The sequence below is a fragment of the Rhipicephalus microplus genome, chromosome 2, assembly GCF_043290135.1.
Source record: "Rhipicephalus microplus isolate Deutch F79 chromosome 2, USDA_Rmic, whole genome shotgun sequence".
Taxonomy (NCBI): domain Eukaryota; kingdom Metazoa; phylum Arthropoda; class Arachnida; order Ixodida; family Ixodidae; genus Rhipicephalus; species Rhipicephalus microplus.
In genome coordinates, this window is record NC_134701.1 from 268,376,919 (window position 1) to 268,499,366 (window position 122,448).

Genomic DNA, 122,448 nt, shown 5'->3' on the forward strand with positions numbered 1-122,448 from the left:
ACGCTCGGCCGCCTCCTTCCTGCCCCGCCCGAAAGACCGGCCAACAATGGACAGGACCCCCGGTGTCGTCTACCGAGCGCCAAGTGCCCCTCTTCATATATCGGCGAGACGAAAAACCTACCGGAACAACTGAAGCAACACGCCAACGATGTCCGGAAGCTCTATAAAGAGCGCAGTGCAGTCGCCGAACATGCTTAGACGTTGGATCACCGGATAAATTTCGAAGCGACGGCCATCCTTGAAAGTCAGCCGAACTGGAGGAGAAGGTTATTTCTCGAGTCATGGCACATACAGAGACAGCCCATAACATCATCCGCTTTCTCGGAACCCTTCCCCAGTGTATACACATGGACTGTGCTCCACAGCAAAACGATAGAGAGAGGGTCATTATCCGCCCCGCGAATGCCTTGAAAACGCCTCTGGTTCGTAGTCCCGCAGTCACTTAGAAGTGTGGCAGCTTGGGCTAGTTGGTATGACATGACGATAGTTATAGCGCGAGAACAGAACGGCGACACAGAGACAAGGCGGGCACGCTCGTGTCCTTCATGTCCTTCATGTTTTCGCGCTATAACTATCGTCCCGCAGTCACCCCTGAGGAAGGAACCAAGTCGGTTTCGAAACGTCGGGTTTCTTAAAAGCTTTTGTTTGATGTCTAAATCATCTCGCAGAAGTTATGGTAGATGCGCTCTACGGGTCGTCGGTTTCGGTTTTGCCTGCTAAATGGGTCGGCTTTCGTCGCCACGTTGTGATTACCAGTGGCCGCCTTTCAGAAATTTCGAAGGGGCAAAGAAAGAGAAAATAGACCATTACCCGTTGTAGCACAAAGCCACGAGGAAATCCTCGTGGCTCATGTCACAACGGGTAATTGTCTATTTTCTCATTCTTAACCTTTCCGCCGCCTTGCTGGTTTCCGCAGAATTGATTTGCATGGATATGGACTATTCGCAGCAAGAGCTTGAGTTCGCCCATTTGGCTCGATCGCTCATTTTGATGTTTGAAGTTTTCACTGGTTAGAAGGTTAGTGGTGTTTATTCCTATAATTACTGCCATAACTGATGTTTCTACACATCCGAAGATGTGTTCCGCCACAGCATAGAGTTTCATACAATAATATATAGAGAGAAATCTGGCGATGCGATCGTGTACCTCCACGGGAATCATGGGAAGTACAGGCTTCGGATTGGATAGGGTTAGCTAGCGAACTGTCTACGGACTTTTTCCTACAGTTTAAGTTTCGTTCTTCGCGCAGCGCGGGTAGTAAGGTGCGGTGAAAAAGGCTGGAGCGGTGCCTTTGTTGTTCGAAGAGGCTGACGACCACTAGATCTCCTGATTTGCTGCGGTGTCCGAGCTTTACGAGTCGTATTTGACAGTTTAAACGAAGTGTCGTTCACTCACTGCTGCAAGTGGATGTGGCGTATCATGCCAGTGCAGAACATTGCCTCGACTTCATGTTTTTTCACGAGCACGTCTTGCCTAAACTCGTTTTAAATCGACTGCAAAACGATGACGATGCTAAGTAGACGCACTGTCACGCTCCGCTGACTCGACTTCACAACAAAACCAGAGAAGCGTTGGGGATACATCACTGGGACAAACACACCTAGCGTCACAGAAGACGAAACGATGAGTGTTTCTCACTTAATACTGTTTGTTATTTTCATAAATAGATAATACATACTTTCGAGGAAAGAAAACAAGCATGTGTGTTTTCAAATGTTGTAAGAAATAATTTATTGAATGTTGATGCCAAATCTAGAACGCAATGGCAGAGTGATGCACACCCTGATGATTGAATTTGCCCAGGTTTCACTTTTGCCGCTTGGTCACAAAAGCTATTTGCTTTGAAGTTTGCGTAAAAACAATTGAAGCAAGTTTCAATTGATTCTAAGTTCATATCACTTTGTTTTACACTCAGAATAGAAGCGACTCGAATCTCAAGAACGTAATCCTTCCTAATCGAATCTGAAGCCTGTACTTCCCATAATTCTCACGGGGGTAGAAGCACCGCTGAAGGAACCAGCCCAGACACTAGGGCCAGATTCCCCTCTAGGTATTACAGTATGGAACTCCATGTGCCACAGTAAAGTGAACGCCGCAGATAGCGCACAGATACTTGCGTTCTGTAATTTTGCAGTCAGAGTGGACACATTTCTTGAAACGCCCTGTATAGTGCTCCTTTGGGGACTTTGCAAATGTGATGGAGCAGTCTTTCTCAAAAGCGTTCCGAAAAGCATCCCAGTACAGATTTTATGGATGGACGAAAATAACTTTATTGACCACGAACTTAATCTCGTGTGCGCCTTTTGCAATAATTGACCCTCTCTCGATCGTGTCAGCGATTAGCCTCTTCCGATGTGGCAATCTGTTCTTTTATCGGGGCCACCTGCCATTTAACATTGCACACACGTCATTACGGCCTGCTTATGAGGGCCATTACCGCTGTTGCCTGTAGCAGTTGAATTGGTATACTGCTAAGCACGGGAGTGAAGTTGCGATTCTTGGCCCGGTAGGTGGAAAAAGTTGGGAGGTAGCATAGCACTATGCAATAGAAAGAAAGAAGGAAGAAAAGAAAGAAAGAAAGAAAGAAAGAAAGAAAGGAAGAAAGAAAGAAAGAAAGAAAGAAGAGATAAAGAAAAAGGAAAAAGGGAGAAAGAAATAAAGATAATAAAGAAACATTAGGTCAGCCACACACACGCAAACCTTCACTTGCCCCCATTCCTCCTATAGGGGAAGTGCTATTTCTCTATCTCTCACAAACAAGCACACACACACACACACACACACACACACACACACACACACACACACACACACACACACACACACACACACGCATGCACACGCATGCACACACACACACACACACACACACACACACACACACACACACACACACACACACACACACACACACACACACGCATGCACACGCATGCACACGCAGGGACGCATGCATCTTTCTCTTATCCGGTTATTTTTCCTATTACGGTAAGATAGCTAACAAAAGACGGTTTTCTTTCACCTTTATAACATCCATAGCTTCTTCCATTCTTCGTTGCTGCTATACGTGGTCGCAACCTGTCGCAGAACGGCTAAACAGCAAAAGTGAATTGCGCCCCTATCCAGGCCAACGAGTTCCCCGAAGTGAGGAAATTACGCGCTACACGCTTGAGCTAGCCCGTGTGTACTTTTCCCTCCTTTTTTTCCCCACTTCGCTAATTGCTCGGGAAGACTGAGGCTTCCTTCGCTTCACGGGCTTTCACTCTGGCACGCTGGCCTAATTACAAATAAGCAAAACGACACGCGTGTCCCAGCGCAAAATGTCACGTCTGCGGACATTATGCTGATCCCGGTAAACGGCGACATCGCATTAATGCGTGCAAATCCCGACACGTACCTGTGCACGCGCCGATAAAGAGCGAGGTAACGCGACGCGAACGCCACAGAGCCGATAAACGTCCATCGCACTTAGAAAGGGCGCTTGTCGACTCGAAGCTTTCGGCCGCGATTCTATATATAGGTGACTCTTTGTTTATGGTCATCCAATTTCGTCCTCCAAAAGCTCTTCATGTTTCCTTGTCTCTCCATTCTTCCTGGGCCGACTGGTGATAGTCAAACTGTCTAAGTGAAGTTGACCAACAGGAATGGTGGTAGACGCTCCGAACGAGTTTCTACTATAAACAAAAAGGCAGCGAAACACTTTTAAAAACGTTCTGATCAGAATATTCAACATATTTTTGTTATGGCCTTTTCGTTGTGCTCATGCTCGCTAGACACCCTACTAATGAGTCTGACCTTCATCAGTAGGGTGCGTAGCGAACGTGAATAAAACTATATGTTATCTGAGAAACGGGTTTGATTGTAACTAATTAAATAACATCATCTCCAAGCAACACTCGACTTCTAAGGAACGTCATAATGAAGAGAGAGAGAGAGAAATAAATAAAAGAAAGAGACAGGGAGGTTAACCTAGACGAACTGGTTTGCTACCCTGTACGGGGGTGGGGAAAAGGGTCGGAAAGAGGATAGAAATAGAGAGATAAAAACTAAATTAGAAAAAAAAACACATGCGCACACATTCAGGGAGTTCCGATCACAGTCGTTTGGACAGGCCGGTTGAACGCAAGAAGCGCAGGAGCGCCTTCACAACCTTCTTCTGCGACATAAAGTCCTGTCGGCAGCGCAGGATTCTTTCTTCCGAAAGAGGCTGGTTGTCCAGTTCATCTAGTGCATTGCAGAGTGACTGTCTCTGCGAGCGGTATTGTGGGAATTCACACAGAATGTGCCAAGTTGTTTCATCACTGCCACAATGGTCGCATGCAGCAGTGTCAGCCATTCCTATGCGGAACGCGTACGCATTGGTAAATGCGACGCCCAACCGTAATCTGCACAGCATAGTAGCGTCTCGTCGGCGTAATTCCGGAGGAATTCGAAGACTAAGAGTTGGGTCCAAAGTACCTAACCGTGCATGGATGAAATGTGACTCGTTCTATTGTGACGAGGTGCGCTTGCGAGCAAGCATGCGGAGTTTCCGTGCAGCGTCAGTTCTGGAAAGCGGGATTGATATTTCATCGCTTTCAGTATGGGCAGAACGGGCAGCTCGATCGGCCCGTTCATTGCCAATTATTCCACAATGACTTGGGCGCCATTGAAAGGCTATTTTATGTCCTTCCTCAATGAGTTGGTGAGTCTTTTCTGCAATCTCAAATACCAGCTGTTCGTACGGGCCATGGCGTAAAGGTGATAGAAGGGATTGCAGTGCCGCCTTTGAGTCACTGAAAATTGCCCATTTTTGTGGCTGTTGGTCGTTGATGCATTGCAATGCGGCACGAAGAGCTGTGAGCTTTGCTCCCGTTGATGTTGTAAGGTGGGAAGTCTTGAATTTTCTTGTCGTGTCTTTTATCGGTATAACAAATGATGCCGTTGAACTCTTCTGTAAAACAGAGCCGTCGGTGTATACGTGTATACAGCCTTGATACGTCTCGTATAACAAGAGCAGAGCAAGCTGTCTAAGAGCAGGTGACGACATATCTGCTTTTTTCTGGATGCCAGGTATGGTTAGCCTAATGTTAGCCTGAGTCAGGCACCAGGGAGGAGTCGAAGGCCTGGCGGCGGGTGTGAAGCATGTTGGCAAAGAATCGCGATATGTGGTGACCATTTGGCAAAATGAGGAAAGTGGTCTGTCTGCTGGTAAAGAGGCTAGGTAATGGCAGGGTGTCCAAGCAATATGCCTTATATGTGTCCTGAGTGCCTCAACGTCGATATAAGTCGTGATGAGGTGATCACCAGCGATAGTTATAGTAGCCATTGTCGACGCACTACGAGGCAAGCCGAGGCAAATCCGGAGTGCCTGGGACTGAACACTCTGTAGCGTTCGAAGGCTTGTTTTGCTGGCATTGGTCAAGGCCGGTAAACTGTACTGCAGAAAACCGAGAAAAAGTACTCTGTACAGCTGTAGCATTGCACTGGGAGACATTCCCCAAGTCTTCCCTGCAAAGAACTTCAGTATATTACAGTTGTCCATTAACCGTTTCTTCATGTACGAAACGTGATCGCTCCATGATAGATTCCTGTCAATTATGACGCCCAAAAACTTGTGCGATCGAACGTATGGTACAGTTTGGCCATTGATGCTTATAGTGTACTTATCCATAGGCTTTTGTGTAAAAGCTACGAGGGCGCATGTCTCGGAAGAAATTTCCAAGCCTCGATTTCGTAGGTAGCGTAATGTTTCAGTGGCAGCTTTTTGAATTCTCCCTCGTAACTGCAGGCGTGTTACAGCCGATGCCCAAACGCAGATATCATCTGCGTATATTGATAGCCTGACCGTGCTTGGCAGATGCTCAGTGAGAGCAATTAACGTAAGATTTAACAGCACAGGGCTGAGTACGCCACCCTGGGGGACGCCACGGTGGCTGTAATGTGGAGAGGTTGCACGATCTTCAGTGATGACAAAGAAGGATCGCATTGACAAATAACTACGTATCCAGCGATACATCCGACCAACTACTCCTATATCTTCGAGAGCGGTGAGAACAGCTTCATGCGTAATGTTGTCATACGCCCCTATAACGTCTAGGAACAAAGATGCGCAGAGACGCTTACGGCCTTTCTCGTGTTGGACGTAAGTGACCAGGTCGACTACGTTGCCAATCGATGCTCGACCACGCCGAAAACCTGCCATGGAATCTGGGTGGATGTTGTTACACTCCAAGAACCACTCCAGGTGTCCCAAGATCATCCTTTGCATAACTTTGCCTACACAACTAGCCAATGCGATCGGACGATAAGATGAGAGCTCCAACGGTGACTGTCCTGGTTTCAGAAGTGGAACTAGGCGACTTGTCTTCCAGCTTGTTCGGGAGCGTTCAATCTTGCCAGGATTTGTTTTACAACTCCAAAAGGAGGATTCTCGCGCGTTCACCCAGATGACACAAGGCCCTATAAGAAATTCTATCGGACCCTGGTGCCGACGTGCGTCCACACAAAGCTAGTGCTGCTCTGAGCTCCCCGATTGAAAAAGGCATATCCATGCGGGAATCCAGTGTTTGTGGACAGTTAGTCGAGGCCAATAGGCTATTGGGCACTGCGAGTGGCCCAGATACTCTGGCACAGAAGTCTTCTACCACGTCAATGCTGCGTCTCTGTTCAGAAAGTGTGAGAGCCCTGAATGGTGACCACTGAGTGGGTTTTGTGCGGAGACCTCGTACCGTCTTCCACAATTGAATTGGGATAAAGGTTTTCGTGAGTCAAGTGACTCACAAAAAACAGTCCAACGTTGTGTCTCGAGTTTAATTATCCGGAGCTGAATCTTTTTTTGTATACGTCGAGCAATCCGTAAGTCTTCTATTGCCTCCGTGCGTCGGTATCTTCGTTCAGCACGCCGTCGGATTGCTTGAAGTCGTTCTAGCTCGATGTCAAATTCTGTTACTTCGGGAGAGCTGGTGAGGGTACACGTAGTATCGTGTATTGTGCTTTTAATTATCTCCTCTATGTCGAGGGATATGCTTGCTTCACATTGCTCTTCCATGCGAGACTCGAATTTCAACCAGTCCACTCTCTGAACACTATCGCGTACCTTAGCATGGGACAATCCTTCGATTTTGACGTAAGTGGGAATGTGGTCACTTCCATGCGTTTCTATGTCTGGAAACCACTCAGCATGCCTGACGAGGCCTCGTGAGACAAAGGCCAGGTCAAGGCAGCTGCTATACTTTGAACCACGTAGGAACGTTGGACTGCCACATTTAGCAAGAAAAGCTGGTTGTCGGAGGCGAAGGACACCAACTTTCTCCCTTTAACATTGGTCTTCGAACTTCCCCAGATTGTATGATGGGCGTTGAAGTGGCCAATTATAATGCATGGGTGAGAAGTTGCTGACAGGATACTTTGTAGTCTTGTATGGTCGAAATGGCTTGACGGAGAGAGGTAGGCACCCACAACCATGATGGTGTCTCCTTTTCACTGTTATACTTATATATTGATTGTCGTCATGGGGTGACACCGGATGATGGATGTAGGTGAGGTCACGGCGAATGAACATCAGAACTTTGCTATTGTCCACAGTTGTAGACGACATGAATGACTCATAACCAGAAAGTATGATTTCTTTCTGTAAATTTGGCTCGCAGATGACAATGATGGGGAACTTATTGGTGTACACTAACCGACGGAAATCGGCGATGCGTGACCTCAGTCCCCGGGCATTCCATTGAATAACCGCTGCTTTTCGAACCTCTTCTCTGAAAGACAGTGGCTGGTGAGCCATTATTTACTCAAGCGCTGCGAGTACTGGACTCAAAGCGTCCAGTAATTGCAATGCACTTCTTGCTGACGGTGTGCGCATGTTGCTTAACAACAAGCGAATGGCGTTAATTAAGGGACGCAAAAGAGCTATCACTTGCTGATCTGTGTTCCGCAAGTCCTCCATTGCAGCAGCTTGCTCTGAAGAAGACGGCTTCTGCTGCAGCTCTTCTGCGCGTTGTGAAGAGATTTGAAGAGATAATGAAGAGATTTGCTTCAATTATGGCAACCTGGTGTGTTTCAGGGTACACGTGAACTTAATGGCGTATTCGAGTGATTACTTTCGAGCAATCTAGAGTGCTTGAATTGGAATAATTGGAGCCGCCATGGCATGCCGCGACATAATCAAATTAAGTGGGCAGTTCCGTAACTACGCTGTTAATACAAAATTAGTCCTGCTGTACAGCGAGTCAGTGCCTGTGTGCAAAATGGCGCCACTGTGAATGCAGGCAAAACCTGCAACTGATGCTAGACTTCAGATTGAGCGCTTAATTATGTTCGGTCAATCGGCTAACGAGCAGTTCAATACATGTGTCCAAATTATTTTTTATCGCTGTTGTTGTTGTTGCTTTTTTATATAATGTGATGACGATGTTGGTGCACAGTAAGGCACAGGCTACTCTTAGCGCTTACATTGATCGAGCATACGATACAACACAGCAAATAAACAACAAAGAGTAGGGAATGAAAAAAAACAGACATACATATTGCCACACGTGTTATATTTTTTCATGCACTGGGCTAAAACAAATAAAAACTGTGAGATGTGCTCGGCGCAGATCAAGCCTCAGTGTTGGAAAAGCTTCTCGTTTGTAGTAGGTCATTTCGTTAAGATTGCGCACAGGATGAAAAACTTGAGATTATTCCAGAGCTTGCACGACCACCAGTGATAAGGCTGGAATATTCGACGCACCAAGTACTAAAGACGGTGCACGCGTCACATGCGTCACAACGATGATCAGTTTGATGGCCGGTCGACGCTCTGTTCACCGCTATCAGTATTAATAGGTGTCGCTGTAATCTGACTTTCCATTTACCGGCCACAAGTTTGGCCGAATTATGTTTCATCTTGGACAAGATGTCTCTGCCTTCGTCAGTGTCACAACCCTGTGACAATACATATGTAAAAACATCCACACAAACACACGTACGTCAAACAATACCTCGGATCCCGGCTGCGGCGGCTGCATTTCCGATGGAGGCGGAAATGTTGCAGGCCCGTGTGCTCAGATTTGGGTGCACGGTAAAAAACCCCAGGTGGTCGAAATTTCCGGAGCCCTTCACTACGGCGTCTCCCATAATCATACGGTGGTTTTGGGACGTTAAACCCCACACATTAATTATCAACCAATCAATCAATCAAACAATACCATCATATATAAAAAATGGCCGAAACGCGACTAATTGTGCACCTAATAATTAGGACTCCATTTTTTTTCAATAACTTCAGAAAAGGGCTATAAAAACTCGCCGGCAAAGCTTTTGAGCGTTTACACTAATCCAATAAACTACGATTTTAAAAGGGCATTTTCAGAGTCAAAAGGACACTTTTCAAAGTTGACAACCATCCATCCACAGGCGCGCATCTCCATCAGCGGTGGCAACTTCGTAATGTACGTTTGCGTTCATCACGAGCAGCTCTAAGGTTGTAATGCGAACAAGCGTGAGTGCTCTGTACTCGATTATTTGTGCTTGTGTGTTCAAACCTTCCAAACATCTCAAGTGTACCACAACCGGACTAGAGGAGCAGCGCGGGCGGGCCACTCTTTCTAACCCGGTCGTGAATGTAGTACTTAGTGGGGTTCACATATTTTCGACTTCCAATATCATTTCCTTTAGGCTTTCTGAGCACTGAAAACAATATTGATAGCAATAATGCTCTATTTTGTGGCAAAATGATGAGGGAAGCTAGGGAAAAAAAAAAACCGAAATGCAGCTTGACTAGCTCCTGCAACCCCCTTCCCATCCCCCAAAGGAAAAGTATCCTTTGACACGTTTACAGCAGTGCAAATCATCAAATTAATAACTGAATAGAACCAGGAAGTGAGAAGATATCAAAGAATGGAAAAAAGGATTATCAGCAACAATACAAAGCTTATTCATTGAAAATAAGAGTACGCACAATCGACAAAAAGGGTGGCCTTGTTTTTATGTCTGGTGGTGGTGCCAATTTCTCACAGTGTGGGTGCCTCTAATATATGTACAAGCATCGAGGTGCTCTTCCGAGATTTAGATACCAAAGAATTATGGCACGCTTGGGCTGATAAAAAGCGCCAGACTCTCTCAGACCAACCAATGCTCGATTTGTGGCAGTTCGGAGATGCGTGGTCGCATGAAAAATTGATAACCTCGGGTAATGAGCGCAATCAGCAAATCAAACGGGATTATCAGGGGTCATTTATAATATAAGGCAATGTGCGCATATCTGCACCTATTAGGCCGCGCATGCTCTTGGAAGCACCACGTGAATTCCGCAAGCGTGCCGCGAGGTGCCGCTCCTGCAGGGCAAAGCCGGCTGCTCGCGCTCTACACAGACGTGTACGTGGCTGTAAGTCATCATGGCGAGGAATCCGCGCATTTGTTCATCACGGCAGTCAACACATCATAGACGTCAGGATATACATATAAAAAGCAGGAAGCATATAACAAGTGACTATAGTCTAATACAAAAATAAATGCCTCAATGATTGACAGCAATGACAGCAACACAGCGATGTTCGCCGTCACATTGGACCCGTGCGATGTATTCGTTCTCTTTGCATACGAATTGGTTTTGCGGAACATCTGGAAATCGCAGCTCAGGTGTCTATACACAAAGGAAGAAAAAAAAGAAAAAGAGCATCCAGGCAAAACCTCGTTAGCCACCCCATTACAGGTGGTGGCAGCGTGTTGGTTTGTTCAACCTGCGATAGCCCACAAGGCCTCGGCTTCACGTTACGTTCTCTTCTTGGCTGACATGTAGATGATGTAACGCGCGCCTACATGAAATAATTAAGAGCAAGTAAAACTCTTTGGAAGTTTGTGCGCTTGCTATAGCCTCCGTGGGGCTCGCGTGTTTATTTCTGGCTTACTTCGTATGCCATCGAGTGTCGCCCCTGGTCAGCCTTGTAAGCAAGGGCATGGGCTTTGCGATGCAGGTGCCCTTCTCAAGCAAAATGGAAACGACGAAAGCGATTACCCTTCACAAGTTTAGAAGAAATGTATATTCAACTATTCGTTTTCACGCGAGCATTTTGCACACCATATATTAGACGGCTGACCGTGGACAAGGCTGATTATTTGATGTCATACTTGGGCGGCCACATTTGGGTAAAAACAATAAAAAAACACGCATTAACTAATTATGTTGGCAGTTTATTTTATGGCTATCGATGAAAAAGTCGTGGCGGCTAGAGAAATGGGAAGGCTGTACTTATAGCTCCGTTTTTATGTGAAATCACACGTACATGGCGACTGCGTTGACGACGGCACTTTTCTGTTGATTCCTTAAGACAGAGATAATGTAACAGATATCTATGTATTCTACCTCTCTCATCAGTCAATGCTGCAACTACACGCGCGGCACCGTGACAAATAAAATGATAAAAAACGAAACCGCCGAATGTAACGTTTCGCACATAGTAAGCAGCGCAATAGATTGATCTCGCATTAGCCGTCTCAGACGTGCAGAGAAGGCAACAGCTAAATCATTTAGCGCGCAGTATAAAAAAGAATTATACTTGACCCCGTCACAAGTTCATTGATTTGTGGGGTTTAACGTCCCAAAACCACCATTTGATTATGAGAGACGCCGTAGTGGAGGGCTCCGGAAATTTTGACCTCCTGGGGTTCTTTAACGTGCACCCAAATCTGAGTACACGGGCCTACAACATTTCCGCCTCCATCGGAAATGCAGCTGCCGCAGCCGGGAATCGAACCCGCGACCTGCGGGTCAGCAGCCGAGTACCTTAGCCCCGTCACAAGTTAACGCTTCGATATGAGAATTCACCTCCACTATGACAATGACGAGACCCTCCACGAAAGTTTCGACATTGAAATAAGGACTATTTACACGTCCACTGATCACCAAACTAACTTCTGTTTTCGTGTGATCTTGCGTTCTCATTTCGGGTGCTGTCTCGACCTTGGGCGCTCTTCGTGGAGCAGCCCAAGGTAACATGACAGTTTGATACATCTATAAGTTGTTTACTTCATGTGAAAATATGCTTTCAATAAAGTAAGCAAGGGTGGTCTATAAATTACAGTTATTTGCTTGCATACTAAAGTGTAGGATTAACAGCACCATATATAACTTGTGCTAGTATTTACCTATTGGAAGATGGTCACCATGGGACGCAATTAACAACGCTTTCTGGATAATAAAACATCGTATTGTTGGATTAGACACCACTGTAAGTTTGTTTCAAGGACAACTGGAAATAAAGAACATATCGGGCAAACAATTACTAGAATCACCATCGGTGTTTGTTGATCTCGCTGCTGTCTATTTGTTCGGGTGCAAGTTCAACAAGGAAACATGGTGAGGTACAGCGTACAACTGCAAGTTACATTGTCGGCCTCTCAGAGACCACACAAAGAACTGAGAAAAATAGTGTTGCCAGCATATCGACTTTAGAGCAGCTCCGTTTCAGTTGCGGCCGACTTGCACGAAGTTCATCCCTTTTATCTTAAAGCGTTGCTGTCAAGTCCTTTTATATTGCTACGTGCCAGTGCATGGAGCTGAAGACGACAAAGCAGATAGACTGGCGCGAGCTAATCTGTGTGGCTGGCGCTGCTCGCCTAACCGGCTGTAAATACATCGGTGACTACCCCTCTCAGTCAGTCTCCTTCCCGTAACAATATTATCGGCTGCTGTTTTGGGCGGTCTGTGGAAGTAGTGCTATAGTGCATGTAGTACGTACACAGTGCTCAAGATTGGCACGTATTTTGTTCTCGAGATGTTGTCTGCACCACCAAGCCACATGGATTCGTACTAGCCATACATTACCGGGCGAAGACGAAACATATGTTTTAGGTAACCATGTCCGCCTAACTATCAAAAGAGAGTGAACGCAATCATCCTTCTCGTAAGCACCAAGAATTACAACCTCTGCTATGCAGGGTCATTGAAGGTAATTATTACTCAGTAGGGAAGTGTCCTTTTCAAAAACCCTGACGGTAGTCCAAGGGTTAGCGAACATAGGCCGCAATCTAGCCTCAACGAAATGATTTATTTGGTACTATCCAGAACACTATCTATCTATCTATCTATCTATCTATCTATCTATCTATCTATCTATCTATCTATCTATCTATCTATCTATCTATCTATCTATCTATCTATCTATCTATCTATCTATCTATCTATCTATCTATCTATCTATCTAACCGCCTTCGACTTTTAGCTCTCCTGGCCGTTTCGATAATGGTATCGATACCAAACTTGGTATGGCATAACATAACTGCATGAAGAACACATATGACTAGTCAAAACATGAAAATCATGATATGTATGTCATGAATGTCATGATTTTTATTTCATGGTCCTGCAGCTCTTGCGGTGGTTTTGTTCACATGCCATGTTGCAAAACTGGTATGGTACGACATGATTGCTTGGCAAACACAAGCGACAGACCCTAACATGAAAATCATGACATGCGTGTCATGTAACAACATGACTACATGCCACGCTCATGATGCGCTCGCGGCCGTTTCGCTAGCGTCACATATACCAAATTTGGTATTACGGTACGTGAACGTATGACGAAGTTTTGTGACTGGTGCAAACATGATAAACATGAGATGCGTGTCGTGTAAATAAATAAAAATAAAAAATTGGCCCTGTATTCAAAAAAATTGGCCCTATATTTGCATGTTTCACAGCAAATGTCGTCGAAAAACGAGTCTTGCATGTATAGAGAGTTGACAAAGCGTTTGTTTGATGTTCTTCGCGAGAAAATCGCTGAATTGTATTCTGGAAGCGCTGCGTTAGAGAGCCTCGATCCGTACAGCGAAGGCGAACGAGCGCATCGAGGCACGTTAGACACGAGTGCCATCTGCAGACCTATCTTCGAAAACGGCGGAAGGAGTGCGCACCCGTGGAGAAAGATGCGCGCCTGTTTCAGAAGCGATAAGGTGTAGAACGCAAAGGGACGGGCAGGTGCCACCACCGTGTCGTCTTAGCAAAGCGTTGGAAGCACTTGCCATTTTGAGCATCGCGTTGCATTGTTAGCGCAGCGTGATAAACGCTAATGTCCTTAGAATTACTTATGTGTGCCTTCTCCATTATAAATATACACACAAAATATTGACGTATTGTTATGGTGCCTCATATATGCGCAATAAGTGCTTTTTATATGACAATCGCACAAGTATGAACGCTGAAACTTGAGCAATATCGGTGGGCGCTGCGGGTAGGGTTGGCTGTTAAAGGTGTCGCTTGGTGACTGGTTCCGTTTGGCGTATCGTTACAGCGGACAAACATAAAAACGTACAGACAGACAGACCAAAGTTTTTGCGTCGAATTACCCAAGAAAGTGTATCGTCTTTTAAAAAATTGCAACACGGTCACCATCCCTCCGCACGCTTCTCATAACATCGATTCCCAGGTACGTGGGATCTGCCAAATTTGTTATGTTGCGGTTTCCAGGGCTACGATCCTCGCGATCAGCATTGCTTTATATCAGGTCACTGCTTCTTGTGTTGGCTGATATTCGTGTTGCTGTTGGCACCGTTACGCAACTGCGAACAAGTGGTGGTATAAACATGTGCGGCTGGTATGTCTGTGCGTGCATTTGTACATATCTTTAGCGCAACTTTCTGATGTTTCACTCAATAAAAAATTGTAACAGAGTGAGTTTGCATGTGCATGCCTCGCATAACATCGATACCCAAGGTACGTTTGATTGGCCAAAATTATTTGTTTTTTTGCCTATTTCGTATTTTTATTTATTTATTTACTTATTTATAGATTACCTACATCTCCAAATAGGCATTACGAAGTAGTACAGAGAAACGCGTAGCAGAGGTATATCCACTTCCGTCAGCTTTTTATTTTTCTCTTTCTTTCTTTCTTTCCTTCTTTCTTTCTTTTTTCTAATTTTCACCACTTGTCTTTAAACTTGATATGTTCGATGTTCGCACTTTTAAAACTCTGGTTAGCTCATATTTATTGATGATAAGTTATTTGTCTTTGAGTTATCTGTGCTCTGGGTTATATTTGTGTAAAAAGTTATCTGTGCACTAGATAAATCTGAAAGTTACGACAGGCTTCATTGCGCAAAAATTTCAGTGACGTCAACCTCTCCCTTCCTCCTATCCCCATTTTATCAGCATACACAAGCGCACACATACCGAAACACCCAATTTTTGCGTACTTTATGACTTATTATTCATCTTCCGCTCCTTTGCCATTGTTTGAAGTTACGTGAAAAAACTAGTTCGGTTAGAAATTAAGCTATCTTTAAAAATACATTTAGTGTGACATCAAAAAGCAACATTGGTTGAACTCTTCTCTATTTTTCAAAAAAGTGCCGTGTTGCATAGTCATATAGTGCCGAGTTACATACTTCCAAAAATTTACGATAAATTCTAAGAACACTTATAAATATATATCATTCTTTGTGACACATTTTTGATGTGGCTATATATGGGTTTCGGTTTACTAAAATAGCAACCATACGAAGAAAGATTGCGGGCCTAGTGAAGGCGGCGTGACTAATGCCACTTCTATGTGGACTCTGTCAAAATGCTGTATTTAGAGCTATTGCAGCGACATGTTACAAGCGCTGAAGTGTAGGCCTCAGCTTTTCTAAACGCAACGTGAGATAAAATAAGAGATGAAAAGTAAGAGACATCGTTCAGTGCGCATACATCTTTATTATTCCATATACGACACGGTCGACAGCTCTGAAATTATGCGCAGCGAAAATTCGGCAGTGCGAAGACGATGCCATTAATATCTCTCTTCAAGCGACAGCTGCTGCAGTCCAGCTTGGAGCGCCAATGCGTGCTATAAATGTACTGTTCTCGGCGAAAGTCTGGAGTAGGAAAGGCACAAAAAATAATGAACGAACGTTAAAATAAAATCTAACCAACGCCGAAGCTTATTAAGCGGGGCGTACTGTTTTAAGAAGGCCGTGAGTACGGAAATATCAGCGAAATTGACGGTTAATAAGTGACCAGAATTACAAATGAGACGTCGCTAAGGAGTGCTCTTCCATTATTACATTTCACGAGTCAACCTGAGGTGGCCGACGTGAGCGAACGGCGACTATAAAAGCCCACGTTTGCCAGTAGAGGTATTCCGTTACTCCGATGTCCGAAAATGAGCAAAAGGCTTTCGTGGCATACTTACGTTGCATCGTGAGCAATGGATGTGGAGTAATACGCGGCAAGATATATGATATGCATAAGTTACAGGGAGAGCTAACAGGGTAGCCTTTGGTGAGCATTCCCCGAGTATAAATCACGCCAGCTTCTTAAAAGAAGGGTTAGGCTACTCGGGTGTCAAAATCTGCCTTGCGTAGTTTGTCATTATGATATGGTTTGTCCCAGCATGTAGTTAGTATTATGCATAATCTACGAAAGAAAAGTGCAGAAGGCATGATTTACAAGGACTTTTTTTGCACCTATAGAGTTGGAGAGAAAGAGCTATTTAGTGAAGCTCCTGGCAATAAGCCTGGCATACTGCACCTGACGGATAAAATAAAGAATAAATTAGTGTGCAGTATACTTATCCAATGAAATGTGACAATGATATTTCTTTAGTGTAATGACTGTTTGCAACAATCACTCGTGACAGTTGTGTCATGTCGTTGAAAAGTTGGCCGCTAAATGTGATGTGTGCTGTGAGGTGAGTGTTTTGGTCAAAATTATGTCGAAATGACGTGAACTGTGAACGCTGTGAACTAAAGTACGAACATTACATCGTGCAACATTTCTGCGTTTTGAATAAGTAAGTACTTCATACCGAGAACGACAATTGAACACACGCGCAAAACACACTCAAACACCCAACTAAGTGAAGGAAAGCACCATAATTGCGTGAGATACGCTGGTGATATGTCATAGACAAAGAAAGCGTCTTGGTTTAAGGAATGAGTGTCTCTATAGTGAACGTTGTCTCATCAACCAGCAATGGGGTGTCCTCCAGTCCCACGAAGCGGCCGTATATAAGTAGGTATTCCTTGTGGCTTCATGCGTGGGACACGCCTGATACATGCTAAGTACGTCTTGCAAGATCTAAAGACAGCTTTTTAGTTCAGTCCAGACACGAAGTAAGACCCTTATTACTAGCATAAATATCCTGTAGTTTCAAATGGAGTTGGCGACATATACAGCACTAAAAATTGCCTGTTTTGCGTATAACAATGTATGTAAACAAAAGAGATTAACAGCTTGTGTTCGGTAGTGCATACAGCTTGCGTCAATAGATCAATTTATAATGTTAGATTTTCATCGGTTTGTCACTATATATGTTTGCCCCGTCGCTTAGGCGAGCAGAACGAGTGCAGTTACATATGCCACAAAACGAAACTATAGTTCAAAAGAATCTGCAGCAACCAAAAACCTTAAGTTAAAAAATTCACCAATGATTGTGATGCTTCCTAATGCAAATTCTGAGCCCCGCTTCGCGTAGGGGTAACGCTCACTGTGTTTGAAGTTCGCGCTATCCGCGGTTGTAGAAATGTAACATTCGTTACCATAAAAACTGTACCAGCGCTCGAGTGCTACGCACATCGCCGTGTTCGGTGCAGGCGTCGCACGTCTACAGCCCCGTTAAGACAAGCGAAGCCAGCCGCAGCGCACGTGCCAGTCCTGCATGCGCACCAACTCCGACCGAGAAGCCAGCGCACGTGATGGGAGAAGAAAGTGAGCTCAGAGGCCAGCGACTCGCGATACCGTCAGACTCCACGTTCGCTCTCTTTTGTCCTCGTTAGCATCATTGGTCACGCTAACGCCAGCCAACAATAGCGACGCCACTCGAGGCCGAAACGGGCGCACCAGAGCTTCCTCAATACCCATGAAATATCATATGCCTGAAGGGAAACTCTACGTCACAATAAAAAAGGAGAGCTGTGCTCTAAAATGAAGCGTTTGTACAGCATAAAATCTCCGCAGGTTCAACGTGGTCTTATCTAACTTCTGTTATGACGGTTTCGGTCAATTAAGTGACTTCCGTATACATGTTTCCTGTTTGTGCTTCCTGCACGTGCTTCTTTTTGGTCTGATACAAGCTCTGTGACAAGCTCAGTCGCATTATAGTTGACATCAAGGAAATGGTACTCCGCTACACAAACTGGGTGGATGTGGCCCGAGAATATAACCAGTGTCGCGAGAATCGGATTGGACAAAATGCTAAGAGGATTCACTGTATGCACTGTGCAACAAGGCACGCTCAATCTGGCGTGGTTTCTTATAGCCGTTCCACGCGCTTCCCGCACACACGCAAAGCACGTGCCGGGACCCCTACCGCACGCAAGTGCGGGACAAACAAGCCAATTGGCGACGCTCTTTCACCCTCCGCAGCGTCGCCAATCGACCTATTTGTCCTCCGCTTGCGTGCAGTAGGGATACCGGCACGTGCATTGCGGCTGTGCGGAAAGCGCGTGCAACGACCCTTAACAGCGATGATGTTTTTGGTCAAGCCGTTCACGTCCGGTGTCTGTCGTACATTACCAGCAGATCATAGTGGGATTCACTCACAGAAATCTGGTAAATCCTACAACGAATATGAGCCACTCCGCGCGTCTATGCACTGCTCTCACAACTCGCCACTACACCCACTACTGCTCCCGCTACATGTTCCCACTTCATTCACCCACCTCATTTTAAGTTCAGTCAACTGACATCATTCAAAATCCCTACACGCCATCACTGACCTTCACTGTTTCATCAGTGTCTGCCAAGCAAAGCTCGCGGACACTGAAGGAGTGTTTATAATTGGAATTATTAATTTTATTCACCATGTGGTATTTCTTTTATAACGGGCTGATCTCGTCGTTGTTTAGTCCTTATGATTATACAAATACACGAATCACTTCCTTATGCTGCTATGTAGTGGGTAACTGTCCTACGTATTTTGGGCGACTTTTAGTGGTGCCACCCCTACTTTTACCTGCCCTTGTGTACAGGGATCTTGCAAACTTCTATTCGCATTTCCTTTCGCTGCGTACTGTGTCGATTGAGTAACAATTTTTCGACTTTGGTATTACCAGTCATGGCGTATCCCACGTCTCCCCGTTCCCACGTGTGAATAAATAAAGTAGTATCACCACCGTTGTATTCGCGTTCTCCCACACATTCGGCAAGCCCCGTCAGCCGCAGAGGCTTTCACGAGGTTTGTGACAGCGCTGTCCTGTCTCTGCCGCACACTGATGCACACAGGTCCTTTTGTTTTTGTACTCGGCCTTTGTTGACACTCGCAATGCGAACTTCACGAGACCACTGTTCCGAGTACACAAAGCGCGCAGTGGCTCGCCAGCTGATCCCCAAAGGAGCTGAATGCGAGATGCCTCATCGATCTTTCTGGGTTTGCCCGCCGAAACGCGGCTATACTGGTGCGTATAGTTCGTCTCGATGCACCTGAGTGCATGCAAACATAAGAGCGTACATTGCGATGCATAAGACGGCAAAGCCGAATGAAACTAAAAAAGGGGCCTCGTACTGTGGGTTTATAGCTCTCAACGCGTTTTCAGTATTATAGGAGCCCGAGAGATCCTAAAAGGTTTCAACTGGTTCGTATTCTTTTGTGCGTGATAAAATGGAAATACAGGCTTTTTCAGATCCTGCGATCCCGTTAACAGTTTAGTTGTTGAGTTCGATGCAGCGCGTATATTGTTTAACGCTGAAGTGTTTTATGTTGGCTTCCTCTAAAAATTTACCGACGTCGTGAGATTAATATACACCCCCGCCGCGGTGGTCTGTGGCTTAGGTACTCGGGTGCTGACCCGCAGATCGCGGGATCGAACTCCGGCTGCGACGGCTGCATTTTCGATGGAGGTGGAAATGTTGTAGGCCCGTGTGCTCAGATTTGGGTGCACGTTAAACAACCCCAGGTGGTCGGAATTTCGGGAGCCCTCCTCTACATCGTCTCTCATAGTCATATGGTGGTTTGGGGACGTTCAACGCTTCATATTAGATAAATATATCAACAGTACACTCATGTATACTCCGTCTGAAATAATTTAGGTGTTGTTTCCATCTCGGAAATGAAATCACTAAACTTCGGAGCGTGCTCTAGCCATATTAATGTCATTTCTGTCAAAGAAATGACGTCAATAAAGGAGCGCGATAGTTTTTTAGCATTCTCACGTGACGATTCTTTGCACTTCTGCTTCACGTTTCCACTTCATCTGTTGGTTCAGTGCCGGCTTCTCCATCACTTTCCGTTGTAGCTCATCTCAAACTGATAGAGCTAGAAATGGTCGCTGACATAGTGGACATCATACCAGCGTGTTTGCACGCCTTCAAGAAAATGATGATGGAACTTCCTGTCACTGTTACATGCGTAACAGTCACACGATCTGCGCAGAACCGTAGCTTACTTTTTAACGTAGGGTACTTCCACGTACCTCAGATGCATTAGAAATACTTTTAACCCACTAAATGAGTCTAGTAGTATTGCGCTCAAATGCTGACCCGAAAGTCGCGAGATGGAATCTCGACTGACGTGGCCGCATTTCGACAGACGCGAAATGACGGATGCCATATGTACGAAGATATACGTACACGTGGAAAAACCCCAAGTTGGTGGTATTTTTAAACTTTTCCACATCTGCGTCCCTCATAACCATAAGATGGTTCTGGGACGTATATCCCGGTCGATTATTATTCAATTATTAAAACATTTTGTAGGATCGAGCGAATAACTTTAGGCTCTTACGGTGCCCATTGTTGCCGTCGTCGTCGTAGCTCCCCGCCGGACCGAAACTTGCGCGGTTTCGCTCCGAAACTCCTCTCCTAGCAAGCGCATGACGTCATGCGCAGAACCGCTCGCAGAGCGCACGCAGCGCGCATGCCGACTACGCACAGGTGTTGCACCGGCGCCGCGCAGCTCGTGCTTAAAGCGCCCGTACAAGCGTATACAAGCCGTGCACAGCGCGCTGTGTTGCTCCCGATCCCGAGACTGGATTTACGATTTGCCTGGTCGCCTTGGAATTACTCGGTCACTACCGTGTCTACCTATCGACAAACCTCATCGTCGCTCACAGTATACCCTTGCAAGACCACAAAACCGTTTTCTTAAAGTAAAACGAAAATCACAACGGCATGTTTATAAACAAACAGTTTCAAACACATAAACAGTCTCGTAATTCTTTCATAAACGTTTCATAAATATTTTATAATCTTCCAAGGAGCTTCGCTCCATCATCAGCATTTCCTTCATTGATCGGCTGCCAATTATTCAAAAAGGCTGCAGACTTTCTTCTGCGTATTATATTTAAAAGCGTTATTAGGTGAGGCCTACCATGCCTCATTTTTATAATTTTCTTAACTCTACGAAGCGCAAAAGTGCAAAATTTGCATATCAGTCGCAGTGTCTTACGCCGGCGTCTGTATGTAGGCCTTTCCCCGAATCTATCACATCTTTTGCTGCATTGTTTCGTGGTTCTGGCGTGACACGCTTCGACTGGTTTGTTTCACTATATAATAAAAAAGGGGCTTCACTACGCGGCCATTACGAACGAGAAGGCGTTCTTCATTGTTTCCGTGGTCTTCCAACGGTCATTTCAGCCCGAGAAACTCCGGCATGTGCTCCCATAGGCCCAACTGTTTGCGCGGCAAGGTGTTAGGAAAGCGATGAAAGTGAATGGTGCGCCGATTTCTGTGAACTTGAAGGCATATAGCCTTCAGTGTTGAATTAAAGACAAGAAACGCAGGCGCACGCCCCGGAAACTTATTACCCCGAGCACGCTGCAATTCTCCAGAGAACCTTGGAGCAGAGGAACCTGCACATCGGCAGAACAAAAGCGTTCCGCTTTCCATAGCTCCTTTCCCTGAGGAACTGGGAATTTTAACCTAATTTGTCCGGAAAGGTGATTGAAGATGGACGGGTATGGGAGCCTGGTGGGCGATATTGCTCTGGTCAGGTACTATATACGTGCACTGCGGCTAGTTTAACGGCGAGCCTCCGGCAATGCCACGTCTATCGTAGCTGGTTGAGTCATGGTAAACACTCAAGTAGGGGCTCGCAAGCGGAAAACGTCGGTAAGAAAGTGCCTTAAAGTGAACCCCTTGGAAGAATATACGAGTTTCATGTAATCGAAACTCACGTATAGGACGCGCTGCCTGTTGAAATATGTTAGACTTGCGGAAGAACATTACCGCTATTTGTCCAGAGCGCCCGTGAAGAGTCCCTGCAGAAATGATTGTTATCTATGTTTGTACCTTGCTTTTTGTTGATTCTCTTGTCTCGAAGAATCACTGCAGCTATCAGTTACATAAGTTTGTATTACATTTGTTTTTGATTGTTTGTTTGTCTGTTTCCACTGATGTTTATGTTTATGTTTTTTACCACCCCTGCTATGATCTTGTAAAAGATCGCAGTATCAATAAATAAATAAATAAATAAATAAATAAACGGAGCTTCTCGGCCCGTTCATGTTCATGTACTGTAGTTCATGTACTGTCACGGTCCCTACATGTATACTATCCTTCCTTTCTACAAGGATGACTGGCGATGACCATGGGCTGCTTGAGGGTCCTATTATGCCGTCTTGAAGCATTTCCTTCACTTACGTTTGAATCGCGCGTGGTTCGATTGGTGAAATGTGATAAGGCTGTTGTCGTATAGGGTGCGCGTCGTCGTAGGTTATGATACGGTGTTTGGTAAATGATGCCTGACGGATTTTCGGCGAACGTGCAAAGCGGGCGAGGAACTGATGAAGGAGGTCGTGCAACCTTCGTTTGTTTTCGTCAGGAAGCGTTTGATTTACGTCGACGCCACGGAGAGGTGCTTGGGCATTGTCGATTGCCTCGGTAGCAAAACACTCAGTCGCATTGGTTACTGCAGCGTAGGCGATGACAGTACCAGAGAAAAGGTGTCGGCGCTCGTAGCTGAAGCTTGTAACAAGAACCTCGCAGCGGCCATTCTGTAGGTCTACTAGGCTTGGTGCCACGCAGACATCTCGGGAAAGGAATAGGGATCGATCGTTCCCCGCGATCATTTTACCGTGTGCTATTCCGTTACACGCCACTTATCATATATAACACTTGCGCGTGGCGGTACCGTCACAGCATCGTCACTTACACGCAGGCATACTCGATCGTGGCAAGTATCATCCACTGGTGTGGTGCTTTTTGTTGATAGTGTGACGAGGCGTTGACGAATGTCGATGAGCGCACCGTGCTACCTTGGGAAGTCCATGCCAATGATCAGGTGTCAAGAATACTGACGGAGAACGCTCAAGATGACAACAAAGGTAGAACCGAGAATCTGTATTCGTGCCGAGCAAACGCCGAGTGGCGTGACCACATGCGCCCGCCAGCAGTACGAATTGGCTTGAGGTTCCAAGGCATCGGCACTTTCTTCAGGAGGGTGGCCTGTTTTTCACCTATATAAAAATCCACACTCGTGTTCATTAAAGCACTTACTTTGCGACCGTCGAGCAGCACTGGAATGTCTAACTAAATCTTTGCGGAACCAGCTTGCGCCATCGTCGTCGTGGTATCGTCGGTTTGCGCAAGCGTCGTCGGGAGGCCTTGAACTTGTCCAGTTTGAGCGGCCTCACCCCCGAAGGTTGATGTGGTTAGTTTTCTCGGTGTGGGATGGGTGACCAACATTGCGCCACACTCGAATAGGTATGACGATTAGGAGAAAATTACCGCGGTGATGGGGAGCGGGATTCGTGAAAGTATGACAGAAGTCCGCGCTGTTGGGCAACATAATATTCAATTTCAGGGGACTGCTCACCTAACCTGGACGGCGGTGAGTTTGCCGAAAATCCGCGTAGTCTAAGTTGTCGGTAAGAGCACTGTCGGTACACATTCTCAGCTTTACCACGATGGAAGCAGAGAGAACGTCGATCTGGCAAACACCAGACGTCGGATTTCAACGATGGCCAAGCTGTGCAGCAGTGCCTCCCATTGTTCTTCTGATTAGCGTTGATTGGTCCAACGGGTAGAGATGATGGCTAGGGCCAGCAGAGCCATAGAGTAGGGGCCCGGCCATTTGGAATGATCCACGTTATGCGCAAATAAAGTTTTTTTCTCTCTCTATCTATCTAAAGTTTCTGCAAGGCCAGACGAGGCGCACTGTAATATGGGACCACTTGGACCGTCTGCAGCATCGCTGGGGCCACGGTGGGATGCGGAAGTGCAGGTGTAACCAGTTGCCGCAAAGCTTGAGCATGCGGCATGCGGGCAAAGTCACTGGGTGGTTGATGATCCCACATAAAAGGCGGTTTTTTAAGGCATGCTGGACTTCATCTCGGACAACGCTGGACAACGAAGAGATCGTGGGCTGCGAGGACACGGGCAGCTTCTGAAGTTCTTCGCGGATTACTGAGCGTATGAGCTCTCGGAAGAAATCCATTTGGTCACCAAAAGCTCCCAAGTAGTCCGTAGTTGAGAAAGCGTTGACGTGCTCTTCATATGACGGAACCGGCTTCTGTGAGAAATTCTGACGCAGTCTTAGGTGTACTGTGCACAAGCCCACCGAAAAGCTGCTCTTTCACGCCGCGCATGTGGTACCGCACCTTCTTTTCTTCTGGCATGTCAAGGTCAGCTCGGTGGAAAAGACGCATCATGTTTTCGACATACATCGCAACCCCTTCATTCGGCATTTGTATACGGGACTGAAGATCGCGCTCAGCTCTCTCCCGACGGTCAGGGCTGGCGTATGTCCCAATAAGCCGGCGTTCGAAGTTTTCCCATGATGTTAGAATACCTCCCCGGTTCTCATAACATACACGTGCGGAGTCCAAAAGAATGAAATAGACGTTCCACAGTTTGTCTGTGTCGTCACACTGGTTGTGCACGGCAACAAACTCGTAGTGAACGAGCTCATCTTTGACATCCTCAAGTGCAGTTTGACATCCTCAAGTGCAGTTCTATGAAAGGGATTTGACATTCGCGGGGTCAGTAAGGTGCAATGAAGCGGTGTTGTGCCGTTCGTACCGATTGGGTTGGTGTCGGTAGGGCTGGTCGGAGCCGCCATGTTGCCTGGGAACATTCCAAACTCCGGGACTTGCCCCCTGATCCTGCGGAAGGCGCGGGGTATAAAAGTGACCACCGGTACGACACTTGAGTTCTTGCTATGTGAAGGGGTACGGTGCATAGATTACCCAGCACCTTCACCATTCTATCACTCACTAAGGGGGCCGTAGAGACAAGACGAGAACAGCGGGGCAGTTGGTTAGTTGGTTGGTTGTTCCTCAGAGTCCTGGCGCAACCCACCACGGGAGATCGGCCATGAAACGGACGTTGCCTCGTTTGAGAGGTGGAGTTGTTTTACCACCCTGATTATTTAGATAACGATGTTTAAACACAGAACCAATTAGAAAACGATAGATTAGAAATAAAATCGAGGTAATAACAAGAACGAACAGGCTAATATTATTTGAAATAAAGTAAATTTATGCATCAGCCTAACATTCTAATCGTTTTGTTGCCTTTAGAAAATCGCATACGGCCTCGCAAACATTCCTGTGGCTAAATCCTTTTTCAGTTGCTCCAAAGGAGAGGACCTCCGTAAGGGATAAATTTAGAGCCAACCTACGGAGAGGTTCTTCTAACAGTCTCCTCCGTTGGTTTGTGTATAACCTGCATGTTAAGAGGAAATGGTGAAGGAATTCACTCTCGTTGCAGTGCAGGCATAGGGGAGACTGTGCCAGACCAGACCTGTGTAGATAAGTTCAGGAGGGGGGGGGGGGGGACTCGGCATCTTAGTCTCGTAATTGATATCTCCGCCGTTCTAGAGGAGCACCATCGATTTTTCCAAGGGTACTTAAGATGGGAAAAATCCGATGTTGCAAAGCGAGAATTTTCCAACTGATCTAACATGACAAATTTTTCAAAGTGTGCCACGGCAATAAATGCTAGCGTTGGTAATATAGAAATTATGGGATAATTATGTGAGGCTACTGCGAGTGCATCTGCATATTCATTGAGGGCTAAACCTTTATGCCCTGGTATTCACACTAAGCGAATGAGTCGTAAATGTCTTGGGGCAAGGTCGTAAAATACTTTTAAAGCATTGGACATATTAGGCGCAGTTAATTAACTACCCACAGACAAGCAGTCTGAAAGAATAATAGCATCTGTTATTGCTTGAGGTGATTTTCGTAACGCTAAGAGAATTGCCTGTAATTCCGCTTGATAAATAGGTGTAAAATCGGGTAAACGAATCGAAAAAGACTAATCCAACACTGAAGATGCAATTCCGACTCCTGCCTTCTCTTCGCGAACTGAAGCATTCGTTGCTATTACAATCTTTATGTCTAATCTTGCCAGGTGGTCTTTCAAAATGGCATCTAGATATGTACTGGGAAGAGTTTTGCAATTATTAGGAAAATATTGTCAAATTCTATTTTCATTGTTTGAATAGGCGTTCTTAGTACCCGTACTTCACGAAGGTTAACTTGTAATGTTTCCAAGAGCTTCTGTACGACGATTACTTGTGGACATTTTAATCTAGACCACTGTTGGTTAAAAAATGACGTCGGCTCATTAATGAAAACATATTGTGACCTCCTATGTGGGGATGCGTATATTTTTAGGAAGGTACGGACTGCTAGTATTTGGATAGCGCGAAGAGAAGGCAGGCGGGCTTCCTTACGTAAAATAATAATTGCGACAAATTTTGGGAGCCCATGAGTGGGGCAGTTATACACGAAGGGCTAACACACTTCGTTATTGTCCTCTTCACCCTTCTTGGCTGGCCACGGATTGCCGGCTCACAACACCAGGTAGCAATATATATAATTTATTTCTAATAAGTGATAGAATAATGTAGAAGCACCAAAGTTTGGAACACTTCTATTCAGCACTCCCATACTAGGAGACAAACAAATCATGCGCCTTTTGTTTTAAGCGTCGCCTCCTCACGCTGCCGGAGCTAATCCCGCAAGCCCCGTTCCTAGCAACGGGAAGCCCTGCCTTTCCCGCATTACATATGACGGCTCTTTGACAGCCCTTAGCATTGTTTCTATTGAATTTGCCAAATTTTTGTGTGTAATTGTCCTGGTTTAATGAGAATAAAAGAAGAACTAGTGCTGATTATGAAGATGTACTCGTGGAAATGCATTCCCTGTGATTTTTTTGTAATTAAAAAATGAAACAGAAAGAACGATAGGGCAATACCTTTCTGATCAGAAGACTCGGTACAATGTTGCTTTATTATTATTATTATTATTATTATTATTATTATTATTATTATTATTATTATTATTATTATTATTATTATTATTATTATTATTATTATTATTATTATTATTATTATTATTGCAACTTTCAATTTTACGCAGCCGGAAATCTCGCATTTTGCTGAACCCGTCAGAGCGTTCGACGAAATTGCAAACACTAAGCGCAAAGGTGTGACTGCCTAGAATTGCTCAATTATTTGAAAACTTCCATGTATTTGATTTCTCCCTCCACATAATGCATTTTTATTTTTGCTGCAATCTTCGTAAAGATTATGTGTAATGCCAAGGGAACATTTTTCAGGAGAAAGCCGACACATTTATTATAGAAAGTGCGCTTTGAGCGATCGCTTTGTCGACAGCGCGAACTGCTGCCTTCTCGTTAAATGTCTCATTTTTGGTAAGTCTGCGTTTCTTTTCACGCTTGAAGGCCGAAGTTCCCCTCAATATGTAATGCTGTTATTGCGTGTAATTTAGAAAAAATTTTTTATGAAACGACCAAGGTACAGAAGGACATTCCAAGCCCAATAAATACCAAGCAAGCCGACGAATGTAGAACATACGACCGTTTATAATATACTGGAGCCAAGTAGGCTTTAGAGCCAATATGTTCATATATGTAAATCCTTCAAGATTTTTGGTTCTGCCACTTATCAGATACTCTTATATTATAAACTTGAAGGTACTCCCTCTGGAATCGTAGTACAGATTTGCGTTATAGCCTATATTTCTTTCCAAACTCTCTTCACACTTCATTGTTTCAAAAGAAGTTTTTCTTGGCTAAGACATTGAACAACTTCCTCAAGCTTCACGTGAACCTCCGTCAACAAGCTGCTGAGGTTAACTCTGGTCTCTCTCCGAGTGATACATATTCATTTTACTCTACATAACGAAATTGTGCCGTCATGGTGTGCTATAGTTGCAAATTGCCCGGTAGAATCACCGCAGATTTTCATACTCAGGTATTTCCTGGCATACAAATTGCATCCACCTAGGAATAGACTCATTTCTATTTGCAATTCCTGAACGGTGCGCTGTCTGCCATTGTGTCTTTTGAATTCTACGACGGTGAAGTTGTCGCAGCTTTCTAGGTCCCTGCTTCTGCGGTTTGCCTGATTGCTACCCTCGAAAAAGTGCTCCTGTGTCGCCGCGTTGGTTCCAGAAGTTCACTCTACTCATCAACATATTTCAATCGTCTCTCTATCTCTTTGTTTCTCTTCCTTTCTATTTAATTGTTTTTTAGGAGAGAACTGCCGGTGGAGCCCATCATCGTTTTCCAGGGACGCTGGCTTCACAACTGCCGGAAATGCATTGTCGATTTTCATGGTTCCACTCAAAACTCGTTAAAATCGCAAATCCGGTTCGTGACGCTGCTCGCACTGAATCTTTAAAGGAAATATTGCTGGCAAAATTTAATTCTAAATGTTCATTTGTTCTGGGACACTTTAAAAGGAAGAAAGGACATTCTGAAACTTATTGGTGTCTGATGTCAGTCAGTCGAGGGTGTAACGAATGAAATGACGAATGAAAGTGACTTTTCCAGCATCTAAACACTTGACATTAAAAAAAAATCACAGCATATCCACGGAGTGAATGATTATGAGTGGAGCGAAGCGTCCGTAAGCCCGTCCGTGCTTCCGTCCGTCTGTTCGTTCTTGCTTCCGTCCATCTGCGCGACCATCCGTGCGTCCATCCATGCGTCCGTCCATCTGTCCATGCGTCCGTCCGTGAGTCCGTCCATCCGTCTGTCTGTCTGTCTGTCTGTCTGTCTGTCTGTCTGTCTGTCTGTCCGTCCGTCCGTCCGTCTGTCTGTTCGTGCGTCCATCCGTCCGTACGTCCGCGCGTCTATCTATCCTCCCGTCCGTCTGCTAGTCTGTCTGTCCGTCCGTCCGTGCGTTCATCCAGTGAACACTCCAAGTACCGCCATCTCCCATCTCGCATCCACTGCGGCACCTACACGCTATAGAGCGGGTATGTGCCACCGGTGGCTGCGTACTACATACATACATACATACATACATACATACATACATACATACATACATACATACATACATACATACATACATACATACATACATACATACATACATACATACATACATACATACATACATACATACATACATACATACATACATACATACATACATACATACATACATACATACATACATACATACATACAAGGGATGGACAGACCCACGCCTTAAGGAGCTTCGCCCCTAAAACATGCTCACTCACGAGTATCGGTTTAAGCGCAATAAATGGCTAAGCTGAGCATATGCAACGATCAGAGAGATTAAACGAGAACAACGAGCAGAGAACTTTTGAAAATTTTGAGCGGTTATAATTTTTAGCTCATTTGGACTTGAAGGAGGACGAGGGTCTTAAAATAGCACAAAATTGTAAAATGCCGGCTTTCAAAAATTGCGATCTGAGCTATTTATAACAAAAAGTATGTTTTAAAAAAATTTTCGATTAAGACACAATACCATTTCTCTTTTTTAAAAATTTTCGATTAAGACACAATACCATTTCTCTTTTTTTTGTAATATAAAATTACAAACGTTTTTAAAACTGGAAACGTAACTTTATTTGCATTGTTATTTTTGTGAAGTGAATCTGCCTTGCGGAAGCTTTGAGCAAGTTTCTGTGAACATACCTAAACAAACTTGGTACCACTCTTTTTTGCAGCATATGAACTACAGGCTAAAACTTTTCTTTTTCTCTCCACCCGGATGTAATTGTAATTATTTGTTAAATAGCAGCTAAGTACTGGAAGCTTATTTTTATCTTTCAAGTATAAAAATTATTACTGATTAAAGAAATAGCCGTTTCGACATATAGCTTGTTTTGTCCTGTGAGATGAACCTTTTAAAGGAAATAAATAGTTTTGAAAACTACCTTTTTTATTGCAAGTTACCGCAACAACCCGTAAGAAATTAGCTGAATATATTGTGAAATTTTGTCCTTACCTTTTTTTCTAGGTGAGATATTTAAAATACGTTAGCAAATTTAAAATCTCCATTCAACGGTGCACATGCATAGTAATTTTCATGACTGCAGAAAAATAAATAAAAATCTTTTTTAAGACCCTCGTTTCCTTTTCAACTGTAACACGATGAACAAGCCTTGTTACAGAATGTGGTTATTTGAAAAAGTTCGAAAGCGAACAAAAGAAAAAGAAAAAAAACAAGTTTTAAAATTTTTTTCGCATTAGAACAACCATCAGCCTTTATGTAATCTATTAAACACCTCCAACTTCCGAAACATCTGCTACTGTTTCACATTTATAGTCAGACGCACAATAGAAAACGCCCAGGGCCAGGCACTCAGAGTTTGTCTTGGATTACCACGCTGTACATCAACAGCGGAAACCATCGCAATCGCCAAAGATCATCCGGCCACCGTGCACATTACTTTGGAGGTGCTTAGAGCTCATATTAGACACCTTGCTCGCGCCCCTGCCCACCACCTAGCTTCGCTTCCAGAAGATCGACCGAGTGCCTCCTTCTGTAAGAGAGTATTGACTTTCCGTGAGTGCCTTCCAACAGTCTACACACCTCCGGAACGGATACTAACACCTCCTTGGTGCTTGGACCGACCAAAACTGCGCTTGACAGTGCCGGGGATTCGCAAGAAGGCGGAGCTCTCGGCGCCAGCTTTAAAGCAGATGATTCTACTCACGATACACGAAGAATACAAAGATCATGTCAAACTTTACACGGATGGCTCGACAACTGTTGGAGGATCTGCAGGAGCTGTGATCTTCCCAGCAAGAGCCGAAACCATCCAGTTCAGAACGTCACACAAGACGACATCGACAGCCGTGGAGCTCGCGGCACTCCGCAGCGCACTCCGCAGGATTGACCAAGAGACACCACAAAAATGGAGCATTTTTACTGATTCGAAACCAGCTCTCCAATGTCTACACAATACTCTACGTCGTGGACCTCAAGATCAATTGGCGCTCGAAATACGACAACTGTACCATCACCTAATAGACGAAGGACATGACATATCTTTTCAGTGGTTACCAGGCCATTGCGGCATCATCGGTAACGAGCATGCCGACAATGCAGCTAAGAATGCTCACGAAAATGGAGTGATGGAACCTATTCCACTATCAAGAAGCGACGCAGCAGCAAAGATTAATACGCTTGCGCAGGATGTCGCAAGGTCTATGCGGAATACGCCCGGTTTTCTCCACACCCGTCTTCACCGCCTGGACCCATGCCTACGACTTACTATTCCATCTGGCCTACCCCGATCCGAGACGACCCTTCTCTGCCGTATGTGGCTTGGGGTGTCTTTCACGAACGCTTTTGCCTGCCGCATCGGAATGAGAGACAGCGCTACATGCGATCATTGCGACAATGACGAAACAATTGAACATATTTTATGTCAGTGCCCCCAGTACAGCTCTCAGCGACAGTCCCTCTCAGCAGTGTTTGCTCGCCTCGACGACCAGCCATTTTCTGAGCAGTCAATCTTGGAATGTCGGAAAGATCGAGCTTCACGCCAGAAAGCAACGAAGGCGCTGATGAAGTTTCTGCGAGCGACCCGCCTCGTTGAACGATTGTGACACTACTGTGTGCGAGTGTGTGTATGTGTGTTTGTGCTTCTCTTCCTCCCTTTCCCCTTACCCTTTCCCCAGTGCAGGGTAGCAAACCGGATATGTTTTCTGGTTAACCTCCCTGCCTTTCCGCAATAAATTTTCTCTCTCTCTCTCTTATAGTCAGACATTATTGCCTTCGGACATTATTCCGCATGCGATCACTCAAGGCGCGTGTGAATTTCGAAGCCGATAAGCACATAGTTACTTTTACGATCGTACGGAAGAAGACTGCTAGAAAAGCGTAAAACGTTACGTAATGAAAAGTCACTCAAACGGAGCAGTTGGCAACCAGCCTGTAGAAACATCACTAGCATCCACAACAACAAAAAATAGCCTTTTCTTAATATCACGAAGGAACAAAATGCGGATTTTAGTCAACACCTGCTGAATATCCGAACATGGTAGCTAAATGTTCCTAGAATTTTCAGCTTTCGGGAAGTATCAATAGTCTCATAAAGACACATTCTTAACCTATGACCCTCCACGGTGGTGTTCTAGTTATGGTGTTCAAATGCGGACCCGAAGATTGTTATAGCGGTGATGGAATACCGGCAGTGGCCACCTATTTCGATATAGGCGAACTGCTATCTAGAATGACTGCCAGTTGGGCGTGTTTCTAAAGGTTCATGATGAAACAAGCGCTAAATATACATACACTCAGAGAGGACACAGACAAGCGCTTACTAGCAACTTGAAATTTTATTTCGAAGCGAACACTAATAAATATATCACATGCATGTACGTCATTCCCGACTTCCCCTGTCATTATCAACAACGTGATATAACAAAATATGCAATCCCATAATCGATGGCACACAACCGGAAACAAACACGTGTCAAGAACTAAGAAAAGAAAACGTAAAACAGAAAAAAAAACATTGATGGTGCTATCTAGACGCACGTGTACTAATATTACGTCCATTTTCAAGGACCCCAGGTCACAGAAATTTTCGGAACGCGCCACAACAGCGTCCCTTATAATGACGTGGTGGTTTATTGAGGTAAAACTTCTACAATATGCACATTCTTGTAGTGTGTTCTTTGTCAATGCTATGCTGCACCTTCTGGTCTTTTTAATAGCTTCGCCTCAATGCTGTAACGGTAGCGGCAAAGCACGCTCTTCAAGCAGAGCCTGACCACAGTCTATCGCGCGGCTAGGTGATCGGTGGCGGAACCAGCAGTCCAAAACATCCCATACCTTCGATTTCCCATATGTAGAACCCGTGAGATAAAGAAGACAGTAATTTCTCTCTCTCTCTCTCTCTCTCTCTCTCTCTATATATATATATATATATATATATTGTAAGCACATTCCAAGCATTTGATCGTTCTCACTTGCACATACCCATCATCATCGTTCTCACTTGCTCATACCCATCATCATCGTCCTCTCTCTTGGTGTGGTTCTGAGCCGAGCCAGACATCGCAGAATAAACGCTTCTGCTCGCCCTGCCTGCTCGCCGTACCTAGTCTGCCTGCGTCTTTCAGAGTGGTGGAGGTGCCGGGGTAAGATCCCGACGTCCTCCTACGTTCATTTCCCACCTGGAGCTCCGATCTGGTCGCCGATTGCACCCAGCCACCCACACAGGTATGCAGACATCGGACCTAACGCCTAGCCCTAACGCTACAGCCCCTACGCCGGCGGCTGCCCGCTCTTCATCTACTGTCACCAGCCCTCAGCGCGAACCGCCCGTGTTCGCGGGTCTTCGCGGTGACGACGTCGAGGAATGGCTTGACCTTTACAACCGTGTGGGTTCAGCCAATCGATGGACCGAAGCAGAGAAACTGAGCTACCTTCCTTTCTATTTGACCAGCGTAGCCAAAACCTGGTATTTTAATCACGAAACTGACTTCGTTGATTGGTCGACCTTTGCCAACAAACTGCGACAAATATTCGGATGCTCATCGGGTCGTTCCGAAGCCGCGAAACAGAAGCTGGCTGTGCGTCTACAACTGGCACATGAGTCGTACACTTCGTATATCGAGGATGTTTTGGCCCTCTGTCGCCGTGCGAATAAAGACATGACGGAAGATGAGCGCGTTCGCCACATCCTTAAAGGAATCGGCCCAATCGCATTCAACGCCTTGGCTGTTGGCAATCCCGCTACGGTTAACGACGTCATTTCGACATGCCAACGCCTTGACCAGTTGCAGTCCCTTCGGCTTCAACAAGACAGTGATCCACGCCTGATGCCTCCCTCTGAATTAAAAACCCTTATCCGCACAATTATCCGGGAAGAACTTCGAGACCTTGAACAGCAGCGGTCCACTGTCGCCTCCGCTCCGTCTCCACCATTCGACCTGCGGAATCTTGTTAAGCAGGAGTTAGCGGCAATGGCGACACCGACATCCCCGGTCGCTCCGCCAGCACGCCCGATGCCCACATACGCCGATGTGACGCCCAGGTCGACACCGGCAGCACCGGTTGTTCAAACGGTAATGCCCACATATGCGGAGATCGCTGCGATTCCGCCTGCTCCCGGGGCATCTAGCTCTACGGATACTGCTAGTAGCCATTTGGCTGCTATGCGAGGTGGAATGACTGCTGCACCCTTGTATCCTCAGTGGCGTCAATCCCGTCCTGTTTGCTTTTACTGCGGTATACGAGGCCACATTTCTCGTTACTGCCGTCGCCGCCAGCAAGAGGAACGACGAGGCTATGCTGAGTTCGAACGAGACCGGTTCCGAAGACCAGATCTTTATGCTCCAGACACCTACCCGTCCGCGCAGTACCGGTCTCCGTCTCCTCCAGTGTCCCCTCGTCAACATCAGGAATACCGCTCCTCCAGACGACGCTCTCCATCGCCCTATCGCCGCTCCGCATCGCCACTTCGTCCAATCATCTCCCGTCCTGTTGACCAATCTTCGGAAAACTAAGGATTGCAGTTTTTGGAGGGAAAACTGCGTCCCGTCGACCAACAAAAATACCTCCTGTTCGCCCAGCTAATATGTTGTCAGTGACTATTGAAGGTATTCCTGTGCAAGCTCTCGTTGACACCGGTGCAACCACTTCTGTTTTGCGTAGTGACTTGTGCTCGCGCCTCCGTAAAGTCAGAACGCCCTATGTGGGACCTGTGTTGCGTGGGGCAAATAACGTGCTGATTCAACCTGACGGACAGTGTACGGCTCGTGTTTCTATTGATGGTATACGTCACCACATCGAGATGATTGTGTTGCCCACGTGCATTCATGAACTTATCCTTGGTTGGGACTTTCTGCATTCCGCTTCCGCTGTTATATCCTTTAAAGAGAACGTCATTCACATAACGGATACAACGGATGCGCCCATTCCAGTTTCATCACCCTCGATCTCCAACTTGGTCATTGTTGAAGACTGCGTCCTGCACCCTGGTCACGAACACGTGATAGCTGTCGCATCTACCCAAGTAACCGACGGTGATGCACTTGTGGCTCCTTCGTTTCGCTGCACCTCCCGTGGAATTCTCGTCGCCTCTTGCCTCCTCCGGTTTTCCTCTGGCTGCGCTTTTCTGCCCGTTTCTAACACAACTGCAGAATCTGTGCTGCTGCCCAAGGGAATGACAGTGGCAAAGATTGACTTCTCTCCATTGACCTCCATCGCGACACTCTGCCCGTCTTCGTCACCAGTACCAGCTCCAGGTTCACGTTCTTTCCCTTTTCGACCTGTCATTGGTTCAGACCTCACACCAAAACAGTCTGAAGCACTATTGGCCCTTTTGGCTAAGCACAAAGCCTGCTTTGATAGCTGTACCACAACACTGAGTCAGACTTCCGCGGCTGTACATCGCATTGAAACCGACGGTTCTCGTGTGATACGCCGTCGCCCATATCGGGTTTCGCAATCAGAGAGAGAAATAATTGAAAAAGAAGTGAACGAGATGCTATCGCGAAATATAATACGACCTTCTTCGAGTTCCTGGGCATCTCCAGTCGTTTTAGTTAAAAAGAAGGATGGCTCTGTTCGTTTTTGCATTGACTACCGCGCGTTAAATAAGATCACACGCAAGGACGTATATCCTATGCCTAGAATTGATGACGCTTTAGACACACTGCAAGGGGCGAACTATTTTTCGAGCCTTGACTTACGATCAGGTTACTGGCAAATCCCCATGAACGAGGCTGACAAAGAAAAAACTGCATTTGCCACACCGGACGGCCTTTATGAATTTAATGTAATGCCATTCGGCTTGTGCAACGCTCCAGCCACGTTTGAGCGAATGATTGATACTGTTCTTCGTGGCCTAAAATGGAAGACCTGCCTCTGTTACTTAGATGATATCGTTGTTTTTTCAAGTACCTTTGCCCAACATCTTCAACGATTAGACGAGGTGCTACAATGTCTCTCCAAGGCTGGCCTTCAGATAAATACAAAGAAGTGTACATTTGCCAGCAAAAGCATCAAAGTCCTCGGTCACGTCGTTTCCAAAGACGGAATCCAACCAGATCCCGAGAAGATCGCAGCTGTGCTACAGTTCCCTCGACCGTCCAACCAAAAGACGTTGCGCAGCTTTCTTGGTCTCGCGTCCTATTTTCGTCGCTTTATACGCAACTTTGCTACCTTAGCGGCTCCGCTAAATAAGTTATTGGCCACTGGTGCTCCTTTCTCATGGTCCAACGACTGCGAATCTGCATTTGAAATTTTGAAAGAACGCCTGACTTCCGGACCAGTGCTGCGCCACTTCGATGAGAGAGCGCCTACCATACTCCATACTGACGCAAGCGCACAAGGCATTGGAGCAGTCCTTCTGCAGCGTGATTCCACCTCTAAAGAGCAGGTTGTGGCCTACGCTAGCCGGACTCTGTCAACAGCTGAGCGGAATTACACCATCACGGAGCAGGAGTGCTTGGCTATCGTATGGTCGATACAGAAATTCCGCCCGTATCTCTACGGTCGGCACTTCACCATCATCACCGACCACCACGCACTCTGTTGGCTTTCATCAATGAAGAATATGTCAGGACGTCTTGCGCGCTGGATACTGCGCTTACAAGAGTACGACTTTACAGTTACGTACAAGTCTGGCAAATGTCATCATGATGCCGACGCGCTGTCCCGGTGCCCACTTTCGCTCTCTCGTGACAATACGTCCACCGCATCGCGTTCGAATGACTCTGACACCCAGCTTGCCTCACAACACGTATCGCTCGCATCGCTGGATCCAATGCAGCTATCTTCGAACTCCGATTTACGTTCACTTCAGCTGGCAGATTCCTACTGTCGGTCTTTCATTGATCGCCTTCGCGGTGTCACTAAACCACCCAACAGCCGCTTGCGACGCCAGCTTCGACAATTTCGCCTTCAGGACGGTGTGCTTAAGCGCTACATTTACCATCCCACCGGTAACAAGTGGGTGCCAGTTCTTCCCCGCTGCCTTCGTCTTCGAGTTTTGGAAGCATTCCACGATGATATTGCTGCCGGTCATCTAGGCTTCCACAAGACCTACGATCGCATCAAGACGCGCTGCTTCTGGCCTGGCTTGTCCACAACGGTGGCCAAATACGTGGGCTCGTGCGCGTTGTGTCAGCACCGCAAGCGATCCACATCCCCGCCTGCTGGTTTCCTTCAGCCTCTTCCCTGTCCCACCACACCATTCGAATTTGTCGGAATAGACTTGTATGGTCCTTTGCCGTTGACACCTTCCGGTCACCGTTGGATCGTCACTGCAGTCGACCATCAAACAAGATACGCCGAGACTTCACCTCTTCATTCTGCTACCGCCACAGAAATCGCCAATTTTTTCTTGAACTCCATCGTCTTGCGCCACGGAGCCCCTCGCGTCCTTTTGAGTGACCGTGGCAAAGCCTTCCTTTCCAAGGTCCTGGATGAAGTCCTGCAGGCGTGCAATACAGTGCATAAAACCACTTCTACATACCATCCGCAAACGAATGGCCTTACCGAGCGCTTCCACCGAACACTCTCTGACATGATATCGATGTACTTGCATCCTGACCACAAAAATTGGGATAACATTTTACCGTTTGTCACCTTCGCATACAATACTGCGGTACAACGATCAACTGGCTACAGCCCGTTTTTTCTCGTGTACGGCCGATCTGCCTCCTCGGTCTTCGACACGGCATTTTTCTTTGCACCGGCTCCAAGCAGTACCTCGCTCCCAGAAGAGTTCGCAGCCCGAGTCACACAATGCCGTGAAATTGCTCGCAAAAACACGGAAGCAACCCAAAAGGAGAGAAAACATCGCTGTGATAAAAAACGACGCGACGTGGCCTTTAATGCTGGCGATAAGGTTTTACTATGGACCCCGGTTCGAGCGTCGGGCCTTTGCGAGAAATTTCTTCACCGGTATGTTGGCCCATACACCGTTGTACGACAGACATCTCCAGTTAACTACCTCGTCACCCCGCTTCAGTCTGTCACTGACCGCCGTCTGCGCAGCACGGAAATAGTTCACGTCTCACGCATGAAGCCTTTTGTTACTCGTTCGGCCGATCTCTGACTGGCGGCCAGGTTGGCCGCTTCGCAGAGGGGGGGGGAAATTGTAAGCACATTCCAAGCATTTGATCGTTCTCACTTGCACATACCCATCATCATCGTTCTCACTTGCTCATACCCATCATCATCGTCCTCTCTCTTGGTGTGGTTCTGAGCCGAGCCAGACATCGCAGAATAAACGCTTCTGCTCGCCCTGCCTGCTCGCCGTACCTAGTCTGCCTGCGTCTTTCAATATATATATATATATATATATATATATATATATATATATATATATATATATATATATATATATATATATATTCTGAATGGATTGGATGACTGGAAGCAGACGTTTCTACGCAAAAACTGAAAGAAAATCATAGATTCATCGTTATACCACGTTTCTTTTCTGTCTCCCATTCCTTTTATTTGTAATAAAAGAAATTCGGTTACTTCTTCCACAAGAAAGCTCCGCATTGGGTGGGCGGAACATAAATGCGAACATATATAGCTTATTTTGAATGTGCAGAGCCTGAAAACATGCCTACATTCATGGCGGAGCAATGACTAGTTGGTAGCAAAGGAACATGGCTAGTTTTTCTCGCTAGATCTTAACAATTTGACTACACAAGCGGTTAACATTTTCTTCACCGAAAACAGGGATCACTTCGGTGCAATTAACTCATTGTTTCAAATTGTGAAGTGTTACACTCGAAAACCCCTACATGTCGCGGGATATAGGCATTGCCGGTCAAACTGACACGCATTTGTATTTTTGATCAGTCACGGAAATTTCGTTTCATGTTTTACGTTGGTCTAAAGTTTACAATGCTAACTGCCGTCGCGTGGCCGGCGACTTCTTGTGACGTCATAAGTATATACATGCCACTGAGACTTACTTGGACATGGACATGGGTCGGGCATGTAGCGCGTAGACGGGATAACCGCTGGTCATTAAGGATAACTGACTGGATTCCCAGAAAAGGGAAGCGGGTTATAGGGGGAGACAGGAGGTTAGGTGGGCAGATGAGATTAAGAAGTTTGCGGGTATAAATTGGCAGCCGCAAGCACAGGACCGGGTTAACTGGCTGAACATGGGAGAGGCCTTTGTCCTGCAGTGGACGTAGTCAGGCTGATGATGATGATGATGATGATGATGATGATACTTAAGTTATTTGAGCTCATCTTCGCGTTTCTTTGCCACCTCCGTAATATCACGAAGACGCCTTGTGCGTGCGAAGCATGTTTTTTTTTTTTTTTGCACTTTGAAGATAATTTATTTTCGCTCCATTTGATCGATTTCTGCTATATGTTCTCAAATGGGGGTCCATGAACCCCCCCGCCCCAAAAAAAAAAGAAAGGCACCTATTTCATCACGATGCATTTATGTTAAATTATGATTCAACCTCCTCCTCTCTCACTGCAAGAAGTCCTCATCACTTCACGATCCACGAGGGGTCCCGGAACATCCGTGGCTGAGAACCTATGACCTAGACGTTTGTTCGTTTTGCCATCTATATTTTATCCCTAAGCGCTGCACGCTAGTTCCACAGCTCGATAAAATGTAGCTTTCTTTGAAAAAAAAAAAAACACCAAAAAATCCCGTGCATGGAGGTGATCGGTTTCATGCGAACCAATCAGCGAGTAGCCGCCTATGCTGCATTTCTTTGCCCAGCGTTTCGAGGTGAATTCGAGCCGATCGTCGCAGTGACCTAGTGGTTTCGGTGCTCGGCTGCTGGCCCGAAGGTCGCGGGATCGAATCCCGGTCACGGCGACCGCGTTTTGATGGAGGCAGAGTGCTACAGGCACGTGTTTTGGCACACGTTAAACAACCCCAGATGGTCGAAATTTCCATATCCCTCCATTACGGTGTCCCTCATATTTGTGCCATGCTGGGACGTAAAACCCCAGTTATTGTTATGTTAGAGGTGAATTCATGGCTGAGGGATTCAAAAGAATAGTAGCGAGCAGCGGCGTCGGGAAAAAAAAAATATTGGTGCAACAACTCCGCGAGGAAATAGCGCGTTGACCAACTGTCTGCTACAGAAAATCCTCCCCGATGTCATGAAATACTAGCGCCGAGTTCTGCTTCCCGGATGCCTTAGGTTCGCGAGAAAGACCTAATCAGCGGGAGCCGGGAACTACGTTGCAACATCGACGCTAGGTAAGCGCCAGTCAGCGGCTGGCCCTGCTGTTTCCGTTATACCGTGCTGCTGACTCGGGAATTCGGTGTGCGAGCAGCAGAATGAATGACTAGCGTACGAATAATGCAAGGCTAGCAAATAGTTGCGTGCAGTGCACGGGGCGAGCCGTATGACTCGTTATGCCAGCGCTCTACATAGTTGCTACACGACGACAGCGATTCTCGTAATCTCGGCCTCTTCGCGTCGGCCGTCAGCGTTGTCGAAGCTAAGCACCTCCGATGCCGCATTCACGCGTCTGAGCAAGCAAGCTTATTTGGCAATCCCCTTTCAAGGTGGCTCAGTCGCTGTGGCGTTTTGGTGTTGAACGAGAAATCGCGGGCACGTGGTGCCAATTTAGCTACTTTTTGATGCCGGTCTTTTATACCAGGCTACTGTTTGGATACTTTCTTCTCTTCTCAGATTGAGTAAAATAATCTATATCTCGTGATGTCAGAGCAGCTGGTGTTTGAGTATATAGTGCCAAAGAATGATGGTCAAAGCGGGCTTTTAGCTCCCAAAATTGAATTGACGACTTGCATTACACGGAGAATGAACTTTAATTAAGTGAATGGCTCATTTTCCAAAGGAGAGCTATGGGTTCACGGTGAAGATGAAAAAAATATGTGAAACTCTTAAACTTTGCCTTTAAGCTGCACGCGATAGTGATATGCGTATTTCAACCACTTAGTGCACACTTTTAGGGGCGAAGCTCCTTAAGCCATGGGTCTTGCGTCCCCGATGTATGTAGTAATAGTAGTAGTCGTCATCGTAGTAGTAGTAAGCAGCCACCTCTCGTTTAGTCCATGAAATTTCCGCTGGATGGCGGTACTTGTAGATGATGAATATATGATCGAAAGATTCTAGATGGTGGTACGTCGAGTGTTCAATAAATGGACGGACGGACCCTCGGTCGGATGGACGGACGGGCGCACGGAGGGTCGCACGGACACACGCGTGGACGGACGGAAGCAAAAACAAATGGATGGACGGAAGCATGGACGGACTGACAAGCGCTTCACCCCACTCGTCATCGTTCACTCCGTAAATATGCTGTGATTTTTTACTGTGCGACGTTGCCCGAGAGGTTCAAATTGTGGATTACTACAATGTAATCTATCAAGAAAACTCAATCTGCTAGCAGTCAAGCACGGGAGCGTCTGCTGGTGGAACATGGCGTTTTGTTTTTACAGCGAAGCTATGCTGGCTGGCGAAGCTGGATTCCTCTACCCCGCCACGGTACCATGTATATCCGTGGAGTAAAAGCAAAGTGCCAGGTTCCTAAACAACCAACCGAGGCCCGCGCTCGCATGCTGCTCTGCTATAGCAGATGCGCGCGCTCGTTCTGGCTGCCAGAACACTTGGACTGTTTTCAGACTTTCCCCCTCTTTGTGTGCATACTGAATAGCCACTTTCATAAAACATTCTTCACGGACACTTTATTCTAATCTATTTGTTACCGCTTTTTCCCTAGTACCTTCCTGTCGTCCTTAAACCAAACAAGTTATTCGGCCCAAACTTCCGTTTCTCACAAGCTCTTATGAGCGAACAGCCCAGCACGTTCAAAGTTTGTCGACGTCTGCATGCGAGAAAGGCGAGAAACCAAAACACGAAAAAGTTACAACACCTGAATTCCTGAAAGCTTGCTACGCTGTTTGTGTACCTCCGAGAAGGTTTTTTTTTTTTGTTTATTCGACTAATCCCTTCAGGTTTGCATTGATCGCCGAAGAACGTACGCCTGCAAGCGGTTTCGTCGAGCGTGCACCAGTGCCTCTACTTGTCGAAACTGAAAGATAAGTACATTACTCAAAATAACGCAACTCGTGTTCCCGTGCAGTCGACCATAATCGTTCAACCTGAAGTCTGCAGATCCTTTGAGACTTCTCAGGAGCCAATGTCAACCTAGCACTTGGACCTGTTTATCTAACGGTTGAGCTAGAACATAATTAAGTTTGTACTTCGGCGAAGGTATAGCCCGATCAAGACAGATTTAAATTCTAAAAGACAGAGAAAGTATGCTTTTAGCGTGCGTAGCTCTCTACTTTTACTGTCGGCCCCACAGTGTTATACTGTATTGGGCACGTGCTGTTCACCTACAGCCGATGCGGCTCGCACGTGCGCAGTGTACTAAGGCAGTGATATAATTACGACGCATGCATTAAAACCTCATTAATTCATATTCTGCACCCTGCTGCTGCCTCAGTCATTCGCAAGCGTGCTACATGGTGTCAGAAGTGGTGCCCAGGCCGTCCGCGAAGAAGCAGCGATGGAGCCAAGACCCCCGGAACCTCTGCAGCTGACTGGTAACCTGGCTTCCAACTAGAAGCGCTTTAAGCAAAAAATTTGAACGGTTCTTCCAGGTGACAATGTCGAAAGAACATCCCAGCACCGAATCGTCGAAAGTCACCCTGCTGCTGAGCGTTGCTGAAGACGACGCCCTTGACGAGTTCAAAAACTTCCAATTCGGGACGAAGAAAGCCACGAATACTACGGCACCGTCGTGCGAAAGTTTGAAGCCTACTGCTCAGAAGTATCTAATGAAATTCATGAACAATACCTGTTTCGCTTGAGGAACCAAGCTAAGGGAGAGTAGTTTGAAAAATTTCTACGGGACCTTGAGAAGCAGGTGGAGCAGTGCAACTTAGGAGATTCAAAAGGTTTAATGGTGAGATACCGGATAATGTTCGGCACTAAATGTTAAACTACGTGAAAAAATGTTCCGAAAAAAAAAACACTGCAGAAAGCAGGAAAAAAATGTGCAAGGTTGCAAAAGTTTTGCCTCAAAGGAAAGTTCTCTGGCGCGGAGGCAACGATACGATAGACGCTGTCTTAAAGTGGACAGAAACGAGATTTAGGACAGAACAGCAGCGTAAAAGTCTCTATTATCGGTGCAAGAAGTGTGACCGCCAGCACAAACCACGCCTATGTTTTGCTTATGGCAAACGGTGCAGCTTCTGCAATAGGCTTCATCATTTCACAGTCTGCTGCTCGATACATATCGGCAAGGACGAAGTCTGGGAAGTAATTAACCGAGCAAGGTCTTGAGTTTGCTGATAATACCTTCAAAATTCTCTGAGTTGGCCATAAAAGCAGGAGAGGGAAGGATTGGAAAGTGACCGCACATGTTGCCAATCAAGTAGTATACTGTTTAAGGTTGACACTGGCTCCCAGGTTATCCTCCTACCTTTGGCTGTCTACCGATAGATAGCGACGGAATCTCATTTAAAGCCCTCAAATTCAGTACTTTAGGCATACAATGAAGTAGTGATCAAGCATTTCGGGAAAACGACAGGAACCGTCACTGTAAGAGGCACAACTAAAGAGATCACATTCTTCGTTGTTAAGCGTGGTCAGACCCTGCTTGGCTTTGATGCTAGAGAAAGCTTTGGTCTTTTTCGACGCACTGTCGACAAAGTTGATGCTTCACATGAGCATGAAGTACTAAAAAACTTTCAACATGTTTTTTCAGGGTCTCCTATGCCTAAAGCAGCCTTACAGGATGGTGCTGAAACCAGGAAACATGCCCGTCGTCCAGCCACTACGCCAAGTGCCGCTCGCGTTACGTGAGCAGCTTCGTGAGGAGCTGGAAGGAATGAAGCGTGCTGAATTATCACGAAGGAAATCACCCCAACAGACTGAGTGAGTTCTTTAGTTTGGTGCAAAAGAAAGACCGAAGTTTAAGAGTATGCGTCGATTCAAGGCACATCAATGAACATATCAAGAGGCAGCAGCATCAACTTCCTAAATGGGAAGATATAGAATTAAGAAAAAAAAATCGCCGGTGCCACCTATTTTAGCAGGTTGGTCGTGAACTCCGGTTTCCACCAAATTCCACTTGACCAACGAACACACCCAAGATATGTACTTTTGCACCCCCGTTTGGGAGGTACCGTTATCTCCGGCTGCCTTTCAGCATTTCGTTTGCGCCGGAGGTTTTCGGGCAGACTTTTTGACGCCAGATTTTTGACGGCTTGCGAGGCGTTCACGTTTACATCGGCGACATCCTGGTTTGGGGCAAAACCAAAAGTGAGCACAATGAGAGTTTGACGGCAGTCTTGAAGGCGGCTGAAGAAGCTGGCATGACGCTCAATGCATAAGAATGTAAATTTGGGCTGACATAAATGCAGTTCTTATGTGATGTGATCCGTCGGATCAGCATATCACTTAGCCCGAAGTTTTTCAAAGTTTGATAGATGTGCTACCGCCAAAATTGAACGCTGTTGTTCAGCGCACGCTCGGAGTACTAAGCTACTTTGACAAGTGTATACGTGCTTCACCTGTCTGAAAGAAACACGTTACTGCGGGATCTTATCAAGTCTAAGAACAGTGAGTGGACTGAAAACTAGGCAAACAAATGGAAAGTAGCCATTCGCATCTTCAGTTCCAGTGCTCGCTATTTTTTTTTTTTGACACCCAGAAGGCAGTTGGGGTCCCCTACGATGCTTCGAAAAGTGGTGGTGCTGCGCTTCTCCAATGTCAGACAACAGATGGCGACTAGTTGCCTCCGCTTGCCGCGTAGTGACGGAAGCCGAGTGACACTATGCACACATTGAAAAAAAAGCACTATAGGTATTGTTTTTTGGTTGTGAAACATTCCATCAATTTGTGTACGGCCCGAAATTCGTCATCGAAACTAATCACAAGCCACTAACTTCAATAGCACCCAGAGAAATTTCAGATATGCCACCGCGCTTATGCAGCTTATGAAATACGATTATTCTATGCCGTTCGTTCCAGGAAAGGAGCTTGTCCTTGCCGATATGCTGTGGCGAGCGCCCTTCACGACTGGAAGTGACAACGCCGGGGCAACGGATGACGTCGACGTTCATGCGGTACAACTCGTGGGCGCACTGGTCACTCAGAAAACGTGTCGGAAATTAGCTTACGCATCTGCAAATGACCACCTAAAGGCGGTCATGGGCAAGGTAGCGGCTGGCGAAGAAGTGCAAGGTGAGTTAAAGCCATTTTCTACGGATTTGATAGTCGTGAAAGAAGTTCTGTTGAAGGGCAGCATAGTTGTAGTACCGCGAAGCATGCGGCGTGACATCCCCCCCCCCCCCATAGGATTTACGCCATACATCTCGGGCTGCGCAAGTGTAAAGAAAGAGCCAGAAGCCTGATTTTTTTGTCCAGGACTTAGCAATGATATAACTCGGATTATTCAGAACTGCCCTTCTTGCAATCTTTTGCGCGAGACTCCGGCGTGCGCATGGTATCGGGTGGGTGCAGACCTTTTTCAGTACGCAGGACGATCTCATGACGTTTTGTTTGATGCCATTTCCAATTTTCCAGAGATAGAGCAACTGCGTGACACGATGGCAGGGACCACAGTGGAGGTTCGCAGTGCCACCTTCACCCACCAAGGAGTTCCGATTGAAGTGTGCACGGAAAACGGGCCACAATTCGCAAGCCAGGAGTTTGCGCTCTTCGCGAAGCAGTACAACCTTGTAAACGTCAAATCAAGCTCTCGACATCCCCACTCCAATGGACCGGCCGAGAAAGGAGTCCAAGTAGTCAAGCGTATTCTGAAAAAAATGCACCGATTTGAAAGGGAACTTTTGGTTAGGTCTGTTGGCCTATCGCTCATTCGCCCTTGAAAGACAGACGGTCACCGGCTGAGTTACTGAGTTAAGAAGACTACTCAGAAGCAACATTCCTGATTTTAACAAAGTTGCCAAAACGGAGAGGAGAAAGCGCCCGCAACAAAATAAAGGTTGACTGATCTCGCCTTTAACGCGCGGTCCCGTATTTCGAATACGGGGCAATGTATGGTCGCGAAAGGGCAGGGTCAATAACACAACTGGCCCGAGGTCTTTAATTGTGCAAACAGGGCCCCACCACGTACTCAGACGCAACCGACGTCCCCTACTTCGAACAAGCGAGGACTACAGTCCTGAGTCAAGTGCCGACGATGGATATAGCACGCCTTGTACGCCCCCTCGACCAGATGCGACTGCCTGCAGAGGAGCTACGACTCGTCAGATGGCAGTGATGAGGCAGCCTCCAGTGTTTCTTCAAATCTAGCACAACAGCCCTTCATGCTACCTCTCCAGGACCAATCTGCAGGCATTCAGGCTGAAATCTCGCATGCTTGCGCGTCGTACACAGCTCCTAGAGAATCGACACGCTCCGTCAAACCACCTCAGCCCCTTGCGTGCGATGCAAACTTTCAGCAGATAGTGTAAAGTCTTTTGTGTCAATCTTTTCTACTCGCAGAAAGATTTATCGGGCGCGTGCTATTTACCTACCGCCGAAGCGGTTCGTACATGCGCAGTGTACTGATGCAATGATACAAATACGACACATGCATTAAAGCCTAGTTCATTCCTGTGCTGTGCCCTGCTGTTGACTCGGTCATTTGCAAGCGCGGTACACATTAGACCTCGCAATTAAATGCATTTTTGGTTACAGCAGGAAATCGATGAATACGAAATGGACGCAGATGTCTGTGTTCCTTCCGTCTTCCTCGATTTCGCGCTTTAACCAAAAGTGCATCTGTACCAGCCCATCTTTCAATACTATCACAAAATTTAAGGCGTGTGCACAGGGCCACAGGGTGGGGGGGGGGGGGGGTGGCGTGTCTTGCTTTTCGCTATCGTCTGTGGCAGTCTTTTCTGTTCTGTTATTGTTTGATATGCGCAGGTTTTTGGAAATAACCACGGGCTATAGCACTCTTTGTGTGGCCTTCAAGAAACTTTGCTTCCCAACCGTTGCCCCTTCGAATCCATGGGACCAAAGCTAAGCCGTTGCATGTGAACAGCCAGTCATCGCTTCACTCTTATTTTTGCACCGATTGCGAAACTTATTTTTCTTCCGAACTCGAGCAACAGGTGAAGGACAAAGTGGGCGAGGAGGGAAGTGCTGTGGTGAGACATTCGGAGCATGCCGCCAGGTGAGTAAAAGGGCCCTTCGCACCATGAACAAGACCCATGCCTTGCAGTAAATTTTCGCTTGTTAGGAATCTTATTTAATTTGTGCCATCATCCGTGTTGGTTTTACATGTCTGCGAAGGTGGTGTTGCTGCTACGGTGCTCGGTTGCTTGGCCGAAGGTCGCGGGCACGATTCCGGCAGTGGCGGTCGCATTTCGATGGAAGGGAATGCTAGAGGACCGTGTACCGGGCGATGTCAGCATATGGTCAAAATTTCCGGAGCCCTCCACTACGGCGTTTCTCCCAATCATATCGTGGTTCTGGGACGTACCACCCCTATGCAAAGGTGCCTACTTGACTGCAATCGGCACTCGGTAACAATGTGTAATGACGACAGTTAAGGCATATCAAGGCCTCGGAAAGAAGCCCCACGGTGGTCTAGTGGCTAAGGCATTTGGCTGCGTCCGTCCGTCTGTCCGTCCGTCCGCCCATCCGCACCTGCTGAGTGAGTCATCAAACTAGGCGGTCACGAACAATGACAAGCTAGGTTGTACAAATTAACCCACGGCTTAAGTAGCTTTGCCCCTAAAAAAAGTTTTTTTAAGGATGTTTGAACTTTGCCTTCAAGAGCAGAACGCAATAGCGCAATTGGGCTCCATGCGCATCGCCTTCGCAATCGCTTCTCGTTGGACACCTCTGGACACCACCACGCACACAATTCTTCTTTCTGTGAATCGGCAAACTACCCACTACACCTAACAAGCGCGCTTCGTGCAACTGCACACTGCGTTAATACCGCAAAAGCAGAGTTTGGCTTCTCCGCGTAACTATGGTTGCTAACCAGACAAGATGGCGGTCCTATGCGATACTCTGATTCCGTATGGAGCATCAAATAAATATACAGTCACTCTAGCAGCGTTGATCACTCTGTGCCCTCTCTTGAGCTAAATGTTTCCCTGATAGGTTGGCTTCCCCAAAATACGTGTCGAAAACCACTCGAAAATGTTGAAGGCTTTATCACCCAGGATAAGGCGCAACTTTTGTCTGAAGTCAAACGTTGCAGCTACGGCAACGCTGTGTCCTCTTATAAGCTAGGTGTACCCCCGATAGGCTGGCTTTACCGCAATACACTTCAAAAACCACTCAAAAAAGTAGAAGGCTTTATCACCGATGATAAGGCTCAACTTTTGTGTGACGTCAACCATTGCAGCGTTGGTCACTCCGTGATCTCTTCTGAGCTAAGTATACCCCTGAGAGGCTGGCTTCACCCCAACACATGTCGAAAACCACTTGAAAAAAGTTGATGGTTTTATCACCTATGATAAGCCTCAACTTTTGTCTGACGTCACACATTGCAGCGATGGTCACTCTGTGCCCTGTTCTGAGCTAAGTATATTTCTGATAGGTTGGCTTTACCGCAATACACGTTGAAAACCACTTGAAAAAGTTAAGGGCTTCATCACCCATGATAAGGCCCAACTTTTGTCTGACGTTACACATTGCAGCTACGGTTAACTCTGTGTGCTCTTATAAGCTAAGTATACCCCGATGGGTTGGCTTCACCGCAATACACTTCAAAAACCACTCAATAAAGTAGAAGGCTTTATCACCGATGATAAGGCTGAACTTTTGTCTGACGTCAACCATTGCAGCGTTGGTCACTCCGTGACCTCTTTTGAGCTAACTATGCCATTTATAGGCTGGCTTCACCCCAACACACGTCAAAGACCACTTGAAAAATGTTGATGGTTTTATCCCCCATGATAAGCCTCAACTTTTGTCTGACGTCACACATTGCTTCGACGATGCACTCTGTGCCCTCTTCTGAGCTAAGTATAACCCTCCTACGTTGGCTTTACCGCAATACACGTCGAAACCGACTCGGAAAAGTGGAAGGCTTTATCACTCGTGATAAGGTTCAACTTTTGTCTGACGTCACAAATTGCAGCGATGGTCACTCTGTGCCCTCTTCTGAGCTAAGCATACCCCTGATAGGTAGGCTTTACCGCAATACACGTTGAAAACCGCTTGAAAAAGTTAAGGGCTTTATCACCCATGATAAGGCCCAACTTTTGTCCAACGTCACACATTGCAGTGTCTTGAGTCACTGTATATGCTACCTTTAGGTAGCAGTGTAACGCATTTGTTTTTCATCGCCACTAGCAACCTTGCACTACGTAGAAGCCGGTGCACGGGCCACACCACCGAAAATGGTTGCCATCCACCTGTAATCAAGGACCGCGCCGTTCGCTGTGTAGCATGATTTCTGAAAATCGACATGATTGCTGAAAATCACAGTAGAGTAAACAATGCTGTAAGCTTAATGCGATGCTTTTTGAACCTCGATCGGGGACCTATATTTTGTGTTTGTGTGTTGTTGCTTATCTTCCATAGCTGGCGCCACTTCGCCATGCGGCAGCGGAGGTGCATGCTATTCGGCCCTTCGCTACGCCTTCGCGCTTTGTGTTACCGGGCAGACTAAATGTGTCTTTGAACTCCCATGGCACAGCCCCGAAAGCAGGTGTTTCATTTTTCTTCGCCGGCATTTGACATTCCAGGCAAGTCGACTGGCAATTGGCGACACACTTTGTCTATCAGCGACATGCTTAAGCAAGCCGCCTGCAAAAACAGAGCGCGACTTCGCCACGTAGCTATGATTGCTAACCAGGCAAGATGGCGGTCCTCTGCGCTACTCCGCTCCTGTAGGGAACATATGCAGTTACTCTAGCAGCGTCGGTCACTCTGTGCCCTCTTCCAAGCTAAATGTTCCCTTGATAAGTTGGCTTCACCGCAATACACGTCGAAGACTACTCGGAAAAGTTGAAGGCTTCATCACCCATGATAAGGCCCAACTTTTGTCTGACGTCACACATGGCAGCGAAGGTCATTCTGTGCCGTCTTCTGAGCTAAATGTACCCCTGATAGGTTGGCTTCACCGCAATACACGCTGAAAAACACTTGAAAAAGTTGAGGCTCTTATTACTTATGATAACGTTTAGCTTTTGTCTGACGTCACACCTTGCAGCAACATACCTGAGTGGCTTCCGTGCTAAAGTTTCCCCTGAAATGTTCGCTTCACCGTAAAACATGCCAAAAAGCAGTCGAAAACGTTGAGGCCCTTATCACCCATGATAAAGTTCCACTTTTGTCTAACGCCACACCTTGCAGTGACCGATTTAAATAAGTGGCTTGATCCCTGCTAAAGTTTCCCCTGATGCTTGGCTTCACCATGACAGGCGTCGAAAACCAGCCGAAAAAGTTTAGGCTCTTATCATCCACGATAAGGCTCAACTTTTGTCTGACGTCACACATGGCAGCGACGATCACTCTGTGCCCTCTTCGGAGCTAAGTATACCCCTGATAGGTTGGCTTCACCGCGATACACGTTGAAAACCACTCGAAAAAGTTGAGGGCTTTATCGGTGATAAGGCTCAACTTTTGTCTGACGGCACACATTGCAGCGTCTAGAGCAACTGTAAATGCTACCTTTACGTAGCAGTGCATTTGTTTTCCATCGCCGCTAGAATCCATGCACTGCAGTGAAGCTGGTGTACAGGCCGCACCACCAAAAATGTGTGCCGTCCACCTGGAATTGATCAGGGACTGTCCTGTGCTGTGTAGCTCGTTAGCTACTTAATGGCAATTTTGTGTGCTTTAGATTCATGTCTTTAAGCTTCAACAGCTTCGACTTGCGTGGATTCGGCACAATTTTTGAAAATCACACTGAAATAAACAATATTGTAGGCTTAGTGGGGCGCTCCTTGAATGTTGGAGGTAAAGATAAAAAACAGATAAATAATCTTACCTGTAACCTCCTCATTTGTTATCTAAGAAAGCTGCCCTCCCGCCAAAATTAAGAGAAAGTTTTTTCCGAACAAACATTTACCAACACTCATTTTTTCCGCTCACCATCTCCCACTGGAATCGGCTTCCACAGGAGATCGCAGACTGCCGCACTGAAGCATCTTTCAGGGACATCCTGCTACAATGATAGCTAAATTTTTATTATATGTTTTGTGTTCATTCTGTCAAATTTGAATAGTTTTTTTTTATTAAGCATGTGATACGCTGTGTATTTCCCCTTGCAATAGTGCTCTCGGGAGCTGCAGGTATTTTTAAATAAACAAATACACTTTATTAATACACTTTATTTTGTGTTTGTGAGTTGATGCTTATCTTCCATAGCTGGCGCCACTTGACCATGCGCAAGCAGCTGTACATGCTATTCGGCACTACGCTACGTCTTTGCGCTACCTATCAGACTAAAAAAAATACTTTGGAACTCCCGCAGCTAACCAGGCAAGATGGCCGACTTGTGCGCTGCTCTGCTCCTGTAGTAGCAACCGCACCCGCAGTATGGTGACCATACCCGTAGGGAGCATATACAGTACTCTACGACACTTTAGCTAAGGTCGCCACCTGGCGATGTGTAAGGCGTCAACGAAATTGCGCTTGTCTTGTTGGAAATGCGCCAAATGGGAAAGACGCGTAGAAATGACTCGTTGAGGGAGCTAATTGGGGTTCCAGTCATAATGTGTCCACTTCACAAAAAGCACTAGCTGCGAGAGGACAGTGTCAGAGCGTGTTGTCAATGTGACCATGGTGCAGTCATTGCAATATTAGAATGGGATGACACTTTCAAAATAGAAAAATACGAGATGCAACGTCTACAGGTCTGCCTTTCTGGGAAAAAAATGCATCCACAATGAACTTTATTAAAAGATCATATTTTCAAAGGTAAAACAAGTCAGGATTTCCAAAAGCCATACGCCTGCCTTTTTGGTGAGGAATACAGTAAGAATAAATTGGTTCACTTTTAAAAATAGAGAAATACGTTTCCAAGCGGTAGAGGCTTACCCTTTAGGTCAAACAGCACACTCTTATCAAAATCAGATGAAGCTCTAAAAATAAAAGAGACTTTCACAGGCCAGAGACGCACTCTTGTGGTCAGTACTTCACCTAAATCAATTTGGTTGAAATGCGATGACACTAAGAAATTGAGTAATGTACACTTTCCCAAGGTTTACTTTTTTTTTTTTTGTCAAAAATGCACTAAGTGTGTTAGAAAGGTAACGCATTGCATAAAGCTAGAGGCAGAAAAGAAGTGACAGCAATTACAGTGGTGGTTTACCTTGATTGTATTTTTCAGTGCAACAGTACAAAACATGCATCATGTAGAGTTATTTGGTACCTACTTTTGATTACAACCTTTACAGTTGGTTAAAAAAAATGATATAAATACGGGCGTGTGCCAGCATTGCCAACCAACTTTTGGAAAAAACCCATGTTCACAGTCAAAATTAACCTACTTTACTAAATCAATTTTTTGTACTAAGCTACATTTTACCCTACACCTAAAAATAACATAATGTACCAATAAGAAGGTATAGAATATACTTCCCTGTACCAAATGCAGTCAAATAGTGGTGCTGAGGTCAGCACTTCGAAAATTGGTCTGAAAAAAAAATTGGAAGCGAGCAAAGGTAAATGTAAAAAAGAAGATTGGAAGAGAGCCTTCTATTATAGGTATGCGTGGGAAGAGGGTTAACTCACGAATGAAAAAAAAATAACTAGGACACTCATTAGCAAGTAAGCGACGTGGTGAAAAAGAGCTTCAAGTGAAACATCAGAGAAAAGGAAAAGATGTATTGAATAGCAGTGATGGAAACAAAGCTAACTCTCCGTAACCATCGAAAGGGTAAAGAACAATAAGCAAGGGTACACTTCACAATAATTCAAGGTGGTGTGCTTAGCTGTTTGAAACAAACTCTAGAACTTCAGAGGCAACGTTGTAGATGTGAACATGTCGATGATGGAAATAAGTGACAGGAGACTGGTGGTGTAAAAGTAGGCAGATAGCAAAAAAAAAAAGCAAATCAATTAACGTTGATTTGCACCAAGGTTCAGAATGTCGGACTGCGAAGTTTTAACATTATTTTATAGGGTGGAAAGGACAAGATTATGCCACAAGGTAATAATAATATTAATAATAATAACGATAATAAAATCTTGAGTTTCGTGAGGTGCAAGTCAGTGCCCCATCATAAAGGAGACGCCCTTTAATCAGTCCATCCACTGTCATTGAAAAAACTTGTATAATCCCTTGCGCACTGATCTATCACTCACTAGTAAAATCTACCTCCTTTTTCATCTTCTCCGTAGATTGTATTGATTGCCTCACCCTGAAAAAATTAATGTATTATCGTTTGCATGTGCCCTATGCTGGTGACATGTGAATTAAGAAAGTTGCAGTTTTCTTCAAAGAAATATTTTATTTTTGAATGCATAAGGAATGTCACCCTCAAGGAAGTCGTGTCGATTGTCGCTATCTTTTGCCGATCGATAACAAAAAAAGATTGAAAATTGCCTTACACCCAATAAAGAGAATATGTTACCACCCTACAACCTCACGCTGCCCGAAAAATATTAAATATATCCTAAAAGTTGAGTACTTATCCTACCGCTGGCAACCCTGGCATGTTCACAAGGACAGTAGGGCAGGCAATTTAAGGAAGGCCTATGACTGTGTTGTATCTATCGATGATTAAAACTATAGGAACAATTGAAAAGCAGCCTCACTAGAGGGGAAAGAAAAAGAGTTCATGTGGTCTACCACAAAGATGAGGTATGACTGAAGAGGGGAGTGAAAAAAGAAAAACAATTTTTCCGGCAAGGCACGGGCAGAACCCGAATTCATGTGGCCCAAATCGTCAGAACAGCTAGGCTATATTCAGTTTTTCAAGAATATTTTTCACTAACCAGTCACTTCTTCTAAATACCACTAAACACCTCTCAGTAAAAATTTTTTTATTAAAAGCAGCACTGCAGTTCATAAGGCACGATGTGTATACATACAAAAGTGACAAAATAACATCAACTTCCTGCAAATGTCACTGTTCCACAGAGCACAGTCCACACGAACATGCACAGAAAGCAAACATGCACTGTGAGGTGACAGATTGACTGGCTGCTACATAAAAATGGCGATATGCTTAGTATTTGAATCACAGCCACATAACCAACAAATATGGAGAGACTGAAGTTCTTACAAGATAAGAACGAAATTGTGATATCATGGAAGTGTCCCACATATAAAAAAAAATTGCACTTATTAAATACTAGTGCCACCAACCATTCCATGCGTTAGTGGCACGCCACACTGTTGGGAAAATAGGTGTTCTTGATCACGACTATTGCAAGTGTCGCCATAAATGTATTGTCTAAAAAAAAATAAAGGTAAGGAAATCCATAAGAAACTTGGCACGTCACTGTATCTAACATTGGGTGGGGGGGGGGGGCTATAGTATTACTACTTCTAGCTTGAATAGATCTCTTTGGCAATAAGAAATTTAAGTAGTCAACGCCTTAAGGCTACAAGCAGGACAGCTTCCTTCTGTTGTGAAATACAATGGAACCCCTATTATACGACTTTCAGAGGACCACGCAAAACCGTCGTATAATTCGGGCATCGTATAATTGGAAACTAAAATTATGGGCAGTTACACTCAGCCTTGCCCTAAAAACAGGCACAGACCACTTGAATAAGCCCGCAGCATGACCTTGTGCCTCTGCAAGGAAGGTAGATTAAATTATTCTTGCCAGTAGCAGCTAATGGCAGCGTTACTTAGTTGAAGGAAGTTCGAGCAAATCTTTATTCTCCACCTTAAAAAAAAAATATTGACCCCAACATGCATCTTTCTACCGATAAACAGGGTCGCAAAATTGCCTATGCGTGAAAACGAAAAAAAAAAAACGCATTGCCAACAACCTCTCGTTGGAAGAGTCAGAGATAGCGTCATTGCTATCACATAATGGCGACGGACCACGAGCTTGTGTAGAATACCTTCGTGCACGACTGAGCTATAAGTGTTGTAACTTGCTCCCTTGTAAAGTGCAACTAGTGGTGTCCCGCCGTTATTATGAACATTGACGTCAAGCCAAAGTAATTTTGAACGGTCAAAACAGCTGTATCGTGCCTTTTTGTGTGCGCAAGCCTGTGACTGCGAGTGCGACAAAGGCAGGAGATCAGCTGTATGTCGTCCACAGAAACCTTCCATGGACCAAAAACGTGAAATTATCAGCTTTCTGGCTGGCTGAAGTTATTCTGTATGGATAGAGCTTGACTTAGTAACGACGCCGGATATGTACGCACGCGATTGAGGCATATGCAGAAGCACATGAACTGCCAGAAAAATAAATTTTGCATTCGAAGACATCCTGTCTCACACTCTACTTTTACAAATGTCAACCTAGCAGAGCGCAAGTTCATATTTTGCACTTGTAAATATTTGTGCGGCGTTTAATTTGAGTAAATAAGTTTGTTTTTGTTTTTTCAGACGAAATATGCAATTCCTCGTAACATGCGGGGTCGGCATAAACTGCATCTATAACCAAGGTTTTTAATACGTTATTTTTATGAAGATTTGGCCAGGACCAAACTGATTCGTCGCAAAATGTGGGTTGTCCTGAAACCGGGGGACGTATAATCGAAGTTCCATTGTATACGAGACTGGTAAGTGCCCCAAACCTTAGCAGTTCACACAAAAAAAGGTTATAAATTTGCTTAATGATTCATTAGGATAACTGTGAAAAGCATGAGAAAACACTGAGAAATTTGATCTACAGCAGCCTGCCAGCAAGCGACACATAAAGATTGTTTGAGGAGGAACATTTCTGATAAAAAGACACATAAGCCATCGATGAAAATGCTTTGCAATGTCTTCACAGACATCACGATATTTATGGAACTCATTCCGTACATATTTATGTAAAAAAACTAAGATATTTTGGACTAAATGAGCACAATCTTACAAAAACTATATGTCCGTATTTCATAATAGCATTAACGCCATCAGTAGAGTCTATCAAAAAGCCTGTTCTTCCAAAAGCACAGAGTGCACAGATGCCCAAGAACAATGCATTATGCACTGAAATCCGCGAACCTGAAGTTGCTCGACAACTATTGATTTTAATTTCATGAGCGAATACAGCATTGGGATGTTGTAGAAAAATAAAAAATTACTTGCACTGCAAATGTTTGGGAAGGAAGAAAACAAAACATTACAGAACTTGGAACTCCATTACAAGAGTACACAACAAATGAGCACATGAATATCAAAGAACTGTCTCGTGAGATGACTCGATTCTGAACACTTCGACCACATATGAGAAATTGTCATGTAATCCAGTGAATCTCAAGTCGAATAATACTTGGTATTTTTTATATGTTTAAAAAACATGAGCAAGCATACCACACATAAGCAACACAATTTCTAAATAAGAGGAAATACTCAATAAAAAATGTTTGAGGCCGTATTAACACCACAGTGAGACCAGTAAATGGAAAAGCCTTGTTATAGCCTTTTCAAGGCAGTGTAAAATAGATGAAATGAATGATTTTAGAGCAATAAAGAAAAAAAGGGGTGGCATGAAAATATCATTAGTTAGCAAATGTTCATTAGGTGGCTTTAGATTATGTTGCACGGACGAAGACAATCTATATCATGGCTTTACAACAATGTTCAATATACTAAATAGTGCCCACTTCGTGGATCCAAAAATAAGCAGTTTGCAATTTCTACAGATTAAGGAAGAAATGTGTTTGGGTGTGCCTTTAGAAAGTATAACTGAAGACACATGACCACTGCACACATGAAACACGTGATCACAGGTCTGTACATAATGGTAACATTCAAGATGATGCTATCTCTCACTACAGCAAATATAAATGGTAACTTTGGAAAGCACACGGTATAAAGCAGATGATAAATAAATTGTATGCATGAAAGTATGTATATATAAAAAAAGAAGGGGAAATGCACCACACACAAGTAAACATGAATCGGACATTACATAACCCATAACGTGCAATAAGTCTAAAAAATAAAGCGAGAGCAATGTCGTCCACCATCAAGTACTCATGCTGCAAGATGCAAGTGCCACAAATGAAGCCATATGACCACAAGCGAAAAAATATATATATATACTTTTGGCATCTCATCAAAGTTAAAAAATGATTTTGCCAATACTACTAAATTACCTTGCTGTTAACAACACCGCTCTCAATGCGAGGAGACACTTGGAAAGTTAGAAAAGGCATGAAAACGAAGTCTGGGTGGCAACATTGCTTTGAACATCTCACACAAGCATGGCGTGCCAGTGAGAAAGCAAAATTGCTTACAACGAATGTAAGGGACAATATCTTTGCATCGATCGAATGCCCCTTCCGGCCTTGCATAGCAAGCCCACAAAACTTTTTCCATGTACAGCAAATGGGGCAGAAGCTTTTAGATGTTCCAACCTTAGACAAACAATTTGAATGAAATCTGAATGCAGTTTCTTCTCCCCGTACAAAGATACGCACTCATTAATGAGTCATACTGGCTAAACCAGGACTCAAACACGCGGCTTGTGGCTTCACAACGAATAATATGTTTGCAACTCTGATAAATTGTACTCTCGTTATTTATTTGCGTATTGCGATTAATAATGCTTTGTTTGGGTAAGAACGGATACGGTTCAAGCATATTTTTTCATGAGGCACCCCGTGTGGTCACAATGTGTAGAAACATGACCACGGAACAAAATTTATATATTTCACAGCCGACGCTCAGATCTGAATTACTCTGGAGATCAGTATCGCTACGATTCTCGGATCTTGATGCCAAAAGGCCTTCAGAAATTATCCAAAGGCATTCTTTCAAATGGCAGTTAAAACGATCTTTCGTTCTACCCCCTCTTCCCCTTGCTTCAACCTCCTCACTGTTTCAGACTTTGTGCGACTAAATTTCGTGACTGCGGCCTGCTAGCTGAATTAAGCTTCAGACCCCTGGGCTAAACTGTACTAGACCAACATAACGTTGATTTGATTGATTGATTTGTGGGGTTTAACATCCCAAAACCACCATTTGATTATGAGAGACGCCGTAGTGGAGGGCTCTGAAAATTTTGACCACCTGGGATTTTTTAACGTGCACCCAAATCTGAGTACACGGGCCTACAACGTTTCCGCCTCCATCCGAAATGCGGCCGCCACAGCCGGGATTTGATCCCGCGACCTGCGGGTCAGCAGCCGAGTACCTTAACCACTAGACCACCGTGGCGGGGCGAAACCAACATAACGTGGCTGGTGTGGAAAGTGTCATGGAAATTGGCCCAAGCAAAGGTCTTAACACATGGGATGCCTCAGTGAGCAGAATGTAATTAAATTAAAAAATAGCCATGGAGATGAAAGTCAGCTACAGCCATGAAGGATGCTATGCCCTCCTGTGTCAGTAACTCGCTTAATAATGAAACAACATACACGAAATTGGCCGTGACGGACAAGCTAACCCCATCTGCCGTTCCTACCAATGAGAACATGTTCTTTCATAGTCTAGCGATTAAAAATTAAAAAAAAAAACTGACTGAAAAAGAAAGGGAAAACTAAAATGTGGAGGAACTTGAGGGATGGTGATGTACTTGAGCAAATATCTGGAGGTTGAAAAGAGAGTACATCTACAATTCTGAGAAAATAATTGTTGCAAACGTTATGCCCTGGGCAAAGGTGAGAATCTCGATTCCATTGCCAGTGAAAAATTTTGGTGGTGTTAAAAAAACCACTCAGTCAAATTTCATTTGTGTTTAGCCACAATTCATCAGCTGCACTTTGTACTGACAGGTAAAGAGGCCACTGGTGCTACATTATGGCAGTTTTGCTTGATTGGACGTCGCCCAAGTACACAGCATGACACCGAAGTATATTGCAGCTCTCCTAAATGGCAATGAGCAAAAAGAAAGGGTTAATAAGCAGCCAGCAATACAACGAAGAAGTGTACAACTTGCGTAACATGCTTACTAAGTTTCAGATTCAAGAACTACATGTGGCAGCAGTTCTAGCTGGTAGGTGCTTAGAGCACATTATTGCGTCTTCCGACTGTCAGTGACGACACACTTTAATTTACCCTGTACCACATACAACAACAAAACTGAGGAATGCTAATTGCTTAACTTATCAATGGCAACATGTGCCCAGTGCATGTTGTAAGTCGTAAGATAGTGCATCGTCATGTGACTTGACTTACAAATCAGGGGATCATACTGAAATACCTCTGCAGGTACTGCCGACCGCTTACTCACCCGCCATTCAGACATCATGCAGCCTTCAAGGAATTTTTGTGAAAATAGGTAACATTGCTGCACGTGTGACTACAGGCAACTTTTGGCTATTCAGTCATCCTTCCACTCGCCTTAAAGCGAGACAAATTTTAGCCTCTCTCGTAAGCTCCGCCTCCTTCAGTATCAAAAAATTTCAGAAGTTGTAAAGCAATAAAAATTAAAGATCCCCCAACAAAATACAGTACAACTGCCAGTAAAAAACTTCCTATCTTATTTGTTTTATGCATTTGAATGCGAGGCTCTGGGAAATTGATAGGCACGGCAAGAAATTTTAATAGCAAAAGCATCAAACAAGAGATCAACTTTTAGGCTATTCTTCGTGGCGCAACCGGTATACCAAGAGTCATGCGTCACCTCACTTCATATGGCACACTTAGTCTAGACAACTGTGTGCTGGCAAATAGAAAAGTGATTGAGCAACTGGACAGAAAATCTCGCAGTAGGTACATCGCAGCAAAATGGCTGCATTAGTGTAGAGGCAGAGCAGGACGTAAGCGAACAGCGGCAAAGTGCTCGATGCCCAAGGGCACCCCCGACTAGTTACTCATGGCATGATTTGGTGCTGCTGAGCCACGTCTCAACTAACCTACAACTAAATCCGCTGTCCTTGTCCTTAGTTTAATTCATTTTATCCAGCCAAACCGTATAAGATACTCAACAGTGCTGTCTTGATTGATTAAAAATATGGCAATGTCAGCCAAGCAATTCAAAGCTATGGCCTCAGAACAGTGAAGATGGCAAGACGCTCTTTGATCTTCAGTCAAGAAAGCCATCTGCCACATCTTCTTTAAAATCAAGTCACTGTTCAACACAGACTCTTATCACACGTAATCACCATGCAGAAGAGCCACATGCTCAAGGCACGCTTTCCACACTTCCAAGGAATTAAAATGGGTGAATTCACAAGCAGACTGCTGGTGCTGGCCTCGCTGATCTGCTGGCTACTGCTTGACCAGAAGTACAGCGGGAGAATTTCACCTCAGGAACATTCAAGATTGCTTTTGTTGCCGAGTTAAAAGGTGAAACTGGACACAGGCACTTGATGCAGACAAACGCATAGAGTAGTAGCGCTTGTGTGCACACAGCACTTTCACCTACTTTAACAATTCAACTATAGAAAAATAAAGCAGCAACAAAAACAAAAACCATGCAAAAATACACTAGTCATCTCTCAGTTGCTTGAGCAGCAACCAATTTGTTGAGTATGTATAAGATACCCGAGTCATCGACAGTGACGAAAGTTTTGAAGTCTGGTGAGGTAAACAGGGCCACAGCCTTGGAGCTCTGCAGCTGGAATCTCTGCAGCTGACGACGACAGGAGGTCTGAGACAGTGACTCTAATGATGCCACGCTTCCATCGTCCATGGAACTCAGCGCAGACGCAAACTCCAGGGAGTCCAGGGACCACCAGCAGATTGACTCCGAAAGCGACGCAAGCTGTCGGCCATCAGGAGAAAAGGCCAGGTCATAGACCCAAAGCTTGTGCTCGCCGACTTTCTGGAGCAAGTCCTCTTCCAAGAGGTACACCTTCGAAAGAGCATTTGACCATGTTAATTTGCTACCGTGGGGGTGACCAAACAATTTCCTAGGCATATACAGTTAAAGGGGTACTAACATAAAATTTTCAGTTCTTCGTCAAATGAAGGGACAAGCCCTCATGAGCTTAGAAAATGTATTGGTAAGCATGAGTGCCCCATGCAAAAGTAATCACAGTATGTTCTTAAAAACTAGTTACAATTCTTTCTGTACCCCGACGTCGCACCACGGTATAAGCTTCTGGTCATGTTTTCAGCGAAATAGTGAGATGCTTTCACGGCCACTTCATTCCTGGCTCTGTTGTCGATGCACAAGCTGTCATTTTGAATATTTCTGGTGGCACACAAGCTGAAATTTTTTATGTTTTTGGTGCCTGATATCATCACAACTATCCATAAGCAGTGCATGGAGTCACCCGAGTTGACACTGCAGTGAGAATGGACATTAATGTCAAAATGAAATACTTTAGCATTTACTGAGCACAGAGTTATCTGTATTCAAGAGATTTGTATGATTTACTAAACTCGCCTTCAAAAATTCATGTCATTACCCCTTTAATTAGACATCAAAATAACAAACTTATACTATTGAAATTCTCAACATAATAAAATATTTATAAGTCCATTAAACAAGCATTTTAAACCTAAATATCACAATGCCCATATGGTTACCGGTAGTTTCAATGTAATTAAGTTTCATCGCTATGCCAAAAAAACAAACCAAGACATGCTTATTGAGAATCTCGCTGTGTCTATGGCCAAATGATTAAATTGCATGTAGTTCATTTTTCAAGGCACATTTTTCAAGCATTTTTCAAGGCACAACAAGTGCATTCTGAAGGCCAATTTTTCTGTTTTGATGTTGTGATGCTGTATATGCACAGATATGGCATTAGTAGGTATACAATCTCTTCACACCATTGGCATGTCAACGCCACAGCGATGCTACAACAGAAAACACATCGGCATGAAAGCTACACTTTAGCAAGGTTCCAGTGCAGATTAGTTCAAAGCTGTGACTCCTTTCTCTTTCTCTCGCAAGCAATATGTAAAGCAGAGACAATAAAAACTAGCACTTACATAAACAGATCCCTCGTCGGTGCCAGCTGCTACAGTGACACTTTCGGGATCTGGGCTGAACCGGCAGCAGCGAACACAAGCGTCAAGAATCTTCTCATGCAGCAGCTCGCCCGTTTCAGCGTTCCACAACTGTTAGATAGAAACAAAACCTTCCGTGAAAATTCAAAAGAGAGAGAGAGAGAAGAAATGTAGGAAAAATAGGGAGGTTAACTAGACTATGCGTCCAGTTTGCTACCCTACACATGGAGAGGGGGAGAGGGGAGTAAAAAGAAAAAAAAAGAGAGAAGGATAGACACATGTCACATCACACTCACAATGCCGAGTTTCACAGGCGGTCTCTCAATGAAGTTGCTGTCAAGTATCTCAGGAGGGCTCGCGTGGCTTTATGTGCTGATGTGCTGCGCGACCAGGCTCCTAAAATCTTTGCTTCATTAAATGGCCGGTCATCGAGTCTATTCAAGGCACACTGGAGAGTCCGGTGATCTTCATCAAATTCGGCACAGTGGCACAAGAGATGTTGAATAGTCTCTATACAGTTGCAGCTTTCACACATGGATGAATCTGCCATGCCAATGCGATGACTGAATGACATAGTAAACGCTACCCCAGTCCACAGCCGGCACAGTATTGTAGCGTCACGTCGAGAAATCTTGGATGGCAGTTGTTTCTGACGTAATGACTTAAGATTTTTAGGGCGATGATTGGAGTTAAGTGGAGAATTCCAGTGCGCAAGCGTGGCATTACGCACGATGAGATGAAGTTCTCTAGCTGCGTCTACTCTTGACAAGGGTATTAACAGTGTGGGCGCTCCATCGTGGGCACATCGGGCAGCGTCGTCAGCGAGGTGGTTACAATTTTCAGTCGGAAAGAAGAAGTAAATGTAACTCATTCTAAAGAGGGTAAAACCCTGATCAGACAGGCAAGTTAAGTGCACTTGCAAGGAGTACACTTTGGAACCTCGAGAGAGACCAGCAAAGAAAAAATGATGATGACTGAAAGTGCGTTTTCCAAGATGGAGATGGGGGAAGAAAGTTATCACTGTTTTGGGTTTAGTTAAAAACAAAAACGAAGTTAGGCTTTTTTTTTTTTTTTACTTACTGAAAAATGCAGCTGTCTCTTCATAAAAACCTTCAGAGTCAATATTGGTGCGAAACGAGAAAATCGAGCACACTTGTAGCAAAGAAAGAATGGTGGTAACTGCGAGTGCACTTTTAAAAAATGAAGATGGAAAAAAGAAAGAAATACAGCAGTACTACCTCGTTAACTCGAACTCTCATATCTCGCAAAATTGTCTAAGTGGAAATTTTCCGCAACACTGAACATTTTCCTATACATACCATCTATATTTTCCCCTTTATCACGAATAATTTTTCGGTCGGATTGCAGATAACTTGAAATCTTGAGTGGGAGTGGACTATTTCACAAGGTTTGCATGATGCTGCCACGCCAGAAAATCTTTCTTTTTTTTTTTAAGCCATGCTTGCCACTACGTCGATGCTTCCTGCTAACGCGAAGAGCACGTAGTCTCAGCCCAGCGACATATAAACTTTGTCAAGCGACCCTCTGGCACGTCATGTGACACATGCACTGAGCAGGGAGGCCCTCTGCCCACGCTTGGTGTAGTTTGTCTGATTCACTTTGTGCAGTGCTTGTGAATTTCCCCGAGGTGCGATTTCCGTTCATCTGTGCAAATAGAGCGGTATGGATTTTTCGCTGACTGTAAGGAGCGACAACTTAGCGCGAGTGCGGCAAGCATGGCGTCAAAATCAGTGCAAGTCGCTAATGCTAAAAAAAAAAAAAGATGTTGCCCTAATAAAGGAAGTAGAGAAAGGAGGCCGAACAAATTCGGCATCCCTTTGTCTATGCTTTGGATGGTACTGAAAAACAAGCAGAAGGTGCTGGACAAATTTCAGCAGAGCTTCTCCAGCCAGCGGAAGCGAGTTCAATGGTCGACGTTCTCAGACGTTGAAGCGGCATTGATGGTATGGCTGCGAAATGCCAGAGCGGCCAACCTTCCCCGTCACCACAGCAAAAGCAGACGCTCTGACCTTGCAAATGGGGCACACGGACTTCAGTTGCAGCAGTGGCTGGTTTGCACACTTCAAAAACAGAAACAGTGTGGTTCCCAGTCAGAGCACGGCGAGAGCTGCACTGTCGACGCAGCTACTGCAGACAATTTGCGCGGCAGTCAGCTCGTCGAGTTGCGGGAGAGTTACGCCGACAGCGACATTTTCAACCTTTATGAAACAGCACTTTTTTATAAAATGTTGCCGAGCCACACCTTCACACCGAGGGGTGGAGCGTGCCTGGGAGTGAAACAACAGAAAGACAGGGTCACTGTCCTTTTTGGGGCAATTGCCACAGATGAAGAGAAGCTGCCATTAATCATAATTGGCAAAGCTCTAAATCTTGGGTGCTTTAGAAATGCCCGACTGCCGAATTAAGTTACCTATCGCACAAATAGAGCAGCGTGGATGACTGCCACTCTTTTCGACGAGTATGTTCAGCTATAGATAACAAGATGGCCAAGAAAAACAAAAAAGTACTATTCATTATCGAGAACTGCCTAGGCAACGGCAGAATAGAGAATTTGAAGGCAGTGACAGTAGAGTTTCTGCCTGCAAATGTGACGTCTGTGCGGCAGTCAATGGACCAAGGTGTCATCGAAGTGGCCCGAAAAATCTACCAAAGGAGCCTTCTCAACAGAATTTAGTTGTCTTATGAAAACGGTAAAACCTACAAAACTGACCTGCTGGGAGCAGTACAACTTCTCAGCAGTGCTTGGCAGAAAGTTCATGCAGTGGCTATCGCCAACTGCTTTGCACACTCTGGGTTTTCACGTGCCACCAGTTTGCCAGAAGCAGAGATGGATAGCTTCACAGACTGTGAAAAACTTTGTTAAGAAGTCATCAAGCTTATAGGTAATAGTGCCGCCGAAAATGACATGACTTTTCTGGAGCAAACGCTGTGTGAGCAGGATGTGGTGGTTACTGGAGAAATGGCGGACACCAAAAGTGTTCAAACGGCCACTAACGTAGGAGGCGGCGGAGACGACGGCGATGGCGAACAACCTCGAGAAGTGCCGACATCTTCCGAGACGAGAAATTCGCTGTGCTTGCTTCGAAATAAGGTCGAGTGCAGCACTGGGAAAGATGAACTGATGCAATGCGCCAAGCAGCTGGGGGACGCCTTCCTACGGCAGCGTACAACCGCAAAGCAAAGTAGCATTAGGCAGTTTTTCTCTGCTAAATGAAATGGCAGTGTGGCAAATACCAGATGGCTAAAGTCTCTTGTATGTATTTTTTTTCTCTTTTAAACGTGCACGAGGACAAACACAACTGCCACTGAAGAGCCGGTTAGTAGTAGTGATTTTTATGAAAAGCACCCATTTTTACCAGCGATTAGTGCTACTTTGCTTATCTTAAAAATCCCTACCATTCGCGTATTGGGCTTCTGCATTCAGCAGAATGGCGGCAATTCGGAAACAATGCAACTACTACACCAGCATGTCAATCAGACTACTAGGCTTATCTCCCGCATCGCCAATAAACAGCACGGCATGAAAGAGGCCAATCTCATACGACTGGTGACAGTCTTCTCCATAAGCAGAATCCTTTACCTTCCTCCATTTATGAAACTTGCGCTCACCGACAAGAAAAATCTTAACATAATTATCAGGTGCCGCTACAAGTGCGCACTGTGTCTCCCCATGTCTACGCCCAATACGAAACTCAATGACCTTGGACTTCACAATACCATAGACGAATTCATTGAAGCCCAACGTATATCGCACTACGAACGATTAGGCCAAGCTCCTACAGGACGACATCTCATGTGCGCACTCGGTATACCTTGCGTCTCCCAGTTTGGCCAGAAACTCCCAATTCCTTCGGACATTCGCGACACTTTCGTGAATACCCCCATACCACGCAATATGCACCCTGAATATAACGTGGAAAGACGAGTAGACCGCGCCAAGCAACTAGGCAAGCGTTACGCGAAAGCCACGTACGTGGCGTATGTAGACTCAGCAGAATATCCTACGCATCGGGCCGCGGCCCTCGCTGTTGCCAACGGGCGGCAGTACATAATTACCGCAACTGGCACCATTCGTGGAAACAAACCCGAAGAAGGCGAAGAAGCCGCCATCGCTCTCGCCTACGCTTCAACCCAAGCATCCTCCATCATCAGCAACTCCAAGACTGCCATCCGCAACTTTACGAAAGGTTTGATCTCCCAACCAGTGCTCTGAATTCTCACAAGTACACCTCTGTTACGTCGGCGCCGCGTTGAGATCATCTGGACTCCGGGCCACTCGGGGCTCGCGGGGAACGAACACGCTCATGACGCCGCCCGAGCTCTTGTCCACCGGGCACGTCATTTAACAAAGCACCACCCCTCGTGACCTGACGCGGCTGAGCGAGAGATGATGATCTCCTCGTTTCGCGACAATGCGAGGGACAGGTTGGTTACCTAAATCCTAATGTATTACGACAAGGCCAGACTTAAATACCCACCAGCAGACAAGTGCCTTAGTAAGCAGCAGTCCACTACCTGGCGTCTATTACAGACACGCACTTTCCCCTGCCCGTCACTGTACAGCCGTATTTACCCCGCTATTCACACACCACAATGCAAAACGTGCGGTGCACCTAACGCTGAGCTCGACCATATTATATGGGCCTGCTCCGAAGCTACTCACTCAGTTAAACACAGCACGAACCCTACATTCACAATCACCACGGCCGAGTAGTGGGAGGCATTGCTGCTCAGCACGTGCCCGGAGGACCAGCTCTGGGCTGTCCGGCTGGCCGAAGACGCCGCCAGGATTCAAGGCCTGGCCGCTGCCTGAGGAAGGGGGTTACAGAGGGGCCCGTCTCCCGGCCACCCGCCACCTTTGACCCCAGCAGGGGCACTTGAATAAAGTTTCTTCTCTCTCTCTCTCTCTCTTGAAAATCCGTTTATCTTGACGCTTTCCCTGGTTTTTACAACCTCAAGAGAATTTAAAAAAAAAGAGGCTTTGTTACAGCTAATAATAATTGTTGGGAGTAATGTTCCAATACCATGATACAATTATCAGAGACGTCGTAAAGGAGAGGGTCTTGAAAATTAAATTGGCTGGGGATCTTTAAGGTGCACTTAATTTGTTGCAACTGACAGCAACAATTACTGACAGATAAGAACTACTATACATGGTGAATTTATGTTTTACTTTCATAATAGACAAGCATTATCGTATTTCTTGTGTCCGCCACATTAACACACATAGATAAGAACAGCAATACTTAGTATTGAAGAAAAATGAGTGAAAATGTGTGAGAGCCTTGAACATCAGCCATGAAGCTACTTACTTGAATAGTTTTGTTAGCAGACCCAGAGAGGAGCCACTGCCCATCAGATGACACATCACAGCACAAGACTGAGTCTCCACTGTGAGCCTTGATCTGAATGCATGGCTGGCTGTAGTGTTTCAAGCTCCAGACCTTGAGGGGAAAAGATATATAGCAATGTTGGCTGGTTTGTGACAGCACCTCCTAATATATCATAGATATGATTGTGAAGAGTGCTTATGGGGACGCTAAAGGCAACTACAGTGCAGTCCACTTATAACGATATCGAGAAAACCTAAAAATATGATCGTTATAACCGGTGATCGTTATATCTGGACTGCCGCCAAAAAATCGTCGCCGGACGTACCTTTTGTAGCTCCAGGTTTCATTTCGCTATTTTCACCAATTAATAAATATTGTAGATAGTAGGATGTCAAAAACAAACTTTATTTCTTACTCCGAAGAACGCATCACGGGTTCGCTGAAGAAGAGAGACTGACCGACGGCGGGGTGGGAGCAGTGCGAAGAAGAAAGCACAGCCAGAGGTACACAGCCGGAATGCCAACGAGGCCCCGCCCCGATGCCGCCGCGCCGCTTTGCTTTTCGCTTTTTTTATTTTCTCTCTCTTTCCCGCTTTCAATCGGCAAGCACGAGTAGCTTGCCGTTGTAGAAGGCGGGGAGCCGCGGAGCGCGGCACTTTGCTTTTCGCATTTTTTTTTTTTTTTAAATTCTCTCAGCCTCTCCGCGGTCGACGCGCGGCGAGGCGCAAAACGTGACACAGCTCGCGCCATCTGTAGCGCGTCGCGCCAACTCGCGATGCTCTCCTCGGCTTTTTGAACGGCCGGGACGCGCTGCCGGCGCTGTGCTGCAGTGGCGGCAGATACGTACTCGCCTACGCTAACTTTTCGTCTTGTCTCGGCATAGTTCGTTTCAGAGGAACTTATCAATCTAAATGTTACGATTATTCTGAATGAAACATGCCGTCCACGGCAAACTTTTCATCATTGTATCCGATATGCGGTGGATAACATATCGTTATATATGGTTTTTTTCCCCATAGCCCCAATGCATAAAATGAGACTGTTAAGTCGACCCATCGTTATATGTGGTATCGTTATAAGTGGACTGCACTGTATTAAGTCGACATTGATTGTTGAAATGGCGGTCTGGAGACCTTGTAGTGTTACTTTTGTGCCAAAGAAGTGCTTATTTTGAAATAAAATCACGTTTTAGTGGTCCGCATCTGGTAAGCACACTTCAAATTGCCTGCCCAAACAACCGCCATTGATTTAGTTTCCTACCATTGGCTCCAAGATGGCAAACGTGTTTTGTTTCAACTGGGCCCGGCTAGATGGAATATTTTGCCCAGTTTATGCGGGCAAAAATGAAACTTTTAAACCACTCACACCATTCCCCAAAGGAACGACCGGCAGTTATTCTTTTTCTATAAATGAAACATAAATGGACAAGCAACATTTTATTACTTTTCTTAATGCACGAAAGGTTCTTTTTTTATTGCAGCTAGTTTGATTACTAGTGATTAATTGTAGTCAAATGCTTTCACGCCATCGGGATCATTTCCAAAATATGGACTACAGATTGGACAGGTTTCTGACCTTGCTAGAAAAACATTGCAGGGCTCCTTTAATGAAAATCTGACAGCGACCAGGAAAATATGCTCCATTTAACTAGGATGGGTTCCATTTACTGAGTGATGGACAGGGCAATGGAATTCAAGTGCAAAATTAATCATACTAGAAGCTGTTCTAAGCAGCAATACCATTCAAGCGTTTCCATTTACTGAGAGTCTACTGTACTTCATCCAATGGTACGTGACGAAGTGTATCTAGGAATCTCTCACCATGAGCTCGCCCTGGTCTGATGATGACAAAAGCTTGAGGTTGCCTCCAAACAGGTGGCATGGCGCCGTGATTTGACCACGATGGCCAACGAGCGTGCTGTGAGAACCATCCATGTGCCAGAGCTGAAAAGTGTGGAAAAAAAGAGGCAGGGGAGCCAGCCATTAGTCCTCATTTCCGACATAAGGTTTTGTGACCACCGGGTCCACCTATATAATATCCCCTACAGGCACTACTGCCACATTGAATATGCAGCACCAAGAGAACAACGAAGAACACGCGCAGCGAGAGAAGAAGACGAGGTTTTCTTCCGATCAGTTTGCCAGTGTTCTGGTACAATTAAAATGAGTTTCCTGTATTCGACTGCTGCTGTTTCTGCATTGTGACACTGGTGGAGGCGCTGGGTACATGTTCGGGACGCCTGACAAGAGCCCCGCTGTTGTCAGGCGTCCCGATGTTTGTTGAGGACATGGGGCGGCTATTTCGTTGAGCAGATCCTAATATGCCCGACGCCAAAAAAATTAGCTACCTCATGCGGGGCGTTAAGGAGCAGCTCTTCGCTGGTCTCGTACGAAACCCGCCTACAAGTGTGGATGAATTCTCCAAGGAGGCGACATCTATCGAACGCGCACTGCATCTACGTTATCGCCAGTATGACCGCCCAACCCACAGTGCACCGATCAGCGTGGCAGCCACGACCACAGCAACAGCACCCGACGAAGGTTTTTTGCGCCAACTAATACGAGAAATCGTACAAGAAGAGGTCAAGACGCTCGTCGCCAAACCGAATGACTGCGCAATCGCCTCAGCAGCGGAAGTTGTACGCCAGGAGATCAGGCAAGCGCTCTCGCTTCCTGAGCCGAACACGAGCACTCCCTAGGCAAGCTATGCAGATGTAGTCCGCCGACAGCCAGCGAACGTGCCGACACCACATCAGTACCACTAGCAACATCCGCCAACAGCGCCTTGGTACTACAGAGAAACTTTGACGCCGAGGCTGACACCACTTCGCAAAACTGACATCTGGCGTACCCCTGATCATAGGCCCCTGTGCTTTCACTGTGGGGAGGCAGGCCACATCTTTCGGTATTGCCCGTATCGCGCCGCAGGGTACCAAGGGTTTCCTTCCACTGTTCCTCGGCGCCATCTTAACGGAACACCTGACGTTGACACGAGTGTCATGACCCCGCAGGATGTTCCTCCTGGGTTTCGGTCCCGCTCACCCTCTCCTGGGCGTTATTCTCCATCCTCTAGACGGAGCACCACTGACATGCCAAGAGGGAGATCTCCTAGTCCACACCGGGGAAACTAAAAGCAGCGACCTCAGGGGGGAAGGTTGCGAATCGTCGAAGTGCTGAAAATCCCCCCATACTGCCGAGCGAAGAGAGACACATTTTCAATGAATCGACGAAAGATGGGGTTGTTACTGCCGAAGTTGCAATTATGATTGACGGACATGACGTCATGGCATTGGTCGACACTGGCGCGGACTTCTCAAAAAATGAGTGAGAGTCTGGCAGACACGTTCAGGAAGGTTAGAATGGAATGGACAGGACCGCAGATTAGACGAGCTGGAGGGCAGCTACTCACACCTACCGGAAAGTGCACCGCAAGAATGAAGATAGGGGATGCATCCTTCCTTGCAACTTTTCTTATTCTTTCTGAGTGTTGCATACAGGCAATCTTGGGGATGGATTTCTTGCGTGAATATGGTGCCATCATCAGTATTCCGGATGGTGTACTGACCTTTTCAGCGGATCAAAGCGCAGCGCTACACCGAAAACCCCTGCGAGTCATTGACGATGTGACCGTACCTCCGTTATTGTGCCGCCTTGTTTCAGTCACGTGCAGCGAGCAGAATACTGGAGAAGTAATCGCTGAACAAGTATTGACGCTTCTACTCTCTCACGGTGTTGCAATTGCCAGAAGTATCGTCAATGTTGTGCGCGGTGAAGCAGAGGTTCTGTTGACGAATTTTACCAACGAGCAACGACACATTACACAAGGCACTACAGTTGCCTACTTTGACGAGATCACCGAAATCCGTGAGTGCTGTGTAGTACAACAGGGCGAGCCACAAGTCACGTCAGCCCCACCACCTATTAACGTAAGCACGGATTTGTCACCAGCACAGAGACAGCGTCTAGTAGATCTTCTTCACCAGTTCAAAGACTGTTTTTCATCGACCTCGAGGGTCAGTTAAACGCCACTGACAAAACATCGGATAATAACGGAAGAGACGGCAAGGCCAATATGACAGAACCCATACCACGTAGCACCAAAAGAGCGCGAAGCAATCCAGGAACAAGTGAAGAAAATGCTCGATGATGACGTCATCCAGCCGTCAAGAAGTCCTTGGGCATCGCCGGTAGTGCTGGTTAAAAAGAAAGACAGAAGCTTGCAATTTCGTGTCGACTACCGCAAGCTGAACCGTGTGACAAAGAAAGATGTATACCCATTACTGCGCAGCGATGATTCACTCGACAGGCTGAGGTATGCACGGTACTTTTCATCAATGGACCTCAAAAGTGAGTATTGGCAAATTGAGGTCAACAAGCGAAATAGAGAAAAAACGTTGTTTGTAACGCCTGACGGGCTTTATGAATTTAAAGTCTTGCCATTCGGATTGTGCTCAGCCCCCACAACATTTCAGAGACTGATGGATACCGTTCTGTCAGGCCTTAAGTGGCAGACATGTCTGGTCTATCTGGACGACGTCATTGTTTTTTCAAAAACATTTGAGGAACACCTGAGCAGGCTGCTATCGGTATTCAGGGCAGTAAGGTCTGCCGGCCTGACACTGAAACTCGAGAAGTGTCATTTCGCTTTCAAGGAGCTCCAATTTTTAGGCCATGTGGTGAGCCATGAAGGTGTTCGACCTGATCCCGATAAGATTGCGGCCGTCAGAAAATTTCCGGTGCCAAAAGACAAGAAAGCAGTCAGGCGTTTCCTTGGCCTATGCGCATACTACCAAAAGTTTATTGCCAATTTCTCCCACATAGCCTCGCCGTTAACAGTACTCACAAGAGAAGACGTTTCGTTCACATGGGGCGACGATCAACAGGTGGCATTTGACGATCTCCGACAACGCCTGCAGACTCCGCCTGTGCTTGCTCACTTTGATGAGGATGCTCCTACCATGGTACACACAGATGCCAGCAACGTGGGTTTATGCGCTGTACTCGTCCAGTGGCAAGACTCAGCCGAGCGTGTGATCGCATATGCTAGTAAGACGCTTTCCCGCCTCGAGTCCAAGTACTCTACAACGGAAAAAGAGTGTCTTGCTGTCGTATGGGCGGTTATGAAGTTTTGTCTGTACCTCTATGGTCGTTCCTTCCACGTAGTCAGCGACCATCATTCCCTCTACTGGCTGACCAACTTGAAAGACCCGTCTGGTCGGCTCGCACGGTGGAGCTTACGCCTTCAAGAGTTTGATATGACAGTCATAAGTCCGGATGGCAGCACGCCGACGCCAATTGCTTATCAAGGTCACCGATAAAGTGCGACGATGACACAGAAGATGACAGCATGGTGTTTGTAGGAGTCGTTGACACCACTACGATTTCGTGCAAGCAGAAAGAAGACAGCGATTTGCTTCCCCTTATTGAATTTTTGACTGGCCGGACAACAACCGTCCCTAGAATATATGCAAGGAGCCTGCCGTCATTCTGCTTACGTAGTGGTGTTCTCTATAAAAAGAACTTTTCTCCCAGAGGAAGCACCCACCTACTTGTCGTTCCAACGTCAATCCGTGAAGAGATACTTTGTGCTTGCCACGATGAGCCAAAGTATGGTCATCTCGGATACACACGCACATTGGCCAGAATCCAACAGAAATACTACTGGCCAAGACTTTCAGCTATTGTGAAGCATTACGTGCACACGTGCCTCGATTGCCAACGACGAAAATCGCCACTGTTAAAACCAGCTGGACTTTTACAACCAATTCAAGTGCCCACGGTACTTTTTGCCCAAATTGGAATGGATCTTCTTGGACCATATCCGACTTCCCATGCTGGCAACAAGTGGGTAATAGTCGCCACTGATTATCTTACGCGCTACGCGGAAAGAAAGGCTTTGTCAAGTGGCACCGCCGTTGAAACCGCACGATTCTTCGTAGAAAATATCGTCCTTAGGCACGGTGCTCCGACAATCGTAATAACGGATCGAGGTGCCACTTTCACGGCCGCACTCCGGAAGACAGTGCTTGAGCTCCGTGGAACAGCCCACGGGAAAACCACTTCCTATCATCCACAAACCAACGGCTTAACAGAACGCCTCAACAAGACTATTGCCGACGTGTTGAGTATGTACGTTGACGTGGATCACAAGAACTGGGACGACATTCTACCGTACATCACGTTCGCCTATAATACAGCGCAGCAAGAAACTACACGAAGAACGCCGTTCAGTCGCCGTGAAGTGACGACAATGCTTGACGCCATGTTACTGCACGACTGCAATGACATCAATTTGGATGCTGTATCTTTTACCCAACGAGCAGAAGAAGCGAGGCAGCTTGCGCGCGTCCGAATCACCTAGCAGCAAAATTACGACGCCCAACGTTATAATCTGCGACACCGACATGTCGTCTATCGGGCCGGCGACAAAGTCTGGGTATGGAGTCCTATCCGCCGCCGGGGACTGTCTGAAAAATTGCTGAAGAAGTATTTTGGCCCCTACACAGTTTTACAACGCCTGAGCGACGTTAACTACGTGGTCGTTCCTGACAGCCCCTCGACAACTCGCCAGCAAAAACCAGAAATCGTGCACGTTGTGCGAATGAAGCCCTACTTTTCAGACTGATTTACACCATGCATCTACTACACCGTCTTTTGTAGAAGAGCATCGGGACGCTGCTCTCAGGACGGGGGCAAATGCCACATTGAATATGCAGCACCAAGAGAACAACGAAGAACACGCGCAGCGAGAGAAGAAGACGAGGTTTTCTTCCGATCAGTTTGCCAGTGTTCTGGTACAATTAAAGGGAGTTTCCTGTATTCCGCTGCTGCTGTTTCTGCATTGTGACACTACGTCCACATATGTGCACACAACGCGTTTGTAAGGATTCCTTCAACGAGTGGACAAGAAAGGGCGAAACACAATGTGCGCAGGATCAAGCCACTTTATTTTTTCTTAAACTCAATGTTCTGCGTACGACTGCATCTAACCACTAAGACGAAGGCAATACAACGTCCGACCGCTTGGTCATCATGCCGCATTCTAACACCATTCAATGTATTTTTCTTTGCTTGAAATGAATACAAACAACAACACATTGTGGATAAATTTTGAACCTAAGAATTGATTCTTTGTGCGTAAAAATGAAACCTGACTGACTGCAGAATAATTAAATATTCAATTACACTAATTAGAACAGATAACAAACTCATACAAGACAACATATTACTTAACTCTTTTTGTTGGAATGTAACAGAGTGTGCCTCATAATTATGCTGAGAGAATTAGACAGTTTTGCAAACAGTTTATCAGAATTCATGCCCGACGGGAATGTCTTCTGAAGAATGTCCCAAAGCTAACATGTGGTACGAACAGGCAAAGGCTAAAGGTAGGCTCCACTCCTCAATGAGAAAACAATGCCTACCTTCACTGTTGAATCCAGGGAGCCTGAAATAGCTAGACCTTCTGGCCAAGCTATTATTGATGTGACGCTGCCATCATGGTTGCCTAAAGCCTTACACTCCTTTGTGTCCAAATGAAACAGCTGCAATGCAAAAGTACTAAGTGAATAGAAAAACTAACACACAAATTACAAGTTTAAACGAAATAGATTGACACCTTGCCTCAAGATGAAAATGCACCAGTAGAATAGTTGAACCCCACCTAATACCTTATTTGCTCATACGTCGTCATATATCGTTCATACATACATCGCTCATACATCGTTCATACGTCGTCAGATCAAAACCGCACTTACGAGCTCTCACTACAGAAACCCTTGTGTGACAAGGGCATGGTGTGCCAAAGCTGGTCCACCGGGATTTTTTAGTTACTATTGGTAACTGTAGTCATTAACCTGACATCACAGATGATTGTCATTTTACTCATACCAACATACACCTCTAATGAAGAATGCCACATAATTCAACACATTTAGCCACTTTTTTCTACAGTGCATGAAGGCAATGACTTTAAATTTCTCTTCCTTTGCGTGAGCCTGTTTTATTTTAAGCTGGCAAACTTCTTCCTTTCAGTAATCCATCTGGCCCTTTGCTATTCATAGATACGTTTATCATATTTTGGTATCCATTTAATCACCAAGTGACCATTGGTTATCTATCCTTCACTTTACATGACCAGCCCAGCACCACATTTTCCTCTTCATATCAATTCGAATGTCTGCTTCAGCTGTTTGTTCTCTGATCTTTTATACTATCTTCCCACCTCTTAATTTTTAACTTACCACTTTCTAATCTACCACGCACAGCACAATTCTTAACTTCCCAAGTTTCTTAGTTATGCTACAGGTTTCCACCTCATATGTTAGTACTGGCAGTATACAATGGCTGCTACATAAAATAGAGCCACAATTCAAAGCAAAAACACAGAAAATTATCACTCACACTAACGTGGCCATTCCTGGTGCCAAAGATGACAGCCGTTCTGTCATGCGAGAAGCAGCAGCACGTCACTTCTTCACAGACTTCGCTCTCGAGGTCAGTCAGTGCATGCCTGAATTCCTGCTTGGCCTCAAGCCCTGATGAAATCTGTTCAAAAAAGTTTGAGCTTTTCTTCATCCCGGTACAGAGCACAGTAATGAAAGGACAATGAAGTGCAAAGGCAAGGGGAACAAGGTACAATGGCAGGAGTCAATAGACAGCTGTAGTTTAGCGGGATTAGTGAGATAGCAAGCTTAGCGGAATAACGGGATGGAAATGCACATGCGTGGTAGACTAACAGACCTGTAGCATGTACCGTACACAAGCTATTTTTCAGACTTAGCATTGCCGTGTTTGCATGGTCTATGTAGTGTACGCAAAATATGGCATCGGTTTAAGAACTGCACTTAGTGTTGGTGGCGACGGATCCACTTTTTGCGTAGCTAGAGACTGTGCAAAATGGCTTAACTTGCCTTCAGGTAGCTTTGACGACAAAGTATTACTCATAACTTATTGAAAATTTTGTTGAAGCCCACTAAAAACAGACAGACAGAAGAGGCTGACAAAGACAGGTTTTTTTAGTGCGCTTCAACAAAATTTTCAATTATGAACGTAATCCAACTGGCACAACTTGTTATCTTGCTGCAATATTACTCATAACTTAGCCTAGTTTTTGAAATCGATTCCCATTTTGAACATTGCTAGGCCTCATTAGATGTGGTCAAACAAACCTGGAACATAAGGATTTGCTCTTTTGATGCATAGTTCATAGTAATTTACTTTTGTTATGACTAAAAAATTACTATTAATATTGCTGCATGCATGAAGATACAAACAATATTTCTCAGTTCTTTTTTTTTTTCACTAATTTTAATGCATTCATCCTTCGCTAGATGATGCCACTGTACCAGCATAGGCATGTAAACGCTATCTCCCTATACTATAACACACTGTCCACAATGAACATTTGCGACGAGGTAATGCTGTTCTCTTAACTCAACCCTTGCTATCATGTTACCGCTAAACTATGTCTAATGAAGCAAACCGTGCTCACCTTTTGACACGTTGAAAGAATTTGAAAGTTCTGTTTTTAAGAAATGCGATATGACTCATGTATAAATACCAAAACTACAAATGAATACTGTAAATCAGCCAAATATGCTGTCAGAAACAGATGAAGAAATCTAAAGTTTCTTTTAAAAGTCAATAATAGAAATCAGTACAGGCTCCTTGAGGAAGGCTCTGTAGCTAAAGAAAATTTTATCCATTTAAGGAAATAAATCCTGAACCCATTACTTTCCTGAGCCAATTAATCCACATACCAAGTAAACAATAAACCATTCTACTTGTTTAGTCTCATTTATTCTCATAAGCAGAATGTATAGCAGAAGAGAAACAGACTCAATAAGATAACAAAAACAAAAAAAAGAAATCAGCAAGGAATGTACTTATGTGCTTCAGTGACATCTTTTATCATATAAAAAAAAAAAAAAACACTTGCCCGTTATCTATCCCATGTCTGACTTTCATTAGCACAAAAATGAAGATGTCTGTAAGTACTTGAATTCTGCATCAATGTTCACCTCTGAGTAAATGCAACTCCTGTTAAACCAAACATAATTACTGGGCCCCTGCCAGTTTCATTTAATCTACTCCATTCACCAACTCACCCGGCAACAAGTTCTTATTAAGTACACTCAAACGTCATTATAACAAAGTTGCATCTTACTGCAAAATCGGCTCCTTATATGCAAGAATTCATTATAAAGGTATATTTATAACACTATATATAGTATTATAAAAATATTCTTAATTTACTTTGTTATAACCAATTTCATTATATCCAGGTTCGTTATATCAAGGTTTGAGTGTCCAGTGTCAATTTTATGAAGGGGAACACGGGAACATCTGGTCTGCGTGCTCCGGCGGCTGCTGGCAGCGCGTTCAAGTGGGAGCGAGAGCAAAACAACCATTCGTTGCTAATATGGAACCAGCGGCAAGATTGCGACCCCCTCACCCTTCAAGGCAATTACCGGCTCTCGCGTAATCGCCTTAAAGGGTGAGGGGTTGCAGTCTTGCCGTTCTATATCAGCAACGAATGGTTGTTTTGCTTGCCGCGAGATGTCGTGTAAAGAAACTGCGGTGGCTCTCGCTCCCGCTTGAACGTGCTGCCAGCAGCCGCCGGAGCGCGCAGGCCATGCGTCGCAGTGTTCCCTTTCATAAATATTGACACTGTACATTTCTTTCATGCATGAAAGAAAGAATTCACACACACCAGACAAGTGCGATGCAACTGCAATTGCTTTGAAAGAAGTAAACTGAGTATCACATACATTATTCATAACTTTCTTCCCCTATGCAGGAGTTAATTTTGTAATACTGTATACCCCAACACAATTTTTTTTTCTGGGATGCTCATCCTGTAACAGTTGTTAGCTAAAACGTTACAAATGACGAATGTCATTGAAGCAGAAGGAGTAGAGGTGCTGTGCAGTGAAGAGTAGAGGGCATAGCACTGATAGCAGGGCCACTCTATCTGCTATTGAAATGCAGCACGCATCCGTCGAGCAGGTGAGAGGGTGATGAGGGAGGAGGAAACTGCTACTTGATCAAAACATTCAAAGCTCCGGCATTATCTGCGGAAGGCGGCAAAATATGCCTGTAACCTGTGAATCGCACGGGCGCCTTTATCCTCGTTAGCAATTATCTATGTGTGTGTGTAACGACATGCCCAGAAAACGTGTAGCAGCACACACTTTGCCGACGTCATCGTCCCTACTCTTATAAATAGCGTAAGTATGGCCAATATCACTTGAATCAGACAATGTATAGTTGCTATCACAGCTGCCTCGCTTGTTTGGTAAAGCAAAACGTAAAAAAACAAGGAGAATGTGACATTTACAAGTCGCATGACTGTTTTTGTACTTTTTTTTCCCCATTATTTTTTAGATGAGGGCACTTTAAACTGCTCCTGGCTGCTCTTGTTGCCACAAAAGCGCTCTAACTCTGCCACTGGTCGCACTGCTGCTACTCCGGTTCGGCCACTGAAATACGCTGGCCCCAAAGATGTGCTTCAGTGTGCTTTTGAGCGCTCCTGTTTTCTCAATGAAGTTCATCATAAGTGGACATTATCCAAGCTCAGGTTAACTTCATAAGCAGTATTGCAATCAGGACCTTATGATATGCAATTATAAAGCTGATTAATGCAAATCAAATTCATATAAAAGTGACACAGTCTCTGCGAACACTACTATTGATGCTTCCCTTCGCAGCAGGTCAAGACTCAAACATATGCATCAGCCAAGGTTTGCCTGGTTATAGCTTCGTTGTTTAATTTAATGCTGTAAAAAAAAATAACCTACACAGGCATGTCATAAAAGCTAAATATTCTGAAATATATGAATGAAAACCACTTCAGTGTTGCTTTAACAGATGTATAGTTTGCATGGCAGGTGCATAGAATTGTAGGCTTGTGCTAATACTTATACACTTCGAATATTAGAATGAATAACAATATTAGAATGAATAACAATATATTAAAATTCACTTGGATTTAATATTAGCTTATAGGAAATTTAGAAGTATTCGATGCGAACAAATAGATGTACATTAGTCCACATGTAACCTCCTGTAAAGATAATTTCACAGCAGTGGGGAGGTGCTATCCCATGAATACACTTTTACAACAAAAAATATACACTGCCACGAAGCCCAACTTCAAGGTCTATGAACACACTACCCTCACATCGATTCTTTTTTTTTGCTTAAAAACTTGTTATAGAGGCTTATATGCTCTAAGTGCCATAAATTTTAAAATGTAGTATACTTTACAGGTTATCACTAGCATTTTACCTAAAGACAAAGCCTGCTACTAATCAAAGTTGCTTCAATGTTGAATCAAGAAAAGATTTGCTCATACCCCTTCTAATTTGTAGAAATAGATTTTGTATGTTTGTTTGGTCATGATAAATATGTTCATTTTTCTTTATAATATGTGACATATATGTATATATATACTATTTGAATTTGATTTGAAGTTATTCAAACCAAATCACCCCTATTCCTTTTGAACCTATTTACTATTCGGACAAGCCTATAGAATCACATTGGGTGTCAAACTATGCGAGTTACGTAGTGAGTGAGGGGTTGACAACTGCCAACCCATAACCAAATCTGAATTAAAATTCATCATCACTGTTGCCACCACAAGCCATAGCAATTACAAAGCGTGCTACCACATAGGTTCAAGTATTGCCTCATAGACTAACAGTGGGCTCCCTGCAAGTGTATATTCTTTCATAATGGAATAATTGGAAGCGCAAACCAACGGGACACAAGAGAAGAGACAAACACAAATATTTGTATCTTCTCTTGTGTGCCGTTAGTTTGCACCTCCAATTATTCCATTATGAATTTGTACCAACTAGCCCGCCTGTCAACCCTACTGTATATTCTTTTCCTCACAGCATGGCTAAGGTGTCCACAGAGAAGTGAAGCAAGGCAAACGAACGACACGATGGTGCAAACAAAGCTTTATAATGCTATCATGCTGCACTCTTAAAAGCGAAGCTTAAGCATCCTTCAAATTTTTATGGTTCATCTTTTAATACAGTCCCAGAGATTGTTGGATTAACTCTCCTACTATTACGGCTGAATTTACAAAAGTTGATTGTTTTATTTCATCCGTAAGATAAAAAAGAATGATGAAGCAATGCTGACTGGTGTATTGTCGGCTGCATCATGTCACCGCTAAATGCCGGGCCATGCCTGCTGATTGGGCTAGTGCGAATAGTAATTTTTGTCGAATAACTTTGAATCGAATTTACATAGTATGAATCACATATAATAAAGAAATGGGCCTATTTGTCATGACGTAATTAACCTGCACATTTGTTTTAAAATTGAAACGAGGCCTATGAAAATGCCATTTTTTTTAGGTTAACAAAAAGTGTAAACAAGTTAGAAAAGTAGCAGGATTTGACTTTCGTTAGCATGAAAGTGATAGCTGTAATACAAGTTACTTTTTAAAATTTACCACACTTAAAGCATCTAAGTCGGCATAACAAGCTTTTAAACATCAAAAAAAAAAGATGAATCGTTGTGAGAGTACTATGAGTACTATGAACCACATTTACAAGGTGTTAGACGAGGAGTGATGTGCATTTATTTATTCATCTCGAATACTTCAAAATTTGCAATACCTTAAATACAAAGTGAAGTCGAATACTGTAATACTTGTTCAAATATTTAAAGCATTTATATATTCACACAAACTTACTACTGCTATAACTTGTAAATTGACTTGCACGTCACCTTAGTGGTGCAAGTTCGACTGCACTATCATCTTTTTGGCACGACAGCACTCAGTTCAAGCCCCAGGATCATTCCTAGCTGTATACCGACGCCCCTACAACAGCCCATGCAATGGTATTTCATATCTTCAGACATAAGGCAAATGTACATAAAATATACATTAAACAATTGATTAATATTGCTGCTATTGTAAAACACCCATGATTCCGCTAGTCTTGTAATATTAACTGCGGTATAGCTTAAACAAAGCATGCATAGAAAAAACTGGGAACTCTGGCCTACCTGTATCACCCCACTTTCGTCAAAAGTGGCCACCAGGGGACCCAGGTTCTCAAAAGCTACGGCGAGTACCGGCATGAGTGCCACTCGAGAGCATCTGCGGTAGTTGCTCACGTTCCAAACCACAACCGTGCCATCTGATGAAGAGGACACCAGCTGGCTGCCATCGTGGGAGAAGCGAACAGACTTGACATCTTCAGCATCACCTGGGCATGGCATGGGAGACAATAAGTGCTGGAGTTTTACATCCCAAAACCACGATACATTTACGAAAGACATAGTGGAGGAGGGCTCTGAAAATTTTGACCACATAGAGTTCTTCGAACGGCGCCTCAACAGGTCTGACAATTTTGAGCTGATGAGCGCAATGCATACACTGGGCACCCGCAGCCACGTCTGCCGAAATTCGCAATGCTACGGGCCCTGAAAATGGGTCAAATTTCAAGCTGAACGCCACTTGCCCTTTATTCGTGCCCTTGCACCCAGAGATTTAGCCGATGACATAGACAATAGAATCGCCCTACATAGACAATAGTGCTGTGACGTTGGTCCTCTACGTAAACGAATGTAGTCTGGCGTCGCCAACACTAGCACGTGACACAGCGAAAATGATTTGACACATGCACTTTGTGCAATTTGTGGCTTGAATAGATTAATAAAACTTCACAGAAAAAAGATACGCACAAAGGGAATGTGTGCATGCATTCAATTTCTCTCCTATCAATTGCAACGATATTCGGGGTTAATGTGCCTCTGTTTCATTTGCGTTCATGTGCCCACGGTGTCCTGTGGTTATCGCATCAAGCAAATGCCGGCCCTGCAAATGAAAGTTATGTTCTGGCGCATTCAAGCGCACATTATGATTATTTATTCCAGCGCATTCAAGTAAACGTTAATGCAACACTGGCTCATGATACCACCTCTCTCATTCCTCTGAAACCCAGCGAACCACTGATATCCTGTCAACATAAAAATAAGATCCATAGGTCTACGTCTATCGATAACATCTAATCGACATCCTCATAATGTGCCATCCTTAAAGTCTAGAGAGCCTACATAATATTAATGTCATATGCACTTCTCTCTTTGACAAAAACAAAAAAAAAAGGTGCTCGAACATAAATGGACAAGTAAGGTTCGAGCATGAGTAATGCATATACTTACATGTGCGAGAAAATACAGCAAACAAATGACCATAAAATTAACATGCATGGCGTTATTGGTGCCATACATGCATGAAGGAAGAAATCATGCAGCTTGAAAGTACTTCTAAATGTGAAGCCCTTAAAGGGCCTGGGATTTCGTCACTCGGTGAAACACAAGCAAAACCACAAGCGAAACCATATAAAAATAAAAAAAAATGAAGCAAGTGAGAAATAGAAAGAGATGGAAAAGGAAGAAATAGGAAGAAAAATAGAAAGGGCATGGGAAATAGATTTAAAAAGTACAGTAGACTCCCAGTAAACGAAACCTGAAGGGACCGGGAAAATGTGTTCCATTTAACAGGAGTTCCGTTTACGGAGAGGTGAAGATGGGTGCGGAATACAAGCCTGAAACCAAGTATTGCAGAGTCAGTAGTTCAAATTAAGCAGTAGTTCCATTTAACAGATTTCTGTTTAGTGAGTCTATTGTAGAGGAGAAATGAAGATGGAGAAAACTGAAAAAGAAAAAAAAAGAAAAAAGGGAGGAAAGGAAGTTTTAGAGAAACAAAGCAGACTTATTCCCAGCCCGGCACTTCCTTCAGGCTTGCTGCAAGTATAGTTCTGTACCTGCACTCCCGCTGCGGTCTGGCTCTTAGCTGGTGTGCTATACTTACAGAAAGCATCAACAGCGTGAGGCTGGCCTCAAAATTCTCGTCCCTGGTGGTCTAGTGGCTTGTGGCTAAAGAACCCCAGGTGGTCAAAATTTTCGGAGCCCCTTACAACGGCTTCTCTCGTGTGGAGGGTTTGGATAGTTAAACCCCACATATCAATCTGGCCAGCCTCACGCCTTTGATGGTTTCTATAAAGTACAGGTGAGCGGCAATGAGCAAGACTGCAATGGGCTTGCACCTCTGACACACCAACTACGGTACATACGGTAAGTGTGCGAAATGCATGAAAAAACCTTTTATTCACTAAATGACAATGTCTATGTATATCTATTGAATGTCCATTCAGCGTCTATGTGCAATGTACCTGCAGCCTCACTCGGCCGAGTTTTTTACAGCTGCGGGCACACCTAATCTTCATAATTTGAATTAATATGGATATTCAAGAGACATTTACAATGCCCACGAGAAACATACCATGGATGTCTACACAATATTGGTGGTTCACTGAGAATGTCGTAGTTTTTGGGCTCGGTAATCGGTTAGAAGCTTGATGATTGGCAAGGCAGTAGACCACATACTAGCAATGGTCAATGAAACAATGCCATTCGCTTGCTCAGGGGGTTGGGCATCCGAGTGAGAGGAACACGTCATGCACACGCGCCCCATAGTGTGCGCGACTTGTTCCTCTCGCTCGGATGCCAGAGAGCATAAGGAAGGGATTTGGCTTGCAAAGGCTACGCGGGGCGAGCAGCAGGTGTTTCAAGCTTGCACCCTCGCACCATGGTTTCGTGCTGCTTCAAAATACTGGTTCTCTCAGCCCGTAATGAAACAATCGAAAAAATTCTAGCGGTATAATGCCCTTCAATGGACACACAACAACTGGCACTGTCTAACTAAAATATGTTATGGGGCCTGATGAGGGGCCCTTTCAAATTGCACGTAAATGGTGTGCACTTTACCTCTATCATGATGCAGCTGCGACAGCAGGGATTCGATTGTGCGACCTTTGGTGTGCACTTTGCCTCTATCATGATGCAGCTGCGACAACAGGGATTCGATTGTGCGACCTTTGGGTCAGCAGTCAAAACACTAGACCATTGTGACAGGTACGAAAGTTGATTAGCTGCACAGTTAAAGCTACGCAATTGAAAGCAGGAGATGCAGAAAGCACTAAAAGCAGGTACACTGTAAATCAGCTTTACAGATACAGTAGACTCAATAATTCAAACTCAGGATCTCAGGAGTTCATTCGAATTATAAGAAGTTTTCATAAATATGACTAGGGGCAACATAAGCTGTTATGTTGCCCCTTGTGGTGCATCTCTAGTGGCAAAAATATTCCATTAAATAATTCACAGGACTTATAAACAGCTTTAAAAAGCGTACAGGCTATAATAGTTTTTTCATAATCGTGTTTATAAGCACACACTGAATGAGAGGGGCATTGGCGCTGTTTCCGCTTTCATCACTCATTGGTCACCGAAGTTTGGATGGAGTTGTGGGGTCCTTTACCGACTCGAAGGCCTTCTAAATGTCCCATGCAGCAGCTTGTGCTTCACAACCGTATCTATCCCTTTATACGGCCTTCCAAATGTCCATATGACCCAGGTGTAAGTTTCTTTTTCTCCTTGGATATGAGGTCATTCAAATAGGTATGAAAAGCTTTTGACGCTTTCAAGTGTCACCTGTGAAGAGCTGTCTGCGAATGCACTGAGGTAATTATGTATGTATTTATCCTGAAGTCATTCATGTTGTTTTCTTTTTATATAAATAGAATACATTCTTCAATTAGGAATATAGCAAGATTTCATTTTCGGTTATGTTTATTTTGAACAGAAATCCTTTCGACGTGTTTGCAGAAAGCAGCATGCTGAACATGGTAGCGCCTTCCGCAAAGCGATCATATGCAGCAGTACAACGAAAGATGCAGTTAAAGTGAGGACATATTTATTATGCAGGAGGTTAAATTTATCTGAAATTCAATGTATCTTGCCATCTCTTAGCGACTAGTCACCAAAACAAGCACGATCGTGCTGTCGAGACATCAGTTACCACAATGTGTACACAGGGTCTCAAAAGGTTAAAACTGAAAAAGCGCACCTTTGAAGCTTCCCAACGCTGCTCCAGTGTCTGCATTCCACAGCAAGATGGCCCGCAGCGACGTTCCTGCTGCAATCAGTGTTTTGTCAGGAGAGACTGCACAGCATGTCAAGTTGTAGCTCTTCCAGAAGCCATTGTAGCGCTTGGCACTCTCTGCTGACGGGTTGCACAGGTCCCAGGACCAAATCTGCTCACCGGCAGCTGAAATAACCTGCTGCCTGGCACTTACAGTACCCCTGAACACGTGTGTCAGGCAGCAATCCACAACGGCACTGTCTGCGTGGTCAAGAACTTGTGGCCTTTCTGGCTGCTCTACTTGAGCTGCGAGGCAGGTGAGAAAATACATTGCAATGTGCCATCCGGGATGCCAGTGAACGCACAATGTCAGCTCTGTGCTCAGACTGTTGTACGCTTAGTTCGCAAATATGGCGCCAAAGCACCAAAAGCTGCATACTATATAAAAAAGTGGTAAACTGGCCAACTATGGCTAATTTTGCAATGTGTCGTATTTTACTGTTATTAACATATTTTACCCTACTACTACAGTCAAGCCCTTTCAAAAGAGGCATGCTCTGGGCAGCAGTTCATGTCTCTTATAAGCAGGGTACCTCATATGCATTTTCTTATCAACCCGTATTTTACTGTAGGCCCACTGGTGTCTGTTATACCTATTTGTCTCTTATATTGGTGTCTCTTATAAAGGGGTTCAGCTGTACTCAAGCCCTGCTATTATGTTCACTTCAACATCTGCTTCAAAATAAAAAAGTGTTATTTGCATGAGTTATTATTCTTATTCTTAGAAGTATCAAGCAAGTTAGTTGGGTCATGATTAAAATTCTCATTTTTCTTTACATATGACATTACGACTATTTGATATGAAATTATTCAAATGAATCATTATTCACTTCAAATCTTTCGATCAACACTCAGCCAATCCCTACAAGAAAGTACAAAAACAATTTATCAGTTTCGGGCAATTTCTTTCACTACAATTGACCGTCTCTTTATGTATGCAGCCTTTGATGCCTTCATTTCCACCGTTAACCCAATGCTTTTCTCTGCTATGCCATTAACGCAATGATCTAAGCACCTGCGTGCACACCCTAGCAAGCGAAGCCAACACAATCACACAAACTGTTTAGCTCAGCTCACCTGTCTGAGTATCAGATGGTACCTTCCATATCACTACATTCTGGGAATCGAGGGCCAGCACAAGGCGACGAGGAGAGTCACTTGTGAAGCAGCAGCTGCGAACGGCATTTGCCTGCTTTGGAATTGGCTTGACCAGTTCTCCGTCAAGGTCACCTCTTCTGATACGATGAATCTGAAAGGGCAGAATGGTATAATTTACTCTTCATACCATACATTCTGCAAGTTCACGTTTGCACAGCTAGTCCCTCTCAATTAAGGAACCCCCCAACACTTTTTTAGTGGGGTCTGAAATACACTAACAATCAGTAGTCGAGGCTACAGAGTTTGAGCCAACCTTCATAGTAGTGGAGCACGTAGCCTGGAATTTACAATGAATTCTGAAAGTTGGCTAGAAATCACTCAGTCCACAAATCGCAAATCCAAATGACCAATGTCCATGGCCATTGCTGATTTGGGCATTGTGAGCTGCATAGTTACCGCAGCCGTTGCGAGATTCCGCAATGTGCCTGCGCATTCACTCACGATCGCTGTGAAAGTAAGCTGAACAGTTGAGGAAAGAAAATATTGCCAAGCCTCCGCGGAACGCGCAGCACAGTCGCAGCAAAAGCTGGATGAGTGGCGATTTTAGAGTCTTCAGGGATGGGACAGGGTACACGACATTTGGAGCAGTCCTGGGAGCGGGCAAGAGAGCCTTTTGTAGCAGGCTTGAAGCATACAGAAGACATTTTGGAGGAGGTTTATAGCAGCCAGAATGGCTTTTTTATTTTTTATCACGTTTGTAACTGAGAGAACAGAGAAGATGTAGCCTCGCTACACAGAACTTGTAGAGCAACATTTACCGAATGCTGAGTTTTTGAAACTCTACGCTTAATTGTGCAATAGCCTTATAATTGCGATAGCATTACTAAAACTGCTACGCTCGAGCCATAATAGCCTTGACGAGACCGAAACAATAACTGCTTCGATGAGACACAGTGTTTCAGTCACATTTTCCATGCAGACCAACAATTACCACTGCTTTATGGCTGCCGCGGCTAAATTTAGGTGCTGCGGGGAAGTACGGTGCTGTCAAACGAGTTTGGCGCACCAGGGGTTGTTCGGCACAGGTAAACAAGTTTGGAACACAATGGCGCATATGGTGCAGCTGTACCACCACTGAGCCTTTTTTTGAACACTCTGGGAGCATCTACTACAAGCATCTACTTGCATGGTGCCTACTAAGTCATAAATCATCATAATTTTTGTTTATATGGGATGCGTCTGCTCAGCCATTATTCGTCATTCTTCGGAAAAGCGTTGTACCTGCTACACACTTGTAAGGCAAGAGAAACTTGTTTTTCGGCAAGATGGTGCTTACGTTAGCTCTTCCCATTTCATAAAATGTTTTTTGCGCCTTAGTCATCTGCACTTGTAAGGCATTATGTACACTTTTTTGATGCTGTGGCTGAGGACGAAAAATTATGCCTGGTGATTTTGTAATGGGTTGGAGCGTTCAATGACCCACTCGTTATACAATTCACATTGTGCGATACTTATTTGTTACATTATGGTTCTAACAAGCTTCATACACATGTTAACACGATTCTTTAACAGACATGAAGGCTGCGTAGGGCCAGTTTTTAACGTAGTTTCAAGCACCGATATACCTCCGTGGTAGGGTACTGGGCTGTCACGCAGCTTTGGGAGCAGGAATATTACAGTTTTGGAGCAGATCTGGAGCAGTAAAAGGGGAGTTTTGTAGCAGCTTTGGAGCACCAAAAGATGTATTTTGGAGCATCAAAATTTAGTTTTGAAGCAGATTTCTCGGGTCATACATCACTGTTAATTAGAAGTCTTGCTTTCTCATAAAACCAAAATATTTCAGTGGTTTTTACTAAGCATTCGATGCTGATCAGGTGACAAGAGTTACCCTGAATTGATAAATATATTAAATCTTACAACATCAAAGCTGAAAGCTCAGCAACTCAAAGAAAAAACATAGGCGGCACCCTGGACAGCTACCAGACCTCAGACTAATGAAAAAAAAAAAAAAATTGATGTTACAATGTGGCAATGTTTGATATGTGAATAAAACACCGCATCTAACATGAACAGCAAGTCAATTAGACTAGAGATGAACTAATAAAAGCTGTTTTCATACTAAACCAAGACGACTCTATAAATGAGTGTAAAGAATTTGTGTTCCGTTCATTGAAGTGCTACAGCCGACATGAAAACCGCAAAAGAAATTTAGAAAGAAAAAGACTCGTGGGGGGGGGGGGGGGAGACGGGGGGGGGGGGGGTGCTTGAGTGGCAGCGGTGAACTTTCATTCTAAAGCGAGGTTGCGATAAGCTGGTGTGCGCACTATAGGCAAGTATCAGCACACGGCTCGTAAACCCTTCTACCTGGTGAGCTCTCAACGAGAAGAGATTATGCGATAAGAGCATTTCTCCCTGGAGCAGCCGTCCTTGTTCTCTTACACCAGCGTTTTGTAGAGAGTTGCGAAGGTGGATCCAAAAGAATTAGCTTTCAGCCTTTGTGTTGTCACGCGGTTGTGATGTTGACGAAGGCAGCAGCCGCTGTTTTCACAAGTGAACTTTTCATTTGGGCGAACCTGTGCCTGGAAAACTAAACGTCACTCTACGAGCAATACGTGCTGTAGACTGATAACAGCAAACCAGAGCGTCGGCCATCAGTAATCTGCTAAGCAGCAAAGTGCGTCAGCATTTATACATGTGCCATCAAAGATTCCAGCTTTATCGCTACCACAGCGTTATCGCTAGCGGCCGCGTAAGTTCCAGAACTTGCAATGTACGCGTTCTGCTTTGCTGTTCAAACATACATAGAGCCGCATAATGAGATATGCACACGAACGCCACCCAACAAGACTCATGCATGAACCGAAATACGACGTGACTAGTGAAACAGAACCAATAGACGCGACATAACTAATTTAATATGAACGCGGTTGCGTCCTTAGTGTAGCACATGCGTGTTGCTCGGTCGATTATAAAGCTCGACTAAATTTCGCGTTGCACATGCAAATTGCCGTTTAGGTGCAGCTTGGAGCAGCAGGTCGAATTGGCACAAAATGGCGCAAATGGCACAGCACTTCCAGCCCTGAATAGATGGAAAGAATAGAAAGCCTACCAAAAAATAGAATTTTGTTTAATTAACTGAAAGTATGAATTATCGGAGTTTGAATTATCACGAATCAACTGTACTTGGATAAGTGTTCCAGAGCTGCTTTATTGGGACAAGTGTCTAAGTATGACAGCATTATATAAAACTCCTTCATACTAAACCCGTCAGCAAGCTATGCTGAATGGCCTTGTCTCATGTAGACCATAAGGCCAGAAAAACATGGAATAAAAGGTGCCATCAAATGCTCCAACTACTCGAACCAACCTAACTGCACAGCCAGTGACATTTGCAATGTCACCGGCTGTGCATTTTTCTCCTTTCCGTCTCATGAAGCATAGGTACAGAGAAGCACGCATAGATGTGTGTGCTTTTATGCACACAAGCATCCTGCACGAGTCCTCAGTTGAGTGCAGCAGCACACTGTCACACAGCACAGTGTGCTAACTATGCAGCTAAGCCGATTCACTGCTTCACATAGTTTCACAATCTGCTTCGTGAATAAAAAGACCAGCGAACTGTGCCACCCTTGTACAGAATGGCTGGCTCGTGATCTTTAGGGAATACTACAGCTACAATAAAATCTCCAAGACGATGCCTATAAGAAACAGCCTGCATGCTATGCCGTGGTGAGAAAAGAAGCAAGTGCTTTGGTATTTTTCACAACGCCACGATGGGTGTGAGCACGTGCCGTAAAGAAGCACTAGCTAGAACTGCCTATTACGCCCTTACAGAGCCGACAATCACAAAATGAAGGCACAGTCACCTTGACGAACCCACGTGCGTCTCCAGAGGCCAGTAGCTTGCCATCGGGCGAGAAAGCACAGCAAAGAACAGCAGCACTGTGTTCAACAGAGGCAGTTCTGGAGCAGCGCGAGCAGCGGCGTGCTCCCAATCGGCCTAACTTGGGTGATGCTCCCAATGGTGATGCTGTAAGATAACAAGCAATGATTTCCGAATAATAATTCAAAAGAAAATCAGACAGAAGTTGACACAAAATTTCCAAACCAAACTATTTTTTTTTTTGCCAGATGAAGTGCTCATTTTTTAACATGTTATCACTGTTATACAGTTATCCTTCAGGGTTAACAGTGCATATATATTAATTTTTTTTAATACTACCACAAGTACTGCAGCGGGAGAACCTAGTCTGATCAGGTCATGTACAAAATGCAACAGTGTAGCCAACATACAATTCTTCAGACACGCTCACCATGAAAAGGCTTGAATGAGTAAATGTATGTCCCTTCACTACCACGAAGGCCTAAAATCGGCACAGCCGCAGCTGGAATGGCTTTGAAGCACTGCCAATAGGCCAATGTTACAATCCTGGTACTTGTACGAGGACAGAGGATGGAAGGTCGCCATAGCAGGTTGTTCCCTCTTCCCCTCGGAAATTGGTCAATGCAACATGCAACATGTTACCGAATAGTGTTGTGAATTGCACTACTGTTGAATCATTTGCTGCGGAAGTGCGGGCCATACATTTCTGTTCATGATCGTCACCTTCTTTTTTTTTCTTTGAAATGCTTTTTTTTTTTTTTTTGTCTCTGTCATCCCTCACTGCAAGAGCCTACTGAGCCTGCAGTATGTTCAAATAACAGAGGATACTGCGTCGGCAACACTTTTTGCTTCATGGTTTGCTTCGCGTATGCTTCATGTATACAATGTGTACGCCCGGTTGCACAACACTTCGATAGTGTAGGAAAGCCGAATGCTGAGAACCAGTATGGCTGAAAATGGATAATAGCACAAGTTAAACGAAATAGAGCTAACTTCATCCAATGCAGTTTCAGACTGGCTACTGCAAAAGAAAGAATTCGAGAAACTTAAACAGAAAAAAAAGCGGCAATGGGTTTCAGCATCAGAATTATCAGAAGTGTCTGAAAAACCGGTCACTGACTACAATTGCACCTATTTCAGGCTGACCTGGAATCCCATGGAAGCCTTCACCAATATTCCACAGGATGACCAGGTGGTCCGAGGAGGCTGATGCGAGCATGTGGCCATCAGGGCTAAAGGTGCAGTAGTTGACGGCCTGTTTGTGGCCAGTCAAAGCTTGAAGCTCATGGCCAGAGCAACTCTGCCACAGCTACGAATTAAAAAAAAGGAAAGAAAATGAAGAAGGGCACGTGAAAAAGGAATTTTTATCTAAGTACAAGTTATAAAAAGTAAATTTATAAATTAAGACTCAAGAAAGCATTTTTGTATACAAGTTTCTCCACTTCTGAAACAAGAGACTATACAGAGGCACTGCTTCGAGTCACAAAGAAAGAAGTACGAAGAACAGATCTGGCAGATGCATGATACAGGAGAGCGAAACCTTTCTACCACACCTTCACAAGAACGTCCTCAGACACACGTGTGATGCAAGAAGTGGTACTGCTTAGGTGGCATCGCACCATGACAATTCCTTTAGCTAAGGTGAACCAACAGATCCCAGTCAGGAGAAAGTGCTTGCACTGGCATTGGTCAGGCAAAGGAGCATGAAGGAAAGCGAAGGAAGGGGGCTGCATCACTTGAGCAGCAACTGCAAACCATGATGATGATAAGGGCATGGTGGCTAGCACTGGTGCGTGAGCTATCTCAGCAGGAATCAGCATACGGCTTGCTTACTTTGTGTTGATATGAGAGGCAGCGCGAGAGCTGCTTCGTGCCGCCAGAGTTTTGTAGTTACGAGATTTCATTCTAAAGAGTTAGCTGCAAGCTTACTACTTCATAAAGCACTACAATGTCTTGCTATCGCACTCATTGCTCCACCCTGGCAGCATAATTTTTTCGTGCTTTTATAAAAGCCTTGCAGTGCGTGCCAGGTGATGATGATGATGATGATGATGATAGGAGCTCGTATGAGCATGCCACATCGCGGATAACAGCAGCACATGAAAGCACCTAAGAGTGCCTGAAAGCGCAGTAACTAGTTTCGGAGCAGGATGGTGCAGCAAGAGATGGGTGCAGCATGGCACATATGACACAGAACTTCCACCCCCGTGTCCCTATGTATGAGGCCGCAAGTGGCAGCAAGTAGCTCAAAGGCTCCTGAAATCCTGCAATAAGCACTTCTTGGCGACAATATGGACCACATGGAACTTTTTAAAAGACAACAGAGAAAAACAATTTTTCTCGTATTAGTAAGGTTCTCTTTCACCATTTTAAAATCACCGCACTTGGCACAAGAAGACACTTTGCAAGCAACAAAACATGCAAAATAAAAATAAGTGTGGTGCCGCAACTTTGAAATGCCCCCACCAAACACCACGACCTCATACATTTTGACGGTGTCAATTATGTCCCATGTAATTTCAATCAGTAAAAGAGAGATACAATGCTCTCTGAAAGGGTCGTGCACAAAATATACCAAGTTTTAAGAAATCTCATTGAGCCAATGCCACCAAAATACAAGTACATCTGGAAATCTGTGATATCGCATGCAGAGATTACGGCACAAAATTTATAAATGAAATGCTGACCTTGATATTTCTTGTCTGTGAATTAAATTATCAAGGTGAAATTAATGACAGGGTTCTCAGAGTACAGCTTATCAATTTGAGCCGACTGTTTCACTTTAGTGTCCCTTTGAAATTTTTCTTGGACACACTTCAGGCATAAGCACTCACCCTGACTATGTGGTCATCTCCAGCTGAGGCGATGATGGTGTCATCTGGACTGAATTCTGCGTGGTTCACACCGCCATTTGGAGATTTCATTCTCACTTCAGCCTGGGACCAGTTATCGGGCATGTTCCTGACAATAAAATAAGGGTGACCGTGCACTTGCAACACCGTCACATTCATTAATGAAGACAGGTCACATCAATGATGACTGAAAGAGATTCATCAGTGACGTTACAAGTGAAACATTGATTACATTTCCCGGTTTTGCAATAATCTGCCTTTTACAATGAATCAGTTTTGGTACCTGCAGTACGCCTACAGAGATGATGTACTAATAAAAAGTTTGAAAAGATGTTGAAATTTTACGCCAACCCCACATCAAGTGACGACTCTCTAATACAGCCCGAGAAAAAAAAAAAAAATCGCCCCTTTCTTACTTGGATCTAATACCCCCAAAAATTTGCAGGTGCAAAAAATAGTAATACTAATAATAAAACTTGCTTTTCACTGGGTTGACGATTAGAAAAAAAAAGTGAGAGACGCGTACAGAAAGCTGAAGTGTGCGTATATTTTGAAAGTTTTTCTGATAGTGTTTGCTATTAGATTTTATTCACACTAAAATTGTACGATTCTATCTATTCAAAACTTCCAGAAGGTACATATACTGTCAATAACTAATTTTTCGGACTCCCTAGCGAACGCAAATTTGTCTGAAAGACTAGTTGATGCATTTCTATTCCGCTCAAACACTCAAGTTGCCACAGTCACATCCAAACCGGGCCTCTGCTTATCAAGTGTTTTGCTGTGCGCCTATACTTTTGTGAATACATTTGGTACCTTCCGTGAACCCTATCTATGTAAATTTGCATCTCGTGATGAGCCGCCGCTCATACAAGCAATCCACAAAAATAAATTACAACTCTCTCGTGTGAAGCACTTGGAAACGATGACGCCCACTACAAAGACTGTTGCAGAAGTGCGGACGACTCGTCCGGCTTTCCCTGATGAGTGTGCACACATGAATGATCACCACCAATACACAGCATTTCCTGCTGCGTGAAGACTACCCTTCCTAGTTGTGTGCAGTACAACTAAAGCTTACAGCTTGAGTGTTTGCTGTACCATTCACATGCATTTGTCATGAATGCGTTGATGATACCCACTCCGTTCTTAACTGCACATGGGCAAGGCGATGGCGAGCTGCTTGCATTCATCAAGGCTGCACGCCTGTGCAGTGCACTTAGTGGTCTCGCACAAAGAGGCAACATGAAAAGCAGCACGATGCCTTTGCGACGTACACATGCCACTAGCAGAGCTAGGCCACATGCACCAATAAGCAGTAAACTTAGGATGCTTACCGAGGGTTGTCAGTGATTACACTGCATTGGTGCGCTTTGCGCATACGACTATGACGCCTTTGTGCACTTGCGGTGCTTATCCGTAAAATAAAAACATCACCACACTGAGCTATTGCAGTGGCTCCTTCATATATTTTATATGCTTCAGTGATCACACTCTGAAATTTGTGACAAATCTACTTTTCGGGCTCTGCTACGAGCACACAGATCGACTCGTAAAAGCTCTGGTTTGAATCTGCACGGCAGAGGTGCCGACTTAAAATAACGTCGTTTTGGACCAGGAAGTCCGAAAATATTGGACGAATATTTCCAGCATACCCAACTTTAGATGCTTTAATCATTGACATCTATGAAGCAGATGAGGAAGTTCGGACTCTCAAGGAGCACAACCTTGACCGTCCCATGAAGTGGGTCTCCACAGAAGCTGAAGGAGGAAAGGCTCAGGAAATAATTCTTTCCTTCTTTTTCAGGAAAGAAGTAGGCACCACACCCCTGCCTGTCTAGTATTCAATGACGCTTGTGCTAAAGGAGAAATTCTCCTGCTTAGCTTATAATGTTACGTGGACTCTCTTTTCAGCAGGTCATCTTTTGAAATATCTCATCTCAGGCTGCACGGTTGGAATGCCAGGGTATGCTTGCCCGTGAATGCCAGTGCTGATAAAGGAACACAGATCTTTCAGCGACACTCTCAGGCTGCATTCGTCTGGTCTACTTCAAGTTTGGTGTCTTGTCCCAAGCACAATTTAAGTTCACATAATAATGTCTTACCAACTATCCCCTTAACCTACGCTCCTCAAGTTCATTGATGAAGGGCAGGTGAACACTGCTCCGCCCTTCCTACTGCTTTCACGTAGAGTGCAACTGCACAGATATTTATATCTATTGTTTGCTGGTTTTTTGTTCAGACAATATAATTATAGCTATTTTTTATCTATACCCACGTTCAAAGTTTTGTATTTATTTCTCACCCCAAAACAGTTTTAGTAAAATTTATAGAGGAGCGAAAATAGTGAATTTAACATCGAATTGTTGCATCGAATTTATATCGAATTGAATTGTTCGAATAGTTTTCGGATAGTAAGGTGATAATTTTCAAGGCAGTCCTAGACTGGCAAGGCAAGAATTTTCAAAGCAACCAAAGAATTTCTCAACGTTTAATTTAAGGGGGGACGCGGCCCTTGAAAACCGAAAAATCGCGAAAAAGTCGGTTTTTGAAAAACCACATTTTTGGGTTGTATGTCTCATAAACTACCTATTCTGTAATTATCAGCACCTAATTCAACCGCAAAGTTCAAAAAAAAATACTATTTTCGAGGCCGCCGCGGCGTCCAAAACAGGCGCAAATCTGGAAATCAAACCAAACTTCGCCCGCGCGCCATTCCCGGACCATGCGGTCGTCCCGCGCCATCTTGGTGTTGTTTTGACCGTGAATTCTTTCTCTCTCGTTCGCCGCCTTGCAAAATGGCGTCAGCAGCACAGTTGAGACGCTATTGGCGTTTTCCTGCGATGCGATGCGGAGCGCTGATTGGCTAGAGCAGCGCATTCATATCTCGCGGGAGAAAGCGTGCCCGCCATTGGCTGCTGTGCAGCAGCGGGGGGGGGGTCGCTCCTCTCGATGGCGCGTCCAGCGCGCTCGCTTCGTTGTTGCTCTCTGCTTCGTCCGCCTCGACAGACGTCTGCTTACGAGCCGCTCTTCGCCTTGTGCTATCTTTTCGATCATTTTCTCTCGTTTTTTTTTTCTTTTTGCACTAGTTCTGTGTCTTTCGTCTTTGTTGTTGCGGGCGATGCCGGCAACGAAGTCGAAGTCAGTGCAGAAGTCCGGTGCGCTAGACGCTTGCAGCGACGGAACTGTGTTGTCGGCTGTCGCCAGTCGAGAATCCGACACATCGAGTGTGGCTGGAGCCGCAAATGCACCGAGGGTTTCCGAGATCGCCGGACCTAGCACTTCGTCTGAATCGGTGCCATCGAGCGTGACACCGAGTGCTTCTGATATCGCCGGACCCAGCACTTCGTCTGAATCGGTGCCGCCATCGAGCGTGAGTGGACCGTCGCTTCATCTGCGGACGCGTTTCCTAACGAAGGAAGAAATCGATGCGAATGCGAAACGTCGTGACGCCGTTCGCGCTGAACTCGAGTCTACGCCGGCGACGCAGAAGAAATTTCAACTGATGCAGCCGGCTCTTGCACCTGCAGTGACAAGTGAGGGCGAACATTTTTCGCTAGTTCAAATGAACATCTTTAACGTCATGCTCAGCCGCACAGTGTGCAAAGAATGTTTGAAAGGTGCTATCACTGTCCGAGAGAGCACCAAGCTTGGACTTGCAACAAAACTTGAAGTCGTGTGCGCCTCTTGTGGCACCGTCGATAAATTATGGACATCACCCCGCAAAAAGGACACGCAGGCCTTCGATGTAAATGTCCGTGCCATAATGGCTATAAAGCAAATAGGCAAGGGGCAAACAGCTCTTAATGACTTTTGGGCTGCCATGAACGTCTCTTACAGAGGTCTTCACCACAAGACGTTTCAAAAGCACTTGAAAGACACGTTCAGGAAGCCAGAGGCCACCGCTTTGGAGAAGTTTTATGCCGATTCTGCCACAGCAGTGATCAAAACATATAAAGAAATGGACCCCAGCTTCTGCAAGGACATCACCGTAGTGTACGATGGCACATGGCATAAGCGGGGTCACACATCACGCATCGGAGTGGGATCAGTAATTGACTTCTTTACAGGTCTCATCTTGGATGCTGTAGTTCTTTCAAACCACGGCCTTGGATGCCAAACAGGGCCCAAACCTGGAGATGCAGCATACGAAAGCTGGCAGAAGCACCACATTTGCCAGAAAAACACAGACGCAAAATTGGGAAGCATGGAAGTGGAGGCAGGCTTGACTCTCTTTGGGCGGTCTGTATCCAAGCATAGCCTGCGGTACAACACTCTTGTGTCCGACGGAGACAGCCGTACCTTCGCTGCCCTCACAGAAGAGAATGTGTACGGGCTAGTGCCAATTGTAAAAGAAGAATGTCTGAACCATGTTCAGAAAAGGATTGGAAGTGCTCTTCGAAACATTGTGCAGAAAAGTGATAAGCCACTGAGTGGAAAGGGGAAGCTGACTAAAGCCCTCATTGAAAAGCTGACAGGATATTATGGTTGGGCCCTGAGAAACAATTCAACTGACCTAACAGCCATGCAGCGTGCAGTGATGGCAACATATCACCACGTCACATCGACTGACCAGGACCCTCACCATGAACTTTGCCCAGAGGGGGCTCAATCGTGGTGCCGCCATAGAGCTGCAGAGGCAAAGCGTGAGCCACAGCCGAAACATAAACACAGCCTACCGGACTATGTCGCTGCAGCTATGCTGCCCGTCTACGAAATACTGTCACAAAAGTCGCTTCTTCAGCGCTGCCTGGGAGCGAAGACGCAAAATGCATCAGAATCATTCCACTCCATTCTGTGGTCTCTGATGCCGAAGGAACAACACTCATCCTTGATCGCGGTAGAAACAGCACTGCATGAAGCAGTGCTGCGCTACAATGCCGGCTGCTGCAAAGCAACCCAAGTGATATCGGACTCCATTGGACTTCAACCAGGTCATCTGGCCATCCAGCGAGCTCGTGAAAAAGACGCTTTACGCCTAAAAAAGAATTCTAAAAGACACCAAGAGAAGATGGAGGCCAGGCAAAAGAAGAAAAGAGTGCGCCAGGACACTTCTAGCTACTGTGCTGGAGCTTTTTGAAGAAAACACGTGTTTTGAACTTTCTCGGCCTGTTTTCTCAGAATGGATTTTTTTGCTAGTTGTGGTGCTGAGGAAAGCAAGAACTCGAAAACCGTTCATCAGATTTGTGTGCCTTTTTTTTATTCTGTTCCTGAATGACCTTGCAAGGGCGTAACAAGCTCCTTTTTTTGAAAATTGGTGCTGTTAATTTATAATAAACAATTAATTTTTGATGAATCTGGTCATTACTGGTTACATCAAATTCAAAGTTGCATGAAAATTTTGGGGGGGGGGGGGGGGGATTAAAAAAAAAACGGCTTTGTAGCGCCCTGGGATAGCTATCAAGGAATGACCACAATGAATATCAGCTTTCTACTATGTCCTGGGATTTCTCACGACTCTTCCTCAGGCACCCATGTGAAGCACCCAGTTAAACCTCAATAACTCTGGAACTAAGAAACACAGCTTTGTGAAACTTAGCAGTTGTGCTAGTTTTATTGTAGTGAACAACCCCTGAAAGTTTCATCCAGATATCTTAAAAAATAAAAAAAGTTCGGTCTCCAGGGTAGCCCCCCCCTTAAAACAAACACTCAACTTTTGATGGAAGACGTTCAGATTACTTTTAACAAAAAGAAAAAAAAAATTGGTTGGTTGTAACTTTATTGCTTTGTCCTGAAGGGTTTTAGGCAACCAAAGCTCAGGTCTCTCATGATGAAATGTAGAGATCTTGTCTCCCTCACAATTATTTAAACTGAGTCAAGCTCACATACAGCAGCACCTAGAGTCTTAAAAATATATTGTAACTGCAGGCTCAAATATATTGGTGACAGCAACATTCACAGTGGTACTTTGTAGACGGCTTTCAAATAGAACTGATGCAAAACTATTATACAATTTTCATGACATAAACATCATCATGATTGTCAAAGCAAAGATTGTAGATTGATGACCTCGTGGTTTTGGCGACAGTGGAGATTTAAGCAGAATTTTTTCATTTGGTGATCAATATAGCGTCGATAGTCACAAAAGTAAGCAGGCTGCACGTATCTGGGCAATTCAATGATGAAAACATGTAAAGTTGCCCCTTCGCTGCTCCAACGTTACGTTGCTTTGAGCATAGTTCATTGTTGATGATCACTAAAAGAATATTCGAGAAATGTTTGAGGTTTTGGATATACACTATTCGATTTAAGTACCGAATAGGACAGATTGCTAATCGATTTGTAATGAAAAATTTTTTAATATTAGCACACAGCTGTAAGTTTACCCTTCATAAATAAACGCACCACAAACTACCTTAGTTCTTCGGAAAAATAAGTGCGTTCATTAGGTGAGTATACATGGTGCACTATCTTTACTGCACAACACAAGCATGCGCACACACTTCACCCACTGAGCCTTACGTCCACATGAAGTAGGGAGTCTGGTGGTCTTTTTCAGCAGCACGCTTTCTGGCAAGGTCCAAGGCCTTCTGATGGACACTGGAGCTCTGTGGTTGATTTAACGCCAGCTGGATGACATCCGTGTCCCGATAAGAGAGCAAGTGGACATTAGGTTGCAAGAACCGCAGCATGTCCAGCCTTTCTTGCGCAACCTGGGCATCAGACATGCAGCTGCGATTTTTCACCCTGCCCAATGCAATAACTGTACACTGCATAGCAGCAATAGCCAGTTAAACTATGCAGGTTTTAAAAGAAAGCGCACTACGTGTGAAACTGAAAATATGCTACGTGAAAAAAATAACAGAGGGAAAAAAATAAAAGAAAGCTGCAATGTGTTTAATGAATGAGGCTAATTGTGCCAGTGCCAAGTCAACATAGTCTGTCGCAACTTGAAAACCAGTGCATTGCAAAGCTGGGGTGTGATTGCACGAGGCATTTGACATGGCTCATTTCGTTCAGTTTGCTCAATACCGTGCATCTCCTTTATTAGAGCACGATTAACATAGCAACAAAAAAGCATTGCTGAACTGTCAACACACTCATAATTTTTATCTGAGGGAAGAAGAGTTGAAACTTTTGTAGAAGATGATGATGGTTTCCAGGATACAAAGCATAATATAGTGCTCTGAAAAGCAACCACGGTACGGCCATGCCAACTTGGCTGGGCCAGGCTTTCAAGATAGCAAGGGCACTGATGGTATCTGAATGGCAACATTTAGTTGCACTAGTCTTTAACACAGCCATGCGTAGCCACTTATGAGGTGTGAAAATGGCACATATTGTGTTGGGTGTGGCCCCTATCACCTGTGGCCAGCATAAACTGACAGTTCAAACTGCACCGCTAGTACTAGCAAGGTTGTGAAGTACTGTGAAGAAAAAAAAAGGCTGCATTGCTTTGCCTTTTGTGTGTCTCCGAAACAGAAATAAGGCAACCGCCAATAGCACTAGGTGTGCAGGAAGTGCACATGAAGCAACGAAAGGTCTCAACTTGCCCAACCACACTAAACATGGCATGCGCACTCTGCCACTTTGACCACACCATGTTGAGCAAGCACACCTATGGCTCACTCATGCTAACCTGCTAACCCTACCCTTTCAGCTACAATCAAATCACGTACAACCAGGGTAACTAGAGGAGACATGCCCTCCTGATAATCTCAACACTGTAGTGATAAAAGTGTAGCCCGAAGAAATATATTTATGCGAGCCATGATTTTTGGGTACAATCCTATTAGCAACAAGGTCAAATAATTGATGTTGATGATGTTGAATTGATCGAAATTTACTGTTTCTAACAGAACTAAAGTCAGCTTTAAAAAAAGCTTTCAGCATGGAATAGAATAAATGAGAAAACCGAATATAATGAAGTGAGCAAGAAATAAAAGCAATCATGCCTGTAGGTCGCAACGAAAGTGGTGCTCATAGCGGAGCAAGTCGGTCACGAGGTCACTTGAACAGTTGCACCGTACTTTGCGGTCAACAAAGCGCAGATCGAGGAAGATCCTCCGAAACTCTCTATCCATTCCAGCCTCGTCCAAATGATAGCCCAGGTACCAGTAGAAGTAGCCACGGGCACAAGGCATTGTCCAAGGTTCCCAGCGCATTAGCAGCTTTTCCACAAACTGTCGGTGGAGGTCCTGTAGGTAGAAGAAAACCAGACTCATCGTCATCACCAGGCTGATTACGCCTGCTGAAGGGAAGGTCTTTCTTATGTAGCACCAATCAACCCGATCATGTGCTAGATGTGGCCACATCGTCTTCGCAGACCACTTTATATAGAAAATACGGGACCCCGGAAATACTTCGAATTAAGCGGGATTGTGTAATAACCAAGTTCGAATTTATGAGGTTTTACTGCATATGCACTTCACATAAAGATTATACTACTAATGAGATAGGTCAACAAGTCCTACAAACCTTCAGTGAGGCTGCCCTCCTTTTGAGGAAGTTGAGGTAGAGATCGTGGATGCCATAGGTGTAGGAGTTGTGCACAGGCTCCATGCGCACGAGCGACTTTTGCACCAATCCATGCATGGCATGCTCGACATTGGCAGCATCCATGTCCCACAACACCTCAAACACCTGCAGATGGTGCAATCATTTTTTTTACAGCTCAGACACCTCGAAAATAAAAGAGAGAGAGAAACAAAAAACTGAAAAACGAGATTGGTGCAAGACACTAGCTTGCCAGTGGTGGGAGTTAAGAAAGAAGTTAGGAAATTTTCACACAACCTAGCAGAGGCCCATGAACATTGTCTCGCAACCCCAGATTTCAAATGGCAGATAAACTATGTGGAGCACGGTAACCACTCACCAGACTGGGAATGTCGACATCTTCAAGGAAGAGAGCGAAGCTTTCGAAGTAGCCAAGCTGTTCCGAGTCTAGGCTGCTGACGATGAGCTCCAAAGCTGCATCGTAGCTGCTGCCTGAGCCATGCCTCACTCGACCTTTCCCACGCGCATTTTGAGTGTACGGCGTCCATTTCTCGGGCTGCCTAGCATTGGGACGCAACACAGCAGCTATGTTGGCCATCAAAAGGGGCAGCCCTGCAAACACAGAAGCATGCAAAAGGCTAGCATAACGAAAAATCCCAAATATTGTGATAAAATCTGAAGTAAAGTAGCAAATTGGGCTAGTTATAACATACCTACTAAATTCCAATAAGTGCAAAAAAAGGACACGAAAGCACAAAGAAGTGCATTCCTTGGGTTTCATGTCCCTTTTTTTTTTTTTGTGCTGAGCGTGATGATTACCATATTTACTCACATAATATGCACACTTGCATAATAGGCGCACCATCAGAAATCAGATTTTTTTTTATTTCCGCACATATTACTGCACTACGAACTTGACCGTGATCAGGAAGTAGTTCTGTACTGTATTTGCACGTTTGCAATTGGACACCCTCTTACGTTAATTGAAGTGAGGAAAAAGAAAAAGAAAAAAAATACAGCAGAATGTACCAGCTTTGCAGGTTAGCCAAGTGAGGAAAAAAAGGGCGGGCAAAAGCGTCTTTAGTACGTTTGCTACCCCTTCCGCAAATTTAAAAGCTTTTAGCCCTTCCGACACGAGCAAATTTCACCTTTGCTGCCACTACGTAGACTTGCCAAAAGCTCGGCAAACTTTTGTCACTGTTGATTTCCTGGTCGTGAACCTAAACATCGTATATCATGTATGCTGCCCTAGGATGAGTGCTTGAGTTGCTCGAGTATGATCTTTTCGATGCCCAATCTCCATGTGTGCAGACTTCTTCCAACAACATGCCGAACTGTTGAAGAGGCTTAATCGCTGTTGTTGCTTATAGGCGGTGGTCGCAAGCAATCAAGGTTGTGATTTTGTACTGAATCAACATAATCCTTTTCGACGCCTCTACATCAGTGGTTCTCAGCCATGGATGTGTTGGGGACCCCTCGTGGATTGGTGGAAGTGATGGGGGACCCCTTGAATTGGAGTGGGGGGAAGAGTGATACGTAGGTAAATTAACACATCCGAAGTGTAAAACGTGTGCCTTTTATTGCTACCAAAAAGATCAAATAAACGTGCCACATCACTTCATTTTGAACAGCTCATCAGGTGACACAGTGACGCTTGAAGAAAAATGCGGGTGAGGGTTTCGTGGATCATAGAAATGGCTTTGCGAACCCCCTAGGGTCCACGGTCCCCCATTTGAGAACCACTGCTCTACATGAAGGAAAGGGGGCTTGGGCGGCGCTTGTAACACTCGAATCATGGTTATTCGATTAAAATGTTATGGTTATGAAGTGCGAGCCCATGATATCGAACGATCGGTATTATTCACCACACGAAATTTTGGCCGGAATAATGAACATTATGTAAAAGACCTGAAACGTAATCGGCGAATTGTACTGATGGCACTCTCTTTTCGTTGTCTCTTTATTGTTTATTTTTGCATTCATTTCAATAATAATGCGGGTCTTTTGCTGTTAATTTTTGGAAATTTGAATGCACACCTCATTGCATGCCTCGATTCTAGGACACGCAAGACTGCATGCTTAAAACATGTTTTGTGCTAGTGTAGCCTATGAAGAAGCTTGTTGCAGCTGTAGTGCAGATATTCATGACTTCAGCAATGTATACACTATCAGTGGTCTATGCTATAGTTGGGAAATGAAGTTTTCAGAAATCTTATCCCGCCAACAGGCGCACCCCTAATTTAGAGCCGGATTTTCTGGAAAAAAAGAGCGCCTATGATGCGAGCAAATATGATATAAAATATTACTAAATTCACCCATAGGTAATTCTTTCGGTTTATAATGAACTTAGCATGTTTTGTAAAATTTAGTAACCAATGTATAGTCATAGCAATCTGGAATTTTCAACAAGTGCCCAAATTATCTCAATGTGCACTGATTTTGCAAGTAAGTACGGAAGCTGTAAGGCAAGCACAGAATCTGTAAAGGTATGTGTCGTACCTCGATGGGTAGCCCATATATCTTCAACCTCTCGAGGCAGCTCTTGTTCGGGCATTTTCAGGACACTTGCAAAAAGTTGCCGAGTCTCATCAAGGGTGAGCCCTTCGTCAATTTGAATGGAGTCCTTGTACATGTGTATGTCATTCACAACAGAGTCATCCCGTGTGGTCACAAGCAGAGGAACACCCACCGAAAATGCCTCCACAACTCGAGAGGACCACACATCATCAAGCACCAGCAAAGCCTACGAAAACAGGAGACGTAAACCAAATATACACAAACAGTTAGGGCTACAACAAATGCTCTGACAGAGCCAGTATAACAGCTAACAAGCATTTCTGAAGCCAAATGGCACACGTTGGTATAAAAATCGTAAACACCGAAATAGCAAGTGCCTGTATACTTACGTGGAGCCCAGCAAGAAAACCCATAAAAAGAAATAAAGAAAAGAGAAGTAAATGTTAAAATGCAACTCTGCCAATTTCATAATGCAATCTGTTGTTGCCATCATAGAGTTTCCTAAATATACACTAGAAAGAACCGTGCCGAGAGTCTCTATGGGAGCTCCAACGCATAGCACATCGGCGAGCATGGGCATTATGGGTATGACATGTAATTTGTGCAGTCTTCGTATTTTATGTTCGTTCTGGCTTTGCGTGGCTTGAAGCTGCTTAATCATGAAACAACAATTAGCAAATGCTTGGCAGTTGCGCTTCACCACCTTAATCCTCTAGGCTTACCACTTCAAATAGGGTCACGAAGTGAAAAACGGTTTGTGTTTTTCACTTCGAAACAAAACTAAAGCATAGCAATAAATGGAGCCAGAAGTGCGTTTGCCGCCTGCAAGCACGAAGACAAGGCAAATTCATGTCATACCCATAATTCCCATGGTCACTGAACGATCGCAGTGCCAGTGTCCTCCCTAGTCAAATTTAGGAAACTGTATGGTTGCCATCACTATGCATCATACAACCTTAATTATAACAAAAACGAAGCAGAATTTGCAGTTATAACCACCATATAACAATAATATCAATTACTGTCTTTTGCTGCTGTGCCCCATAAGCTGCGAAACATAAATGTGCTAAGCCTGCTTTGCTGCTTAGAGTAACAAAATTTGCATAGGCAATGAGACAAAGTTTTTGTCAAATATAAAATTTCTGCATTTTAAAATATATTCTAACTCGTTCTTCAGCCATGGGTTCCACAAGTGCTTGCTCCCTACACTGTGTCTTAGTCTTCTGTGCATGCTGTTATTTCGCAATGACTATTGGCTGCAAGATACAACAGAGTCAGCACCTAGCAGAAAGCAGACATAACCCGGTGGTGTGGATGGCCCTGTGCGTCATCTGCTAGCCAAAATGTCTTCACAGGTGTGCGTACATCATGCACATCCTCAGGAGGCAGCTTTATTCAGTTGTGCTAGCACAGTGTCAAACACTTGTACGTATACCGATACCATATACGTGAGCATTTTGCCTTCCAAGTCTCGCACTCTAAATAAGTGAATGCATACATGTGTCAGTGCAGCACTTGGCTCAATCATTGTTTCCAATCTCTCCAATCATTTCAATGTGAGTACCACTTTGTTGTTCAAGAACTTCACAAAGTGCATTTGGGGTAAATCTAAACAAAAGAAAAACTAAATTTCCAAGTGCAAATGCAGAATTTCAGCGACGCCGTCTCGTAAAGGTGTTGGTAATTTTGCGATCCTTGTGATACAGGAAAGCCTGAGCTTGCGTCTGCCAAAGCTGCTTAGCAGTAAAAAAAGAAAAAAAAAAGTCAAGCCATGCATCGCTATAGAGGTACACGTACTCACACTAACTGGAGTGCAGTAAGTTATACTTCATCTAATTACACGAAAACACACGCTCTTTTTGTGTAGCTTCTTGAGCAAGAATTAAATACTAGAGCCGTGGAAAAAGCAAAATTTTTGATGCGAGGCAACTTGAATACTCAAGTGTGAGCGCAAATCAAATCGAATATTTTTTTTTAATATTTCTTGACTATCTTTCAAATACTTTGAGGCAAAACTGCAGAAAAAAAAGTTGAGAAGGTTTCCTAAGCACATTTTTATGAGATAAGAATGTGAAAGTGTTGATTTTTACTAGGTTGATGAAGCACTCGCAGTGTGATGTTTCATAGTTGTCTTATCCATACTGAGGCAATGCAGAGGCTGAATTGTATTTATGTACATGATTTGGTGCAACCAAAGTGTTGCCAACAAGACTTTATGTATGAAAGAAAAAGATGCTATTTTTCAGCCTCTCCTCCTTTCAACTTACGTGGAAGCCCAACTGATATGGCGAGCAAGGTGGCCTAATGTTTTATTTAAGCCTTTCAAGTTCCTCTCTGTGTGCAGCAAGGAACGCAGCAATACACCGGCATTGCGATTATCAGCCCATCTGCTTTTTTTAGGAAGTTCGAATAGCGAGAATTCCAGTACGAATCAAATTAAATAGCAAGCACTATTTGAATGACATTCAAAATTTTAAATATTTGTACCTAGTAAACACTCAATCGGCTCTATTGTGCTACACTATTTATATTATAGAATAAGCAGAATAAAAATTAAACACATAAAAACAAAGCGAAAAATTCCACTCACCACTGTACAAAACATCACTGTGATCAAAGGCTAATGTCGCATTGGGGTTGAGCTTCTTTAACACTTAGTTGGAACAGAAGCCAGCTTCGTGCAATAATGTGACAATGGAGGGCATATATCCCTTTCAGGCACGAATTATGATGCACTGCCTACAAATATGTCGAATTCACATAGCATAATTCCAAGGCACTCAATACTACACTACAAGAAAGAAAAATAGCTGATGTCTTGTATTGTGTTTCAGTCATTAATTGTAATTATTATACCTAATCAAATATGTCATTTTTTTGCAGTCAGCCACTTCCCATTTTGACATGAAAAGAATGAAATTATAGGCCCCATTGCGCAAGGAGTTTTTGGTTGTATTATTTTCGGGAAAAGAGTTATAGTACTTTTGATTTTGGTCCTGGAGTGCCGTAAATCAAACACCATGTCCCACATCGCAGTACCTTCACCGAAGAGATCGACTACAGTCAAACACAGCACATTGAAGTCAACACATACTGACAATGACAAAAGTTCATTTCATACAATGAGCAATGCATCTTGCTCTTTTTTCATCCGATGTTGACACAACTAGCATAAACAAGTTGTGTACCCAAATGTAACCAGCGCCTCCGAAGGGGATATATATCACAGCTAGACGGCAGTCAATGTGCTTTATTTGTCGACAGTCGACTCAAACTGCCTACAACGAAGCGACGCTTAGCACACTAGTATACCCGACAGCGACCGCCTATCCACACTAATACCGGGACGGTGCTGCCACCTATAGCCCGATCTCATGGCAAATGTTTATACCTTTCTCAACATGCCAGTTCATAGATTGATTGATTTGTGCGGTTTAATGTCCCAAAACAATGATATGATTATGAGAGACGCTGCAGTGGAGGGCTCCAGAAATTTCAACCACTTGGGGTTCTTTAACGTGCACTCATATCTGAGCACACGGGCCTGCAGCTTTTTCCCCTCCATCGAAAATACAGCCGCCGCAGCTGTTATTCGATCCCACAACCTACGGGTCAACAGCAGAGTACCTTAGCCACTGGACCACCGCAGTGGGGTATCCCAGTTCATAATTTCAACCTTGAGAAACATTTGCAGATCCACATATTTGCTACTCACTCTGGGGTATTTCAGACTCCAACGCTTCAGGCGACAGGTCGCCATTTCAACAGTGCCAACGTCCTTGTGCGAGTCATAGTTTAGGCGGTCGAGCTGAAGATGCATCTTGTGCAGCACGTCGCTCGGCTCACGCAGTTTGCCAATCGGTATCCAGTGGACGCCATCCGGAAAGCATTCCTGCAGCAGCCTGTAGTCTCTCAAAGCCTCTGCCGCTAGGATTGACTTGCCACAGCCTATCATGCCATGCAGAAGCACCGATCCATTGCGACGGTGCTCGCTATTGGCCAGAGAGTGCAATGCCTCTCTGATCTTCAGCACAGTCTTTTTTCGCTTCACCAGATGCACAGGCTGAAACGGTACTCCCCCATGTTGAAGTGCCTGTAAAGGTTGAGCGAATAAGTGCGAAAATTCCACGGAACTTGCTGCTTCTTGAAGCATGTGCTCAACTGTCACAAGAAATTGTCACAGCAACACCGCCAGTGTCTGATGATTTATTGTCCCGTCAATTGTCTGCTTAGAATAAAAGTTCGCTTTCGATAATGGAGTAAAATTGACATGCTCAGTTCATGGCTTTGTGTTTGTGTTCCAACCTCAAAGAATGATGCACCAGATGCAACAACTCTGTACATCCTATAGACTACCACTAATGTAAGTAGTCTTAAAAAGATGGTGACCTCACCTTTTGCACCTCAACATACTCTTGCCTGATGGCACTATGCTCCATTCGAAGCTTCTGTGCAATCCACACATAGCCATTGTCTCGTTCCAAGGCGTCAATGAACACCTTGTAGCCAGCTTCACCTTTGCCACATATGGCATCGAGAAGTCGCCTGACCCTGTTTTCAACTGAATCCTGCAATATGTGTAAATAAACATTTAATAAGTTATGGTGTTTTTTATTTAGTGCACTCTCAGGGCCCAATGGCATTACATAGGGGAGTGAGAATACATAAAGAATACAATAGAAACAGCAGGACAAAAAAGGTAAAAAAATATCACACAAGGACAAAGTAGTTCCATAGCTAGACAGCAAGAAAATGACTTAAAATATGAGTGGTGATACATTAGAACATTTTTATAACAGTAATTAAAGAATTGTGTTCTTGCAGGCATAGATAAATTCATAGAACAACTGTATTACAAAATAGGTTCTCTGCAACTAGGCATATTAGTTATGCTTGTCACCTATGGTAAGTCTGAAAAAGCATTCCATAAAATTAAATTAGACCTAAGGAAACTAAACCCTTGCAACTTTTAATAATGTAGCACAAGTGCTGACCTCATAGTTTAATATCAGCAAGATGCAACGATATCAGTGATACAACAATCAGTTGCACACTGGCTTTTTATAGACATACAATCGAACAGATAAGACTGCCATGGTACATGCATATTTAAATCAGCATTTGCACATTATATATCTAATTACTTTGCATCTGTACTAGGCTCAATGTTGTGTGGTTAACGCTAGCATGATATTGTAAAAAGATATGGCAATGATGAACGGGCGCAGTAGCAACTTAACAAAACGTAGGTAAAGCACAAATAGCTGATGTACACCAGTGCAGTAGGACCTGTATGCAAGCTCCTCCCCCCTACGAGTTTCCTAAAATTAACTAGAAAGACTCTGGTGCTGCGATGGTTCAGCGACCATGAGAATGATGAATGGTACACGTCTAGTCTTCATGCTTACAGGCTTCGAACCAACTTGCAGAATTGTTGATTGTTTTGTTTCACATAAAAGAACGAACCGAGTGAGCTTCGTGACCCGATTTGAATCTACGAGCCTAAAAGATTGAGATGGTGAGGTGCAACTGCTGAACATTTGCTGATTTTCGTTTCGAGACAAAACAGCTCTAAGCTCCGCGAAGCCAAACGGAGCCAAAAGTATGAAGACTAGGCAATTTTGTGTACTACCCGTCGTTTCCATGCTCCCCAGCATCATGCGTTGCAGCTCCCATAGACACTAGTGCCAGAGTTCCATCAAGCATACTTATAAAAAAATCTTTGTCCCCAGTGACCGCCCCACGCACACACTTCTACCAACTTGAAAAATCAACTGATCTATATCTTTCTCTCTATCTCACACAGACACACAACAAAAAGTGTGTGGTGCTGTATGCTCTGGATATGTATGGCTTTTTGCAGTGGCATAAGCAGAAATTCATTTCAGTGGGGGCATGCCCTAGATCATCAGCATGGGCCGGGCAGGAAAGTGTGATGGAGTGTCACTTTTTGCTGTGCATCGCATGGCAGAAAATTTCGGGAGGGGCCCATGCCAGGTGTGCCACCCCCCCCCCCCCCCCTACCCCCGGCTGCGCCACTGGCTTTTTAAATAACTTTTTGTTCCGTTTTGATATCATATGCTTTGCAATTGTGACTTTACTTTCTTTTACTAAATTTCATTTACACGCCTTAAAACATCAAACTGTTCATTCTTTGTCATCACCGAGGACTAATCCTATTTTTTCCTGCTGGTATGAAAGTGCAAGTGTCCACTGGCACATGTATTCACGCTGCCCGAGACCAGAGGCAGTGCTCACTTACTTTATAAGAAAAGGAAGGAGAAGCCAATTGTAGACTGTAGGCGCGGTGCATAAGGTAAATACAGACAATCTTGCAATCAGAATATCAAAGTTTACACATAGTTCATACCAGCTGCGTGCAATGCTCGTTCAGAACAATATACAACCAGTTATATGAGCTCTCCAAGGGCTGCAGTCAGGGGATAAGCATCTACATCCTTAAATATAGTGAACACTTTTGCCAAGCTTTTCTTTCCCCTTAAAGTGGCTTTGCTATAAGCTCACTACTACTACCAAGTGCAGATGAGACTGAACCGAATGTAATTGTACTGGAGTTTATTTTCAAAACATTACTATGAACCCATTGACTCACACAAAAAAATATCTTCCCTGCTGCAGACGTTGAAAACATGCTAAAATGCAACAGTGAACATCACGTAACTATTTTCTGCACCTGTTTCAGGATATCCTCACACTCTTCCTTTGTGAAGATTCCAGATTCTTCAATGTGGGGAAGCACGAACTTGGCCTCCACATCCGCCACTATGGCATCCCGATTTTTCGCCAGGCATATCTTCTCCGCAGTGTCCAACTCGTGCATTGCGCTTCCACGTTCTATATCGACTGAAAGACAGAAAAGCGAACACAGTAACCTGGTCATCCAAACAATATTTTTTAATCAACTCTTTTTTAGAGTCAGTAGCATACAAAGTTAATATGATGGATGTATATCGTTGCATCTAGTTGTAATGTGATTCATAGAAGCAAGTCACAAAGCCAACATCAGCACTTGTATAGCTTTTTTTAATTCCATATTTTTTCAAGTATCTCAACAAACTTCCCAACACTACCATCATTGTTGCACAACAATAGGGACAAACTAATATCTGAGCTTGTAGAAATTAGTTTGTCGCTCAATGTAGCTCAAGGATTATACTGGAAGGTACTCAGTAACATAACTAACTATAAAGAAAGGAAACGTTTTCCTCATTTTACATGGAAAACCTATGGTAAGCTTCATACCTAAAGCAGTGTGTGCGTCTGGGGGGGGAGGAGCATTAACACTAATACTCGTGTTGCACGTTCAAATATTTAAGGCAGCCAACCCCCCCCCCCCCCCCCTCCCACCCCTTTATGTGAATGTGTGCATACACCATGAACACAGCTTTGCACATGTTTGTAATCACAACTGCACCCATCAGAGATTTACAGATGAAAGCAAAGGTATAAATTTTTTAGCAGTGATAAAGCACTATTAAAAGCAAATATACTACAAGCCTTGCATTAAAGATTAGGCCTAATAGGGCCTGGACACATTGAAAACAAAATAAACATGTATATCAGTTTAAGTAAGCAATTGTTCACAAATATAAATTCATTATTAGAAGGCAGAAATGGAAGATAAAGCTCCGTTTTTGTGTTTCCCACAAAAATCTTAAGACCTCAATGTCAGTGCGATGCCGCATATTTCAATGTAACTTTTCATATTCTGGTCATGTTGTCTCAACAATATCTCCTAAAACTTGCCGTGTTGATTCTGTGGCTTGTTTAAAACTCACCATCATTCATTTTTCACAGTAAATAATTATGTAAGGCTTAACATAGGCTGTCAAGATCTATCATGGCGGGAAAAGTGTGAACCTCAAGGCTGCATACCACCTGCATTTTCTTTCTGCACAATGCTTGGCTAACCAAGCAGCCAGAGTGTTTGTGGTCTGGTGAAAGGTTAATTTACTAGCACCAGTGCACCCTTTCTCTTTTGTGTCTCTAACCCAAAGGTTGTGCAGAGGCATATGCCTCATGTACTTTTACAGCGGAAGCTGTTATGAAACCATAACAAGGGCCATTTTTGGCACTTTAGTTGTTCGATGTGTCCAGTGTCCGCAACCACTATCACAAGAAATTAAAAAAGAAAATTAAATAAAAAATATCCAGGATAGAATGAGATCCAAACCAAGGTTCTCTGGGCGGCAGCCCAGTATTTATCACTGAGCTACACAGGTGCTTGAAACTCCACTGCAAATTGACTTTATGCAGGCTTCTTGTCAGGTAAGGAATCGCATTAACATGCGTAATAAAGTGTTTTAGAACAGTGAAGTTCTGAAACAGTTTGTAAAGTGTTTTAGAACTTCACTATGTAAAAAAGGTGTCTTAGAACAGTGAAGTAACCACCATGCATCCCACAATGTGAATTGCGAAACTAGTGGGTTGTTGAATACTCCAACCCATTACAAAAGCCACAGCACAATTATTCAATGTCGTCAGCTACAGGATAACAAGAAAGCACCAGGCCTGCATGAAATGCGCAGCGCAGTCAAAGCAAAAGCTCAAAAAGCGGCCTTACTAGAGCCTTTTTAAAACAAACTTTGGGTAACTACATCCAGCACACTTGCAGGGTACCCACTATTCTATATATCATCATAATTGTTGCATAGCAGAGGGGCATGCTTCTTTGGCCTTTTACATGTGGCTCGTCCCCATTACACAAGATTTGCCATTGAACCAGCAGTTTATGTAAAGCAAAAAGTTTCCTTTACGCCATTCTTTGGAGAAGTGTGGTACCCACGACGTACTTGTATGGAAATATGTGCACTTTGTTGACGCTGCGGCCGACAACAATGAAGAATTATGCCCGAGGCTTTTGTAATGGGCTGGACCATTTGACGGCCCCCCTCATTATGCAATTTGCATTGTGCGACACCTAGATGTTTGTTTGCTGGTGTAAAATGCTTTATTACACATATTGACACGATTCTTTACTTGCCCAACATGAAGCCCACCTAGGGTCAGTTCGCAACAGAGTTCCAAGCACAGGCGTAGCTCGGTAGTTGAATACTGGGCTGCCGTACAGAGGTCCCAAATGTGAATCCCATTCTATCTTCCGTCATCTTTATTTATATAGTTACTTATTTTGCGCCATAGTGGTTACGGACATTGACGGCGGCAGAAAACTACAGCGTCGGAAACAACCCTTGTTGTGATATCGTAACTGAGTGCACATGATACCTTACAAGTGTGATTGATTGATTTGTGGGGTTTAACGTGCCAAAACCACCATATGATTATGAGACGCCGTAGTGGAGGACTCCGGAAATTTTGACCACCTGGGGTTCTTTAACGTGCACCCAAATCTGAGTACACGGGCCTACGACATTTCCGCCTCCATCTGAAATGCAGCCACCGCAGCCGGGATTTGAACCCGCGACCTGCAGGTCAGCAGCCGAGTACCTTAGCCACTAGACCACCGCGGCGGGGCTACCTTACAAGTGTGTAACGGGTACCACGCTTCTCTGAATATTGCCGAGTAATGGCATAGTGGATGGTTCATTACAACACAAAAATTATGACTTATGGCAAAGTGGGTACTAAACTCGAAGAGAGCCACCAAAACATCCAAACAGAAAAAACAGAGGCAGAAGCAGAAAAAGTAGTTGCCGTGTTACTACATGTGTTTAAAAAGAGCTACAAAAAGGTCACTCTTCCAGCTTTCGCTCTGACTGGGCTGCGTGTTCTACGCAGGACTGCAGTGTGCTATGTTAAAGGCCAACTCTGGCAATTTTTTTACCATGTCAAGCTTATGGTGTTTCTATGTTCCCGAGACACTCTTGTCACGAGCTCAATAGCTGAAATGCCCAGGAAATTTGAAAATAATTTTATATAAGCAAGCATGAGCAATACCGAAACCGAAACCCATCCGAGCACCCTGTCTGCGTATGACGTATTTTTTGGTAAAGTCGGAGGCCGTATACTGGTTCCGCCAGCACAGAGTATAAAAACTGTGAAAGCCAATTCAGCAAAGCACTGGCCAAACACCACAGAGGAAGGAAGAAAGCATTGTTGTGCTCTACCCATGCCAAACACCGCCACCTTGTGAAAAGCACAATAAACGCTGCAGCGGCCAAAGTAGCGATGCCATCAGCTGCGTCACTTCCGTTGACATGCCAAACATGACGTCACACAGACAATGTTGCCAATAATTCTGGCAAGATGGTGAGCTTTTCAAGGCAATTTTTAAAATTTATTTGCAAACGATCAGCGAATCACTCAAACCTGTGATTTGGCAAAAAGGATGAAAATGTGCCAAGGAACATACCTAGCGAGTTTCATGGAGATTTATTGACCTCGAAAAATCGCCGGAGTTGGTCTTTAAGCCTCGCACACCTGACATGCATCGTGTTAGCACACATAAAACGAGTGAAAAGCTAGCATGATTAATTTACAAACACACACACAAGCACGTGCGCAAAAGTAATTATAGCACATCTTGTTTTTTGGCAACAGCACAGTGCACTAAATCATTACAGATAGGCTGAAATGCAAACACCTCATCAGCTGGATGAACTGTATGAGATATTAATACACCAGTGTGACAAATACTAAGCCAGCATGTCACATGTTTCTGAAATATTATGAAATGATGGGAAGGAGACCATATTCATTATTCCAACCAGCTCTGTACAATTACTATTAAGACGCCAGGACCAGGTGTTAGGGCGAATGGCAAAAGTATACTAATGTTAAAGCTTTCTATACAACTTGTGTCACACTGGCACATTATAAGGCAATAATTAGGAAGCCCAAAATTAATTTTTTTAGAGTCAAAGACGCTGTTGAGCACAATTCTATGGAGAGAACTGGGGACTATCAGAATGGGGTTGCTGACCTACTGGGAATCAAAGAATGGGCTGAATAAAGATATGTGTGCCTTCTTAATACTTAAGGGCCACATAAAACATCTGCATGCTTAAATATATTGTTCTACACTGAACTGCGCCGACTCGAACAAACCAATATCTAAGTACTACTCAGAATGAAACAAATAGCAGCATATGTCTTGAGGATTGAGTTAAACATCAGAGATCATGGGTGTGACGCACTGTCTCTTAAATGAAAATATAGCCAAAGCAAGTAGTAATGCTGTCGATATATGCATTCGATCAGCTTGCAGTCTCTATGAATACATCGCGTATGTGCTACACACACCATGACACACACACAAACAAAAACAAAACGGCGAGAAAAAGGCCGTGACAATGCCCTTGCACCGGAAAACACTTGGTGAGCGATTGCGTTCGCGTTCCTGACCTGCAGTCCTGTAACCTCACAACAAAAATTATAGAAAAAAAAAAGTACCAGCCATTCGTTTGCCAGCCTTGTTGGTTCTCCGCAGGTATTGCCGTGACAAAACAGTGTCCTGTATTGTTTATATTGTTTTACACCTTGAACCTAATAAGCACGATAACTTTCCGATAGTATTATCGTATGTTACCTCTATCAGGAACAACGGACGTCAAATGTCAGAGTGTGCGAGCATGTTTTCCCACCTACGCAAAAACAAAAAAATTTTATACGAGGCCTGAAAACAAGTAGAAACGGTCGCAACAAAGACTTCGGACGTAACGTCAATCTCGATGATACAGTAAGTTGTTGCGCGACCAAATATGTTTGCACTGAAGTGAAACTTGAACAAGTCGGTGTCGCGGCGATGACGAAATTCCTCAGAATTCACGCGTGCATTGCAGCGGTGTGGGAGCTTTGTTTTTGTAGCAACGAGCGACACCACAGCGACCACACAGCAACCATTGGCCCCCTGTGGTCAGTGAATCACTCCAATCAAAAGAGGGCCAAGGCCAACTTCGAAAAGCCGCGGTTTCCCAAAGGAGATGGGCAGGAGAGAAAGATATTTCTATAAACCCTGTGCGCTACTGACAGTGAGAGGGAAATACGCGGATTTAACGAAGCCCCTTAAACCATTGAAACTCCTTAGTCAGCTGAAAGAACACAGGAGAAGAGAGAGGGATCAAGGGGCAAGAATGGCTTTCATCAGTTTCACAGTGGAGCGTAATGCCTCCTGAAAAACAACTTTGAAGAACATGGATATCTTACTTGTTTTCATAGATGAACCACTGCCGAGGTGAGAAGTAAGGTAGTTCCTTGAATTCTCATATTCTCCCACTCTTATTTAAACAACGCTCAGCAGGTGCTCTAAACACGTCTCAACATGTGCAGAACAAGCAGCTAACTACACGGAGACTGAGTACAGGGTACGGAGTACGGATTGCTGGTCGGTGTGTTAACGGTAGAGCTACAGAACACCTTGGTAGGACGGTAGATACATGTGGATACACCAGTCGCTGTACCCACGGCGAAGCCAGGCCAGCCCGGCAGCGTTCCGAAATCCGCACATCAAACTTTTGCAGAACAGCAAACCAACGCGTCACCTAGGAGCTATGATAGAAAACACACTGCATCGTTTCGATCGCTGCAGTCTCCGCTGAATACCAAGGAGTAGCTGGCTTTAGCAGAGAACTATAATAAAAATTATATGCCAGATTTAGCCTTCGCTGTCATTGCATCAGATTAACTTGGAGAGTTCAATATTGGAGGAAGGCTGTATCGCTTGAACAGTTGTGCAGCGCAACCGTAAACGCAACGCGTCAAAAATGCCGTTTATTAGCTTGTGTTTTTCACGTACAGGTAGCGCTACAACTGGTAAACTATAAAAAATTTTTTGAAATAGCGGTGTACAAAATCATGATCGCAACTTAAGGTTGGTGCAAAGTCAGTAGTGGTTACTTTAGGTTGGTGAAGTTTTAGTCGGTTTTAGGGACTTTAGGTTGGTGTAAAGCCCCTTGATCTTGCAAGTTGGTGTCAGAGTTTCGTTGGTGTAGTTTTAGTTTTTGTTGCCGTCTGATTGCCGCGGTCGTGTGCGCTGTGTCGCCAAGGTAGCAACAGATGCTCCCTACATCAAATTTGTTGGATTTGGTCAGCGGATTTAAGTGTCGACTTCGTAAATGTGTAACCTAATGAACTGGTTCATTTCATTGAAGTAAAGTTTATATGATATGTAATGTACTCTGGCATGCCACAAGCGTCTTTTAATTAAAGAAGGATCGACGAAACTTTTTTGAAAAACGTTAAGTAGTTTAAATGCGCTTCCTATAAAGTTTTGCCGTCTCTTCCTTGGAGTTGTTCCAGCCAACAATAAAGTTACGAAACTCTATGCAGCCAACGTTTTTACATCGTGAAAGATGTATCTGAATGCGATTATGGCGTGCATGTGGCATGTTTGCGGTGGGCGGGGAGAATTCGGGCCCGGGCTTTTTTTTTTTTTTTTTTGGAAAAGCCCGTTTTTATCCGTTGTATCCATCAAGACACACGCTGCTTCCTGTTCTTACACCGTGCCCAGAGCGTAGTCAAAACACCATCGGGGCTATGCGCATGACCACCCACAATCAATCTCCACTGAATAAAGACAAAAAAATGTCCAAAAATCATCAGCAGTTTATGTTTTTATTTATTGCTATTCAGGGCCACTTTAAATATTTATTACATGCCACATACACCATAAGTTAATGGACTGCTAAATAGAATTTTATACTAGACACTTCGTTTGTACTGCCGATGCTGCAACGTCAGCGTTTGTACTCCCGCGCGTCCGTGCCCGCAAGGCGGCGTTTTTTCTTTTCTTCTTTTCTGCGAAAAAGCTAGAAAACATTTGATATCTTCTCTACTACAGCGCTTGCTCGCGCTCCTTAAAGTGGGCAGCAGGCAGAATCAATTGTTATTCGGGGCTGTGCTCATGGCACGGCCACCCGGCCACAATAGCACTACTGCCGATGCTACATCAGCCTTGTACTCCCGCGCCCCAGGCCTCATGGCAGTGGTTTTTATCTTCTCGTGCTCACTCTGGATTAGCCACAGAAGTGGACACTGTCGGAAACGACCGCGTTGAACTGCCCACGCAATACAACACTAAGAACACGATCAAGTGCAAAGCTTTTGATTTTCATGCAGTGCCCGCCGTGTTCCTGGTACTCAAGCCGAGCCTTGCAGGAGTTTTCGAATTGGGGCCCCAATCGTTTTGGTGCCCCCCCCCCCCCCCCCAAATAGCGCAAAGGCCACAGGTTCAGATACTAGATCCTGCCGGTGGCAAGTTATCTTTTCGTACACTTTTACTTGTTCATAACCTTCCTTACACAACTCTTCACGACAGGGAAATAAAAAAAAAAAAAACGCTGCCATGACGGGCTGCGCGCAGGAGTACAAAGGCTAATGACACCACAGCCTCCACAGTGCATTTCTTGAGGGGTCACGCCAATTTGCGCAGCCCAGGGAGCCATGTTTGAAAATGTCTGTACTTTCCTTAGCATTATTAGAGAGCCTAGCATTATTGCCACTTAGATTCAACAATATTGTGTGTAACAAAGAAAAAGAGCCCTTAAATTTACAGTTTGCCTTCATTCCTAGCGAGGATTTCGTTCTGGCAGACTTGATGCCTTCAGCTCATTAACTTTGTGCTTCAGGTAGTATGCGAGGTAAGCTCGAGAGATTGTCGAGCTAAAGAATAACATTTCTATTGAACCGAATTTGCATATGTTCTGCTAACACCTAAACACACACACGTGCACGACAGAATATTTCGTTTATCCACCGAACTTCGCTCGTATGCGAATGTACAATATATTGACATATACATTTTTACTATACCCTAACGGCTAAAGGTACTCCAAAGTGTTTAATGACAAAGGTGCAACACAGGCAGACATGCAGGCCAATCGTAACCTTAGAAGGACTTATTAACATACTCATCATGCAAGTTAAGCTGATAAATGAAAAGGTGATGGTCATAAACCAGATTTATTGATTGATACGTGGGGTTTAAAGTCTCAAAACGATCATATGACTACGAGAGACACCGTATTGGAGGGCTCCGAAAATTTCGACCACCTGGGGTTCTTTGACATGCCCGCAAATCTGAGCACTGGGGCCCACAGCATTTTCGCCTCCATCGAAAATGCAGCAGCCACAGCCGGGATTCGATCCCGCCACCTGCAGGTCAGCAGCAGAGTAGTTTTGCCACTAGACCACAGCGGCGTGTTGACTTTAGGAGCCTTAAATAACGGGTTAGTATGCAGAGGTACTCTTTATTTGCAGGAAATGGTTTGTTTCAAGAAGGACTGTATACTGCTAGATAATGGACACGATGGACTTTCTTTTATTGGCCATCACATGACAGCAAATCAATCAATATAAACTGCACCCTGGAAAAGACAAAGGGTTCATTTTATTTTGAAGCAAGCACATTATTCGCTCCAAGACTTATTTTGCAATTGGTGACGAAACCGCACACTGCATAGATGCAGTCACATGGCGACTGCGTTTCCCCTCACCCAGCATGATTGTTCTGAAGATTGCTAGCCATGGGAATAGTCGTTTGAAATAAAGTTGCACACGAGGCAAGTACAGTACACCACATGTCACTGAGAAGGCAAAGACTTTTGCTGTAAAGGAGCAAACGTAGGTTTACAAACCCAAGGTTGGTATGGCAAGCAGGCTGCACACAGACTGTACAAGCTTTTGGCTTAGTAGGCTTAGACCCACACTTCAGTCCAGAGTACCCTAGCAGCACAACACAGCATAAAATGTAATGAGAGAGCAGCTACCATGTTAAAGGTGTCAGATAGCATACATGACTTGTGCGTATACTTTGTTGCCCACATCGAATACCACTTTGTCCAGCTGTGTATCACTTGAGTGTGCTATATTGAAGTGCAGACGCACATTACAATACTGATGCACAAGCAGCTGAAGTGCCAGAATATTGGAAATAGATCCAGCTTTCCTGTTCGAGTTTACGCCAAATAGGCGCAGATCGACACTTCAGTCCAGAGTACCCTAGCAGCACAACACAGCATAGAATGTAACGAGAGAGCAGCTACCATGTAAAAGGTGTCAGATACCATACATGACTTGTGCGTCTACTTTGCTGCCCACATTGAATACCACTTTGTACAGCTGTGTATTACTTGAGTGTGCTAGATTCAAGTGCCAGAATATTGGAAATCTATCCGGCTTTTTTGCTCTTCGAGTTTATGCCGAACGTGAGCACAAGAAGTACGAAGCAATTGAGATAGACACGGGCATCCATGTGAAAATCACTTCATCTGTACTCAAAGACAAAAGTTTTCATTTCACAGTGAAGTCAAAGAAAAGAGGAAAATATGTGAAGACAGACAGTTGTGCAACCATATCTTGGCTTGACAATTAACTACATCCTCCCTTTCATAATAATAACCCTGTACAATGGCTGATACGGTGACATGAATCCCATCTTGGCTGCTTTTTCAGGCGCAGCTGTTATGTTTGCGAATTTTACATCTCAATACTCTCACACTGGACTTGAGAAAACAGTTTCATGCCATAGCTGCTGCACCAAGACCAGCAAAACATATCAGGTGACAATCAGCACAATGAATAGGTGGCCACCAACGTCACAAGAATGGTGGCAGGTCAATGTTTTACTGTGTTACGATGATGCACTGTTCAATAGAGAGTCGTTTTCTGGGGGCGAGAATTCCTGTAGCCTCTTCCAACGAATAAGGTGCTACCCCAATGTTTTAATTACAGCCCGAGAATGTTATTGTTGACTGTTACAAACCATGCCCAGCAACAAAGATAAAAATACAAATGCAAAATCAGCAGATCTTGTGCAATGCCTACTGCAAGAGTCAAAGCAACAGGATCTTGTAGTAGCTCATAAAAATAGCACTCTTCTACAGACCTTTTTTCTAAATGCCGATAAATGCCAAAATAAACAAGACAGTGCTCTAACCAGGTAGTACTCTTGCTGCAGCTCAGAGCACATAAAAAAATAAAATGCTGCAGGCTTCTTGTACGCGTCAGTGAAATGCAATTGAAGTTGAGTGACAAGCGAAAAGAAGAGTATATAGCACTCCTCAGCAGCCCGCAGCTTCTTTGAAGCAATAAGCGCGACGGTATATTAGTATATATTGTTCTCTCTGAAGGAGTCGCGAGCGGGTGGCTCAGATCCACATGTGCATAATGATAATTCAGCAAAGTCGCGACACGTGCACTGTATTGCGTATGTCACGAAGCCCATAGCGAGAGATCCCTCGGCCGATATCACAGATCGTGAAGCAGTGCGCCAGGCACCACACAACACCAGGTGCAGCGAACGCTCATCCCAAACTTCCAAAGCACAGTTTGCCCACGTGACGGGCTTGAAGTGAAGGTCGGGGTGGGCGCGACAACTTGCATCACATGTTACACACGTGTGCACGGAAGATTACAGAGTCACAGCTTAAGTGGCCAACATTCAAAATTGAAAAAAAAAAAAAAGAATATATATATATATATAACTCTCCAAAGAACGCTACAAACTAGAACTGCTACCAAGGACATACGCACAATACAGAATCCACTGGTTACTGACGCCAGACGGGCATGACAAGGCAAAAAATTATTCTGCAGTTGGGACAGTTACACACATTGGTCTTTCACTGCCCTTTCTAGCAAACACAGGCTAGCCACACCATTCAATTGCTGGCCTGCCATATTGTTTAAACTTTGTAAAGGAGCATGTGAAAGATGAAACTTTGTAAGTCTCATACCTGGGTAGGCGAGCAATAAGGCTACATGTATCCAAGCTTCAGACAAAGCAGCTACTATGGCGATTATTCAAGCACACCCATAGCGCTACAGTCAACTGGAAACGCAGTTAGATTTTGAGAACTGTTAAACTTAACAACTCCGAAAAGCCTGCATCTCCGAGTGTGTTATGCTGAACTTCTTGGAAAAAAAAAACGCAAATCCCAACAACAAACATTGATTGAACAATCGTCACCATTACCTTGCGTTCGCAATAATGCAGGGTCGTTGGCTGAACCTAACCTCATCTACAGCATCCTGCTGCTGCATCTACATTCCAATTTAAAAATTCACTTATCTAGGGCAGATATGCCCAATTGTAAACAAGTGGAAAAAGAACAAGTTAGCGTTACTAAAATGCACTTTGTTCTTGTTACTGCCAGTATACACAATATGAGCATGACTTTAGCTAGCACACTTAATTTGTGGCTCAAATCATCTTTAGCAACCACTTATTTAGCTGTTAGAGGTAGTGCTCTGGATTGATCACTTGCCAAACTTATTGTAATTTGCAATTTCTTGTTCACATTTTATGTGTATGCAACTGTGCATAACCACGTTTGGTAATCTTCAGAAGCT

The 122,448-nt window shown here is 44.5% G+C and overlaps 1 protein-coding gene across 1 annotated transcript; it reads right to left on the reverse strand.

Moving 5' to 3' along the window:
* Positions 1 to 54,024: 54,024 nt before the first annotated feature.
* On the reverse strand, positions 54,025 to 116,687 carry Dark (Death-associated APAF1-related killer). Its single transcript, XM_075881311.1, has 21 exons — positions 116,305 to 116,687; positions 110,873 to 111,042; positions 108,573 to 108,746; positions 107,894 to 108,271; positions 104,161 to 104,404; positions 102,041 to 102,273; positions 101,644 to 101,808; positions 101,121 to 101,363; positions 99,688 to 99,878; positions 93,208 to 93,334; positions 91,520 to 91,682; positions 90,357 to 90,520; positions 86,470 to 86,641; positions 85,318 to 85,638; positions 81,408 to 81,610; positions 75,777 to 75,920; positions 74,798 to 74,917; positions 69,195 to 69,317; positions 67,355 to 67,486; positions 62,004 to 62,132; positions 54,025 to 60,915 (listed from the first exon to the last, which is right to left on the reverse strand). The coding sequence occupies exons 1-21, from the start codon at positions 116,312 to 116,314 to the stop codon at positions 60,553 to 60,555; spliced, it is 3,969 nt and encodes a 1,322-aa protein (XP_075737426.1). The 5' UTR covers positions 116,315 to 116,687; the 3' UTR covers positions 54,025 to 60,552.
* Between the last annotated feature and the right edge of the window lie 5,761 nt (positions 116,688 to 122,448).

Bases quoted from the DNA above. Each gene is read 5' to 3' on its own strand.
- Dark (XM_075881311.1), bottom strand. The intron at 102,274-104,160 runs GTACGACACATA...CTGTGTTTGCAG, and splicing joins TATATGGGCTACCCATCGAG to GGCTGCCCCTTTTGATGGCC. The intron at 101,809-102,040 runs GTGAGTGGTTAC...CACCATCTGCAG, and splicing joins ATGTCGACATTCCCAGTCTG to GTGTTTGAGGTGTTGTGGGA.